The 140,144-nt window shown below is 34.0% G+C and overlaps 7 protein-coding genes across 9 annotated transcripts; 1 reads left to right on the forward strand and 6 right to left on the reverse strand.

Moving 5' to 3' along the window:
• Positions 1 to 14,192: 14,192 nt before the first annotated feature.
• On the reverse strand, positions 14,193 to 21,621 carry LOC132636955 (putative late blight resistance protein homolog R1A-10). Its single transcript, XM_060354067.1, has 3 exons — positions 21,467 to 21,621; positions 17,872 to 20,478; positions 14,193 to 14,633 (listed from the first exon to the last, which is right to left on the reverse strand). Exons 2-3 carry the CDS (start codon positions 20,432 to 20,434, stop codon positions 14,443 to 14,445), a joined length of 2,754 nt encoding a protein of 917 aa, XP_060210050.1. The 5' UTR covers positions 20,435 to 20,478; positions 21,467 to 21,621; the 3' UTR covers positions 14,193 to 14,442.
• A 1,438-nt stretch (positions 21,622 to 23,059) lies between these two features.
• Positions 23,060 to 35,826, reverse strand: LOC132636956 (heme oxygenase 1, chloroplastic). 2 transcript variants are annotated; one of them, XM_060354068.1, is made up of 4 exons: positions 35,129 to 35,826; positions 25,450 to 25,673; positions 23,433 to 23,552; positions 23,060 to 23,314 (listed from the first exon to the last, which is right to left on the reverse strand). In XM_060354068.1, the coding sequence occupies exons 1-4, from the start codon at positions 35,559 to 35,561 to the stop codon at positions 23,222 to 23,224; spliced, it is 870 nt and encodes a 289-aa protein (XP_060210051.1). In that variant the 5' UTR covers positions 35,562 to 35,826; the 3' UTR covers positions 23,060 to 23,221. The 2 variants fall into 2 exon arrangements, with proteins under 2 accessions (XP_060210051.1, XP_060210052.1); XM_060354069.1 differs by having other exon boundaries at positions 23,445 to 23,552; positions 35,129 to 35,823.
• A 5,630-nt stretch (positions 35,827 to 41,456) lies between these two features.
• LOC132636957 (SPX domain-containing protein 1-like) lies at positions 41,457 to 45,264 on the reverse strand. Of its 2 annotated transcripts, none has more exons than XM_060354071.1 (3): positions 44,680 to 45,264; positions 42,579 to 42,705; positions 41,457 to 42,090 (listed from the first exon to the last, which is right to left on the reverse strand). In XM_060354071.1, exons 1-3 carry the CDS (start codon positions 44,983 to 44,985, stop codon positions 41,663 to 41,665), a joined length of 861 nt encoding a protein of 286 aa, XP_060210054.1. In that variant the 5' UTR covers positions 44,986 to 45,264; the 3' UTR covers positions 41,457 to 41,662. The 2 variants fall into 2 exon arrangements, with proteins under 2 accessions (XP_060210054.1, XP_060210055.1); XM_060354072.1 differs by lacking the exon at positions 44,680 to 45,264 and adding an exon at positions 43,112 to 43,717.
• A 12,053-nt stretch (positions 45,265 to 57,317) lies between these two features.
• On the reverse strand, positions 57,318 to 60,509 carry LOC132636958 (ethylene-responsive transcription factor WIN1-like). The gene is made up of 3 exons (XM_060354073.1): positions 60,293 to 60,509; positions 58,946 to 59,174; positions 57,318 to 57,949 (listed from the first exon to the last, which is right to left on the reverse strand). Exons 1-3 carry the CDS (start codon positions 60,370 to 60,372, stop codon positions 57,653 to 57,655), a joined length of 606 nt encoding a protein of 201 aa, XP_060210056.1. The 5' UTR covers positions 60,373 to 60,509; the 3' UTR covers positions 57,318 to 57,652.
• Positions 60,510 to 64,658: 4,149 nt separating this feature from the next.
• Positions 64,659 to 84,516, reverse strand: LOC132638017 (receptor-like protein 9DC3). The gene is made up of 3 exons (XM_060355009.1): positions 83,913 to 84,516; positions 64,779 to 64,877; positions 64,659 to 64,687 (listed from the first exon to the last, which is right to left on the reverse strand). Exons 1-3 carry the CDS (start codon positions 84,514 to 84,516, stop codon positions 64,659 to 64,661), a joined length of 732 nt encoding a protein of 243 aa, XP_060210992.1.
• On the reverse strand, positions 83,491 to 87,441 carry LOC132636959 (receptor-like protein 6). The gene is made up of 2 exons (XM_060354074.1): positions 87,238 to 87,441; positions 83,491 to 87,146 (listed from the first exon to the last, which is right to left on the reverse strand). The coding sequence occupies exon 2, from the start codon at positions 86,176 to 86,178 to the stop codon at positions 84,517 to 84,519; it is 1,662 nt and encodes a 553-aa protein (XP_060210057.1). The 5' UTR covers positions 86,179 to 87,146; positions 87,238 to 87,441; the 3' UTR covers positions 83,491 to 84,516.
• Positions 87,442 to 100,726: 13,285 nt separating this feature from the next.
• Positions 100,727 to 106,454, forward strand: LOC132636960 (heptahelical transmembrane protein ADIPOR1-like). Its single transcript, XM_060354075.1, has 4 exons — positions 100,727 to 101,259; positions 101,777 to 101,869; positions 104,923 to 104,980; positions 105,634 to 106,454. The coding sequence occupies exons 1-4, from the start codon at positions 101,078 to 101,080 to the stop codon at positions 106,306 to 106,308; spliced, it is 1,008 nt and encodes a 335-aa protein (XP_060210058.1). The 5' UTR covers positions 100,727 to 101,077; the 3' UTR covers positions 106,309 to 106,454.
• The last annotated feature ends 33,690 nt before the right edge of the window (positions 106,455 to 140,144 follow it).

Consider the following 140,144-nt stretch of genomic DNA (forward strand, 5'->3'; position numbering starts at 1 on the left):
AGGGGACGAAACTTGTTATAGAAGATGCATTATTCTCTTCTAAATCCCCAAGAAACTTGTTAAGTTTCAAAGATATCCGTCGTAATGGGTATCACGCTGAGACATTAAACGAAATAAATGATGAATATATTGCTATTACAAAGAATGTCTCCGGCCAGAAATATGTTTTGGAGAAATTGCCAACTTTATCTTCTGGACTATATTATGCAAAAATTAGTACAATTGAAGCACACTCGATCGTAAACCAGAAGTTTAATGATTAAAGTACTTTTTTGCTTTGGCATGACCGAATAGGTCACCCTGGATCAATAATGATGAGACGAATTATTGAAAATTCAAATGGGCATCCACTTAAGAACCTGAAGATTCTTGAAAGTGGTGAATTTGCATATGCTGCTTGTTATCAGGGTAAATTGATAGCTAAGCCATCACAAATGAAAGTTGACATTGAATCTCTTGCTTTTCTAGAATGTATACATGGGGATATATGTGGACCTATTCATCCACCTTGTGGGTCATTTAGATATTTTATGGTCCTAATAGACGCATCTTCAAGATGGTCTCATGTGTGCCTCTTATCTTCTCGCAACCTGGCGTTTGCGAAATTATTAGCACAGATAATACGCTTAAGGGCATAGTGTCCAGACCATCCCATTAAGTCTATACGCCTCGATAATGCCGGAGAATTTACGTCTCAATCTTTTGATGATTATTGTTTATCAGTTGGGATAAAAGTTGAACATCCTGTAGCACATGTTCATACCCAAAATGGCCTTGCTGAGTCATTTATTAAAAGACTACAATTGATAGCAAGACCACTTCTTATGAAAATACGGTTGCCCACTACCGTCTGGGGACATGCTATCTTACATGCAGCATCTCTTATTCGTCTCAGACCGACTCATTAGAATAAATACTCCCCGTCACAATTAGTATTTGGTCATGAACCAAATATTGCTCATCTCCGAATCTTTGGTTGTGCTATATATGTGCCTGTAGCACCACCACATCGTACTAAGATGGGGCCCCAAAGAAGGTTAGGTATATATGTTGGGTTTGAATCACCCTCTATTATTCGCTATCTTGAGCCATTGACGGGAGATTTATTTACTGCCCGATTTGCAGATTGTCAATTTGATGAAACAAATTTCCCACAATTAGGGGGAGAGAAAAAAGAAATTAAAAGAGAAATTGCGTGGAAAGTTCCATCACTATCTCATTTTGATCCACGTGCCCCCATATGTGAACAGGAGATCCAGAAGATCATTCACTTGCAAAAAATAGCAAATCAAATGCCAGACGCATTTACTGATTTGAAAAGGATAACTAAGTCACATATCCCTGCAGAGAATGTGCCTATCCGAATTGATGTCCCAAAGGGACAATCTACTAGTGTCATAGCCTCTGAATCTCATACGCGCCTGAAGCGTGGTAGGCCATTGGGCTCTAAGGATAAAAATCCTAGAAAAAGAAACACGAAAAATGATCAAAATGACACTACGAAAGAATATCATGAAGATATTCAAGATCTGACTAATCCCGATACTCCTGAAGATATTAGGGAACCCGAGACTCAAGTAAATAAAGAACTATCATTGAGTTCTTCTAGTGATGGGATAAATTTGAATCGATCAAAGATTATGGTGGATAATGTTTTTGCATATAATGTTGCAATAAATATTATGAAAGACATTGACGATCAGGAACCCCAATCTATCGAAGAATGTCGACGAAGATATGATTGGCCAAAATGGCAAGAGGCAGTTCAATCAGAATTGAATTCACTTGCCAAACGTGAGGTTTTTGGACCTGTAGTCCAAACGCCTAATGGTGTAAAACCAATTGGTCATAAATGGGTTTTTGTGCGTAAAAGGAATGAGAGAAATGAAATTGTGAGATACAAGGCACGCCTTGTTGCACAAGGATTCTCTCAACGACCCGGTATCGACTATGAAGAAACATATTCACCCGTTATGGATGACATAACATTTCGATATCTCATCAGTTTAGCTGTACATGAAACCCTTGAAATACATCTGATGGATGTGGTTACAGCTTACCTTTATGGATCACTTGATAATGAAGTCTATATGAAAATTCCTGAAGGATTTAAAATGCCTGAAGCAATTAACTCAAAGTCTCGGGAGATATATTCAATCAGATTACAAAGATCATTGTATGGTCTAAAACAATCAGGGCGCATGTGGTACAATCGCCTCAGTGAGTACTTGGTAAAAGAAGGTTATATAAATGATGTCATTTGTCCATGTATTTTTATTAAGAAAGCAAAATCATAGTTCGTTATAATCGCTGTTTATGTTGATGACATAAACCTAATTGGAACTCCAGAAGAGCTCCAAAAGGCGATTGAATATTTAAAGAAAGAATTTGAGATGAAAGATCTGGGAAAAGCAAAACTTTGTCTTGATTTGCAGATTGAACATTTGACAGATGGGATCCTTATCCATCAATCTGCCTATACCGAAAAGGTTTTAAAACGATTTTACATGGACAATGCGCATCCTTTAAGTACTCTAATGGTTGTTCGATCACTTTAAGTGAGCAAAGATCCGTTCCGACCTCAAGAAGAAAATAAAGAGCTTCTTGGTCCTGAAGTACCATATCTTAGTGCAATTGGTGCACTTATGTATCTTGCTAACGCTACAAGACCTGACATAGCGTTCTCTGTTAATTTGCTAGCAAGATATAGCTCTTCTCCTACACGAAGACATTGGAACGGAGTTAAGCATATATTGTGATATCTGAAGGGAACTAGTGATATGGGTCTGTTTTATACTAACAAAGGTAGTACAGATCTTGTTGGTTATGCAGATGCAGGTTATTTATCTGATCCACATAAAGCTCGATCTCAAACAGGCTATTTGTTTACATGCGGAGGTACTGCTATATCATGGCGATCCACAAAGCAGTCCATTGTTGCTACTTCTTTGAATCATGCTGAGATAATAGCTATTCATGAAGCAAGTAGAGAATGTGTGTGGTTGAGATCAGTGATACATTTCATCAGAGAAAGATGTGGCTTGAAGTATGATACAAAAATACCCACAGTATTATATGAAGATAATGCTGCATGCACAGCTCAATTAAAGGGAGGATTTATAAAAGGAGATAGAACTAAGCACATTTCACCAAAGTTATTTTTCACACATGATCTCCAGAAGAATGGTGATATTGATGTACAACAGATTCGTTCAAGTGACAATCCCGCGGATTTGTTCACCAAATCTTTGCCAACTTCAACTCTTGAGAAGATGATATTTAAGATTGGAATGTGAAGACTCCGACATCTGAATCTTGGTCTTCGTCAGGGGGAGTGAAAATACGCGTTGTACTCTTTTTCCCTTAATCAAGTTTTGTCCCATTGGGTTTTCTTGATAAGGTTTTTAATGAGGCAACTCTCAAAGCGTATTACTAGATATGTGTACTCTATTTCCTTCATTGAGGCTTTTTCCCACAGGGTTTTTCCCAATAAGGTTTTTAACGATGCACATCATCTATGGACATCCAAGGGGGAGTGTTATGAAATTATGAATGTCCATTTCTCAAATATAATGCTCCTTCCACCATGTTAATGGTTCTTCCTTTTTCTTCCACCATGTTAATGGCTCTCCCATTTTCTTCCACCATTTCATATATTAAATACATATGTATCACTATAAATAGAGGCATAAATTTTCATATGAGATACACTTGTAAAAACACATTTTGGAAGAATAGTAAAAATCTCTCCTCTTTTGTCATTCTATTTCTATGGTTTTCATCCATTAATATTGTGACTCTTTTAGCTTCATTTTACAACATTTAACACTTTTCCGCAGTCTTTAAGACTGAATAAAAAAGGGATTAGGTTTTACTTTAGTCGGGTCGGGGCCATGTCGGGTATGGAGAGGTAACCAAACGGGTAATGTAATATTTTAATGCCACCTTGCATTTTTGGAATTAAAATATCAGTTTTAGATTATTTTTTTAATTCAATAAATATAGGATTGTTAACAAAATGGTATATATGCACTCTTTCTATAACAGCAATGGTATATATCACATAGTTGAGTGAGAAATAAAAAAGGTTCACCCAACTACATGATTCACTAAAGATCACAACTTATTCCAAGGGGAAGTATGCCTTCATGATTTTATTCTAGGAAAAAATACATGACGTGATCATCAGCAAAAAAGAAATGGCCCAAAAAAGGCCCTATTTTCAGCAAATGACCCGAAATGGTCCTTAGGCCCAGAATAAAGACAAACCTAAAATATCACTCTATAATCTTTCTCCGATTTTTCCCTAGTCGCCGACGACGATAGTCAAAACCTGAAACGAAGGGAAGGACACTTGAAGGAACCCAAGCATCAATGGTCGATATGGTGATACATAAGGAAGTTAACAGCAAAAACCCCGAATCGGCTAATATTCTCCAAATCTCTCTCTATTCTTTTTACAATATATATGCCTACATATGAATATTCCTTCGTTCAAATTTAGGGCTTTGTTATTCATACACAATTGAAAGTTCTCCCCTTTTTTCATTTGATTTTTTCGGTTCGACATTTTGCCTGTTTAATTATCTATAAAATTTAGCTTTTGTGCTAATCTAAATTTTGGTAACTCGAAATTTAGAAGGATAGATTAATTGAAGAAAAGTTGCCCTATGGCACCATGGCTGTCCGGACGGAATAAGCGAGCCACCATAGTTTCCAATCTAGGGTCTTTCGACACACATACTAGTTATGCAACTGTGTTCCTTCATTTTTTTCGGCTATCTCCATTTTTTCTTCAATAATCCTTGCCGCTGTAAATCTGTGTAAATAGTGTATAATATGTGTATCATTAGTGCGTATATATTATTATACATTGATTATATAGAAATTATACAACAAAGACCCTTTAGGGACTTGCCAAAATTTCTTATAAAGACTCTTCATGGAATTTCTTGTATGCTTCAAGAGCCCTTTTGGATTTGCTTATAAGTTGCTTGTAAGCTGTTTTCGTGTTTGGCTGGCCAGCTTAAAGTCATTTTGTGCTTAAAATAAGCTTAAAAACATAATTGGACTCATTTGACTTAGCTTATCTAAAGCAACTTATAAATTGAAAACAGCTTATAAGCCAAAAAAAATAAGTTAGACTACCCCAACTTAGTTTTTTCATTTTTTTGCCGGATTGCCCTTCTTTTGGGGTGGTCTTTAAATTTTGTCTCTCATATTTGTGGTCTTTAAATTATGCCCCTCATATTGCTGGTCTTTAATTTTTGCCCTTTGCATTGCAACACTGAGCGTTCACGCAGAAATTATGAGGTTCTAAGTTCGAACCCCCGCTCAAGCATAAATTAAAAAAGAAAACTGCAAGGTAAGGTTTGGGTCGCGTGTATGTCGGACTCGGCATAAACTTATGAAGGAATTACCAAAGTTATGCCGGACCCGGCATACTCATGCCTTATGGGCAGACTTGGCATAAGTATGTCGGGTTCGACATAACTTTGGTAATTTCTTCATAAGTTTATGCCGGATCCGACATAACTTTGAGATCTCATGTCAACTTTTTACACATTTTAGTGACATCAAAATGCTCTATTAAATTCAAGTGGTTTTTGTGTCAATGTGGCCTAAAGACTTTCTTTGCTGCATTTCCTGTAGTGGATATATTATAACTGCTCTTGTTAATATATTATGGGGTAGTGTTAGAAAAGAGTAGTTGTCATGATTTTGTTCCATTATATCTAAGCTTAGTTTTTCATGAGTATTAACACTAAGATAATTGTTGACAATATTTGTATGACGATGAGTGGAAGAGGCTACGCACAAAGTTTTTACCATGAAGCCTTTTAGTTCTATAATAATATTGGAAGGAGGACAATGAAATTCTTCCTAGGTACCCTCATCCGGTGGGAGCATACTTATGCCAAGTCTGCCCATAAGGCATAAGTATGCCGGGTCCAGCAAAACTTTGTAATTCCTTCACAAGTGTAAGCCGGTGGGGGCATAGCGAATTTAAACTCTGCCTTGCGATTTTTTTAAAAAAATTTGACTGTGTGGGAGTTCGAACCTGGAACCCATGGGATTTAGCCGAAGGGCAAAACTTAAAGATTTCAAATATGAGGGCAAAATTTAAAGACCATCTCAAAAGAAGGGCAATTCGCAACCTATTTTTTTTAGCTTATAAGTTGTTTGCAGCTTATAGGCATAAGCCCATCCAAACAGGCTCCAAGTCATGCACTGCGATCAACATATAAATCAGACTGGTTTACTTATTTTAAGAGGGGGGAAGATTTTTTTTTTCCGTTTTTTCACTTGTCTTTTTCACTCTTTGGATTTTGCACCGGATACCAAAACCACCTACACATTGATCAGGTAACATATTTCAGGAAAAAAAAATACAATGATGCTGGTTAATATAGTGAGGAGTCAACCATCCATGCTTCAATTCTCGAAAAAAAATTCAATTTAGATTTCTTAAGTTGTATTTTTTCTTATAGACATAAAAACTCACAAGTTGTGAAAATTATCGAAACTTTCCAATTCATATACAAAATGTTACCAAATGAGCAAGTCATAATTCATAACAAAATTAATATGCTACTAGAAGACCTTTATAAAAAATACAACATCAATTGACCAAACTTTAGTTCAATAAAAAAGAAATTTTAACATGAATAGTAATGTAACTACTGTTTAATATAATTCTCCCACATAAATAAAGGTTGGTAGAAGTTAATAAGGTTGGTAAATGATTGATGGGAGTAATTGTTAGAAATATCTACTAACTTATGTTTTTTTTTTAACAAAATATAAACTTATGGGTCAATTTTACATTTAAAAAATTTTGTAATCATGATTTGAAATCCCAAATCATACTTTATTGAATGATTTGAGATTTTATCTCATGAAATGAAATCGCATATCCAAACGCCGATTTCATCTCATGATATGAAATTATGGCATGATGAAATCGCATGTCCAAACGCTGATGAGACTATGACTTTACCTTTTCTTTTTCCTACAGTAAGAGGGGTAAAAAAACAACTTTACCTTTTCTATTTCCTAGAGTAAGAGGGATGAAAAAACAGAGTTTCCTAAAAGTTGGATGTCTCCAAAATCACAATTGTTGTTCTATTTCCACCCAAAACACAGCAACAGAGGAAATAAATAGCCAGTATAGGCTGATATAGTGAACTGGTTAACTTGACGGAAACATATTGATTCCACAAGCAACGCACAAAATCACGATCTTAGTAACAGTCATTCAATCAAACTGCAAATTAGTAAATAGTTTAAAGGGTATAACACACTGCATTACAACAAGAGCAATCCATCAAATTTGTCATTTGACAATACCATGAACCAAACAGGACAATATATAGTTGAAATTCAAATAGATGTGAAAGAATCAAGGGCAAAGGGGCAAATATACCCCATATGGAGCAAATATACCATCCGTTAAAAAAAAGGAGGATTGATGCTCTCGTCGTTAATGAAAGGGGCATATATACCCCTTAACTATAAGATATTGAGCAAATATACCCTCGTTACAAAATTGGTGCAAATATACCCCTGTTGTTTTAAAATGATGCAAATATACTCCTGTCGTTTTAAAATGGCGCAAATATGCCCTTTTCACTAACGAATTTAAAAAAAAAAGGTTATTTTTTAATTAAAAAATATCACGTGACTTTAAAAAAACGTCTACTCATTTTTTTTGTGTAGACATACTTTTCTAAGGCCACATAGTAATTTTTTCTTTTGATAGGTGGGGTCTATTCGTTAAAAAAAAATATCTCCGTGACTTTAAAAAACTAAATCTACCCATTTTTTTCAAAGAACCAGACCTTACCCATCAATTTTCTTTTTACTATATGGCCTTAGAAAAGTATGTCTACGCAAAAAAATGGGTAGACTTTTTTTTAAAGTCAGGTGATATTTTTTAATTAAAAAATAACCGAATTTTTTTTTTTTTTTAAATCCGTAAGTGAAAAGGGTAGACTTATTTTTTTTAAAGTCACGGAGATATTTTTTTTAAACGAACAGACTGTTGACACCCAATTTTGTCTCGCATCTCCTCCGAAATACCTATTTATACTTCTGGTATTTCGAGAAAGTAAAAATTAGTCTTTTATTAATACCCACATTTTATTTATTCTTCTGCAGTTTATTATTATCATTATTATTATTATTGTTATTATTATTCTTAAATTATCATTTTTTATTAATTGTCCTTTATTATTATCATTCTTGTTATTTCCATTATTATTATTATTATTATTAATTACTAGTCATTATTATCAGCGTTATTTTATTCGCTACTATTATTTAGTATTATTGAAATTTGCAACTTCCGCACACACATCGCATTTATTTAGCACATTTAAATGATAACGTTTGTTATTAAATATTATTGCACGGTCATTTGCGACATCATATAATTTTTACCCGGATCTTTTTATAATTACATATTTCCGTATTAGGTGATATTCTGGCACCCTTAGTACATCGTTAATCAAAATGTGTCTCTTATTCAAATTTAGAAGCCAAACTATTTCTTGCACTCAGTCCGTATTTTGACTTACCGGACCTCAAATCAAAGTCCGATTAATTCCTAATATTTTTGGACTAGACCATATTTTTTATCTCAATTTTTTAGATCAGTCCATGTCTAATTTACTAGTCCATTCTTTTAAATACCCAATCTAAAATTTGACCCGATCCAGGTCCAATTCATTTTTTCAGCGAATTAAGTTTCCCCTTCATTTCCGCCCCTTCATCTCTCTCTCTCTCTTTCCTTTTTCCTTTTCTTCCGCTCCTCCACTCACCCACTCCGCCGCTCACCGCCGCACACCACTTCCCCCTTTCCCTCCTTCTTCTCCGATCCCCACTCACCCCTGTCCCCCACTTGTCTCTCTCCCGCTCCTCTTTTTTTCAGTACAAAAAGAAACGAAAACAAAACCTATAAAGGGAGAGGAACGACAACAGAAATGATATAAAAAAACAACAGTAACAAAAGAGGAAAACAACGAAGGGGAAGAAAGAAGAAAGGAAAATCAACTCAAACAAACAAGAACAGATCGAAAAAAAGGGTCTCGTTGTTTTTTTTGGGGTTTTGATTTTAAAAAACGGAGAGATCGACAAAGATCTGGAGTCAAAATCTCTACACATATAAGTTTTAAAACCATCGAAAGGGGGATGATTCAGCTTTTGGGAAGAAAAACAGATCGAAAAATTCCTTAGAAAAACACAAATTTGGAACCCCAAAATCCACTACAAAATACAAGTTCTAATCGCCTCAATTCTTTTTTTTTTTAGAAATTCCTAGGTTTTACGACTTTCGTCTGTTCGATAATCGATTTAACTTTAAGATCATTAGATATTCGATCTGTCTTGGTGGACTTTGGTCACGACAGATATTTCGGATTCATTTGGGTCAAGTTCTAATTTGTTCATACGAAAGAGTAGATTCGACGACGTTGTCAACGCCTCAGTTCACTGTACCGCAAAAAGGTAATTTCTTCCTTGTCTCAACCTTTTTTTTTAAGGGTTCTGTGTGTTTTCAATGTTATGGTAGATTAGATATTTTTTGAAATCCTGGCAGAATTAGATAAATAAATTTCCTTCATTTAGTTTTTTTTTTTGTTATAATTTAGTCGATGGTCTGTTTCTGGTTCAGTTCCCTGTTTAATGTAGCTAAATACGGCCTAAAATTAGTCTTAATCCTATGAATAGGTTGATTCTCCCCTTTTGCATTCTGAGTTGTTTGAAATGGTATTAGAAGTAACATGTGATAATCTGTCTCTTTTATTTTTTATAGTCTTTTTTTTGTTTCACATTGCGGGCTTCCTTGCTGTTTTGTTATGGTTTTCTTTTATTATTGTTTCTTGTTTAGGTAGCCTGTATCCTAGCAGTTATAGTGCTTAAACTCTTGTTTCATGTTTAAGTTAGTATTGCGCTCAGCATTAGTGTTTGATTTCCTTTCTTGTTTGGTTAATCATACCCTGTTGGTTGTAGCATTCGATGTTTGTTTAGTTTACTGTTGTCATGTTGGATATGGTATTTAAGTTCTTGTTCCTGTCTAGACTTAGCCACCATCATGTTTTGTTTCCCTTTTCCTGGTTTAGTTCAGTTCGGTATTATTTTCGAATTCTGTAGATTAACTATGTTAGTTTAGTCTCTGCTTTAGTAAGTAACCCTTGGTTCTGTCATTTAATTTCTGTCTTCATCTATGTTTTATTTTAGTAGGTGTATGATCGGCATATTCAATTTCTTATATACTATTTTTGCATTAGTTTGGTATAACCATTGTGTGTGATTTAGCTCTAGATTTTGGGTAAGTTTTTTTTATAATGCTGATGTGAAGACTGAGTACGTGAATCAGTTGCTCAAACTTTTTTGGGTGTTTGCTCTTGTATATTCAGTTTATAGTCTAATTTGCTTTTGTAGCGTTGATCCTACTTGCCTATTCTGCTCAGTTTCAGCTGGACCATTTGCATTCATATTTGCCTGGTTTTGCTATGATCATTATATCCGAATGCTTTCCTCTGCCTTTTGTTTTGAATGTTTACTTTCACTTAGTTTGCCTTCGTGCCTCGTATGATCAAGTGGTCCAGTGTCCAGATTCTTGGATTATTTATCTTGGAACTGTGGGGACTTTATATTCATGCTGTCAAGGCCCTGCACCATGTGTTCCAAACTGATTTTTCCTGTTTTTCTCTGTTTATTTGTTCTTCTTGTACACATGGGTATCCCTTTCCCCATTTCCCTTCTCTGCAAATTTACATGCAAATCTGCCCAGTTCCTAGGCTTCTTTTTACTTATAAATAATCTTGTGGAAAATGATATGCAAACATGCTGCATATGTCTTGCCCAGAATGAAATCAAAAATCCAAGCATACGATGTTTGATCCCTTTCCCTTTCCCCTATATCTGCATATATTCTTTCTTCAGAAAATCCTTGTTTACTATCTTTAATGCACTATTTGAACCCATATATTGCCACCTGTTTACTCTGGGTATGTAGTGTATTATACACAATTTTAAAGGGGCCTATCTCTATTTGTCTTATTTTTGTGTTGAGATTGGTTATGGCTATGAAAACTGACAGTTTGTTTATGGTATAAATAGGAAACATCATGTATACATTATGATGTATACATGAGAGTATACCTGATGTACATATGAGTTGTTTATCCTAGAAACTAAGACTTTTTTTTGCTTCTTCTGTTATTTGGTCTTGCTGCCACCCCTTTGTTTTTCAAAAGAAAATTGATGCTACACTCGTTTGAGTATTTTCACTCCCATGGACCATCTACATAGTCACTGCTTTGCCGTGAATTTATTGTTATTTGTTGCTGTTATCTGATCATACGGCTGCTGTCGCAAATGATATCCTGAATAAATGTCAAACCAAATGAGGGACAAAATCCTATGCTATTTTTGTTGCGTTGCTTGCTGCACTGGTTGTTGATATTGGCTGCTACTTATCCTTTCCTGAATTGCTGCATATTTGTTACAATGGTATTACATTTTTTTGAATGCTGAAAATGTTACATTTTATAGCACTCTTGGGCAGCCAGCTACTGGTTTTGGCTGTGTAGTTGCAAACTGAGGCTTTGACTGTTTAGTGTGAATTTATTTCTTTTTTATAGCATATTTTCTCTAAGCTCTTTCCATCTAAATGGTTAGGCATAGTCACGTATATACATAAAATATACCAAAATATCCACATCATATACATAATCTACTGGTTTGTTTTGAGTTATATTTTACATGTTTAATCTCGTTTATTGATCGTATACTAATTGTTTCTTTCGTTTTACGCATGACTATCGCATGTGAGTATGAGGGACTCATTTTCTTCCACATTTGGAGTTGGGCTAAAAGCCCAACATGAAATCCTCCTCCCGTGTCAGCTCTGTCCACTGCCCAAGTAGAAAACAAGATCTGGGCCGAAGCCCAATAAACCAGGACAGCCCACAGCAGCAATATAGAGAAATTATTGGGCCTAAGCCCAACAAGCCTGAAGAGTTCGGCTGGGCCTCAATAAATGGGCCAAACCCATTTACTCTTTTACTCTCTTCCTTATTTGTTGTATATTTTTTATTTTTCGCTTTGTATGACTAATATCTTATTTCATTTCATTAACTTAGATAAATTCTAGTATATTAAGGGTTGTAGTTTAATAATGGGTAGTTAATTCCACAAATTTATATTCACTTCTAGTTATTTTCTAAACTATTAATGGCATTTATAACATTTATTTGGGTAATTGATTTTCAAATAGCATGACTATATATTTCAAGTCAAAGAAATCATACTTTATTTTAGTATCTTAGAATTCTCAAAAAAACGTCACTAATATGTAACTTATTAATCTGAGTATTCTTTATAAACATTATTTTAAGACACATTCAACTATGCATATCTTTAGCCGAATTAGTTAAATAAGTTAGTAAGAAATAAAATTCACCTCCTTTGCATCCTATTAAGAATATAAGTCTAGGCATTTTTACACCATCATATTCACATAATATCATCTTTACCTAAATACCATATTGTCAAATCAGATCTTAAAAGGTTATTATTCATAGGTAAATTATTTTATTTTCTGCAAATCATGTTTTTTTGAATAACCTTATTATATTTTCATTTAAGGTCTTAGCAATATCTTTAAGTCTCATTTAACATTTAGAATCTTCTTTTACGCAAATTATTGTGTTTTCTACAAGTATTATTTTAAACAAAATTATTATACTTTCGTTTAAAACTTTAACAACATTTATAAGTCGTATTTCAAAATAGCATTAAAAGTACTCTTTTATACAAATTATCATTTTCTACAAGTTCTATTTTAAATAGTATTCTTACATGCCTATCTATAATTTTAGTCATACTTACAAAGTTACTTTCTTTTTCTATAATATTATATTTACACTTAGCCTAATTAATTATAAGTCCGGTCGGTTAACCATTGTTAATGGGTTTTAAAGGGTGCCTAATACCTTCCTTTTAGACTAATTGAACCCTTACCTAGAATCTTAAATTTCGTAGACCTTAAACAGAGTTAACTTTAAATATAACTTTAATAAACTTTAGGTGTCCTAATTCACCATAAAATAATTAGGTGACGACTCCTTAAAATAAACAAAAACATAGGAATCCCCAATACGTCATACTTTTAATTTAAACTCTTCCGGGGTTAAAATGGGGTGTGACACAGACCTCACCTATAAAAACAATTACTATGTGGCCTTAGAAAAGTATGTCTACACAAATAAATGGGTAGACTTTTTTTTAAAGTCACGTGATATTTTTTAATTAAAAAATAACCTAAATATATTTTTTGTAAATCCGTCAGTGAAAAGGGTAGACTTATTTTTTTTTAAAAATGGGTAGACTTATTTTTATTAAAGTCACGGAGATATGTTTTTTAAACGAATAGACCCCACCTATCAAAAAACAATTACTATGTGGCCTTAGAAAAGTATGTCTACACAAAAAAATGGGTAGACTTTTTTTTAAAGTCACGTGATGTTTTTTAATTAAAAAATAACCTAAATATTTTTTTTAAAAAAATTCGTCTGTGAAAAGGGCATATTTGTATCATTTTAAAACGACAGGGGTATATTTGCACCATTTTATAACAGCAGGGGTATATTTGCATCAATTTTGTAACGAGGGGTATATTTGCTCCATATCCTATAGTTAAGGGGTATATATGCCCCGTTTCATTAACGGTGTGGGCATAAATCCTTCTTTTTTTTAACGGATGATATATTTACTCCATATCCTATAGTTGAGGGGTATATTTGCCCCTTTACCCAAGAATCAATTACCCAAAAGCAGCACAGATACCAATAGGAATTAGAAAACTCAGTCTCGAAAAGGAGCCTTTTCCACAATGTTTTCCAAAGTTTAAAAAGTATAATACATTCCCACAAAAGCAGCAATATATCAAGTTTTTTCAACTCCTTGAAAAAACAAAAAAAAAACATTGAAAACTACACCTCCTTTCTTCAACACTCTGCAAACCAGCTAGAAATAGTTTGTATGTTTGAAAAAGCCAGCACCTGGAGAATCTGGTAAATTTAATTTTCCAAATTCGAGATGCCTTAGTTGCATCATTTCCCAAATTTGTAGATTCCACATGCTTAGTGGTCTTTCAATCAATATATTTGGAAAGAGAACTACACTTGAAAATTTGGAGGCACAATGAACTATTTATACTTGGTATGAATTGTCAAAACTATATTTACTAGTAATTCATGCCTAGCGAAGTAAAATGCTTATATTTTACATCTCAACTAGGGTTTATTTCGGAGAAATGAGTTGTAAATGCGGATACATGATTTCACAGTACTCTTTTAAAAAGGAAAAACGAAACACACTTACATATAAAAAACAATATCAATAAACTAGCATCACTAGTCTCAAATTATTAATTTAGAGTTTCCCTTTTCTTAGTACATTACCGCTATCATCATCACCATCACCATCATCATCATCATCGTCTTCATCATCATAATCATCAATAGGAGCAAAATAAGTCGTATCATCATCACCATCTTCATCTTCATCTTCATCTTCATCTTCTTCAATATCATCATCATCATCAGAAGAAGAAACCCCTGCCCCTGAATGAAGTCACGGAAGTCAATTATCTTGGGATCTTTTCTTTACATAGGTGAAAACTATAATTCACACATTTAAAATCCTTATGCACGGAAGGCCACATAATGAGGGCATTTAAGATCATTTTATTTTTATCAGTTGACTAATTTAATTGCCATATTCATTAAATTAGTTTTGCTTATCGAAATAATCACGTGGTCAGTCTAGAATAAAATACCTATTTTATACAACTAAAATTTGATAATTGCTTTAAGGGAAAAGGGTAAAAAAATTCCCATAAACCATGTGAAATTGAACAAAAATTCCCTCCGTTAATAGTTTGGTCCAAAAATGTCCCAATTGTTATTTTATTGGGTCAAAAATGCCCCTTTTCTAATAAACATATTTTTCTTTTTCTTTTTTTAACAAATTCTTTTGCTAATAAAATTATTATTTTCAAAAACCCTTTTCTTGTTTCTTTTCTTTTAAAATCCCTTTAACTAATAAAATAATGAGAATGAACTTTAAACCCAAGAATTATATTAACAAATGTTTATCCTACTTCTATTTGGAAAAGAATAAGAAATAAAAATATTTCTTATTTTATTAGACAAAAAGAATTTTATCATTATTTAAATGAAAATTAATGATGAGATTATTATGATATTATATATATGAGTTATATTATCAGTTAAAAATATACACGGGTTACTCCATTTTAATTGATAAAACTAAATTAAGAAGAAAAAAATATTACTTCCCATTTTTTTTTTTAAATTACGTAAAGGGATTTTAAAAGAAAAGATACAAGATAAGAGAAAAGAATGTGTTTAAAAAGAAAAGAACACTATGTTTATTAGGAAAAAGGTATTTTTGACCCAATGAAGTAGCAATAGGGGCATTTTTGGACCAAACTATTAATGAAGAATATTTTTGTTCAATTTGACATAGTTTAAGGGCATTTTTTTTACCCTTTCCGGTTGTTTTAATTAACACTCATAGCAATTTATATTCACGAAATTAAGAATTTCAGTCTTCTTTGTTACTACTATATTAGAAGCATCAGTTGATCCCTTTTCGTCATCAGTTGTGGCATTTACGTAAATAAATTCAAAAATATGAGTAAGGTATTATTCATTTTAAAAGTATGATCCCACTTGATTTTTCATTTCACACGTAGGCCCACTTGATTTTTTACTACCATTTGACAAATGCTTTTTGGTCATGTGGGCTCCACTCTACTTTGCAATTACGATTGACAATTTTAGCTATTTTCTAGAGCTGAGAACTCAAATATACGAATTACAGTTCAAATAAATTACTACTTTGTTTTGTTTTATATCATTGTGGTGCTTCCTCTTGTAACTAATTTAGTGAGCCCCATATTAAATATCAATTAGTAATAAAAAAAAAATGGAACCCATCACATTTAAATTTACGGAAAAAAAAGTGAATCTCATATTAACAAAATCAAGTAATATTTAAAAACAAATGTAAATCTCATATTAAAAAAACAAACAATGTTAAAAAAAAGTGTTTAGAAAATCAAACAATTAAATCAATAATGTTAGATTCATTGCCACATGCTTATTAACCCATTAGAAGGAGCAAATGTAATTATTGTACTACAACATACTTAAAATACAAAAGTGCTTAATAAATCAAACAATTAAATCAATAATGATGGATTTATTGCCACATGCGTATCAACCCATTAATGGGAGCAAATGCAATTATTGCATAGCAATATACTTAAAATACTTATATATTAAAATAAGATAAAATTTAATTACTTTTTCATTTTTCCCTTACTTTAATAAATGAAAAGAGATTAATGTCATAAAATGAAAAATAATATTAAATGGAGATCAAATAATTAATAAGGTAAATTAGTTAACTTCTAATTCTAATTGACGATTCTTAAAAATTTGTGTAAAAAATAACATGACAAGTAAAATTTTTTCATGCTTCGTCGTCCGTTAAGCATTTAAAAAAAAGTATGGTCCTCATATTCAATACTAACTAATATTAAAAAATTCAAAAAAACACCAACCAATTAAGCATTCAAAAAAAAGTGTGGTCCTCATATTAAACACCAACCAATATTTTATAAAAAAAAAGAAATAAATAAAGTGGAACCCATCATCTCCAAACTCACGGGGAAAAAGGTGGATTCCATATTAACAAAATCAAGCAATATAAAAAAAAATGAATCCCATATTAAAAAACAAACAATGTAAAAAAAAAAAGAGTGCAAACTTTCTATTTGTAACAAACACTAATATGATAAAGTTTTAGATACGGGGCACAAACTACAATGTTATTTTAATCGTGTTTTGACCATAATATCCCATATTGACAAAATCAAGCAATATAAAAAATAAAAAATAAAAATAAAGTGAATCCCATAATAAAAAAACAAACAATGTAAAAAAAAAGTGCAGACTTTATATTCATAACAATCACTAATATAATAAAGTTCAATAGATACGGAGCACAAACTATAATGTTATATTAATCGTATTTTGAACATAGTATATATATATGCATAAAAATAGTGCAAACTAATAATGTCCAAAAGGGTGGGCCCCATACTAAACAACACCAATCAATATAAAAAAAAAAAAACCTATATAAAGCATGGGTTTAGACCCATGTTTCGCCGTCCGTTATCCCTTAACAAAAAAGAAAATGGGCCCCATACTAAATAACACCGAACAATAAAAAAAAAAAGAAAAAAAATGAAACTCACCATCTCCAAACTCATGGGAAAAAAGTGAACCCCATATTATCAAAATCAAGCAAAAAAAAAAAGTGAATCTCATATTAAAAAAATATAATGTTAAAAAAAAAAGTGCAGACTTTCTATCCGTAGCAAACACTAATATAATAAAGTTTTAGATACGGAGTACAAACTACAATGTTATATTAATCGTATTTTGAACATAGTATATGTGTGTATCTATCTATCTATCTCTCTCTCTCTCTCTCTATATATATATATATATATATATATTGTTCAAATGAATAATGTCCAAAAAAAAAGTGCACCCCTATTAAAAATATTAATATATACTTTATATATATTATCACTATTAAAAAATAATTACATACACATAAATACATTATAATTTGAAGTGTTGGGCTTGCGCACGGGCATAAGCGTCTAGTTAATTCAGAAAAATTAATATTTTCTAACGACGATGACTCGAAGAAAAGCAAGGAAAAACATTGCAATTGAACGAGTATTTATATACTTACAAGTATGGGAGCTACGAACATCCACAGGTTTGTTTCCGAGATCTTCTTGTTCTTGTTGAATTCGTTCAGCAGAAGCCACGAGTTTGGGTTTACACTCATCTAACTCTATTAGCTGCAGTGAATAAATATCTGCAAACTCAATGGGTATCTCTTTCAAATATATGCATAATCTAATCACAAGGCGCTCAAGGACAGGAAAATTGTCATTCGTGGCTTTCCAGTACTTGAGATCACTCAAGAAAATTAGCAAAAGCTTCAATCGAGTAAATCCACCTGCAATTGGATGCCATTCTCCGCCCTCACCAGCGTCACATCTCAGCTTCAGCACCTCAAGGTTAGGTATCTCACCTATGATGTTCAACTCCTCCCACCTTAGTTTAGTTCCACACAACTTTAACTTCTTGAGCGTTGCTGGAAAATATTTTGCACTTAGTAATGGTCTAGAAAACCCCAATGTTTCAAGTTGATGTAGATGGACAAGATTTTCGAGAAGTCTAGATTCTTTACAACTTTCATAGTCATCTGAATATCCAAAGATTTCTAACTTTTTAGCATTCCGAATCCCTGAAATAACCTCCTTTGTGCAACTACTAAGAGACAAACCAGAAATAGTTTTTATGTTTGGAAAATTTAAGTGTCTCTCTTCACCAACAGATACACTTGGGGGATTTGGCAAATATAATATTCTGAGTTCCAGATGCCTTAATTGCTTCAGTTCCCAAATTGTCTCTGAAACATTTCTAGATGCCCAATCGTTAGTTTTAACAATGAATGTTTGCAGATTCCATAACCTGCAAATTTCTGAAGGTATGTGAATATGCCCGCACATTGCAAGGTACCTCAACCAAATGAGGCACAGTATCTCAGGAGGGAAGTTTTCGATCAATGTGCGGCTCAAGTCCAAGATTCTGAGTAAATTGAAATGATTAAGCGTTGGTTCGAGAGTACAACTTGTAAATCGTTTAGGAATAACGAAAAATGAACGGGTTCGATTCGAGAGATTGTTGCCTTCATCGTCTGTCTGCCACCTCATCCAATGATGATGTCCAGGGGTAAGAAGTGTCCTATAATATCGACTGTCATCATTTGCAATGTCTTTCATGACAAAAATATTTTGGCTTTTAGCTTCTCTCAAGCACAACTCATGTATTAGATCATGAACCTTACATGATTTAATTTTTGATTCATCCCTACTTTTCTCGCTGACGAGAACAAGACATCTGTCAACAAGATCTTGTACACACTTCTCAGCCTCCCCTTCCAAGTCTTTTTTCGGCTTCAGAAAACCCTCCGCCATCCATAATCTCACCAATTTCTTCACTGGAACATCACTGTCTTCTGGAAAAGTACCAAAATACAAAAGACATGCTTTTAGGTGATTGGGCAAGTGATTGTAACTCAATGCGAGCACATGTAAACATTGTTTATCTGGATCATTTGTCACAAATGACTTGACATCTTTTGCAACACTTTCCCAATCTTCTATTGTCTTGTCTGATTTGGACAGAAGCCCAGCAATCACGGCAATAGTTAGTGGTAACCCGTGACATTTGTAAACAATTTGCTTCCCAATAGACTCAAACTCAGATGGTAATGCTTCATTTGCAAATGCAATACTTCCAAAAAGGTTCCAACTCTCATCCGGATCCATGAAACCCATCTCCAAAGAAAGATTCTCTGTACCAGCAGAATTAGCTACTTTAGTGTTACGGGTAGTCAACAGTATTCGACTCTCATTGTTTTCAATCGGAAAGCATTGCCTCACGTCATCCCATGCTTTATCGCTCCACATGTCATCCAACACAATTAAATATCTCCTCCTCTTTAAACTTTTTTGTAGCATGCCTGCGAGCTCTTGCTCATCGTCCATGTTGAATGAGTCACCAGCTGTAGAACGCAGAAGGCTCAACAAGATTTCCTTTACATTGTGCTGTTGAGATATAGTAGCCCAGGCACGGACATCAAAACGAGAACGAATGTACTCATCATTGTAAACTTCTTTTGCTAAAGTTGTTTTTCCAATGCCTCCCATCCCAATGATTGGAATGACTTTGGTTTCACCAGAGAAGTCTCTAGTCAGATCTTCTAACAACCTTTTCCTTTGATCATCCCGTCCAACCATATTGTTCTTAACATTCAGAATATCTTTTGCTGAACTTGAAAAATCTTGAACCAATGATTTCTTAGATGAGTGTTTGCCTTTATCTTGAATCTTTGTTGACTCTTTCAAGACACGGTCAATGTCCCCTGCTATCCGTTGCAGGCTTTGACGAAACCTTCGACGTGCCTTTCTTTTCTGGCTTTTATTTTGTCCCTTTACAGTTTCTGTTAGTCTCAGTTGAATTGTGTATTCAACATCATTTGCAACTTCTTTTATTACTTCCAAATCTGTCATTTCGCCAGAAACATTGCTTTTCTCAAAGTTTTTGAGAAATACTTCCAGTTTTTCATGAAGACGCAGAAATTCTTCTCTGTGATCACAGATTAGAGATTGCGATGACCAAGAGGATGTCAAGAGAAGTTCAATTGTTCTCATGAGAGAAGCCACACTTGCATAAGCCATATCTACTGTATTCTCGTTTGTACTTTGCAAATATGATCTGAAAGCTGCAAGTTGCAAGGGGTCGATGGTATTACAGATAACATGATTTGCCAAAAAAAAGGCAGGCATAAACTAAATAAGATCAGGTAATTTATTAGTCTTCGCTTTGAAACTTGAATTTGTACCCTTGTACAGGCATTGACTCTGTTTCATGTTACTACACATGATTTTACACTTAGGCGGTAGAATCTTTTAATCTCTACCTCTTTGAATTTAGTTAAAGATTTAAGGAATAATAATATTTAACAGCACCTAGGACTTATACCTACCGGTTACTAATAGACATGTATTAAAAAAAAATGTGAAAGTCTCTTTTTAACTATCTATCCTATGCCACTTTATTCACCCTCAATACTTTGGATATGAAGTTCTCTTTGTTCGACAAATTCAATCAATCAGCTAAGATAAACAACGTAAAGTATGGTACCGTTAACCAGGGGCGGAGGGAGGAAGGGCCAAGGGGGTTCACGAACCTTCTTCCGCGGAAAATTACATTGCTTATACATGGTTGAAATTATTTTTATGTATATATAGTAGACGTTAAACCCCCTTTGACTTCTTTTTGTGTTTACTTTTCCATATTTTGAACTCCGTTAGTGAAAATCCTGGCTCCACCACCGCAGTTAAGTAATACTCCCTCCAGATCAGAAAGAGTGTCCACTTAGCCTTTTTATCTTGGGTCAAAAAGGGTGTCCACTTATCAAATCAAGAAAAAATTAGAGTTTAAGTATTATACTTTCTTAAGGAGTGTGCAAGCTGCTAAGTGGGCACCCTTTTTTATCCGGAGGGAGTATATTAAAGTCTCTTTTTTTCAGTTCAAGACTATTATTTGGAAATTGCTTTTAAGTATGATGGAATCACAAGTTCAACTAGCACAATTATAGATCTAATTTCCCTCTTAAAATCATTCAGGGCCATATATCTGTGCACAAATGTTGTTTTGCTCCAATAAGTTTAATCAAATGACAGAGTAATTAATTAAGGAAAACTAACCTTTCAATGGCAGACAGGCAACAAGCTGCAAAAGCACTGCAAAAAAAATACTAATGAGATAACACAAATATGCGTGGGTAAAGCATATAAGATACAGTTTGTACCCAAGATAAAATTTGAGTGGCTCAAAGCCTCAAATGATAGCTGCAGAATTTATCTTTAGATAACAGCTTAAATAGTCCCCTAACTTTAAATAGTAGGTCCATTTAGGTCCCTATTATCTAATGCTGAACACAAATGGACCTTTATCTCTGCAAGAAGGGCGCACTTTTGGTCCCTTATGGCGTGTTTGGTACGAAGGAAAATGTTTTGCAAAAAATGTGGGCTTCTTACTTATGTTCTAGTGGTTATAATTAAGTAAGCAATTTTTTTTAATCTCAAAAGCATTTATATGTAGGATGGAGTTGGGAGTGCGGATTCGGGGGTGGCGGGGGGTGGGAGTTGGGGGCGTTGGATAGGTGGGGAAGAGACAATAAATTTGAAATGTTACTTATGAAACTTGTTTTTCCTGTTTATATTAGGGAAATCATAGTCCTAATTATTAATGAACATGTTTTCCTAGAGAAAATATTTTTCAAAACATTTAAACAAACCAAATATAAAAAAATTGAAACACATATTTTGAAAAATATTTTCCTCCATACCAAATACACCCTAAAGGTAAGATACTAATTATTAGATATTGCAGTAAACTACACAGCTAAGATGTTCTAAAGAAGCACTAGTATTACAAACTTATCATTTAATTTATTTATATAAAGTATATGTTGTTAATTAAGGTGTGTTTGGTACGAAGGAAAATGTTATTCATGAAAAATGTTTTCGTAGAAAATGTTGGAAAACAAGTAAACTTTTTACTTATTTCCTATTGTTTGGTAAGTGAAAAAAAAAATATTATCCCTAGAGCAGTTATATGTAATCTAGCAAAATACTATGGAGGTGAGATAGGGTGGGGAGTGGGAGTTTGGGGTTGCCAGGGGGTGGGGTTTGGGGGGGGGGGGGGGGTGCGGCGGAGACAATAAACTTGGAATCCTCGTTTTTAAAGACCTTGTTTTCCTAGAGAAAAATATTTTCCAATACATTTTAGTCAACCAAACATAGAAAAATTGAAAAATATTTTCCTCCATACCAAACACGAAAAAATAAGAAGACAGGCAAACTTTGGTAACCAGAGGCAAAGTCAAATTACAATAAGATGTTCAAGCCAAAGCTGGAAATTATAATAAGGCATTTGATGACTCCTGTGGGACATAATTTCTTTCGTTGCAATCCAGCATCCATTACGTGTCTTTTTGAGCCAAGAGTCTGGTGGACATAACCTCTCTACACCACAAAGGTAGCGGTACGATCTACATAAATGCTATCCTCCCAAACTCCACTTGTGAGATTACATTGGATATGTTATTTGTTGCATATTGTTTGTTATGTGTACGAGCGTTAATATGCGTGTGATCTTTTAAGAATGTGCATTCGTTGCCATATAGAAGCAGTAGAATACATCAGACAGCAGCACAATCTGGTGCATATTCCTTAAATACAACAATAAAATCAATACTGAAATTGGTTAAGTTAAAACCACTGCAACTTTGAGAGTTGAAAGACAATATAATACTTGAATTAGAATCAAGTTATTATACACAACAGACAGAATTTGAAATTCCAAAGCAAAAACGAACACGAGTATTCACAGCATTTTAAGCTTTTTGACCATCCAATGTACAAGTTTAACAAGGAAACAAAGCGCAAAGTCGTGCATCAAGATAATATCAATCGGAGGATTTCCCCAGAGAACTTGAATGACTTCTCGGTCTCTTCCAAACAATGATTCTTCTCCTCTCTAGTCCAATTCTGAACAAAGAATCGATGAAAATGAATCATGTTAACCATCAATAAAACAAGTTTGGTAAAAGAACGATTATAGTTTTTAAAAAAAAAAATGAAAACTTGTAAAGAGAGGAGGATGTACTAAGGATTTTACTTCTGCAACTTTATTCAGCTTCTCCCTAACATTCTGCAGCAGCTGAGAAAGGTCACCGTGCCATTTGTAGAATTCCAGTTCTTTCTTGTCGAGTATCTTTTCTGCTACCTATAAACAGAGGCGCATTTATGTATGAAATTTGGATCACGTAAACACATGATCACTCGACTAAACTCTACCTATAAACAGAGGCGCATTTATGTATGAAATTTGGATCACGTAAACACATGATCACTCGACTAAACTCGATATATAATGTGTATAATTCTGAAAGCATATCTAATATTAACTGAACGAACACGTGTTCAAACTAGGCCAAGTGGAGCAGTGGTTAGGGGTTGTGTTTATCTTCTCAAGGTCTCGGGATCGAACCCAAGCTCTCCGCATGTTTTTTATGCTTTTATTTTCTAAAGCAGCCTTTTAACTTTCCTTTTTATATTATTCTAAATCCTCTTATTTCCTATAATTCTAATTACCGAAAAGTAAAAAACGTGTTTCTTTTTTATTACATCTAATGAATTTTTTTCCCTTTTATTTCTAATTACCCAAGTCCCAAAAAGCAAAAAAATCAAAAACCCCATAAGCGCTAAGCTACAATGACCCAAAGGCAAAAGAAATAAAAAAAAACCCATAGCTAATGGTGAACTCATCCTCTTGAAATTCTGAATTTGCCTCTGCCTGTAAAGCAAGAAGAAGCATGATTGTGGACAAGTAATCACCTTTTTTGGTTTAACATTAGTAGATCTAAGAAGGAAAAAGGGGAAGGGGTAAAAAATATGCAATAGGGCGAAAACAACTTTCTGACAAAGTACTAGTGTAACGAAGGTTACCTCCATTAATGTCAATTTATCAACTAATGAATATTCAAATTGTCATTTACAATGTTATTTAGTTTATTTGTTACTGTACAACTTCAACTCACACATTGCTCAATAATTACAAGTCTTAACATCATAATTTCAACCGACTAAGTTGATTTTGGACCAAGTGAAGATAAAGACGGTAAATTATCCATCAAAGTTGAAGTACTGATGGGTAAATGGAAATGAACGAAAGTAAGGTAAATAGAAAAAAATGTAATAGAGAAATCTTTAAGGCCTGTGAACTAAATTGTCTGGGACAGAAGCGTAGCAGTTGTATGAACTAAATTGTCCACTCCCCCTCACATCCATGTTGAAAGGCAACTCTAGTAAAGAACAGAAAACAGATGAGAACCAATAAATAATGTGTTCTCCACGTGATAATTGCCTCGGATACACTTCAAAAAATTTTTTTATTTATGATGGTGGTATCCAAGGCCAGCTTGCACGCACCTCGGCTATTCCCACCAGCACAGGTACCAGGTAATTTTATCTACCAAGGCTTCGGCAAATGAAAAGAAATCATTTAGTGTTATTTGTCTCGGTTGGGAGTTGGGACTGAGGTTTGAACCTGATATCTCATGGTTCTCCTCCCACTTCATTGACCACTAATAGCCTGTTTGGCTAAACTTCTAAAATCAGCTTATCTTGAAAGTGTTTTTCTTAAAAGTACTTGTAGTGAGAAGCATTTTGTGTTTGGATAATCAATAGGAAAAACACTTTTAAGCAACAACTAGTGTTTGGCCAAGCTTTTAAAAAATTGTCTCTAAATGTATTTTCTCAAAAGTGCTTTTCAAAAAAATAGTTTGGGAGAAGCTACTTTTTTCAACTTCTCCAAAACAGCTTTTGTTTCTACTCAAAAGCACTTTCTCTTCTCCTAAAAGCTTGACCAAACAACTCAACTTAAATAAACTTTAAAAAAAAAAATACAAAGCACTTTTGGCCTTGGATAGGCTTTGGCCAAGCAGGCTATAATCCGGAGTCCACACTTTTGGGTATCCTCTAATACCTCAAAGTTAAGACTTAAAATCATCTAGAATTTTGCTCATTCCATATTTCTATAATAAAATTCTAGCTTTATATGCCATAGTATCAGAAGGGCAATGTGGAATAATACTAAAAACTTAAAAGAAGACATTACTGACCTTTCTCCCTATCATGCGACCTCCAGCTGAGTGTGCAAAGTACGTGTTGTAAAAATGGCAAATGAATGCTTGAGGATCCTTTTCTGATAGCTCCTCTAAGTAACGAGCATAGCTAAGACCAGGAGTTGACGGCTCCGGGATGGCATAACCTTGCTCCTTAAACCACTCCAAATCCTTTGCTAAGCCCTCAGACCTTTCTAATCCTGTGTTCCTGAACTCAGCATCTGCAGAAAAATGAAAGATAACTAAGACTATTTTTCTACCAAGTCTCTTTTTTATGCATCTCGATGGAGAGGGAGTGCTTGGAAATTGAAACGCACACTATCACTTTTCTTTGTCGTGTGTGAAAACCGAGTTCTTTTTTATTTTTTGGAGTAAATCTCCCTACTTAATACAAGTTTGTTTCGTAAACTCTAGGCACTAGTTTAGGCATTACTTAATATAAGAAACATATTTTATAACCCTAAAGACTGATACAAGTAAAACAAAAGAGAAAGGAGGGGTGGAAGACCAAATCATGGCGTCATTAATCAAAGCTGCAATGCGACCGATTGGGTACAAAAACATCAACATATTCAACACTTCACTATTATTTATCCAGAAGATCAATTCTATCTTATCGTTTTACTTGTCTTCTTTAGCATTTCTCTAATAATAAGAATAAGAATGGAAAACTTAAGGAAATAGCTTTGGCAGCATTAAAGTGCTTGGGAATTGGGAATATTTGAAGGATTTTTCTCTCCCTAGCTCTAGGCGCAGGTTAAGTGAGCTAACGTGCGCTAAGGGGTAATGGGGCGAGGGAAGCAACGGAAAGAGCAAGCTAATCCCATCGGAACCGACCGCAATCTGGTGGGAAACAGAGCTAAAGCGGTGGGACGTCCAAGGAAAGTACCTGTGGTGCAATGGCCAGCCCTACCTACAAAAGGGGCTGGTAGCAAAACCCCGATTCAGTCCACCCCCATTCATGGGGCGGCAGATCTAGGAGGTAGTAGTACGCCAATGGCAATAATGACGGTGGCTGAACCTGGAACAGCCGAAGTTGAGACAGGAAAAGGAATGACGCCGAAGAATGCAAATCCGGTGACGGTGGGAAACCCAGATGCAACAAGGACTGTAGGGAATACAGGAATACCGATTGAAACAGAGAACATGAGTGTGAGGGAACCAGCGAAGGAAATGCCTACAACTCAAGGACAGGACCCTAACCCTGCTGGGCCTAAGGTATGGACTAACCTCTTTAGTAGTAGTCGACTAGCAGCGAAGGGGAAGATACTCAGTTATGTTGCTCCTGTTATTAGAGATGGTGTGTCAATGGTTCAATTGTGTAAAGAGGAAACTGATATTGAGACCCTCAAATGGAAGCATGCCTTGATCTTATATGTTGTGGGAGAATCGCCAACAATCGGGGCTATTGAACAATATATTGCGGCACAATGGAATTTCATGTCCAAACCGAAGGTTTATTATCATAACGATGGGTATTTTTTAGTCAAATTTAACAGTTTTGATGATAGAGATGAAGTATTGTATGCTGCACCTCATATATTGAATAACAAACCTATAATCGTTAAACCATGGGCTGCTGATTTGATTTAAGCAAGGAAGTATTCCAAACTATTCCAATTTGGGTGAAGTTTCCAAACCTCCCCCCTTAGCTGCTGGGGAATACAGGACTTATGTCGAATTGCCAGTGGTTTGGGAGTGCCATTATACGCAAATGCTTGCACATCAAATGTGGAGAGAATATCCTTTGCAAGGGTTCTTGTGGAAATGGATATAACACAGCAACTCAAAAGTGTAGTGAAGGTGGAAGATCCAAATGGGAGAATTTTTTACCAAAGGGTTGCGTATGAATGGGTACCACAGTATTGTCCTACTTGTCTACAGGTAGGACACAAATGTCAAGCCCCGACCAATAAACCAGTTCATAAACCCCCAGTCCAACCTACTAAGACTAAACAAAACCCTCCAGCACAAGCACCGCAACCTAAACAAACTCAACCAGAACAATATGCAACAAAGCCTAGACAAAAACACCACAAATGGAGACCAGAGTGGCTTCCCAAAGAGCCAGCTGTGGGGCAGGGAGGTGTAGGGACTTCCAGAGCAGCAGAACAAAGGGCAGAAGGTGAAAAGAGCTTGGGAATGGAGGTGCAGAAACAGTGGGAAAAGTGGCAACAAGCTAAAGAAACATTTGCAAATAAAAGACTATCTCCAGTGGAGTCTAGCACCAAAGCAGATCATGGGGTGACTGAGCAAGAGAAAGATAAAAATGGTAAAGGGAGGAATGAGATGACTGGTGGAGTGCAGAGTTATGCAGCAGTAACGGGGCTACAACCCCATAGACAATCATTATGAGATTGGTTACTTGGAATATTAGAGGTTTGAATAAAGTTCATAAGCAGAAAGAAGTTAGTCTGTTTATTAGAACAAATAATGTTAAGATTTTAGCGTTAGTAGAACACAAAGTTAAAGAACCAAATGCAGTACATATGGTGAAGAAAATTGCTCCTGGATGGTCTTGGGCTGGTAACTATGCATACAGTAACAGAGGTAGGATATGGATCATGTGGAGTCCTCAATTTGTTGAGCGTGATGTGATGTCTGCTTCTGCTCAATTTATCCACTCAATGATTAGGATAAAAGTGTTACAAATTCAATTCTCATTTACTGCTATCTATAGGCTGAATACTCAGGATGAGAGAAGGGGATTATGGGCTGACTTTAGAAGATTGCACAGTCAACAACATGGGCCCTGGCTAGCCATGGGAGACTATAACACTTTAAGAAGTGCTGAGGACAGACCAGTAGGCTCCCAGGTGCAAGAGGTAGAAACAAGAGAGTTCAATGAATTCTTACAAGGTACAGGCATGGCTGTCATGAGAACGAGTGGTAGAGATTTCACATGGACAAATGGGCACACGTATAGTAGAATAGATGGCTTTAGTCAATGCCAGCTGGATGTTGCATATGCCTGCATTGGAAGTCATTATTCTTGATCCGGGATGTTCGGACCACTCACCATTGAGCATTACCATTGCAGTTGAGGACAATAGAAGGGCAAAGCCATTTAAATTTCTAAACCACCTAGCATCACATGAGAGTTTCCTGGAAGTGGTGGCAGTAGCATGGAATAGATCAGGTTATACTCACACCTTGGCTGGTATATGGAGGAAATTGAAAGCAGTAAATGCGGCAATGAAGGAGTTAAATTCTTCTGCCTATAGTAGGGTGGAAGATAGAATCCAAGAGTGTAGGCATGCACTGGCCCAGCAACAAGCTCAAATGAGAGACCCAGGGCAGCCACCATATATGATAGCAGAAGAAATCAAATTAAACTTGGCTTGGAAAAGTGGTTGAACATAGAAGAAAGTATTGCTAAACAAAAGTCCAGGGTACAGTGGCTCAAACTAGGGGATGCTAACACAGCATACTTCTTAGCTAGCATGAAAAACAGGTCAGCCCAGAATACGATCAGTTCTCTCACTACATCAAATGGTAACAGGGTGGTCACTAAGAAGGATATAGAAGAAGAGGTGAAAGGCTTCTACCACAACTTACTGGGAACCAGTGCCACTCAGTTACCTGCAGTAAGCCCAGTAGCAATGAAGAGGGGACCTCTGCTAAATAGAGCACAACAATTACAACTCATTGAGCCAGTAAATAGAACTGAAATACTAACTGCCCTAAAGAATATAAGTGACTCAAAGGCCCCAGGGTGTGATGGGTTCAATGCTTTCTTTTTCAAACAAGCATGGCCTGTCATTGGAGAAGAAGTCACAGATGCTGTGCTGGAATTCTTTGAAACAGGAGAGCTATACCCTACAATCAACTGTACAACAATAACACTAATACCAAAGGTTCCACATCCTTCGAGAATATCAGAATTTAGGCCTATCTCATGTTGCACCCTCTTGTACAAGATTATCTCCAAAGTGCTCACAAACAGAATGCAGAATGTTATGGACTGGGTAGTAGATAAAAACCAGGCTGCGTTTATACCTGGTAGGCTGATTAGTAATAATATCATTCTTAGCCATGAACTGGTTAAGGGGTATGGAAGGAAAACAATTTGACCTAGATGTATGCTGAAAGTTAACATGAGGAAAGCCTATGACTCTGGAATGGAATTATTTGGCCCAGGTGCTGCAACATCTACAGTTCCCTGAGAGATTCATACAATGGATTATGCAATGTGTTCAAACAGTATCCTACTCAGTGCTTATCAATGGTCAGCCTAGTACTCCATTTCAAGCTAGGAGGGGTTTGAGACAGGGGGACCCTTTATCCCCCTACTTGTTTGTAATAGCTATGGAGTACCTTACTAGACTTCTGAAACAGCTGAAGGACATTCCTGATTTTAATTACCATCCAAGATGTGAAAATTTTAACATGGTTCAACTCAGCTTTGCAGATGACTTGTTCTTATTCTGTAGGGGCGACACAGGTTCGATCCAGTTGATGTTTAGCTTGTTTCAGGAATTTTCCAAAGCACCAAGGCTCGTGGCAAATATGGATAAGAGCTCAATCTATTATGGAGGGGTACCACATGACGTGCAATTGGAAATCAACCAGCTGCTGGGGTTCCTAAAAGGTACTTCGCCTATAAGATATCTTGGGGTTCCTCTCAGCACCAAAAGAGTCTCCGTTATTCAGTTCCAACATTTACTAGAGAAGATCATGGGAAGAATACAATGTTGGATCTCTAGATTCCTGTCCTATGCTGGCCGAACCCAATTGATTAAGAGTGTGCTATTCTCAGTACAAATATTCTGGTCGCAAGTCTTTGTTATCCCAAAGAAGGTAGTGAAATGCATTGAAGCAAACTTTCTCTGGTCAGGGGGTGTGGATACTAGCAAGAAGGCATTGATAGCTTGGGAAAAAATTTGTTGCCCAAGGACAGCAGGTGGCCTTAACTTTCTGGATGTGCAAGTATGGAATAAGGCTGCAATGTGTAAATTACTTTGGAATTTAAGCAAGAAAAAGGACAGGATGTGGGTTCAATGGGTCCACATCTATTATGTGAAGCAAGACTCTCTATGGGTAATACAACCAAGCCAAGCATCTTGGATGGTTAGGAAAATACTTAAGGCAAGAAAATATTTTGAGGAAGCAGGCATACAGGAAACAGAGGTGATGAGCTGGGATAAGTTCCCCATAAAGCAGATTTACTTGAGAATTAGGGGACTGTTCCAGAAAGTAGATTGGAGAAGGCTGGTTTGTAATAATGAGTCCTGTCCTAAATGGACTTTTATCTTGTTCCTTTCCCTCCATAGAAGGCTACGCACAAAGGACAGGTTGGCTGAATGGGGATGTGTTGACAACGTGGACTGTGTACGCTGTGACAATGGAATTGACTCCTGTGATCACCTCTTCTTCAAATGCCTATTTGCTGAGCAAGTCTGGCACCGAATTCTTCACTGGCAGCATATCAACAGGCAGGTAATGGGATGGGAAGATGAAGTACAATGGGCCTTGGAGCACTATAAGGGGAGAGCAGCAGCAGCTGAGCTCTATAGAATGACCTTTACTGCTGTGGTATACTTCATTTGGCAAGAGCGGAACCTCAGAATTTTCGAAGCAAAAAGGAGACGAGTGGATGCCATAGTACGTCTAGTGGTACAGGAAATACATGTAGAGGGGCAACGAAACCTAGACTAGAAAGAACCATGAGGGAATGAATTACTATCCGTAATGTAGCTGCATTTGATAGGAATATAGTAGTTGAGAAAGATAAATAGGAGGCTGCACACAAGACTGGGGCTGTCCAGTGCTTCTTTTCATGCTTTGTAATTCCTACACTTGGTAATATACAATCAGTCATTTACCGAAAAAAAAAAAAAGTGCTTGGGAACAAAAAATCATTTTTTTAGAATATACCACAAATAAGCACCAAGGATGTAGCTTAGTGGTCAATAAAGTGGAAGGAAAACCATGAAATACCAGGTTCAAGATTTCTTCCCATGTTTCCAAGTCTTTGTGGACAAAGCTACACGGTACATGTATTTCCGGGAGGTAGCAGGTATACTCAGTGGGACAGTTGAGGTGACCGCAAACTAACCCGGACAACACAATGATTAACCCCCCCCCCCCCCCCCCCCCAAAACCAAAAAAAAAAATAATGAACGACAATTGCTCAATGTTAACTCACTGTTGATATCCGAAATCAGATACCTGGATATCCTTTGTGAGCCATTTCAACATAATACCCAATTTCCCAAATGAAAGGTCTTCCATATAATTAGAAGGCCCTCTTATATGCAATGTTTTCTTTATATATTAACTTTATAGAAAAATCTCAATTAAAATGCTCTCTTATATCAACAATTGTCTAAAATCTACAAGAGAGTCGATCCAAGACAGTAGGATACTGTCTCTCTTTTTTTTTTTTTTCGAACAACCGTGGTGTCCGGACAAGCTTGCGCGCACCTCAACTAATTCCACGCGATACCTGCCACCTCCCAGCATCAACAAGTACCAGTAAACTCTGTCCCCTAAGACTAGGACAGCTAGGAAGAAATACCTAATGTTTTTGTCTCTGTTGGGATTTGAACCTGAGACCTCATGGTTCCCAACCAACTTCACTGACCACTAGACCAGACCCTTGGGTGCAAAAAAAATCTGCTTATATGGAGTACACAGGACATAAATTGTCAATATTGCCCATTTTCACTTCCTAAGTTCATAGGCCAAGTATGGATGTCTTCAAAGACATCCAAGTGCTCTCAGAAGTGGGAAAAAAGTCCCAACTATTTCATTGATAACCGTGAAATCCCAGGCCAGTTGCACACGGTTTAAACTTGACAGATAATGGTTTCATCCCTCGACTATTCTCCACTTAAATACCAGTTTTTGGGAATGTTCAGTATGAAGGAAAATGTTTTAGACTAAAAATGTTTTCTAGGAAAATAAGTAGATTTTTGAATTATTTATTGTGTTCAGTATGTAGGCAAAAAATATTATCCTAAAAGCATTTGTATATAATCTAGACAATAATTTGAAAGGTCAGGGTGGGGAGGGATACGGGGGTGAGGTGAAAATGAGGTGTGTTGGAGGGTGGGGAGGACATAGTGAATGTGGAATACCACTTGTGGAACTTGTTTTTCCCTATTTCCATTTAGGAAAGTCATTTTCCTCATTTTTAAGGAACTAGTTTTCCTAGAAAAAGTGTTCTCCAAAAATTTGACCAACCGAACATGGAAAAATTGAAAAACATTTTTTGGTCCATATCAAGCACACCCTTCGTCAGCAGCAAGGGTTAGAACCCGTGACGTACGTCTATCTCACACATCATGTGATCGCTCTTACCACTAGACAAAGCCTACGGGCAAGTTCCAACTATTTTCATTTACTAATAACTTAGCCAGAGCGAGTACCTCTTCATGATTTATTTGTTTATATCAAATACACAAATATGATATATCTTCAAAAGCTCTTACAACAATAATTCAGAGACTTTCTTGTACGCTACAACTCTTGCACTGCGCAATCAACATATATATAACAAAGGTTTGCGATCGTTAAGTGTAGGGAAAGACAGTTATTGGTTGAGCTTTTTGTATTTGATATATTGATTTAAAAAAACCAAAACTATTAGCAAAACAATTCAGAAAAATTACAATGATGCTTGATTAATAAGGTAAAGAGTCAGTCAATCTACCATGTTTCAACTCTGAACATAAAACTATGGTAAAGTGTGACCTTTTTCCCCTATAAATAAGAAGGACAAATAAACAGTCACCTAAACATTGGAGAACTCCAAAATCACAATTATTGTTCTATTGCCACCTAGAATAACAGCAATAGAGGAAAATAAACAGTCAGATTAGGCTGATATAATGAACTTGTTAACTTGACAGAAACATATTGATTTCACAAGTGGCACCTAAATCACAATCTTAGTAAGAGTCACTCAATCAAACTGCATATTAGTAGTTCAAAGATCATATCACACTGCACCACAACAAGAGCAATTCATCGAGTTTGTCATTTGGCAATACCATGAAGCAAACAAGACAGGTGAATACGTTAAAACCCCGATAAACTATCACCATTCTGCGAGTTCCATACATAATCTATTGGGGGTTCCTGTTACCCCCCGGAATATTGCCAAATGACAATATGTGGCAAAATGTTTGTGATAACTTGTTGAAAGGCGCGTGGGAGATGAAAAAAGTCTTAAAAATGATACCACCTGGCACAATGAGTTCATGATAGTTTGGGGGGAGGGAGGTTCTGTGAATACCCAATAGTTTAAGTATGAAACTGGCAAAACGGTGATGGTTTAGGGGAGTTTTAACCTATATTCACTCAAATTTTTTGCCACGTGTACGGCCACCCGGAACTCTTTGAAGGTATTTTTGGAGTGTGATGTTCACGTAGCATTCATATTCCTCTCGGGGGTATTTTAATATGAGTTCATGGTAGTTTAAGGGGTTCTGTGAAAACTTAATAATTTCGGTATGACACTCGCAAAATGATGATAGTTTAAGTGGGGTTTAACCTATTCACCTAATAAATGCCAAAGAATCAATTACCAGAAAGCAGCATAGATACCAATTGAAATTGAAACACTCATCTGGAAATTCCATAGTTTTCAAAGTTTAGAGAGTATAACACACCACCCAAATAGCAGGAACAATTAATCAACTTTTTCCAATTGTCAATACAATGAACAATCAAAACTAACTTTTTTAGTTTTATCGCTTTCTTTTTTTCTTTGGTTTTCCTTGGGAAGGCCGGTACCCGCATTAGGGCCCGACTAGATACGGATTAGTGCTGGGGGTAAAGCGCTCCCTAACAAAGGCTACTCTTGAACCCGAGACCTCTAGTTAAGTATGAATCAATTACCAGAAAGCACCACCATAGGTACGAACAAGAATTGAAAAACTCATAAATTCCATAGTTTTCAAAGTTCAAAAAGTATAACACACTACCCTATAGCAGGAACAATTAATCAACTTTTTTTGAATTGTCAATACCATGAACCAAACAAAACAATAATGATACATATTGTTTCATAATGTATCGTATTGTGTTGTCTTGTATTGTACTGTATTATTTTGATGAGTACAATGTTTGGATAGATCGTATCATTTCCTGTCATTACATAATGTTAGACATCAACAATTTGAAGGATAAACCTACAAGAAAGGTAGGGCATGACGCAATAACACCAAATCGGTTGTTACTTAAAACGAGACTTTTTGTCGTTATGTAACGATAGGATTTGCACTTTTGCCCCTATTTTGAGCTGGTCTTTAACTTTTGCCTTTCAAATGGGCTGGTCTTTAATTTTTGCCCTTCTTAATCGAACTTATGCCTATAGGGGCATAAGTTCGATTTTGAAGGGAAAAAGTTAAAGACCAATCTATTTGAAGGGCAAACCGTGCAATTTAAGCAACAATCAAAACAAACATTGTATTTAAACTAACAACACAACACAACACAATACAATAGGTAACTAACAACCATCCAAACAAACATTGTATTTAAAATAACAACACAATACAATAGGTAACTAACAATCATCCAAACAAACATTGTATTTAAAATAACAACACAATACAATACAATTGGTAACAAACAAACATTGTATTTAAACTAACAACACAACACAACACAATAAAATAAGTAACTAACAACCATCCAAACAAGCACACAAGTTAAGAAAACTCACACTCAGGAAAAGAAGCCTTTTCCATAATCTTCTCCAAAGTATCATAAACCAATTTACTATCAACCAAGAACTTCAAGTACCCTTCAACACTAGGTTCCCATTTAGCCATAGGTTGACCTTCAGGTTCTTTTTCCCCTTCCTTAGATTGATCTTTAGTATGCAACTTCATAGCTACAAATCTCATTTCCTCAACAAATCCTTTAGCTTCACCAGGATACTTTTTCTTTGATTTCTCATGTGCAGCTGTTGTTGCTGACACCAACACCATTCTTGATGATTTTTTCAACAAAAAATTTGAACTTTGAGAAAAAAACTGATTTTGAGCTGATTTTCTCAGTGAAAGACTTGAACTTTGAGTGAGTCTTGAAAAAGGTGCTGAAAAAAACTGATTTTCAGTAAAATGAGATTGAGATAATGGTGTTATAGAAGCCATAAGGGTTTTTTTTTTTTTTTGAAAAAAAAAATAAGTGAAAAGGATGGCTTAACCTTCTTCTTGAATGGATTGGAACAAGAAAGAAGTGATGATAGCCAAAAAAAAAAAATGAATCTTTGTTAGTATTCTTTAATAATGGCTGTTGAGTTTCTTAGAAGCAAGAATTTTTATAGATACAAGAACCCAAGTTGTATCTATATGCTCTATCTAGAAAAAAATATATATAATTTTTTATTTTTTTTAGTGGGATTTATATATGGGAAGTTCTCATTTTTCTGTGTTGTGTAGTGTGTACAGGTGCAATTGCTAAGTTTTTTCCTCCATGGATAGGTCTTTTGATAAGTTGCATTTTTGGTCCCTCAATTGTTACTAAATTCTACTCTCTCCATCCGTATTTTTTGTTTTTTCGAGAGTCAATTTGATTAAACTTTGAAGCTAAATTGGATTGGAGTAACTCAATATTTTAAGATTAATATTTATATATTTGAAAATTGCATGAAAAATATTATAACTTGTGACTTTTTTCATATCAATTCGGTGAAAAAATACATCTTAAAATATTGGTCAAAGTTCCAATTTGAATCTAGGAAAGCGAAAAGTGCAACATAAATTAGGACCAAGGGAGTAATTTTGATCTTTGTGATATCTGTGACTAAGTGCATTTAACCTTCAATTAATTGAAATATGCATTTTTGATCTCTTTCTTTGCTTATGATTTTCACAAACTTACTAAAGTGATTAGTCGTTCCACCACTTCGCTACTCATATGTTATGTTAAGGTAGGATTGTTACTCCATATTTGACAGTGATATAGTTCTAAAAGTAGTTCAATAGAACATACTTCCTTTGTCTCAATTTATGTGATACACTTTTTTGTTTGTTTGTCCCAAAAGAATATCACATTTCTATATTTGAAATAATTTAACTTTATGAGATGATTTACAGACAAAAAAACATTTAAGACTTATTTTATACCACATATTTTAAAAGTTTTTTTTTAAACTACATGCCTAGTCAAATGTTGTCACATAAATTAAGACGGAGGGAGTACTTTTTACCTGAGGGGACTAAAAACAAGCATTTTTGTTAGTTGAAGGTTAAATGTGTTTCGTCAAATATCACAAGGATAAAATCAGAATATACCTATAATGTAGGTACCAAAAATGTTATTATCTCTTGTTTGTTTTTTAATTGGGAAATCATTTCGTGTTAGAGAATTGGATGAATACGACGTCGTTTGATTCCTTTACGTTTTGTTCTTCTTTATTTGTCTTTTTGTGGGTTTTTTCTATTGTGCGGTGCCATTAATAAGTTTCTTGGGTAAAAATTAGTGATATCCAAATGGTGAGGTGGAATTCCTAGTGCCATTAATAATTTCTGTGACAAAGATAAAGATTTTCTTTTGTCATTTGTTAAAGGAAAATAATTAATAGCCTGTTTTCAAGCGTTTGGAAAGTCATAAGTATTAAGTGTTTTTCGGAAAACTAATTTTCAAATTGCTATAATATTAGCAAAAAGTAATTTCGGAATCTTAACCAATCACAAACTGCTATAATATTAGCAAAAATAATTTTCAAATTGATTAGTCAAACACAATCAATTATCTTTAAAATAGTTTTCCGAAAAACACTTTTGAAATGTTTCTCTAAATATATGGATTTAAAGCTTGGCCAAAGAAGTTATGAATATGAAAAGAATTGTATGTGCAGAATTAATTAAATAGATCGTTAGTTGGTCTCACAAATATATTTTTTCTTTTTCTATTACATTTTTATTTTTATAATATTAAAAATAGGAATATAAAAATGTACATTTTCTACCCAATAGTTAACTTGTAATCTTCTGTTTTTTCTCGCTAAAGTAATCTACTTAACGTCAAAGTAACTCCACCTTTTAATACTCCAAGGTGACATTACTTTTGATAAGACTTCGTTTTTTAGTTTAGTTTTGGTTGATGATTAGCTACTAATTTGTCCTTGGGCAATATCCTATTTCGTAGTTTAAAGAAATGGAAATTTGTCACTATTTTGATTTTATGTATATCATCAGTAAAAATTTGTCACTTTTTACATTACTAAATAAGAGTGATCAAATTATTATTATTATTATTATTATTATTATTATTATTATTATTATTGGTTCAGTAGAATTCAATAATTTTGACTTAAACTCTGTAGTTGTGTTAAAATTCTCATTAATCTGTGTAAATAATCTATCCAAACATAAACAAAAAGAATTGTGGTCCAGAACAAATAAACTAAAAATTCTAACTCTGACTCTGCTATCAATTCATTTAAATTAGAATGTACAAGTAAGTCTCCTTAAAAGATAAAATTTATAATCTTAAATGTAAGATAAGTTACATGTTATAGCTTGACGATATAAATATGCTTACATAGATAGTGTATATAGCTTAAGCTTCATCAAAGTAAAGTTTCTAAGTTGTGAAAAAAAAAAAAAGTTACACATCTGAAAAATATAGTGAAACATAAATACTTTTTTTTTTCTTATTTTTTTCCACCCCATTTTGAAGGATCTATAGTGTTTCTATAATTCCCCTCCAATGCAACTCGGAAACAGAAATACTAGTATCTTTTTTGGGTTTTTTTGTTCGATATATCTTTTTCAATTTTCATATTTCAGTAGAAAAAATTATTTTAACATTTTCCTTGTGGCGTTAGATGCCCATGTAACTATTTAAAGGGTTTGGTTGTGATTCATAAACGTTTCATAAATTAGTGCATGTGAGAATTGCTATGTACAAAATCTCCAATAAGTCGATGAATATTATTATAGTAGAATTTAGGGACCCTAGAATTTATGATTGATTTCTTTTTTGATAAAGAAGAACAATAATATACTATATAGTAACAATATGATGAGGATAAGAACAGGGTAGTATGGGCAGAATTAAAACCAATTATTTTATTGTGACATTTCCTTTCCCCGATTTAACTGTTCGGTTTTCGAAGCGTTGCATTAACTACGTAATTTATATTTGCATCGAGCAAATCTATTACTCTCTGAGTTTGAATTTATTTGTCACTTTTCGAATTTCGAGCTTCAAACGAATCTTTTTTTTATTATAATTTTTTCATATGTTTTTCAAATATTTTGAATCGTAAATTACTGAAATTTATAGTATAATTTTTACGTAATTTTCAAATATGTAAATTTTGTTTAAAAAAACTTAAAGATTCTTTACGGTTAAGCTAAACATGTTTGACTCTCGAAATCCGAATTGTGCCACGTAAATTGAGGGGAGTAAAATGGTAAAAGGCTCCTTATTTTATTTTATTTAATTCGAGCTTCCCCATTAAAAGTCGATGAATTGCAACCATCCACAACACTCTTTGATGGTGTTTTAGTGCAACATCGATAGAACTCGACCCCCTTATTTTGTCTAATGGCAAAAACTTATGTTAAGAGACACCTAAAAGATTACTACATTTTAGTGAAAAATCCATAGAATTGTCTCCAGGTTTACGGGAATCTAATAGCTTTTGCTCAAATCTGTATATTTATCACGAGATTAATTAAATATTTGACTATGAAACTAATTATTATTGTATGTTAACTTGACGCTATTGTAGGAATCTATAAACTTCAATTCTGAATCTGTTTTTTATCTACCTTAAGATTATGTTGATAAACATCTAAACTAATTTTGGATGTATTTGCTCTAAACAACAGTGAGATTATAGCTCTCGCTTTATCATTTCTCTATTACTTATAACTTCTAGTTTGTTACCAAGTCAACAACATCACAAGCATTCATGGATTATGAATTCAAAAGTTGTGTTCTGAATTGAAAGAGTAAATTCTAAAGTAATACCAGATTCACTTGAACAAAGGGATCATGGAATTGGAACCTAATGCAATAGCAATGATAGGGTTAGCTTGGTGTTCGATACCTATTTTGAGGCCAGACTAATTAGAATTCGCATGGGGAAGGCTTTTGGGGGTAAATCGCTTCCTACCAGGCATGATTCATCCCAAGACTTGAACCCAAGAACTCTAATTAAGAACGGAGGGATACTTACCACTCCACCACAAACTTTGATGATGAATTGCTTTTAAACTCTTACTTCAACTGTAGATCTTACTATATATAGACTCCGTCTCTGGAAAGGAAGAAGAATAAAACCACCATGACCTTAGTAGAAAAAACCAAACAAACATCCCCGTTTCACTCAGCTGTCTAAGAAAGTTGAGCAGAATGCATCACTATGTTGATGACAAGTGGAGTAGTTTAGCGTTTTAGATACTTATCTTTCCAAATTTACCATTGTTCCCATAAGTGGAGTGTTAATTAAGTTATCTATTTAAGTGAAATTGGGAAGTGAATCAAAAAGGCTTCGGTTTCCGTTCTTTGAGGGCTTTTAGGTCCTTCTCGATCTTTTCCTAGTTGAGGCGATGTATGCTAGTTTAGACAAATACTCTTACGATTGAAGTATGAAAACCTTAAAAGACAGATAATATGGACCAGAGATAGTATTAACTATGCACAACTAGCAAGTAGATTACATTGATTTCCATGCTTCCTTCCTTCCTTAAGCGGAAACAACGTGTTAATCTTCAAATGTGATTAATAGAGTTCCAGTCTCTGATCTGATTTGGTCCCTCTATAGCAGTTTTATTCTGCATTTTTAACTTTAGCCTTCGTAATATTCATTTTGCGGACATTTGCTTGTAGCAAAGTTTCCTTATTTTTCAGGTTACGAATCCATTTTATGGACGAGTACCTATATAGGCTGTAGCTGCTATCTTTTTTTCTGAAACAGGCTGTAACTGCTATCTTTAGGTAATCTGATAGCTAAAAACTGTCGGTTCGTAGAAGTTAAACTCGTGAGAGTAATAATTTTATGATCATTGAGTCTTGGGAAGGAGGTTGGGATATTAATGGTGCAAACCTTATGTAGGAGTTTAAGTACGCGCAAAAATTCTGAACATATCTCAGTACAAAAGCTTACTGGCCAAGGGACAGTTTTAGGCAGACGGTTTCTATGAGGCATAGAAGTCCCAACAGGTAACAGAGAGGCATGCCAATTTTTCCTTGGACCAGACGAAGATTGACCCACGAATACAAAGACATAAATGAGCTTGACTATGAGACCCAACTGTCGAGCAAGGACTAAAACCAGCCTAAGCCAAATTTATATGGCTAATGTAAGTCCTAAAAGGTAACAGAGGCCTGCAAAAGTTCCCTTGGGCAAGACGGAGATTGACCCTCGAGGACAAAGACAGATATGAGCTCAACTACAAGATCCACCCGTCAAGCATAGGCGAAAACTGGCCTTACTGACCTAAGGGTGCCAAGTGGAAGGGTTGTTGCTTATTAGAAACACCATATGGGTTTGCTAACACTTAGGATACACCCGTAACAGAATTTATACAAACAAGCAAAAATTCCAGTTGGCTTCTGCTTGGGTATGTGTTCATAGTATGGTTTTGGTCACAGCATGGAAAAGAAACAAAATAATCAAATTGAAACTATTGGCAAGTAGCTAATAGGATTGCGTGCTTAAAATCTCCTACTTCAAGGATGCTGAAAGATCACATACCAATGGAAGGGAGGAATTTTTTTTACAGTCAGTATATATAAAATTAAATCAAAATGAAGATTTAACCTCTATCCCATGACAGTGTAAAAAAAAGTTGTGCACTATCAAATCCTTTTGACACCAAAAAAGATAATCCTAACTACAAGCAAATGCGCATAATAATAAGTGAAACTAGTTACCTGGAAATTAAAGCAAAACAACTTGCTATCAGTCTACATAAGTAAATCTAAATCAATATGGCACATTGCACTATTGGCGAAGCAGATGGTATTCAATAGTGTGCATAGCAAAGATTAAAGGTAATTATAGACAATAAGAAGATACATACAAGTAGAATAACCAGTTTAAGAGATGAACCAGAAGAGTTCATCACACACTCTTTGAGATTAAAATTTGTGCATTTTACATCTGTGTTAATATCTACTACATGCATAACATGTGAATTATCAGACCCAAAAAAGGAAAAGAAAATACTACTTAGTGTAACAAGAGAATACATTCAAGGGGCCACGAAACAACTCTCCCTGTATAGTTAAACTACTTGGCTACTTGTTCTAAGATTGGAATTTTATTCCAAGTATCTTCTGGTCCACTAATTTGCAATGGGGGCAATGAGAAAGCACTAACCGTTGAGCTCTTACTCCGAATCTCTTTTAAAGCTCGTAAAGCAGATATGGTGCTCTTCATGTATAAGCTTTCGATATACTCTATCTCTGTCAGCTCCTTCGGGGCTCTAAGTAGGCCCTCATTGCCGCTAGTCGAAGTTTCATTTCCGTCAGCTTCCTCTGTAATACACGAGGCGTCAATGACTGGGAATAGACGGTCGATCAAATTCTCACATTCCTTCACGAGCTTGTAAAGCAAATCAGTGGTGAAGAAGGGTTGTTGCAAGACCTTCTGAATGAAGGGCAAGCGAAGAAGAGCACCAGTCCTTTTGTCATACTTCTTGAGTATCTTCACGAGCCCTATAAGCAAAAGTACAAATAGATCAGACTGGTTCATCAACGGAAGAGGATCCAAGATTTAAACTTGATAGGTTCGACCTTTAAGGCTCTCAACACTGAACTGCTTGTACTTCTAAAATTATGGGTGCAGCATCTAATATTGATTAGAAATATTAGCAAGTTTTCACATAAACATCTATACTCCATGTCGAAATTACTTCAGATGAACCCGTTGCCTAAGAGCTACATCCACCACTGCTCATGAGTCATCACTACCTATGCGATGATAAAATGGACTTATATTCTGTCTCAAGTTGTTCCTGAACATTTCTAGTTTTGCAGACGCCAGTTTCAGTGCGCAATTATCAGATAATAAGTGTAGATACAAACATACAGCAAAATCCCGAGAATTAACTCTTGTGCATTTACGAAGACTTCTCAGAGGCTCCTTTAAAGTTCCGAGGAATAATTAAGTTTCAGATAGATGAAAAGAAAGAGATGGGATTTACCAGTATAGTTCAGGGCACTGTAATTTTCCAGCAAAACCATCTCCCCGTGGAAGTCTACTATCTCCCTGCGAATCTTTATAATCTCATCGTTACGATCCTTGGCCTTCGCCACTCTATCTTGCAACTCCTATTACCAATTCACAAGACATGTCAAATACAAGATCAAAAACTTAACAAGACCTGCATAATCAATAATGAATGCAAACTACATCTGTGCCAATGATTTCTTTATATCTCAGCATAACAAAGTAGAAGAAACTAGGAATTTGGCCTTAAGTTTTATACTTCTACTCAAAATATAGGATCTTTGGGGTCATAAAAGAAATGGCACGTTAAAACTGAGATTGTACTTATTATGCACTATGGCATCTCTACAATCAAATCATGGATGCAAATAAAAACTTTTGTATCACTCTGATCTTTACAAAATTCATACATGATAGCACAAACCTGAAAAACAACTAGCGAATGACAACAGAACAATTGAAGCTTGAATTAACATACACACACAATTGAACTTCATGGAATCTTACTTCAATTATGTGAGGGTAGGAAAATCTTAAACTCATTGATACAAGTAGATAAGCAACCACTGGCCAATCTAAAGCATAATCTCTGGGTTCACATAAACCTAGTAGCTTTTGCACAAAACCTGTATATAAATTAAAAAAATACACTAAATATCTACTTAAATAGTATTTGACTATTAACTCGACTATTACTATATTAACTTGATGTCGTTATAGGAACTCGTAAACTTCAAATTCTAGATTCGCCCTCTGTAAAATCAATCCGACGGGCCAGCACACTTTCTACTACTCTGTCTCTATTCAAAAGCTGAATTTCCTCATTTCATATATTTAATAATCTTTTTCCCTTTATGCTTCTTCTTTAATTATACTGCTAGTATTATATCCTTTCCTACATCATTATGTTTAATTTTAAATTCTAATTAGTACAGTTAAAAGCAAATTATTCCAGTACTTTATTTTCTTCTTACAAACAGCTAAGCATAAACCAAAATCGAAACAGATATGCTTTATATACTTTACTCAAAGCAAAATTAGTTTCCAAATAGAGACGGATCCAGAATTTAAAGTCAAATGCATCACTTAATATATACTCCCTCCGCCCAGTTTTACTCGTCTGTATTAACTTGGCACGCTTATCAAGGAGCCAAAAATAAAATGATAATTTTACTATATCACCCCTCATTATTGTTAAGTAACAAATCAATCAAAATACTTTTAAAATTGTGCAATTAATAATAAGGGTAAAATAGATATGAAATGGTAAATTATCTCTTAATTTTCTAAACTAGACAAGTAAAATTGAGCGGAGGGAGTATATATCTGTTTCCATATAATTAGACAAAAAGTTAAAGTTGCAGCAATTAATTGTTTTATAAAAAAATGATTTTTTAACAAAGGTTACCACGAGAATTCGGGGAAGGAAAAGAAAAAAAATTGTTTTTATTTTGCAATTGAACAGGTTTCAGTTCCATAAATCCTAAATAAATAAATAAATCACAGAGGCATAAAAAAAAGGGGAATGTTATCTTTAATGTAATGATATATTCTTCTTCTTTCTTAACAAAGAAAGAATTAAATTTCTCAAGTTCATCTTCCAATAAATTAACAAACTCAATTTTAAAATTTTATTTTTATCCCTAATGAAATAACTCATAAGCACACAAATGTCTAACTTTTATTTTACACCACATATAATTTTAAAATTTTATTTTTATCCCTAATGAAATAACTTATAAACTCACAAATGTCTGAGCTTTATATTACACCGCATATTAAAAAATTATTTCTTTCTTTCTTTTCTAAACTTTGTGTCAAATTAAACACCGTCACATAAGTTAGGACAACAAGAATAAAATAAAATTAAAAAATCAGGAGTAATAAGAAACAAGAAGGAAAAAAACTTACTGTCACTTATTATAGTTTTACATAGTTTCTAAATAAGAAAATTATTTTTCATTAAACTTAAAATTTATATATCGAATTTACAGTCATACTGAACTGTATCATAAAAATTGAGACAGAAAAACTCAAAAAAAAAAAAAAAGGAAAAGGAAAAAAAGGAATGTTACCTTTAATGTAATGATATATTCTTCTTCTTTCTCAACAAAGAAAGAATTAAATTTCTCAAGTTCATCTTCCAATAAATTAACAAACTCAACTTCAGCTTCAGTCATCATGGGGTCCAATTTAATCCTCTTACATGCTCTAACATCATCATTATCATTATTATTATTACTAGTATTAGTGGACCCCACTGATCCCTTTGGTTCAATAAGTTTGAGTTTTTTCTTCAACTCCTTATATGATAAAAACTTGTCCCTCCATTCAGGTAATGTTTCTTCTATTTGATTGCTTAAACTCTTCCCAAACTTCATAATATACCTTAGCTTTCGAATAAAAAAAATATGTTAGTGTGGAAATTTGAGAGGTTTATATATATATATAGTAATGATGGTGCTTTAAACGAGCACACACAAAAAAAGTGTGACTCGAGAAAATATTGGTGTAGGAATTTGAGAAAGAAATGAGAGTTCACAATTCACAAATATCAAATACACACGTAAAGTGTGGTACGATAAAATGTTAGTGTGGGAATTTGAGAGAAAATGAGGGGAAAGTGGAAGGAGGGATTGAGAGGTTGTTATAATGGTAATGAAAAGTGTGGAGTGAAGAAAAATATATGAGAGAGAATATGAGTGATGTGGGGGTATAGTTGGGAATATTCTCTTCTTATGCTTTTTTTTTTTAATTGAAAAAGGATAAAAAATATTGGATTTGAATTTCTATGGTAACTATGCTCCGGATAAAAAAAAGCGTGCGCTTAGCTATTTGCACACTCCTTGAGAAATTATTCACACTAAGAAAAAAATATGTAAATTGACTAAACTAGCCATAATTAAATAGGGATTGAGATTTAATTACATAACACTAAATAGGAATAAATTTGGAAAGATAAATTTAATTGTTTCTTGATTTAATAAGTGATCACTTTTTTTTGTCCGAATAGTTGTTGAGTTGTGTTAAAAGTATATTTGAACCTTTTCACGAATATGAAGGGATTGTTTAGTTTGATGTCTTAGTTATACAAAAATTAAAATATAAAATGCTTGTAGGGGAATTAATAATACAAGAGTTATTATGCGTAGAATAATTAATATTACAAAGATTATTATATGGTGAATAAATAAAATGAAAATTACTTTCTAGGGATTATCTATTGAGAGAATTTCTGTCTTAAGATAATTTTATTCATTTATTATTAATACGCGCTATATGTATATACTCGTACTAATTATATAGCATTGAATTTTCTATACATTAACCTACATGACTTATACGAATTTAATGTAATTACTTATTTATATACTATCAAAATTTACTTGGCTTATACTCAAACCAAACGACTCCTAAGGACATTTTTTGGCCTTTTAATATAAAGATGAAGTGTGTGGATTGAGAAAAAAGGAAAGAGAATATTATGAGTTGGGAATATTCTTTTTATGGTGCTTTTTTTCCCTTAATCTATAAGAGGATATCTTTGGGTTTATGCTTTATTCCTTTTGGTTTCAACAAATAGGCTTGTTAGTGGGTCCCACATGATTTATTGCCACCGTGACGTGGCCGTAAGAGAATAGTTGTAGCTGGTGAGCTACTGTAGAGTAGTTTAAAAATAATTTTTAAAAAAAGTAAAATTTGAATTTACAAGGCAGAGTTTACCTGTTATAAAACATAGTTTCATGCAAGTTCTATTTTAAGCTAACTTTGTCTTGTGGATTTTTTATTTTATTTTTGATTGAGTGGTGATTCGAGCCCAATACCCACAAATTTTTAGATGAAGGGCAAAATTAAAGACCAACTGTTTGAGGGCCAAAAATTAAAGACAAGTGCCTTTGAAGGACAATCTACACAAAAAAGAAAAGTTTTAGGTATCTTATTTTTTTATCATTTCTAAAAAGTACTTTTACGAAAAATAGTTTTTGTTCGGTCAATTAATTTTAAATGCACTTTTGAGCAGCAATTAATAATTAGTATTTGACCAAACTTTTATAAAGTGCTTTTAAGTGTATTTATCTCTAAAGTATTTTTCAGAAAAGTGTTTCTGGGGCAAAAGTTATTTCTTTTAGCTTCTTAAAAATAACTTTTGTTGCTCCCTAAAATCACTTATTTTCTCCTAAAAGCTTAACTAAACACCACACTTTTTTTTTTTAAATAAGCACTTATTGAAGAAAAAAAAAACTTGACCAATAACAAGCTATTAGTTAGTTGACAATTCAAACATCCTACATGACAAATTTATAATCACAAGATTCAAATGACATTTTAGTACATTTTACACATCTTTTATATAAGATCACAAGATTAAAAAAATTCTCTTTATTTCTTAAATTTCATGACTAGTTAAATTAAGACACTTAAATTGAACGGATGGAGTATCTAATAAACACGCGTCATCATATGTTCATATGTTCAAGTAAAAAAGGCTTAATATATCGACACCCCTCGAACTTGCTAGCAAATTTCATTTAGATATTCAAATTACAGATTGTTTTATTTTGAGCATCTGAACACATAATAAAGTGTTTATATTAGACACTTTCTGTTCAAATTTTAGAAAAGGTTACCCGCTTTCTTTTTCTCAAATTTTTATTACGTAAATAAGTTAACCACTTAAAATATGTCATTTTTTTTAATTATACTCATCATCCTCAATTGGAAATGCATAAAGTTTTACAGCTTATTAAGGCTAATTGGTATAATTATATGCGGTGTCATATTTTAAGTGGTTAATTTATCTACACAATGGATATTCGAGACACACACAAAAAAGTTTTCAAAATTTGAGCCAAAAATAGGAACATTTTATCATGTGTTCGGATGCTTAATTGAAACAAGACGTAGTTTGAATATCAAATTTTGACTCCGCCTCTAGTTATCAATGTATTAACTCATTAAAAATGACATAATTCGAGTATCTAAATAAAATATATTGACAAGTTTAGAGGGCTATCAATGTATTCCGGCTTTAGTTTTTAATTACGCCATCATTTTCAAGAAAGCAAAAGCACCCATATTAATTAAAATAAAAAACGTTCTACTCTGTATTATTTTATGGAAACCCACCACCGCTAAAGCTACTCCGTCAAAATATTTATCGTCTTTATTAAAAATATTTATATCAAAAAATTTATTATTTTATTTATCAAGATAAAATGAGGTAATTTTTTCTCATTTGACCCTTGTATTAATTACATCAATGAGATGGTTTCGTGACTGTATACTAACATTTAAAAGATTTTATCATTAATTGAGTAAATAATTATTAAGGAGAGATAATATGATGAAATACGTTAAGATGGTAAAATAATCGAAATGCTATTACTCTCCTTATAAATATTTTTTTAATGAATGTGTAAATGAAAAATACGATTATATTTTAAGACGGAAGCAGTATGATTAACTGTTCTCGATAGGTTGGTGTTAGAAAGATTGGTATAATTCCTAAGGCTTGTGGAATATACGCGCAACTTTTGTTAAAAAAATAAAATTCCACAAAAGGACAAATAAAATTTTCAACAAATGGGCCAGCTTTTTTATTTTAAAGGTTAAAATAATACCCCGTACTATAATATATGTAACAGAAACATTAATGATCTTGCCTTATCTTTCTTTTATTTTTTCATTAGTTGTTATATTATTAATTCATGTTTGGCCTATTCCCCTTTGACACTTTGGCATTTTCCAAGGAATGATAGATCCGGATCTATTAGGGTATATGCTAAAAATAGCATAATCCATAGTTTTGGTACTATTCTCAAATTTTGACTTTTACAAAGCTTATTCTTTTGAAAAATGGTTGGTTGTTGTATCTAAATTATTTATTTTAAATATATTTTTATACTTTAAATAAATTAAATGTTAACATTGTTAAAATATAGATTCATGTATGATTTAATATGAGTATCATTTAATTCTGTCAACCAAACATTGCAATATCTTATATTAAATTTTATGCTAAGATAAATTGCTCCAATATCACAACAAAACAATGAGAAAATTTCATAAATAACAAAAGTTGAGAGCGTAATGGGGTCACTGGTATGTGTGTGTGCGCGCGCCACACATGTGTAAATACTTGATCATCAAGACATAATGAAACGTAGCTATAGTTTGTGTATTTACGAAACATAGTTATAGTTGTTGTATCTGCGGAAAGAGCTATATCAGATGAGTATTAATTGTATAAGCGAAAAGTTGTATCGTCCAGGCAGACATCACCAATATCAACTGAAATCGCGCAAAAGAATTGTATTAACACATATTTATTTATTATAAAACTCAAAATGCAGCTTCGTTATTTTGTGAAACCATAAGTATGTTCGTAAATGCAGTCTAAATATTTGTCACATTGCATAATTTTTCCTTTATTTTATTCCATCACAGATTTTAAACCCCGTACTCTTATGTAACATGGTATCATAAGTCGCAAGATGTTTAATCAATTCTTAGTTCGACGCTCATCATTCGTTTTCAATGTTACTTTTCTTTTCATTAATCCTTTGTTTTTCTTCTGTCAAATCATGCAGTGTTTTGTAAATGTTGACTCATGTTTCAAACATCATATACTTCAAAAAAGATGCTTTATTAGGCTTGTATGAATGAATGTGACCCAAAAAATATCACTAGATCAGAAAACACATTTTTAAATATCACTAGATCAGAAAACACATTTTTTTGAGCTCTCTCTTGACAAAAGAGGGTTGCTTTATAAGTTGTAGACAGATGCAGATATGCAAAGCTTGGATTGTTAAGACAACTAAAAACAAAACAGAAAAAAGGGGGAATGACAAAAATATTAGTCAAGTATGGATTTGGCTTTATTGTTGATGTTTATTTTGTTTTTGAACTAATATAACCATTGTTGATGTTAAATGGGCATGCTTTTGTAAATAGTTATGGTAATATTTAACTAGTCAAGTGAGGATTCACTCCACTGGAAGGATAATTAATAGCTTAAAATATTTTCAAATAATAAGAGCCCGTTTGGATTGGCTTATAAGTTGGCTTATAAGCTGTTTTCAGCTTTTTTGAGTGTTTGGCTGGTCAGCTTAAAGTCATTTTATGCTTAAAATAAGCTCAAAAAAATAATTGGACCCATTTGACTTAGTTTATCTAAAGCAGCTTATAAGCTGAAAACAGCTTATAAGCCAAAAAAAATAAGTTGGACTACCCCAACTTATTTTTTTCAGCTTATAAGCTGCAAACAGCTTTAAGCTGTAAGCCAATCCAAACGGGCTCTAACTCCTGTATGATTTCCATAAGCTTTTAGAGTACTCCCTTCGTTTCAATACATGTGTGGCATAGTTTGAATCGATACGGATTAAGAAATAAATGGACACATAACGTATATGGTCTAAATCCCTTCGTTTCAATACATGTGTGGCATAGTTTGAATCGATACGGATTAAGAAATAAATGGACACATAACGTATATGGTCTAAATCGCCATAACATTTTTATGGTTATAAAACTTTCTCGTTAAAGTAAAACGGAAATAGTAGAATTAATTATTTCCAAATTTAAAAATGTATCATTTTTCTAAAACTAGCTAAAAATAAAATACATCACATAAACTAAAATGGAAAAAGTATCTAATAGCAGTTTGACTATGACTAACAAGAAAAATCAACTTACCATAGTGGTTATGGTTGGAAAGTTAGATTGTACCTACGTCCTTGTAGCTACGTCCAAATTCAAGATAAAGCCTTCAGCATTATTTTGAATCCCCTTATTAAAATCCGAGGCGAATGTATAATTAAAAGTACGAGTTTGATCAAATTAATCCAAATCTTATATTTGTCTTAATAATTATTTAATTCAAAATCTAATAACTCAAAAGAGTTAGAATTCCGAATTTATAAATGTCAAATTCTAAATCTTTTTTTAATTAGAAATTGCGGTATTCTTATGTTTTTCAAATTTATTGTTAGAATTTTTAACTCTGTTATTAGCTTCAAACACCATATGTATGAACGGACAACTTGGATTAGATTAATGACATCTTATGCTTTATCCATATGGCATGTTCTCTAAAGATCCTCAAGAACTTTCTTTAAAATAAAACGTGCACAAACTTATAGGATGAGATTTAAATAGTGATTGAAAAGAAAAGAGCCAACAAAGCATATTCTTTGAGATAGTTTAATTCCCTATGGTTTTACTTTTTCTTTTATTGTGAGCTTATCCCACTAGAGAAAGCAAGACAGTAGCACGTAAAGCATATTCTTTTAGATAGCGTCCTTTGTTCTTTTTATTATTTGGAGGGAAATGTTGCGCTTTTAGTCCCTGTGACAAATTATAATTTTAGTCCTCACGATATATATATATATATATAACTTTTAGTTAATTGAACTGTGTGTGCACTTCTAGTTCTTTTGCTGGTGAATCCTTACAAATTTAATGATTTATTCATACAAAAGAGACAAAAATTATCTACAAAATCGTCACTGCCATGTCACTAAATAACTCGTAGCTAACATGAATTTTTGAAGCCGTTGTTAATATGTCGTTAAATAAAATTAGTGATGGATTTTTATTGTTTAGCTATAAAAATCTTCATCGGTAAGTCCGATTTTTTGTAATGATTAACTGGTTCATGTTTTATATTAACTTTGTCATTATCCGATATTTGAGTACAATATAGTTCTAAAAATAATCTAAAGATGTTTAATACATAAAGGGACTTAATATGTGCATTTTGATTAATTTAATATTAAATATGATCAACTACATATTTCATCATAAGATTGAAATTAGAATTTACAACTAATTTAGGGATCAAAATTGTATAATTCTCTATTGGATATTAGACCAAAGAGAAAACTAAGAGTTGGACCATATTGTTTTATTATTATTCTAAGTTGTCATTGAACATATCTTTGTATCCATCTAAAGTAGCTAACATGTATGAGTTTCTTCACTTCTCTTTTGGTCCCAATCTTCAATAACGACTTTTCAACTACCAAGTGATGATTTTCCAACAGTTTATTAAGCCCTTTCTATTTCAAAAGAAGCTAGCTAGAGTCTAATATGTAATTGTTTTTTTTTTTTTTGGATTTTGATATTTAAGATCATAAAACCCTATTGTATATGTAATTGATCTGACAGACCAAATTGGTGAGCAATTATATTATTGAGATTTGAGTGAATAGTAGTCATTAAGTTCACAAGAATGTTGATAAGATGGATAAGCATTGTCCTACAACTTGCTGAGTTATTTTTGTTTATAAAGAAGCATTTGATATTAATTTGCTAAGCGAAGAAGGTACCCGGCTATTAATTAAGTGAGTTTAAGTTCTGTATACTGATAGTGTAAAGAACTTGCACACTATCAGAGGTGGACCTACACAACATGTAGTTTATATATCGAATCTGATTTAGTAACTTGAGAAATAGGCTAACAACTTGCTAAAATCAGTTAAATTGCTCAGTATAAAATGATTTTTTATATCAACTTATATAGCTTTAACTAGTTGTACATGATATTAAACTTACCATGTCTTTGTATCTTGTCTAGAAACAAAAAAAATAAATGCTCTTAAAAAGAAAAGATATGCTACTTCTCAAATATTTAAGAAACATGAAAAGGTGAACTCTGAATCGCAATTGGGCCTCCAAAAAGAAGTTGGGACCCAGAAGAGTGAAACTCAGGCCCAGTTTCTACATGTACAGTCTGGATTTTTGTAAATTAGGCCTTTCCTGCATCTTTTCGGAAACAGCCGTCCTACCTTGATCGGAGTAAGGTCTGCGTACACTCTACCCTCCCCAGACCCCACGATGTGGGATTTCACTGGGTTGTTGTTGTTGTTGTTGTAGGCCTTTCCTGCATCTAAAGAAGTTGGATCAAATCTTCTTCTCTTGTTGTATTCCAATTTTATGTATGTCTTTGCACAAACTGCACACAAGTTGGACAAGTGAAATACTCTTATTATACTCAAAATTACTTCAGATTTTTGGGCTAGATTCGGCCCATTTCACTCATGATCAGGTCTGATCTATTGTGGCACCCGATTAAGTAATGTTCAGGAAACTTATAGGAGTTAGCTCTGTAGATATGTATGAGTCAAGCGTAGAGTGGAGTATAGGAACTCAAATGGCGGATGCAGCTCTTCGTTGCATGTTCAATCAAATCTAGTATCTTTTTTATGCGAGTATAAATATTCATATGTAAAATTTACTAAAATTGACACAAATAATTAAATCCAAATATAGAATTTCAAAAGTATATTAAATTCACCGCTAAGAACATTCTAGGTTGTTCAAACTCATCACGTTTAAATTTTTAATCTATCTCTAGGAACTTCTACGTCACTTCACAACTATTGGATCATCCTAGTGTTTTGTGGTACTATGAACCTATTTTCTCACCTAAAAGAAAGTATGAATTAATAGGTCTTTTAGTTCATGGACTAGTTATACAAAGATTATAATTTGAACCATTCAATAGGTCGATGGAGTTCTTTTTTTTTTTTTTTTTTTTACCAAAAGAGTTGAGGGACTTCAATGAATTTTCCGCCCCTAAAAATAATGGAGCATCTAATAGTTGAGGAAGATTAAAAAAAAATAAAAAATTGAAATGCCTGTACTAGTAGCCTACGAGGTTTCCCAAGTGCAGAAATAAAAAGAGGGGCCATAAAAATTACGATGTAACTGGAAAACTCAAATTGGTGTCCCAAAAATTAATTCTTTGTAGCTTAATTAATGTAAAAAAAAAAAAAAACAAAAAAAAAAAAAAAAAAAAAAAAAAAAACACAGCACTGGTCCTATTGTCCATTGTAATTGGTCCTGAAGTTTTAGGCCAAAACACAAGGCGTTATGCATGTACTATCAATGTTGCGTGGAGGATTTCTTTTTGAGAAAATTTTATAAGTAACTACAGTTTAGAGCGTAATTACAAAACGTAGCTTAATTTGCATATTTACAAAATGTAGCAATTTTATATCGGTGCATACTGTATACAATATATTTACGCACGCGAAGAGCTGTAACGACTTGCGTTGGGCGAAAGAGCAGTATCGGCGCATACAGTTGTGCTAATTGTAGGTATATCAGTGCATATTGTATCAGCTGAAATCGCGCGAAAGAGTTTTATCATCGCATACAATTACGTGTGTGGAGTGTGTATTTGCTAAAAAAACTCAAAATATAGCTACATTTCGTATTTTTTAAACTATAACTATATATCGTAAATTCAGTCTAAATACTTACCACATTGCGTAATTTTCCCCCTTTTTTTACCTGGTGTCCAATACTTACATTGTGGCCGCCAATTAATTTGAATTCGTACTTGGTAAAATTCATTAAAAGAGAAAAGCGCTTGCTATCAGGATTCTTTCTTTATCCAAAGCTCGAACTTAAAACTCTAATTAAGAATAGAAAATTATATCCATCATATCAAAACCAAAAACCTTTGGCACTATATATACAGCATTACATATGTAAATGGTATTGGTCTATAGGCACAATTCATTTTGTGAGTGGAGTTGGCTCTAAAATTGTGGTGGTTTTATTAAAGCTTTATTTTGTGGTCCAAATTAATATATACTTCTAATTATTTTCAAGCAATATCTACCTATTGCATATATGCACATTATTTCACAATTCATTTTGTAAGTGAATTTAGCTCTAAAATTCTGGTGGTTTTGTTAAAGCTTTATTTTGTCGTCCAAACTAATCTATACTTATTATTTTCAAGCAATATCTACCTATTGTATATATGCACATTATTTTTTAAAGTAATATTTTTTCACGTTCACATTAGAAGAAATTTATGATTGATGACTTTTCATAAAATAGTGCTTTGTGATGACTTTTCAATAAGATTGAGACTAATTATTCTCAATTCCTAGCATGTGTCACATAAAGGTTCAACAATGAATTAATGATGGTGATGTAGCCTAGGGTCTTTTTCAAATAAATTAAATGCTTCACTTAGGCTTTGATAATTGAAGAGGAAATGTGGGACATAAAAATAAAATATTAAACCTACCCAGTTCACTTTCAACTATAGTAGCTCGAAATTATATTGCACTTAAACATAGGCAATTATTATGTTCATGAAATTGATTTAGAAAATAAAACATCATAGACTATAATTAATTTTGTCTAGATCTTTTAGTTCAAACTTCCTTTTCATTGCCAACTATTATATCAAAGTACATATTATCACTCTGTGAGTTGTATATTCTTTTTAACTCCAAATTTTAAGAGAACAATTATTTATTCCTCTAATTTTGCTTTCTCTGTCCGATGAACTAATTTTCCAATTGTTTGATATCTCTAACAATTTCTTTCTTAAAAAAAAAAAATCTTTCAGTGGTTTGGCTACGAGGATTAGGATTTTAATACTGATATAAAATTTAGGATTTTGTTTATCTATTATTTGGTTAACAATATCAGTTAATGGATATAAATTTTATTTAAAATATAATAATATTAGGATCAGCTATATAACTGGATTACTTATCAACTTTGCCATAGTACCCTCTCAAGAACTCTTTTTATTGTCATCAGTGAAATATCCAAACTTAAAATTAGAAACAAACTTATTAAACCTTATCCAACTTCAAATCAAACATATGGTTTGGACTATACACAATATTAATTTAATGAATCAAATAAAGCATCAGTATTAAATAATCCTTTTCAACATTACAATTTCTGCATAATTATCCTTGACATGTTAAAAATCCATTACTCAACGTTTAACGAACATTAATTATACTAATTTCTAACTCAAAATTTGTGGGACACGATAAGATAATGCCCCTAAATGACCATTAATTCATACAGAAATTGTTTTTGACAGATTTTGACAACTCAAGAAAGGTACAATTAATCAATATGTAATGATTAAATCATAATTTATAACAATGTCGCAAACATATTAAATACTATATTAATGAGATTAACCAAACCATCTTTTCAGCCTAGTGTGGTTTAATCACTAGATATAACAAAGCCTAACCAAACCATCTTTTCAGCTTAGTGTGGTCTAATCACTACATATAACAAAGCCAAAACCCATCATTTATCAAAAGACCCTTTTTAGAAGAAAAATATAAAGGTAACTTAAGTAACAGATCTTAGGATACTAATTTAACTACATAAAGTAAATTTTCTTACGCATTTGAGTCACCTACGAGCTAGACAACGACATGAAGACAACCGTTCATAACATATGAGAATAATAACGCAGCGTCGGACTCAAAAATTTTAAATTATGGATGCTCAATCATTTTTAATAGAAATATTGCTTGGATGCCGATTTAATATATTTGTATGAATTACAATCATACTTTTCTATAACAACATCCTTATTTATAGTACCTTACTATAACAGTTAAGTTTTTTTTAGAATCGATTTTTTATGTTATATTTGACCTCCCGATATCAAGAACGTAACAACCATCTTTATAACAGTACACTTTTTGTAAAATTATCCTTCTATAACATCTAGCTTTGGTAATATAATAATTAACCATCTTATAGAAATAGAATCTCTAAGATTACCAATAATAACTAGGTCTATAGATTTTGACCAAATATTTTAATACTTTAATACACCGTATCAATTATAAAGATTTTCTTTCATTATTCAAAGTGTGATTAAGCGTAGGATTTGATATTTTTTGCTTATAACAGTCAATTGTACTATATAAATGTCAAATACTATTATAAGTATATAACAGTCATTCGCTATAGCAGCAAAAAAATTTCAGAACTAACAACGCTGCTAGAGTTGACTGAACTAGTCTTGCTATTATAAAATAATAGTGTTTGGCTTCAACAGTAACGGGTGCTTGAGCTCTTGAGCACCCATAACCAGTAACGAGGTTAGCCATTGCTTAAAATATAAGACAGGTAACTTCATTAATTATAAACAGAGATCTCACAACCATTATATAAAAATTGACACTATCATTATATACAGGCTGCTGAAAATAATAATTCAAAATTATAAGAAATTAAAATTGGTTAGGATTTGATATTTTAATTCATGTCTAGTTAGGATTTATAATCAAATTAATATAAGAATAAGTTTTTCTGTTTTCAGTTAAAGTAGGTTTTATATAATTCTAAATAGGGTGCTGCTAGCTATTTTCATAACAAGAGAAAACAAGAGAGATTGTGGAGATTGTAGAGAGCGTTTAGAGATTCATAAAATTTATCAATAAAATATTTTCCTTCAAATTAAATCTTATAAATAATGTGTCATCGCATAGGGGCAGAACTGAAGTTCTAGCTACGGGTTCAACAGACCTAATAGTTTTATCGAAAACCCTATATTTTGTTAAATTTTATACTTATATATATGGAAAAGGATGGCCAATTCAAGCAGTGGTTAGTACTTTGGTAGGCAATGGTCCTGCAAACAAACATATATATATATATATGTTTGTTTGCAGGACCATTGCCTACCAAAGTACTAACCACTGCTTGAATTGGCCATCCTTTTCCATTGATCATCTATTACATATTGAAAGTTTTTGGAAACCTTGATGATTGTGGGGTGTAATGTTATCAAATGAAGTTGGAATATCATGTGCAATTACACAATTTGTATTGCCAGTATTGGAGCTTTCTTGCTAAGTATCATTCATGAGATAAATGAAGTATACCGACGTATATATGTGGAAAATTAATCGTGTTTGAATCGAACATCTAACAAACTTTATTGATTGTTACTATACTTACATAATAGGCACTTCTAGCTTAAATTCTTAGAAACTAATAGTATAACATCACATATTGCATGATAAGCAAACATTAGATTAGTAAGTTGATCAAGTTGATCTACTATAAAATAACAGGAATTAGCAGCGAAATTCTTCGTTAAATAGCCTATAGCTAACATAATTTTTCATTAAATAGGATCAACAACGGATTTTTGTTGTACTCTAACAACATAAGTTGTCCGTCTCTAATTCTTGTTTTTTTGGTAAATCTCCTCATCTTCTTGAACATCAATGTAGGGTAATATAATTAAGGACTATTTATTTGAAGCAATTCTTCTATCATTTGCAATGCAACTCTTTCTTCTTCATCCATTTCACTTCTAATACTTATACCTTCCACAATTTCTCCACAATTCTTGGAAGTAGAAGTAGAAGAATTATTGTTTAATTCTCCTTCAACAGCATTTTTGGCATTATTATCTTTCTGAAGTTCCACTGTCATCACCCATTTTGAATCAGAAGAAGGGCCAGCACGTTTTTGCCACACTCCTATGTGGCAACTTTCAATATCCAACCTCAAACAAGTGAGAGATGGTGATGGCACCTATATGATAAAAACAAGAATTGAAAGGCATTAGTTTCACTAGAAATATCTTTATATGAATTATGATGCAGTAATACATGTATGAAAATATCTGGATGTCCCAGCGGGATTGGCGCGTCAGTAGGGGGAAGCACCAATGAAAGTGAACCTTTATTGTTTCGTTTCCTTTTCTCTTCGAAGTAAGGGATTTTCGATCTAAAATTCCTTGAAAATGTTACCGGCGCACGAGCTAAATTCCACTAGCGGTTTTCTAGTAGTGATGCCATGTGGGATATAAGCATTAAAGAGTTAATAAATATAGAAAGTAACGCTATCTTTGCAACAAACTAAAAGGAAAGTAAGATACATAATTTTGAACATACGGAGTATACAATATTCTAGATAGACTTTTGAAACACTACAAGAAAACCATGAATTGCCAGTGGATTTTACCAACAGTCCAATTCGTTAGTATATTAGTAACAAATTACTAACAAATTTGTAATCCATTTGTTATTTAGATATTAGCAATGCATTCCTAGCGGATTACCAACCAAAATTTACTAACTCAATAATTTAGTTGGTAAAGTTGGCAAAAAAAAAATGACATCTAATCTAACTTCCTACAAACGGATTACCAACTGAAAGTCTGAAATATGATCATTCTTTCTGCAACACCCTAAAAGACAACAATATCAAATAAAACGTAACCACAATTAGAAACTTGTACTTTTTCGACATTCTCATCGGAATCCCCTCCGAAATCTAGGATTTCCGACAAAAAGCCATTGATTGAAAATAGTTTCCGACAAGCACATTTCCAATGGAAGTCTGCCAGAAAAACGCATGTTTCTAACTTACATGCATTCCCATTAGAATCCCACCCAAAATCTAGCATTTTCAACCAAAAGCCGTCAGAAACAGTTCCCGACAAGCACATTTCCAACTAAATCTATCACAAAAACACTGTTTCTAGTAGTGAACGAAGTAGGGGTGGGGGAGGAGGATTATTGGCACCTTGCTACATTTTCGAAGCTTGGCATGGAGTATTTCAGATAAAGCTTTTGGTGATGGAATTGATGATGATGATGATTCTTGATCTTTAGCCTTCAACTCTTTATCTGAATCTTGGGTGATTGGAAAATTGGTTTTAGCATTGCGGCCACTCATTAATATTGCTGCTTGATCATATGCTCTTGCTGCATCTTCTGCTGTATCAAATGTGCCTAGCCATACCCTTCTTTTCCTGTAACACACATACATCATAATGGAAAAAAAAACATAGTTTGGTTTAAGTTCAAGTATGATCAGTATTGATGTTTATCCATTATAATAGTAACGTCCGAAAACTATTTTTTATCTTATTAAAGTAAGCTGGATTATGTGTGGATATTTGCTTAGATAATACAAATGATCAGAAGGTCAAATTACTAACGCATAGTGATGATAAGTCACTTTCTATATCAACCATTTCTCACTCGGCAAATTCCACGCCAGATATATAACTACTTTTTGTCACATTAATTAACTGTTATGATAATATTTGCTCAGAAAATAGAAATGACCGGAGGATTAAATTCTAACATAGAGTTACGATATGTCACTCGCTATATCAATGATTAAACATTATGTAAATTTCATGTCAGAAAACTACCTACTTTTTATCACATTAAACTAACTGTTAGGAGTGAATATTTGTTCAGAAGATACAGATGACCGGAATATAAATTCCCGATACAAAGTTATGACAAGTCACTCGCTATATATCAGCAGTTTGCCACTTCTCAAATTTCACATCAGAAAACTACTTTTTGTCACATTAAAATAATTGTAATGAGTGAATATTTGCTTATGAAGGGAGCCTCGGCGTAACTGGTAAAGTTGCTGCCATGTGACCAGGAGGTCACGGGTTCGAGCCGTGAAAACAGCCTCTTGCAGAAATGCAAGGTAAGGCTGCGTACAATAAACTCTTGTGGTCCGGCCCTTCTCCGGACCCCGCGCATAGTGAGAACTTAGTGCACCGGGCTACTTTTTTTTTTTTTTAGTGAATATTTGCTTATAAAATACAAATACGACCGGATGATCAAATTCTAGCATAGAATTATGACAAGTCACTCGCTATGTTAGCGCTTTGTCGCCATCCTGTAAATTCCACGTCAGAATTGCTAGTTTGGATAGTAAAACTTTCTTTTATTGACACATGACACTACTAGAAATCAGTCAATTTTCGACGCACATTCCATCAAGAAATCCGTTGGAAAAGCACATCAGAAATATTTCCAACGGAAATTGACTGATTTTAGTAGAGAGATATTATATATGAAGAATATATGTAGTACTATGTATGTCGTAAAAAGAACTTACAACAAGGGATGTCTAATTTCAGAAACCCAAGAACCCCAATGGCGTTGCCTGACACCTCTGAACTTCTTTGAATGTACCATTTTTGTAAGTTGAGTTATTAAATTGTTTGAAGAATTTTGCTGACAAGAAAGTAAACAAGTATGGTCAGAGAGAAGTAAAGAAGAAGAAAGATATAAATAACATCAAGAGAGTCAATAATGAATTAATATGATAGGACTTTTGTGCAAAATTGCAATTGCTATATATAGGCAATTGATTTAAACCATACACGTATAGGTGCAAATGTCGGTGAACTAATTTTGTACTATAGCAATTAACAACATCACCTAAAAACTATTGTAATATACATTAATCAGACACACATTCAAGCAGAATTTGAAGTTTATGAGTTCCTACAACGACTTTAAATTAATATTATAATAATAACAACTGAGTTCACAATAAAATATTTCTATATATTTAGTGATTTTTTAAATACAATTACAAATTTCAGCAAAAGCTACCGAGTCGTCCATGTAAATTGTGGGTCGAAGGATAGGACCATTCCCCTTAATACATAAGCTTCGCACTGTTTCCCTGGGTTCTCAATTTATGAACATTCAAGTGGACCCTATTACTCATATGTGTTTGGCATAACGGAAGTCATTTTTGAGAAAAATACTTTTTAGGGAAATAAAATTTTTTGTCCCTCCTTTTGATATCCAATGAAACAAATTTAACCTTCAATCAATTCAAATATATGTTTTTAGTTCAGTAGGAAGTATGTAATATCTGGACTGTTTTTAGAACCAAATTACCGTCAAACATGAAGTAACAATACAAATTTAATATAATACATGAGTAATTAAATTATAGAACGATCAATTTTTATGGTAAATATGTGAATATTCACAAGCAAAGGGATCAACAGTGTATATTTCAACTAATTGATGCTTAAATATGCTCAGTCAGATATTACAAGGACCAAAATTGAAATATATCAATAATCAAGGGATTAAAAGTGTGATTAACCCTATTTCAATGACTTCTTAACGGACCCTATTTCAATGACTTCTTAACGGCGAAAGTCATTTTTTACAACTAATTGAATTTTTAACTTCACATTGCTTGCTTAAGCTAACACTTCCGGTGTGTTTGGTAGGAAAGAAATGTTTTTCATGGAAAATGTTTTTTGTTATTATTAATCTTGAGTACTCAAGAATTTCGTCAACTCTCTGATTTGCTGCTATTATTATTAACCTTTACAGTATGTGTTTTTTTTTTTTTCAAAAATATTTTTCATTCACCAATTAATAAACATCGTAAAACATTTGTCAAAAAATATTTTCAATAGAAAATGACCTCCAACTTCCAAGGACAGGTAAGTTTCATAGTTTTAGCCAAGGACAAGTAAGTTGCTCTTTTCTTTATTTAGTAATGCATGTACATACCAGAACACAAATACAGTTCAATTTTGAAAATTTGGTGGCAGAAATTAATAAGTATTCTTCAAGCACAAAGCAACGAACAGTTTTCAGACAAGATAAACTTATTGACAATATTTTTTATGCAAACACCAAAGAGGAAAGTTGGCAATCCTCCTTGCCAATACTGCAAAAAAAAAAAAAAAAAAAAAACACACACACACACACACTCAGAAAACTTTTGTTGGTGGAGATTTGATGCGTTACGTGCATGAAAATTGCAAACAAACATGTCATATCACTAAAGTGTGCAGATTCAAAGACACTAAAGTCACTTCACATGCACTATTAGTAGAAGCAAAATGTGAGGAGGACCAACTTTTTTGATTGCCGCAACAGAAGCAACAACAAGTGCGTTATTCTAGAAAAATTAAGTGTTCAAACTCAATTTGGATACACCAACTTAAGTTTGAGGGGAATGTTAAAATTTTCTTTCCTTCTACTTTATGATCTACATTAATGGTAGAATATTTACTAAAATTTCTTTTTAATCTAATAATATTTTAGAATACGTACTTTCCTTCCAAATCTAATTTATATATTAATTGCAGAATATTTAGTTTTCTTTTAGGTAGTATCTACAAGGAAAATAGTATATTCTCCTTATTTTATTCTCTTTAGTTACTTATAATGTAATTTTCTATTTTGAATCAATACTAAAAGCTATCATTCATTCACTACGCAATTTTCGTTCCAGTTTCTTCGATTTCATAACAATATTTTATATAGAAAATGACTTCCAAGTACAGGTAATAAGTTGCATACTTTTTGCCAAGAACAAAGTAAATCGCTTTTTTCTTTCTTTAGTAATGCACGTACATAATGCAGTTCAAATTTGAAAATTTGGTGACTATGAAGATAAATGCTAATAATGATAGCTCATCACTTAAAGCAAAGTTTTATAAATTAAAAGTAACCAAAAATATCTTTAGATCTTTCACCTCTCTTCTAGTAATAGGCTTTGACATACTCTAGATAATTATATTTCTAGGTTAACATTTTGTTCTTTGACTAGCAATTACTTGCTAGAAAATGAGGCTGAAGAAAGCAAATAATGCAACTACCCATGACAATTATGTGTTTGCTTATTAATGGATTACGTTTTTAATTACTCTCTCCGTCCCAATTATATGTCATTTTTTGCTTCTCGAAATTCAAACTAGCTAGGTGCAATTTTACTAATATTTTAAAATGTATTCCTTAAAATCATATTGATATGAGAAAAATTACAACTTATACTAGTACTTTTTGGATAGTTTTTGAATATTTGATTTTAAAATATCGAATTTATCTAATCCAATTTAAGTTTCAAAGACTAACCAAAATTGACTCTTGCAAAGGGAAAAAATGGGGACTGTTGCATCAAAGCAGTGGAAACCACAACAATAAGTACCAAAAACATTTGAAGATGGCTCCGGAACAATAACAAAAAAATAAAAAAATTGTGCCCAACGGCATTATACCGGAGATAGCCTGAACTGGCTTCGGAATGAAGAAATATGGGGGCTGCCAGATCAACCCCGAAAAAAATAGAAGGAATCAGGAACCGGCTAGACCCAATAGATGTCAGCCCGACCATAATTCTCTTGCATGTATTTTTGTTTATTTCCTGTAAACTGTGGTATACACAAAGTTGTAAACATTTGTGTAAGTTCAAGAAATGGAATGAAGCAAAACTTGCACCTTCTAAACATTCTCGTATACGTCCGAATGGAATAAAATCATTCTTAAATTTGCTCACACTTAAAAGCAAATAAGGATTAAAAATCCAAACAATTGTGCTCAAATGAACAGGAGACGTCCTCTTCATAAGCACCAAAATAAAAGGGCCCTCTCCTATAAAGCCATCCAGTCAAATGGCTAAAGCCGGATGCTTTGATTCCCGGTCGTAAAATTAACTGGATATGTTATTCCGGACTTTACCAGAACCAGAAGATTTAAATTCCTGGTCATTAACAATTTAACATCCTCTGTCTATAAGGCTGCGAGATTATAAAAGTTTCGGGTATAACTAAAACCCTAGAGTCAGGAACTCCACAATTAAAAGTTTTGGGGAAAACTAAAAACCCAAGAATCAGACTCAAAGTAAAGTTTCAGGTACAACTAAAAACCCAAGAGTTAAAACTCAACGATTAAAAGTTTCGGATAAACACTTAAAATTCGAGATCAAGCTTTCTATAGTAGTGGTACTTTTTCAGCACCAACCAGCCGTTGACAGAAGAAAAACCAATGGTAAAGTTGTCATATGAATTCATAAGTCCGCACTCTTTTTCCCTTCGCCCGGTCTTTGTCCTGATTGGTTTTTTTTTTGGCAAGATTTTTAATGAAGCAGTGACGAGGATGACTACATGACTTCCGGGCAAGAAGGTGAAAATCTTCCACTACCCGATCACATCTCAACTAGTAACCGAAAAGTGGGGGGACTATCTGTATAGGGCAAAATTTGTAGACCCCAAGTGGACGTATTAAAAGATGACATGTGGCGATAGTGACAAGTCAGATTCGAGAGGCTCGGGGAAATCATACTGATACGCCCCCAACCATGGCCTAGGCTTAATACGACACTCGGTGCCTTGCTGCATGTAACTGAGTGAACCACATGGCTTGCTGAATCAGCATGGGGCATGTACTGATGCGGAATATAATATAACATGCATGGTGAGAATGAAGCATAGGTTAAGTAATCATAAGTCTGAAATTAAATGATAAATGATGAGCCAATACTGGCTATATGACATAATTGATCTAGTCTAGTCTATGAAACCTCTGATATGAGTCTGGCTGCTAAACTGTTTACCAGGAAAAAGACCTCGGCATACCTTTACTGTATAACTGACAATAAATAAATAAAGATAAAACTACGAATGAGATGGGGCTCACCAATAGTTAATACGTGCAAGGTCCTAACGAGCTGATCTGTCGTCCTGGAAATCTGCATCATGAAATGCAAGCTTCCAGGTAAATAAAAGGGGACGTCAGTACATTCGAATTTGTCACACCCCGCCGAGGGGCATGATGAGCACCTGACTCTATCGATAGAGAACCGCCTGGCGTAGACTGACATGATCTCACTACAACTGTCTTGGCTTGAAATGTGAGCTCACTGTAATATAGAGAGACACCTGCACACAGAAAAAGCCCAATACAACAGATAACATATGCATGACAACTCGCTGAAGCTGATAGTCCTACTGAAGAGGTTCTCTGCTCTGTCTGTCAGGACTTGCAGCACGAAATGCAGCGTCCCGTAGGATGGGATGTCAGTACGGATAAAAGTACTGAGTATGTAAGGCAGAAATCAATAACATAAGTAAGTCATAAATATAGAAGGATAAAAATAACTTAAGCCATCTGAGGATGTGTGACATGCATGCATGAGTTATATATATATATATATATATATATATATATATATATATATATATATAGTATCATCGTCATAACGTACCCGACCTTTTCAGGACTCAATGTGTAATGTACCAGGTCCTAATGGGACTCGGTGTGAAACGTACCCGGCCACAATGGGACTCAGTGTGTATACCCAACTGATCAGTGGTTGCACAATAGATGTCGTACCCGGCGGACTATAGCGTGGCTCGGTGTAGTAAAATAATGTATATTAGTAACACATGGGCCTTTCGGAGTGACGTAAGGTCGATAGCCTCCAAATAACATTATGGAAATCAAATCAACATCAAGAATCCTTCAATGAGGACAAATAGTCGAGGCAAGAGTCTGCTAACATAGCTAGGGCATTATAAATGAAGCACAAGACATTAGAATAGAGTAAATTTGTTATGGAATGTTCTGGTCAAGTTCAAGTTGGATTCATGCTAAAGAAGAAAGAAAACGAACACCTTACATACCTTACTTGTCGAGTTGTCACCTTGAACGAATCCTTATTCCGATGCTCGCTCTTTTCCCGAGCCTATCTTGAAAGATATGTCTTGAGATATAACCTATCATGTTTGTATATCAACGTTTATGAGTTGCATATCGAAGGGTGATTCGGGTTACGGGAATTTGGGCAACATTTCCTCTGTTTCTACTACGTCTCCAAGGTTACAACAACAACCAACCAACAACACACAACCTAAATTTACCATTATTATCTCGGAGCAACTTTAAGGCAATTCAAATACAATATCAAAACTAGTATATATGGGATCCTTGCTCCCAATTCTGCCTAACAAGAGTTAATTGTTCAATTATAACGGGAATTATTTCTGATACATCATGACCCACCTAAAAATAATTCTCATCCAATCATCCCAACACCCACAATCTATATTTATAAATTCTTGATACCAATTCCTCATTTTACAAGATAATTCCCCATCTATTGCATGAATTTACTCCTAATTACGTCATAACAAGGAAGGTCTTACCTCAATTGATCTTGATTAGTCCTTAATGCAACTTGCTTCAACTTACCCCAGTTCTCAACTCAACTCATAAAGTACAAATAGGGATTATATCGTGTACACGAGCTTCCCGAGCTAGTTAGCGTATAAATTTAGAGTGACGAATACCTAAGTGAGTAAAGTATCTTGGAGGGAGAATCTGGAGGTATTCACGAGTGGTGGAAGGTTGTAGAATGGTGGAGAAGGGGTGGAGTGGGGTTTTTATAACCCCCAAGGTCGGTTCCACCGCCTCAATTCGACGGCAAGCTCGACGATACCGTCGACTTGCAATTGTCGAGTTGCACAGAGGAATCGTACAATTTTGTACGGGCTGTAACTTTCACCGTAGTTCTCGGATTTGCGATATGTCAGTTTCATTGGAAAGAAAACTCTCTGAATTTCAATTTACATAGGTTATGCATTCCATAACTCCTCATATTCTAGGAGATACACCTCCCTCAAGTTGGACAAAAAATTATGTCAGGAATTCTTCCAAGTTTTTTCCAAAGTTTTGACAAACTTAATTCCTTCATTTCGCTTGATCCCGGAACCCTTAGATACTCTTTTAATACTTGTTAAAGGTATTGCTTAACCTTATAAGAGTTCTATGACCTCTTCGGCTTACATTACTTTACTTATGACGCAAACGCCGCAAATTTTTTTGAGGTATAATAGAATTGTACTAGTATGTAAAGTAACTGAATGAAATAAGCAGGACACATGAAATAACAGAACTGAAACTGACTGTATCTGTAAGCTAAACGTGAACATGAATATCATCCGACATGAATATGTATAACATAAATAAGATTATTTTAAGTCTGTAAAGATATCTGTGGGAGAGCATTAGTATAACCGACATGTAACCACCACGTAAGCACGTGGCGTCTGATCTCTTCCCGATCAGCTAAGCCATCATGTATCTTGCCGGGGTACAAGACATGAGCATAATATGAATGGATCCAATAATCCACAATGGGTAAACATGAAGGAATCATCCTAACTGGGCGGAGAGATGCTTATCCTACGATGGCATACATTGTTTCAGGTATTAAACCTTCTCGGTAATCTGTGCAACTCTCAAAACATGAACATGGATATAATTGTCTTAGTAGCCCATGAATTATATAAACATGATTCGGGATTATATTGTAACATGAAGATAGATATATAGTATAACTTGTATGAAAACATGGAAGCATATAGAAGTTCATGAAAATAAACATAAAAGTTCATATCTTACATTTAAGAAACCATGGAATGCAAAGTATGGGTTTTCATGAATTACAGACATATTCTCAATACCAAAAGGGAATATTAAGAATACAATAACGAACTATTAAAGCAAACATGGTATATCCTGGTACATATACTTAGGATTATCATGAACATGTCTAGAACCCTAGTTTTAGGTAAAACGTTATATAATCATGGAAGAACGTGGCGTGGGGAAGAACAATGATGTTCCCACACGTGGATAGAAAACCTACATACCTGTTAATGCCCCAAAAAACTGTAACTAATGGTCTAAACTTGGAGAAGAATCCAAAAACCTTAATCTTGAATCCCTTAGATGGGTTTTCTTGAAAATTCTGGGTTAGGAACAATGGATTCTTGTTTTAGAATTCATGGATACATGTTAGAATTCACTTGAAAGGCTTGGAATAGGCTTAACTTAGTGTATCTTGATGGTGGGAGGGGAAGAACTTCGTGCTAGAGCTTGAGAATATGAAAAGTGGGATTAAAAACTGAACCCGTGTATTTATACTTTTACTGAAGCGGGAAGAAGTACGGGCACAATGTACGACCCCTACATTATTGTACGTCCCGTACGTTATGGACGTACCTTATGAGTTAATTTCCAGAAGCTACGATTTTTAGTCTGTGAGGTACGTGATGAAAAGTACGGTCTGTTCTTTGAAGTACGTCACGTATAAATTATACAGCTAAGAAGTACGACCCGTACATTCAAGCCATACCTGGAATGCTAAATTCCCGTGGTTCCGTTTTCTCCCATGTGAGATATGTCTAAGAGGTACGGCCCGTACATTTTGACGTAAAACGTACTTTTACTGTTCCAAGGGAAATTTTAATCCAACCACGTCCCGTCTTAGTTTCTAAGTCTTGAATCATGAACATAACTTATATAGGAGGTACGAGGTGTTACACATACGAAACTCCGGATAAGTAATTCGGTAACTCGCTTCTGGAGGCAGAAACTACAAAAGGCCAGGAGAAGCATGCCAATTCACGGTCAAACGTCATTTAAGATGTGACTGTTACAGAAGACCCCAAGTTTCCTCCAGCCTTTATTAGGCTTTATTACCCTTTAATACCTTTTATTGCAGCATTAATGTTTGTTATTAAGGGGGCATGATTCATGGAACTTGTACCCCATAGCTCAAGTATAAATAGAGCTTCTCATTTCATTGTAAAGGACGTCTGAAACGTTATACAACAATAAAAAGTATTCATATTATTCTTAGCACTCGCTCTTTTTTGCTTAATACGTTGAGGTTATAGTGATTCACCGCCTGGAAACTTTAGCTCAAAGCTTCTCCAAGACCCAGGCTAAATAACTAGCTATGCTTTACTTTCACTTGTCATGTTAATTTACTTACTATTTATAATTTTGGTTACATTGATCCACGTGTCCTTGGCCACATACTAAAATTCAACTGTATTGATTTGTAAACAATCACAAATTTAAGAAATCAATTTTTTGGAACACATGATCTTAAGCGTGTCATGAAATTTTTATGGCTATAAAAATTTATCATTAAATTAAAATGAGAAGTTTAAAGCCGAAGGAAAACATGTCACATACAATGAAGATGAAGTATTACATTTTGTTATATGTGTGGAATTTCAGTCTGTAAATTATAAAGAAAAAATTTAAAAAATGATTGATTCAGCAAGAAAAGTACATATGAAATTATGAATACGATATGAACTAGCTGAAAGGGTAAAAAGGAGTACACCACCTTAGTTCGTAATCATAGCCTTGAAATAAACATTGATTTATAATCAATCAATAATTTAAGACTTTTGGTACTACATTAATTTATCAGCGACTATAAAACTTGTTACTCATAGCATACACTAGTATTTAAGTTCGTTTAGGGAGTACATTTAGTTGAAGGAAGATGTGATAAAGACAAAAAAAAAAAAAAAAAAAAAGTGATATATACACACACATTTCACTAACTATCAGAGGTTGTGGTGAAAGGGTATGTACTCTTCTATACTTAATCAGTTGTCCCGGATTTGAAATTTGGTATAGAGTCGCCTTTGATAGAGAGCGCTTTACTTCTAAAATGGAACTTCGTGATGTCATCCCCAATTAATCGGCCCCCAAAATAGGTACCAGACATCGGAGGAAAACCAACAAAGAAAAAAATTATAAGATGTGATATATATTTCGTTGAGTCTTCCATGCAATAAAATTTGGTGATATTCAAAGTCTAACTAGCTATAAGAAAGTACCAAATTTTGTGTTTTAGATAGTCGATTAGTTGAAACATTCAATCAAATTAAAGCGCATCACTAGAAAAATTCAGTTTAGAGAGTACATTCAGTTTAGAGAGTACATTGAGTTGAAGGAAGATGTGATAAAGAAAAGAAAAAAAAGATGTGATATATATACATTTCACTAACTATCAAAAGTTGTGGTGAAAGGGTAAGTATTCTTCTATCTTAATCAGTTGTCCCAGATTCGAACTTTGGTATAGAGTCACCTGTGATAGAGAACGCTTTACCCCCAAAATGAAACTTCTTGATGTCATCCCGAATTAATCGGCCCCCAAAATAGATAACAGACATCGGGTGGAAACCAACAAAGTTTTTTTTTTTTTTAAGATGTGATATATTTTTCGTTGAGTCTTCCATGCAGTACAATTTGGTGATATTCAAAGTCTAACTAGCTATAAGAAAGTAGAAATTTTGTGTTTTAGATAGTCGATTAGTTGAAACATTCAATCAAATTAAAGTGCATCTCTAGAAAAATTCAATTGCCTTTGGCACTTCATATATTTTATGAAGAGGACAATTACACTTCTGTCCCTCGGCTATGAACAAATTTTATTTTGGTCCTCATAATATTTGGTGAAGAACATTTAACATTCAATTAACTATTAGATGTGTGTTTGGTCCTTATATATGGGAAATATGTGATAGATTATTAGATTATTCTTAAAACTATATAAAAGATTTATAGATGGTTACATACTTACATTTACAAATGGGAATTAATCATCTCCAAGGGACAGGGAGGTAACTAATTTAAAAGGTTTGATTTTTGAGTACTCTCGTACAATTAAATGTGTGTAATTATTTACACCCCATGTGGTATTTAAATCCTGTTATAAATGCTTTTAGTTTTGTCCAATTTTTATTTAATTTCTTCATTAATTGCACCACGAGTGTGGTGGCATCTTAGTTTGGTGTTTCGTGGCTAAATTTTGGCCTAAAAAATGTTTCTACATAAAGAAGACAGAAACATAAATTAACTATGGACCCTACTGTAAATTAGCCTTGCATGTATCCTTGTCATTGATAAACGAATCCTCTTTTTCTTGTTTATAAGAAAGAGATATAATGAATTTGTTATATCTACTATATATTTGGTTCATTTATGAAATTAAGAGTGGAAATGAAATGTTTCTTTTCCCTATAACATTCCAAAATACATGCTTTTATCAATAAAAAAAAATGAAAAAGGGTTAAATTTACCCTTATATTAGTTAAATTGCTCAATCTTGTTTTTGCTAATCTTGACAACTAATGGAACTCCAACTGGGGGATGATTATTTTAAACCATAATCAAAAGTTAAGGGTTAAATTTGGTCCATTTTCTCATACAATTTGGACGTGTGAAATTTTCTCATTTCGCGCTGGAGCTTCGTTAACGAGAAAGACAATTACGAAATGATTTGCTGATAACAAGAATAAAAATGGACTAAAAGTATAACGAATGGTAAGATGGAGTAATTTTGAATAACCAAACCGACCTTCCTTGTGATGCATATGACGGAGGACGGACTAATGGTCAGGGTAGATGTAGGAGTCGATGGACTAACAAGCTTAATTCCTAAAAGTGCTGCATATGACACCTCAGGAAATTCCATATTAGAAAGGGAGAGAAAAGTGAAGTCCTATATATATAATACAAAACACCAGTTAATATGGTAGCTCTTGCTTTTGGGCTCGACGTAACATATATAGCATAAGGGACAGATCACTGAGGTCTGTTGGGGCAGAGCAAACAATACACGTCATGTGCTTAGATTGTGATAAATATGATATTAGAGTCGGAGTTCCACTGTACAATGATGGTGCAAATCTCAACAAGGACGCTGAGTCCCTATGAGAGTATTGTATATGCGATGCCCATGCTAGAAAAGGGGCTAATCATATCGGGTCAAGGAGAAGGACCGACAAGCTTCTCCGTTGGCAAAACTTCCGAAGGAGTACATATGACACCTCAGGCAGATCTCATATCGGAAAGGAACATAAAAATGAATATTTATGGTACGCGCCCTTTTGAACTTGATATACATAAGTGACAAGTTCATGAGGTCTATTGTGTCCAGAGTTGTTTCAACAATATTGGAGGCCTAAAGCTAAACTTCAAAAAGAGGCCCTAGCTAACTTTTTTAAAATGAAAGATTGTCATCTATATTTTATTTAAAGTCTACTTTTCTAGCTTTTTGATATACGAAGTCATTAATAATTGTTTTATAATCGATTTGTTCTAACAATTTTTTTTCAATTAATAATATAGGCAATTCATTCAACCTTTCTTGAGACATTGTTGACTTGGATAACATTTTATCAATTTTAATTCTGAAAAACATCTTACAGTTGAGACAATAATTTATATAAAAAATACATCTTTAAGGAAAAAATGGGACTCAAAAAAAAAAAAAAAAACCCCAAGCGATTGGTTTATTGACCTTATGATCGAGTCACCCCTGATTGTGTCGAAGCCGACAATTTACGTACCATAGAGTAATATCAACTAAGAAGAAAGACTTCGTACGCTGTTTGTTAAGCAGCATATCAAGTTCTTTGGAACAGTCAACTTCACTAACAACAGACAAGAAATTTAACTCTGCTATACGTACTATACAAAAAGGTAAGGCTGCATTTCATTTTTAATTGTAGGCCAAAGATGACAACTTTTTCCAACTTTTTTCTACTTACCGCATGTTGATGCCCATGTGAAGGCCTGATATGAGCTAACGACAAACATAATATTAGTATGACAATATTTTCGTTCGAAGAAGTATGTACAGAAAATTATTTAGTTTCATTTCATCTTAAAGTTTTTGTTCCGTTGAAATCTTTACATTTTACTGGTCCTAACCAAAACTTTAGTAGTATAATTTAATAAAGTAACATAACTTATTATTTTTTAATTATGAGAACATTCATTTCTTAAGTTGTAAAGCACTAAGAATCTAACATTCTATCTGCTTTTTACTATCGCTTAATGCTATAAATTTATTAGGTTTGCAAAGATATATATTTACTTTCTTAGATTGAATTGTATTTTATACAACAACAGTGAGTCATTATACATTATTCTCCTGAAGATCAATCATTTCTTATTTACCATTCACAAATAAAAAATAGAAAGTTCAGCGCATAATTCAAATGCGTAATTTATCTCGACAGATAGCAGAAAAGTTGTTAGCATGATACAATATTTGCTTCTGTTCTTCTTTCATAATTACAATGATATATTGTTAATAAATACTTTTATCATTTATATCAATTTAGTAAAAATATTATCGTTTAGTCTCACATCATAAATGTATTTTCTTTAAAATTTAGTTTAAATTCTACTGAAGTTTATGTTATATAGTTATACATCAAATTAATTTTTTGACCCATATATTTTTCTTTTATTTCAAAATTTATTCTTATTAATGTTAATTGGTTATATAATTTCTGAAATTGCAATTATTTTATTCATTATTTTGTCAGCTTTTTAAATAAAAATTTGCTTGAATCTTTTTACTTATATTACTAATAAGTTGTATGTTCAAAACACGATTAATATAACAATGTAGTTTGTGCTCCGCATCCAAAACTTTATTATATTAGTGTTTGCTACGAATACAAAATTTGCAAAAATTTATTAATACTTTTTAAAGAGAAGTCTTGTTTAAAAGGAAACTATTTCCCCTCTTTGAGACAAAACAATAACAATATTTAAGCATCAGTTGATACTTTTGCACATTTTCTTAAGGAAACGTCAATTAGAATTATAATTTGACTAGTTTAACTTATTTATTATTTGATCTCCATTTAATATTATTTTTTATTTTACGACATTAATCTCTTTTCACATTTATTAGAGTAAGAATAAAAATGAAAAAGTAATTAAATTCTATCTTATTTTAAAATATAAATATTTTAAGTATATTTATTTTAGTAAACATAACATAAAAATGACATGGCGAAATATCAAATACAATAGTTAAATATCTAAATTAGATCTCAGGCTAATATAAGAAAAGAAAGGAAATTGTATGGTTTGGCTACTTAACCTTTTGAAGAAAAGCAATAATATGGGGTCATGTTTCTTACTGTAAAATGATTTCATTTGCTCGCACTAATGGGTTGATATGCATGTGGCAATGAATCCACCATTATTGACTTAATGGGGATACTTTGGGAATTACATGGATATTATTTGATTTTTTAATATGGGGTCCACATTTTTATTTTTTGATATTGCTTAATTTTTTAATATGGGGTCCACTTTTTTATTTTTTATTTTTATTTTTATTTTTTTACATGAGTAGGAGGTGGACGACGATACCACCTCCAAACTCATGCTTCTATATAAGTTACTAGATGATGAAAGCCCGTCCTAGCACGGGCCCAGTACAAAAAATAGTACCACACTTTTTGTTTAGTCTGTCTAAAAAAGAATGATATATTTTTATGTTTAGAAATCATTTAACTTGAGACTTCCCCTTTTACCTTTAATGAAATGATTTAAATCCACACAAATATCTATGACTTATTTTAGACCACAAGTTTCAAAGATCTTTCCTTTCTTTTTAAATTTCGTGCCTAGTCAAACTATGTCACATAAATTAAGAAAGAGAGAGTACCTTTTAGTAATATAATTATGGAATTCTTATTATAGAAAGTATTATAATTTAATTAATTGAAAATATTAATTAATTATTTTACTTAATCCGCTTCTCCCATATATGACTTTCCTGGTTTGGTCCTCCAATTGAAAGATTTGAAATACACCTTCTCCTACCGAATTTCATGCCATCATCTCTTTCTACTCAACAGCACTGAAAAACGCTTTCATGTGTCAGCATCTGTTATAGTCTTAAATTTTTAAGTATAGACCAACTTTATCATTTTAAGAAAATATGTGTATACGTTTCTTGACTGTTTATATTTCATCTTCTTGATGTTATTCCTCATTATTTGTGTGAGACGTATGTATCTAAACTTATACCCAAATGTATAAGTTTTAAATCTTTTGGTTTTATGACTAATTTATCGGTTTTTGTGTTCAATTTAAATCGTTATTTCTTTTTTCCTGAATTTCTCTTCTTTAAATTTTCTCTAAGCGTACCTTTACCATTTTCTGAACTTATTATCACTATTTAAATGTCCTATCTTTTTTTTGGTTGCAATTGTCTCCTACTTCTTCACGTGGACCCCACCTTATTTTTTTTGTAATTTCTACTATTATAGAAGAGTGGGCCCCACCTTAATTTGTTTTAATTGACTATTATAGATCAATTTAAATCGTTATTTCTTTTTTCTTGAATTTCTCTTCTTTAAATTTTCTCTAAGCGTACCTTTACCATTTTCTGAACTATTATCATTATTTAAATGTCCTTTTTTTTGTTGCAATTGTCTCTTATTTCTTCACGTGGACCCCACCCTATTATTATTATTTTTTTGCAATTGTCTCTTACTTATTCACGTAGACCCCATCTTATCTTTTTTTTTTTTTTTTGCAATTTGCTCATAATTCTTCACATGGCCCCACCTTTTTTTTTTATATTTCTACTATTATAGAAAAGTAGACTTCACCTTAATTTTTTTTATTTCTACTATTATAGAAGAGTGAGCCCTACCTTATTTTTTTTAATTTTTTTTTACTATTCTAGAAGAGTGGGTGGACGACGATCCAACCCACTCTCCTAATATAGTAGAAAAATTATTCTGGCTTTCGTATTCATAGATGTGGTTTAGTTCTAGGACCATAATTTCAGTACACAAAGCTGATAAAATTATTTTACGGAAAATATCCTAATCTTTTCCGGTGCTTGTTGAAATTGTTCAATTTTCCCCAATGTTCATATTTTGGTCCATGCGTACTCTTGCCATTAGTAAAACCTTCTTATAGTTGCCCTTGCTATTAGTGGAGCTCCAACGTAAAATAGATGAATTACATGTGCCTAAAATTTTCGAGAAAAAAGTTCCATTCCCCCCTAAACTCCTGAGTATAATTTGAAATTATTTTCTGGAGCTCCGTTAGGGGTCAATTACAAAAATATAAGATTTTCTCCTAATAGTAAGAGTAACATTATACCAAATATTTGATGGAGATCCAAATAAACAATTTCAAATAATACAGAATCAAATATGACCCTTTTACTACAGTTGCCACTCTGCTTAGGTTAATTAAGCAACTAGTTGGAATCTAGTCCAAATCTTCGAATACTAAAAAAGTTGTCCACTTACTCATAAAAAGTTAATCAAGAGAATATTTCTATGCCCTAAATGAAAAAAAATGGGTAATAGTCATTTATCTTGATAACTATATATGTCTACCAAGTTCTTATTTGACAAATTAATTGTCACCTGAAAAAAAAAATTATACATAAGATTTTACTCTTATTAACATGTATCTATAGCCCTACTAATTAATATCATGAAACGTTTAAGAGCACAACTTTAAAAGTCTTTTTTTTTTCCTTTCCAAGATTTCGCGTACTCCGGTCAAAGGCTGCCCTGTAAAATGAAACAAAGGGAGTAATTTAAATGCACATATACATTTGTTAGATATTTTTACGTCTAAGGAGACTTTTAATGTGGCCTACACATAGGTAATTAAATTAACACGAATAATAATATTTGGTAGCATAAAATATATATCCGATGGTTTCCTTCATGGAAGGAAACAATTATCTGAGTCCCTAGGAAAACAATATTTTACTGAGAAATTCTCTGGTTTAAGATTTTTATTAAGAGTCCATGACCTACCTATACAAAATTGTGACATCCATCAATATGACATCTTTTACATTGACAGATATACGCTAGAAGGCTCTTAACATTTTCTGTCAAGTTTTCTTAAGATTACAAGCTAATGATAGATCAAATGTTATTTAATTTCGACTCACTCTTGCGTAATAATGATTGAATATACGTTTCTAATTTATTTTAAGCTGCAATAATTCCGTGTACGTATGATCTTAATTTTAACAATATTAGCGAAGTCCCGAGATTTTCTATGGCACTATAAGAATTCCAACAACCACAAAGACTTAATTTTAACAATATTAGCGAAGTCCCGAGATTTTCTATGGCACTATAAGAATTCCAACAACCACAAAGACTTAGAAAATAAATATAGTTGTATAAATTCATAAGTGATGGGTAATATCAAGTCCAGACAGTTGAGGGACCTAGTTGTCAGATTACTATTCATAATTAATTGTGGCAACTATTTAATAAAGTTTATTGTACGTGCAGATAGATGGTGAAGGGCGAATCAAAGGTCATTTACATGCATGCAATTAATTAAAGAGAAAATGACTGGCTGCATTCCTTTGTGAATTTTTCAACTTTCAAGTACATACTATGTAACACCCTTCAGCCGCCTACCAAACAGTTCCTTGAAAAAGGGGTCCCTTGTGGAAAGAAAGAAAGAAAACCATATATTTTCTTCTATTGCTTGAATCGGTGACCACTCTAAAACCAAAAGTTTGTTCTTTCTTCAAATTTTTAATGTTAGATTTATGGCATAATACATAAACAGACCCTTAAATTTGGCTTCAGTTGGCAAGTATGCCCTTCAATTTTGGGTGTGCACAAATAGGCACTTCAACTTGTATAAAGTTGAACATGTAAATACAAATGCTGACATGACATATAACTTTTGGAGGTGTACTTTATACAAGTTGAGGTGTGTAGATGATCATTTTGTAAGTTAAAGTGTTCAACTGACAAAGTGGAAACAAGTTGAGGTGCCTACTTGTGCACACCCAATGTTGAAGGCATACTTTGCCAGCTGAGGCCAAGTTTGAGGGTCTGTTTGTATATCATGCCTAGATTTATTGAGAGAACACTTATAGTCTCTTACCTCATATATCAGGGCGGAGCTAGGGGGCGCAACTGGATCCCTTTTAGAAAAATTATATTGTATTATAAAGTCAAAATTATTTATAGTAAATATTGAATTTCATTGACTTCTTGTTAAAATAGCGTCCACTAGACACTATTTCGTTGTCTTTGAAAACATGAGTTAATGGTCAAAAATTCACTTGAACTATCACTTTTTCGTGAGTTTCATGCCCAAACTATCAATTGTTTTCCGACCTAATAGGGTTAAGGTTTTTCAGGTAGGAAAAGGAAACACTGATAGTTGAGGTGTGTTTTAATATATAGATATTGATAGTTCATGTAGAAAAAGGGAACAACTGATAGTTGAGGTGTGAAACTCGCGAAAAAGCGCTAGTTCAGGTGTGTAATGTACAATAAAATTTAGTTTATATACTATCTAGAAAAGAAATAGTAATCCTTTTTTATGTTGTGTCCAATAAAATTTAGTTTATAATAGTATCTAGCATTGGATCAACAGCTGCTGAAAACAAAGTAGGCTTCGTTTTTATATTGGACTGGACATAACATAAGAACGGATTTTTTCTTTTTGCATACCAAAAAAAAAAAGATTCTTTTTTATGTTATGTCCAATCAAAAAACAAAGCCCACTTTGTTTTGAGCAACTGGTGATCCAATACTATATACGTATATATTAAACAGTGTTTTTACATCATATAGAGCTTTGTTTAGCAAGAAATTAGCACAAAAAATTAAAGTTCATACTTAAATGATAGCGAACGACAAGCTATATGTGTTAGAAGATCATTGTGAACGAGTTTAGTATATTCGTTTCGATATTTATTACTGAAATCATGAGAAACCATTAAAGGTCAAGTTTTAAAGCCTTCAAATGGCCTGATTTTGAATTGATTTATGGATAGAATTGAGGGTTGTTATTGAACTAACCCAATATTTTGAGTTAGATTACCACATTCTTTAAGAAGAAATTGCATGGTTTTCCCTTCAAATGGGCTGATTTTGAAATCCTTGCCCTTCAAATGGGGTTGTCTTTAATTTTGTCTTTCAAAATCGAACTTATGCCTAGCAGGACATAAGTTCTTTAGAGGCGCGGGCATAACTTATGCGATATTATGAAGCGAAAAAATTGTTTGCATTGAGGGACAAAAATTAAAAACTAGCACAATATAGGACAAAAGTGCAAACGACCATTTCACTTGGACAACAGAGTTGAGAAAGAGAAGACTCAAGGCCTAGTTCTATTGAAGATTGGGAATTTTAGGGCCCGTTTGGCCATGAATAATGTTCACTTTTTTTTCCGGAATTTTATTCCAGAATCATGTTTGATTATAGAGTTGTTATAATTTTTTTTTGGAATATTACGGAATTTAAAAAACTCCAGATACCCATTTCCACATTTTTCACTCTAAATATTCACTCAAAAAAATTTAATGTTTTTTCAAGTTGTAATCATGTCCAAACCAGTGTTTTAAAAGGCAGTTTCAGGGCCCCGGGGCGGGGCACTAGCAAAACGCCCCAAGGTTCACGTGCGGGGCTTAGTTCACGTGAGGCTTACGCTCTAAGCGCTCGACTGTATGCCCTAAACACGCATAATGTTCAATGATAAGTTGGTAAAATACCAACTTATCATTTCTTTAGTCTTAGATTTTTTCTAAGTATGAGAAAATAGTGTATTTAATGTTGTTTACTTCCATTTTACAGGTTCTATATGATTTAGAAGTGATCAGGAAGAAACCAAGTGAAAATGAGACAAAAGGAGCTAAAACGAAGAAAAGGAAGAACTGGCTAGAAGTGCAAAAAATGGCCAGCTTTGCAATTTCGAAAATCTGAAATTCCGAGGGTTGTTTTTGTCATTTTATTAGTGAGAAAATGGGGGAACTACAAAAGGAAAACGAGGGAGACATTATTCTCATCTTTGGCCACATTTCAAGCTTGAAAGCTAGGGTTCATCATCAACCACGCCATTGGAGGAGAAGATTGGAGCACTTTAATGAGAAATTTCTTAACCCTTTCTTCAATTCCTTGCTTTGTATTGAATATTTAAGTGTGTAGTATTTCATTCCTTTACTTGAATCTTGTTTATGAAAAATGTTTTGGATTGAAACTCTTGTTTTGCTTATGTATTGAATGATTTTTATTTCTAATGAAATGGGTCTTTGTTTGTTTAATTAATCTTGTTGTTTAATGTTTCTTAAGGGATTAGTTAACCCTATGACTCGCCCATTTACTTCAATTTGTGCTTGGAAGAGGAAAATTGAGGTTGAGAAAGATTAATTAACAAGGCGCTTTAAACCTCATCTAATAACTTGAGCTAGGAATAAGAAAGTTAACTTGTGATTCAATTAGTTGTGCTTAATATCACACTCTAAGGCTTGGAAAAGCTTTAAGTGAAATTCATTGATTTGGTTGGAAGACTTTCAATGAGATTTTGGAAATCATTTTCTATTAACATAGACTCACTCTTATAAAATCGTGAAATATATTGGATCGTTAATTGAGAGTCCCTTGTATTCATGCTTGGTCATTGATCATTTTACCTGCTTTCTAGTTAGTTTTATTTTTGTTAGTTCTAAAACCAAAACTAAATATTGAAAAAGTGTTTGACTTAGTTTAGTTGGTGATAAATCCTTTTTTCTTTCTTGATCGCCTAATATATTGTTCCCTGTGGGATTTTACCCCGACTCATAGTTGGGTAAATTATATTGCATACGACTGTGTACACTTTTTCTTTGAGGAGTGGATTTGGACGTTATCACCCAACGCTCGGGGATTGCCTAACAATTCTTACACAAATTATATGTTAAATTCCTTAATTAAAATCGTTGACCCTAATAATTCTTTAACAAATGAGAACATCATGGGGTGAATATCACTTAATATTTCTTTTAAAAATACAAAGCTGAATTGTACATTTTCACTTGTCATTGGTCTTTTGTCCTATGTATCAAAATTATAATATTTAATTATTTCGCTATTTGAAAGTAATTTTATTTTTATTCATGAACGAGTTACGTTTTAATTATAATACTGATAAAGTTTATTGATTATTTGCTTATATGGAGATAAAATGAATAGTATGATAGTAATATTGTTTTAAGAAATTATGGTTATTTCACTGTTTGAAAGTTAGACTTTATTTGCATTTCGTAATAGCCTTTATTTCATTGTATTGTTTATACTTGTAAAATTATGTTATATATAATTACAAGTTGTAAGTGGCGTATAATGAATTGCTTTGATTAGTTTTTTGTGAGGATCACGCGCATGCGCGTCCCCACACACACACATATATTTAATTTATTCACAGTTTTATTTTATTTTTTATGTAATTTTACCTATTTAAAAATATTTATTGTAATTATATTATTTTATTAAATACTATAAATTAAATACCCATGGGGCCTACGCTCCATGCCTCGGGCTTATTTCTCGCCGAGGCATATGTAAAACGTGCCGCCTTTTAAAACATCCGTCCAAACACAACTCTATTTTTCAAATACTATTTTTCAACTTTTTTTTTTCTTCCAAATACTACTTTTTGTTTTTCGAATTTTACATTTTTTTTTATGTCCAAATGCCCACTTAGAAAGTCATGAATTAACAAGCTTGAATTGAAGCTTGTAACTTTCAGTTGTGAGTCGGGATTGCTTTGAAGGAAGCGAGAAGTTAAGTTGAGCGCGAAAACTTTGATATAAGTTGACACATACTCTCCTAAAATATGAATATTGACAACAAAATGCATAGTATGTGTTCGATAAATTGCCTAAGTATAGAATTTAAACTTATATATATGATTGTGGGTGCAAGTAAGCACCTAATTTCCATGAATTCATTCTGTTAGCTACACAACAACATACGCAGTGTAATTTCACAAGTGGAGTTTGGAGAGAGTAAGATGTACACTTACCTTACCCCTACCTTTTGAGGTGTAGAGAGGATGTTTCTGATAGACTGTTGGCTATATATTTCAAAAAGAAACTAGATATACATGCTTATTTAGATAACTCAGAATATTAGAAAGTAATTAAATTTCATAATATTATTTGATTAGTTGTTTGTATGCGATTGCTTGTATTGCTCAGACTCAGCTTCATGTGATCATATTTAACTTGCGAGAAGTTGCCAACCTCCCCAAGTGTGAGTACCGCCCCACATTTGCAGGTGTTATTGTTTGCAGTGTGAGTATCAACCCATCTCACACTTGCAGGTGTTATTGTTTGCAGTGTGAGATGGGTCGACACTCTCCCATGCGTGTTGCCAGATCTCACTTATGCAAGGTCATTATTTGTTGAACTTTCTGAATAGAAAATTTCAGATAAAAAACAATTTCAGAATATAACTCAGATCTCAAAGTTCAGATTAAAGAAATATAAGATTGAGAATTTATGGCTGTCCTTTATTTTTTCCCCTTCCTCATGCATATTATATATCTAAAACAGCCCAATGTATTCTTTCTACCTGAAGTGTAATATTTCAAAAGTATCGATTTTTCTTGATCATTGAGATTTTTATAGTAAGCAAAGCAATGGTACATCAGAAAGTTGTAGAACTTTTTGTGGAAGATGAAGCACAAGAATGACACTGATTAAACTAGATATAGCATAGCTTGTGTTATATATGGCTTAAAAATAACATGGCTTAATAGAACTGAGTGGCAGCGATTGGCGAACGAGATTATGTGATTAAGCTGGCAAAATGTATTTCTTTGTATTTAGAAAATTACAATGTTAACATCTAATCAGTGGCGGATCCAGGATTTTCATTCAGGGGGTTCGGAAAAAACAACAAAAGCTAAATATAAAAAATAACATTGTCAATGGGAATCGAACCTAGAAACGCTAGAGACAATCTTGAACACCCTGAACCGCTTGAGCTAATCTTTTGCTTTTGTTTAGGGTGTTCAAAAGTTAATATATGTACATAAACACAGAAAATCTACCCTATATATACACTATAGTTTTTTGCCGAGGGTGTTCGGTGAACACCCTCGGGCCCCTTTAAATCCGCCCCTGCATCTAATTTGACATAATTTTTCTCATATGAAAGAATCTTTATTCATTCTCATTATTCAATACAAGATTCACGCAATCTTTAGGTGTTGCAGATAAACTTATTTCTTCCGATTCTAAAGGATTTTCTTGATTTCAGAAATGCCAATGCTAGAAGATGTCTTTATTAAAAATGGAACAATATGATAAAGATTACTTTGCTTATTGCTATATACTTTGATCATAATTGCAGCTACAGAACTCTAATAAAAAGATTCTGCTACAATAACTATTGCGAAAACAACTGCAGAAGTACTACTTCATTAATATTCCTGTCAAAAACAACTGCAGAAGTACTTGGAACACAATACATGTCACTTCTGCAAAACAATGTTTGAAACCAAAGATCTAAGCAACTATTGTTTTTCTTTCAAGTGATATCAATCACGAACCAACTCTTCATACTTACTGTTTTTCTTATAAGGGATAAAAGTTTTCCTACCAAAGGCGACTCTATAACCAGAGCTCGAACCGGAAACCTCTAATTAAGGATGGAAGAGTACTTATCACTCCAGCGCAGCCTTCGGTGGGGCTAAACTTATGATTTCCTGAAAAACAAGCACTATATATATATATATATATATATATATATAAACTGCTTGAGTTACTTCTCAATAAAACTCTTTCCCTTATGTTACTGCGGTTGTATATGTACCTATTCATCTCTCTGAGTCGCGATATGCAAAGCATGGAGTTGCTTATAGTTTTGAAATAATCGCAACTCGCTTTTTAATTTTATCATCACATAGCTGCAGTTTTACAATTACAATCAAGAGTATAAACAACAATTATTTTTCTGCTATGCAGGCAAATTTAGAAAGCAGATACACTTTTTTACTGCTTTGTTATACTAATGAGACTGGCTGTGTGGTGTGGATCACTTCTGTCAACAACTAGATAGCAGCTCTGTACGTATCCATTCAAATATTTCAAACAAGTCAACTTGATTGATAATAATCTTCTGCATTGAATCTTCGGGTCTAACTTACCTTTTTGCTTATTAACATCTGAGTGTTGCTTTCATGTCCAATTAAGCAGATTAACTCGCAACTCTATGTGCTTAGGTGGATACCTCTGCTACTTACTCAGGATCAGTTGGAAAGAAACTGAAACGCAGTAACTTAACTTGAACAGCCATTAATGCTCAATTATAACACGTACAATTAAGTTGCTATCAAACACACACACACACAAACAACAAACATAAAATTAAACAGAAAAACGGAAACAGAAAAGTTCACTCTTGCAATCTTCTATTAAGTCCGTCGTCTAAGAGCTCTTCCCCTTGGCCTTCTTCTTTTGTGGGGCATGATGCCATCGAAAAATTCCACAAACCATTTTGGCTTACCAGCTTTAAACACGAGGCTCCACACTACAGTTCCACCAACTAGTCCACAACCGTAGCCTGTGACTACTGATTCCCACGTAAATCCACTTAAAAAATATGACTTTTCTTCTTCATCTTCGGACTCAAATGGTTGAGGAGCATGTGATGGATCACTCGTTCCACATTGCCTTGATAAAGGAGGACCACATAAATCAAGGTTGCCACCATACGAGTCCTTTTCAAATGTGTTGAATTGTGGACCTCGAGGAATTGGTCCGACGAGATAATTCTGAGATAGGTTTAAGACTGCCAGAAATGTTAACCTTGTCAATTCCTGCGGAATCTTTCCAGTGAGCTGATTCCAAGAGAGATCTAACACTTCAAGCATATTCAATTGCCCCATTTCCATTGGAATATCTCCTATGAGATTGTTATGGGATATATTGAGTAGCCAAAGTGAGCCAAGATCTTTCAACGATTTCGGAATTACACCTTCAAAATGGTTGCTTGAGAGATCTATGGCTGTCAGAATTGTGGTGATTCGTTCTAGTTGAATATCCTGGCCTTTGATCACCAACCTCACTGAATCCTCGTACCAAATGTTTAAGTTAAAATATGATTTCATCTATTTAATCTTACCTTTGTCCGCACCATCATATTTCATCATTCCTCTGAAGTTTTCAAAAACTTTTGCAGGTAGTGAGCCTCTGAATTCGTTATGAGAAACATCAAAAATCCGCAACCTGGGAAAGCATGACTTATTCTGCCAATTATTTATCGGTCCATGGAACTTGTTCGACTTTAATATGAGGACTTGCAGTTCTGGAAGAGTTCCAAGCCAACCGGGGAATGTGTCATTTATGGCGTTATTCCCCACATCAAGAACATCCAATCGACGACAATTGTACAACGATATAGGGATAGTTCCTTCAAATTGATTGCCATTCAAGAGAACTGTACTCAAATATGAAGTGCCCCAAGAACATAGCGGTGGAAGACTCCCACTGAACTTATTGCTTCTCAAATCCACAACCAACAGGTGAGTCATGCTACCCAAGCAATGTGGAACCGAGTCACTAAAGTTGTTGTGTGATATATCTAGAAATTCAAGCCGACTCAGGTTACAAATGGATGAAGGTAGTGGACCCTCAAGGAAGTTAAATTTAAGATCAAGAGTCTCTAGCTTATAATAATGAAGTTGTTCAAGGTGGCTTCTCAGTGAATTATGTGAAAGATTTAGGTACCACAATGAATCCCACCTCATGCCGCTAAACCAGTTAGGAATTGGACCATGAATCTTATTATTAGAAAGATCCAAAACCTCAAGTAGCTTTACATTTCTCAGGAAGTGTGGAAAATCCTTCAATTCACAAGATGATAAGAGCAAAAATCTTAGGCTAGGAAAAGCCGTGGTGCTACCATCGATACTGGTCCTCCATGATAAAGGATTGTAGGAAATATCAATTGATTCAAGTCTTTTCATGGTTATAAAGACCTCTATTCCCCTATCACCAGTGATGTTATTTGATGAAACGTCAAGGTTAGCTAGGTTTATTAGATTTGCAAGAGATTGAAGATCGGGACCACCACTGAGTTGATTATGACTTAAATCCAAAATCTCTAGTGTTGGGTTCATTTTCAGCTCATCTGCTAGTCCGGTGAATCGATTATGATGGAGGTGCAACTGATATAAAGAAGGCAAGCTAAACACCCAAGAGGGTATTGTGCCATTCAGTGAGTTGTTAGACAAATCCAGATCGAATAACTTTGGAAGAATGCTTGCATTTCTAGGCAGTGGACCAAATAGGGAATTACTCGACAAGTCTAACCATTGAAGATTTCTCAAGCTTAAAATTGAAGAGGGGAATGGACCCATGAAGCTGTAATTGGAAAGATCTAATTTACCTAGCTCTTGGAGGTTAGAGAAAACATTGGGAATTTCGTCTCGAAGGGAGTTAGATGAAAGATCTAACTCCCTAATTTGTGTAAGGTTTCCAATAGAATCAGGAATGGGACCAGATAAATGACATCCTCGGAGGTTCAAGCGAGATAAAGACGTCATGGTACCAATTGAATCAGGCAGCTCACCAGAGATACCTGTGAACGAAATATCCAACTCCAACAGAGTGTTGTTCGAGTGGATCTTGGGTAAAACTCCTCTGAGAAGATAATTATTACCCAATATGAGCCTCTCCATGTTTGGCAGAAGAAACAAGCTCTCTGTCAGAACACTTTGTAAATTGGTTGCTTTAAGATCCACGTACCTTAAGGAGGAGGAGAAATTCATAGGTATTGGAGATGAAATGTGGACACCAGTTAGAGAAACTACCTCCAGATTTGTGAGGTTCTGTAGCAATGTTTCAAATGTTTTCTGATCAAGTTCTAAGTCACACAGACGACAAGAAAGATCAAACGAAACCAAATGGGAAAGATATGAGATTGATGTTGGGATTTTACCATCAAAGTGAGACTCAGAAAGGTTGAGATGCCTCAAGTTCCTCAAGCGGCCAATGTCACTTGGGATTGGAGAGGAATTGAAGCCATTGTAAGCAAGGTTTAGTGTCTGAAGATGATGAAGTTGGAAGAGGTTGCTGTTGGGATGAATAGTTCCCTGAAGCTGACTACAACTAAGGTCCAGGTCGATAACATGACCCGTTAACGTGTCACAAGTGACCCCAACCCAGGTGCAGCAATCGGTAGTCTCATTCCAAGAGATTGTTTTTGGGAGAGAAGATTTCCTTCTGATATCACACCAAATATTAGAGTAGGCGAATATTTTAAAGGATTGCTTGAACTGAAGCAAAGCAAATGCTTCACTGGGAGAGCAAAGATGATGCACAAGGGAAGAAGAAAAGCTTTGACTTAGCAACACAAAATAGAAGAATGAACAAAAGAATAAGACTTCCCATTTTTTCTTGTATTCAACAAATAACAGAGTGCTCTTCCAAAAATATCGTAATCCATATATATATAAAGTAAATTGAACTCCTAATTTACGTCATCAACATCTAATTTCACCAGTGAGATTGAGTTAGTCAATATTAATATTGAAGATTGCACCACGTCGTAACGCATACTGCAGAGAAATTTTCTGAGCAGTGATTAGGTACAGAATTTCCACAAGACTTTCCATTTTTCTTGGCCCCCGTCAACATTATTAGATACAGAATTTCAACAAGACTTTAAAGGATCAGTTCTTTACAGTTAGTTTGCACTCTTATTATTCTTGGTCCCCATCAACATCTGCATTCATACCTGCAAATTTCCAAGATATTAACAATGGAACTAAATCTCATAGGACCATCTGGTATTAAATTAAGTAACAAAGAAAAAAGTGGTACTTTACTGTAACTAGCGGCTCGATGACTTCTAAGTCTTTTAAGTCAATTTCCACAAAGACTCCAGGGGAAAAAGGACAATATGATACACAGTTCAAACATGAAGAGATGGAAAATAACCAAACCAGAGTCAAGTCTTTCAGTTCTTCTACATTATGTAGATGAATCGTTATTTACATGTAGACAGAAGTAACATGCACTTTTGAAGCTATAAGAAAAATAACCTTGCTACATAATCTATCCTAAATAGTTATAAATAGATGTGAAAATTTCAATATTCAAATTTCAAAGGCCTCTTAGCAGAGGCGGAGCCAGGAATCGAAGCTTGTGGGTTCGGGGTTCTAATTCTTTAAAGTTACTGGGTTCAAAATTAATAATTTGTACATATTCAATAAAAAAATATACAAATATATGATTCGGACTAAAGCTACTGGGTTCGGCCGAACCCTCCCCCAAAGGACTAGCTCCGCCCCTGCCTCTTAGAATAGGGTCTAATTCTTCCCAACAAGAAAACAGGTTTATTATGCTGCTTTCCTATCCAAAGAAAAAATGTTCAAGCAAGCAGGTTAACTCGCAATTCTTTGTTTTTGGATGGATCATTCTTCTCCTTATTCAGAAGTGGAAACTGTCATTTGCAGGAAATGCTATTAAGGATCTGTTTTTAGCTATGCTTGTCGTGCAAGAAGCAAATTATTGACGGGTGTGTTTTTAGTAATAAAGTTGAACTTCTGAATATGCCCTAAACAGTGGCGGAGCCAGGATTTTCAGTAAGGAGGTTCAAAACATAAAAAAATAAAAAAAAAACATACGAAGAAGTCAAAAGTGGTTCAACATCTACTATATATACATAAAAGATAATTTTAACCATATATAAACAATATTCTTTTCCGCCGAAGAGGGTTCAAATGAATCCCTCAGCCCTATGTGGCTCCGCCCCTGGCCCCAAATGATACGTAAAACCCCTTTCTTCCATGCTACAGTTTTTTCCTAATACTCCTATTTTATTTTATTTTTGAAAGAAGATATCTCATAGATTATTATGTGCCAAAGTTTGTGTGGGGTGGTCTAGCGCTTAAAGATCACGGGTAGCAATATTTTAGGAACTAGTTTTTGACACGTGTCATGCTAATCAGTCTAAAATGTTTTAAAATAAAGGAATAATTTAAAAAAAAAATGTGTTACGCGTAATTTGAAAGGTAAAAATGCAAACTCAAGCTGACGAACTATGAACCTACTCGATCAAAATTTATTCTCACTGCAAAGCACAATTTATGAAAAATTTCTTTAATGAAGTTGAAAGAATATCCTTCATTTTGAGAAATAAACGTTTCTTTAATAGTATTCTATTTCGGTAAATACTATTATAATTCGTAGTTGTACACAATCAACTGAATTGGTTTGACATTTTCTTAAATAATTTTAAATATATTCAGCTTCGTAGTTTTTTTTATATATAATATTATTTCAACATTTACATATTTTAAATATGAATATAGTCAACATCGGCTATGGTTGCAAATGCTTGTGTTTTTGTTTTAAAAAAATTGTAGCCTTCTCCTTTTTACATACATATCAAGAAGTTGTTATCGAATGAAAATACTAAATTATAAATTTTTTATAGAAAGTTGATCACCATATGTCTACCTTAAGCTGGCTATTGAATTATTGTCAACTAGGTAATTTGACCGCGCGAAATGATCTCATTAAGCTTACAGATTTGAATATAAAAAATGATGAAAAAATAAAGATATTAATTAAGAACATTCTAAATAATAAAATTTGACATTGTTAATATATCTCAAGAACTTGTTATGAAAAATTGCGGTCCACAAACTTTTAGATTGAAACATTTTGTCCTAGATAATTGCATTCTCAATATTGATTTATATTTATGAAATAATCAAAAATCTATTTCTACTTTTGTGTACAGCAAAAGTATTAGAATACTCAACCTTAGCGCATATACTGTACTTGTTCTCAAGAATTTCGTCATGTAAAGATTTCCTAAAATCATCACCGACTAAGATTAATAGTAAGTTTAATAAGCTGGACCCAACCACTGATTGGAGTAGAAATTTAGTATTTTTTGAACTAAATATATGATCTTCCAACCGTCACTTTACAATTTGGCTTAGTAGCAGCCTTTCGTTTGACCGAAAAGAGGTAGTAGAAGGTGTAAAACTTGATTATCATGCCACAAAACTATTTTAGAAGCTACAAAACTCTCGTTGTTTCTTACTGCAGAAAAGGGGAAAAGAAAGGATAAAGCATATAAATACCTCCATCAGGCGAATGAGTATAAATTCTCATCCTTTCCATCCTTGAACCAAGCATAAGCAGTTAAAGTTAACTCAGAACAATTAGATGACATACCAACAACAGAGTCCGGAGCCTAAAGGGTATAAAAATACATGATATAAACCAAAAGGAGATATCTAAAAATTTACATACCAAAAGGGGTATAACGTGAGCTGATCCACGTTATACCCCCAAATTTTTTTTCAGTTGTCAGAAGCCATCAACAAAAAATTAAAAAAAAAAATAATTAAATTGTATAACGTGGACAATATATATATATATTGTATAACGTGGTGATGTCCACGTTATACCTTCATATATTTGTAAAATATATTGTATGCATCCACGTTCGGTATATCTTGTTTCCATCTGTTTTCTGTTTGTTCTAAGTGCTCAATTTTTTTGCTACTGTTTTAGCATCCACCATGTGTTGTCCATTACCATCTTGACACCTCCTTCCTCTTTTAATCTTTTAAACATTTATGTACCTTCACTTTCCTATAGTTTCTGACTTTATCACTCAATCTTAGTCTATCCATCTCTGTGTGTTACAAATATTTTGCATTCTCGGAGCTAAAATGGCTTATTTTTGTAGCCATTAGTCCAAAATAGTATGCTTTTTTTTTTTTTTTTTTTACCAAAATGGGTATTTCGTTGGATAACCAACGAAATACCCATACAACATTGTTTCGATGCCGAATGAATTACTTGCATTTCGCTACATGTAGCGAAATGTAACAAATCTTTTTTTTTTTTTTTTGCATTTCGTTCAGCAATTCATGAAATAGGTTTTTTTTTTTTTTTTTTTTTTGCAATTCGTGAAATTAATGAACAAAACTGATTTTTTTTTTTTTCTGCATTTCGTGAATTGATCAACAAATGCAAAATATTTGTAACACACAAAGATGGGTAGACTAAGATTGAGTGATAAAGTCAGAAACTATAGGAAAGTGAAGGTACATAAATGTTTAAAAGATTAAAAGAGGAAGGAGGTGTCAAGATGGTAATGGACAACACATGGTGGATGCTAAAACAGTAGAAAAAAATTGAGCACTTAGAACAAACAGAAAACAGATGGAAACAAGATATAACGAACGTGGATGCATACAATATATTTTACAAATATATGAAGGTATAACGTGGACATCACCACGTTATACAATATATATTGTATAACGTGGTGATGTCCACGTTATACAAATTAATTTTTTTTTAAATTTTTTGTTGATGGCTTCTGACAACTGAAAAAAAAATTTGAGGGTATAACGTGGATTTTGGTATGTAAATTTTTGGATATCCCCTTTTGGTTTATATCGTGTATTTTTATACCCTTTAAGCTCCGGACTCCCAACAACACTACCCTCAAACATGCATATAGTTTCATCACTTTAAGTAAAAGTTAAATGACAATAATAGTAGAGTAACTTCTTCATCAGCGCACATCTATTCTAGACACTAAAGAGAAAAGCATAAAAGGGCCAAATATTTGTCTTAGCTCACACAATATTAAACAGTCCAAAAACAATAGTTAACACTACATCATGCATTTTTTGTATCTCCCTCACCAACTTCATTGTCATAAATGATTAAGTTGCTTTTCTTCCTACTCGTAACATCGTAATCAACATGTTCATCCTCTTCAGAGTCTTCCAAGTTATCCAATGAGACATCGGCAAGTATCTTTAAGCACATATTAATTCATCATCTTCAGTGAACATGAGCTATTTAAAATACCTCCAAAAACGAATTCAATACCAATCAAATGCAAAAATTGATATTGAGAGAAGTGCAGAACTAAATATTAGCAAGCTATAAAATAAAATATACATATAACCGTAAAGTAAGCTATCTAATGAGTACATGTGTTAGATTTCCAAACTCTCAGGCCTTCTATAGGTATCATACTTGGGGCATTTTATTAAAAGAGACTTTTGAGTTACTTATTTAAGAATTTAGGACTCAAGTTTTAAAAATTAGGTAAAAGGGACTCTATCCCCTTAAGTTTTTTTAATTTACACAAAAATCCCTAATTTTTCAATTTACACAAAAACCCAAAAATAAAAGCACTTTTTACCAAAAAAAAAAAAAAATTGTACGTTTTTCTCTTAAAAAATACGCAAGCAACTATTGGTTGCTTAAACAACTCCTTGTTGCTTATACAATAACCTTGTATCTCATTAAAACTAGGTAAACAACTAGTAGTTGTTTAAATAAATAAAGGTTGCTTATAATAAACAACACGTAGTTGTTTAAGCAACTCATTATTGCTTATACATGAACTCAATTGGAAATTAATTGATTGATCACAAATGAAAATTAACTAATATAAAAACCTCGTTTCTTGTAAAAACTAGTCATTTGATGAGTGATTAAATCCAACTTATTAATTTTATCATCAATTAATTGACTATACTAATAGTTTAAACAAAAATTTATTGATCCAGTGATAATGAAATCAATGTTGTTTGATTATATGAATATTAGAACATCAACTTATTGACTTGATAGCAATCAAGTGAATACGTTGATGTTCAACTATTCATATAATCAAACAACATTGATTCCATTATCACTAGATTAGTAAGTTATTGTTAAACAATTGGTAGAGTCAATCAATTTTGCGATCAATTGTGATATTATTAATAAGTTGGGTTTAATCACTCATTGGACGACTCGTTTGATATTTAATTGTTATCAAGTGAATACGTTGACGTTCAAATATTCATATAATCAAACAACATTGATTCCATTATCACTAGATCAATAAGTTATTGTTAAACTATTAGTAGAGTCAATCAATTTTGCGATCAATTGTGATATTATTAATAAGTTGAGTTTAGCCACTCATTGGACGACTCGTTTGACATTTAATTGTTATCAAGTGAATACGTTGATGTTCAAATATTCATATAATCAAACAACATTCATTCCATTATCACTAGATCAGTAAGTTATTGTTAAACTATTAGTAGAGTCAATCAATTTTGCGATCAATTATGATATTATTAATAAGTTGGGTTTAATAACTCATTGAACGACTCGTTTGATATTTAATTGTTATCAAGTCAATAAGTTGATGTTCTAATATTCATATAATCAAATAACATTGATTCCATTATCACTGGATCAGTAAATTTTTGTTTAAACTATTAGTATAGTCAATTAATTGATGATAAAATTAATAAGTTGTACTTAATCACTCATCAAATGACTAGTTTTTACAAGAAACAAGGTTTTTATATTAGTTAATTTTCATTTGTGATCAATCAATTAATTTCCAATTGAGTTCATGTATAAGCAATAATGAGTTGCTTAAACAACTTCGTGTTGTTTATTATAAGCAACCTTTATTTATTTAAACAACTACTAGTTGTTTACCTAGTTTTAATGAGATACAATGTTATTGTATAAGCAACAAGGAGCTATTTAAGCAACCAATAGTTGCTTGCGTATTTTTTAAGAGAAAAACGTACAGTTTTTTTTTTTTTTTTTTTTTTGATAAAAAGTGCTTTTATTTTTGAGTTTTTGTGTAAACTAAAAAAACTTAGGGATTTTTGTGTAAATTAAAAAAACGTAGGGGGCCCTTAATTAAATGTTTATAACAAAAGAAAAGAAAAAAGAAATAGAAATCCCCTTTTATTCATTCCACTCTCAAACAACCCTTTTAGCTCATTTTCCCCTTAAACCTCCCCTTTTATTTTGTTAGTGCCAAGATAACATAATTTAAAATGCATTCATGTGATCAATAAGCTCTTCTCATTTTTATTTTTCTACCGGTTAGTAAATATCATTCACAAAGTTCACAAATTAGAGATCAATAATACATTCGTAAGCAACCTTAATTTTCGAAGCGAAAATATTTTATTTTAAGGATAAGCACCAAGAGTTAGAATGGTCTTCCAATTAAATATATATACCTTTTTTAATGAGGAAATTACCCTGCTATTTAAATCTCTTAAGAATAGTTAAAATAGCATAGACTTGTCTCAACCATTAGAATGAAAATTAAGTACCGATCATGCTTGCAAAAATTTCAATTCGAGAATAATAAGTACAACTTAAATGTTTTATGAGAAAATGATGGCAAAAGACTAACCTGCTTGTGGTTTTGACATATGACGTCGGCTTGATTCGAAAACCGTTTACATTTACCTCAAGCGTTTAATCTTTTAACGCGAGTAGCGCGGAAGAATGTATGATAATTTCATCTAAAGATGTGTAAGTGAGGTAGAGAGAAAAGTTTGAATATAGTAACAATTGCTTCTCAGAGAATACCTTCTATAAGTAATGAAAAACTGGTTTCAGGAAAAGCAACAGTATACTGGCGAATTAATTGGAAGATTATCGATCATAAACATTTCACCTTGTCTCAAGCATTTTGTTTAAATTGAAGACCAACAACAACATACTGAATCCACAACGTGGGGTCTGGGGAGGGTAGGGTGTACGCAAATCTTACCTCCACCTTAGGAAGGGAGGCTGTTTCCGGAAGACCAACACCTAATATTACTATTTCAAGTGGTTAAAATGCAAGACTTTCAGCAGTCAATATCTAAAAATTGAAGCTTCAAGTAGGACGCTGAAAAGTATCACACAATATTATAAATTAATTACACCTAATCTATTATCAAGATAAAATATAATAAAGAAACATTAATGCAGTGGAAAACAGAACAACTAGAAGAGAATCATGACAAAAAATGAGAAAAATGTAGTAACAGAAAGAAAGACAAATGGAAATATTAGTTGGATAGAAAAATATTAGCAAAATATGCATGAGCATAAAATAATAAATTCGCCACTTGTTCATGTTTTTTTTCAAAAATGATGTCCCTGTTTTGTAGTTCTATGAAATTGGGGAAAAATAATGGAACACACAAAATAAGAAAGAAAAGCTTTGGACATTGTACAACCTTAAGGATATCAAGTTGTATTTCAAGACTCAAGGGTAATCACTTCGGCACTTTTGAAGAATATGTTAAATTTTTTTATCGATAGTAGTGCAGATTTAAACTAATCCATATATCCCTAAGCTATTTCAGTTGTTGTACATCAACATTATGGTCCAATAGAATTTAGCCTAAGTATTCACATATAAAAAGCTGTAAAAATATAGGGAAACTACAAACTAACTAACCGTCTTCCTTCCTTCTTGCTATCGAAATAGTCAAGAGCCTAACAAACCTATAAGAGTTGAAGTTAGGAAGAATGAAAAAGCCAATCTAAGGGACGGAGGAAGAATAACAAAATCAAAGTAAATGATAGGATAGCCTGTAGATATTGTGCGTAAGATATACGATAATACTATAGAAAACAATAGTTTCATCAAATCATTAGAGATTTTTCACCTTTTTCGAAGCACTTGTTTAGCTAGCGTTGGAAACTTTTGACTTTTGCTCTTCTTTTAAAAGGTGATGGTTTTTCTTAAAAAAATTGGGCTATTATGATAACAACGTAAAATAAATGGAAGCATAGGAGAAAAAAGAAAAATAAGAATCTTAAACCCCGTCTCTCATCCCGACTTCATCTCTTTCTTTCTTTTTATCATTCTTCACCAAACTTTTCCTCAATTGGTTACTATTTGATTTATCATTCTTCACCAAACTTTTCTACAATAGGTCTTAACTGGTGTTATTTCTTTCTTTTCAACGATCAGAGTAAACAAACCAATTATACATGGACAATAACATATCAAAGTTCCATTTTTGACTTTTGTTTCACAAGTCAGAGAAACTAAATAAAAAAAAAACTGCTTCCAAGAAAATAATAGTACACCATTTTAGCTAACCATTGAGGTGCAACACACAAAGAACCAAAACATTTAAAATTGTTGATGATGGACTCTTGACAAACTATCGAAAGTATAATGATGGAAATCAAGTAACATAAAAATATGTGGAGCACAGGAGCAATTAATTATCATATTTCTGTTGATTTTAATATTTGTTGTTACATCACTGTCTTTCCTTTCGAGCCGAGGATCTATCAAATTAATCTTTCCACTCCATAAAGATAAAATAAGGTCTGCGAATATCTTAATTCTCAAAAAAACTGCTTTCGCTTCATCATTCTCAAAAAAACTTGTGGGATCACATGAGTATGTTATTGTTGCTGTTGTTAAGTTTCTCAATAATATGATAGGTGCATTCTTTCCTGCAAACTCGACCTAAGTCGTTATACAAATAGTTATCCTTTTGGATTATCAGTTACAGTCAACTTCGACCAAATTCCATCTGTCAGTCTATTCTAAGGCCAACAAAGTATTGAGGAAATGACAATACTCGTTGTTACATCATCATGACGCAACCATTACGTGTGACAAGCTGTGAATAGACTACGAATTCTTCCACACAAAAGATTGGGCAACGTGTCTCCATTAAAATGCTCATGTAATAATACAATATGAAACGATTTTTAGGATGATGTTATAATTGGCCAATGTGTCTCCAAACACGTATTGATCCTCAAAATTCAACTTTAGCCTCTAGAATTGAAGGATGCACTCAAAATTCCTTTGAAAATAATGTCAATTGGTTTGCGATTCACAATGGTGATAATAAAGCATAGTGTCAAAGAGTACAGAGATATAATTGTACTTACCTTCAGATCTTTCTCAACCCTTTCTCCCATGGTGATTTCTTCTCTATGCAACTGGAATTGAAGTTTATGTTTCATAGGGGTTGAGTTTGTTCTTCGTTGATTACACTGTAAGAGAGTGACACAGATATTGTTTTGAAACGGGATTGGAAGACGCTACGTTTCATAATTATGATGAAGTTGTAACTGAATACCATTTTTTTTATATAATAATTAAGTTTATTGGGTTTAAAATAGAGGAAAAGGCCCAAAAATTTGACAAAATAGATAAATCTATTTCCTCATCAATGAGAGGTGCCACGTGGCGGTCTTGTGCCCTGCTTTGTATAATTATATAGATATAGATTTCTTTATTTTTTCTTCTCCAAAGCAGTATTGTATTTTTCACTATGCATAGTAATTTATTTCATCAAGAACTACTACATATGATTTGCAAATTAAAGCATATAACCGAACGTCACATGATTTCTCTTCTATTACTTGAATTGTAAAGTTGGAATTATTAGCAAAAGCTGTTGTTCTGCCATAAATTCTTTACCCAAATGATAGTTTTAAATTTCATTCAGGAAGGATTTTCCATCACTCTGGCCAATTATTAAGAAGAGTCTAAATGGCTCGATTGTTTCCAGACCTCTCCTGTTCTTATTAATACATAAACAAGCTTATTTAAGATTTTCAGTTGCTAGACTTATAAATATCTCAACTTTTCACTATTTTTTAATTATACTTGAAAAAAAAAGGGTAAGCTTAATGAGGTCAATCATCACTGTGCGAAGCGCAGGTAAATTACCTAGTTGAGTTAATAAATGAGAGAGTCAATAAAAGTTACTCGGGCGGAATAACCCAACCTAGCCAATTCTCACTAATGTCTATTCTCTTTGTTTGTGTTTTTTGCCATTTGTTTAAGTACCTAATAAAAAATATTCTTTATAAAAAAAAATTAAAATATACAACAACAACAACAACATACCCAGTGAATCCCACAACGTGGGGTCTGAGAGGGTAGAGTGTACGCAGACCTTACCCCCACCTTAGGTAGGGAGACTGTTTCTAGAAGACTCTCGGCTCAAGAGAAAGCATAAGAAAGGTCAGATACGGGCAAATAAATCAAAGCAGTTATGAAAATGAAAACAATGAAAATAAATAAGCTATTATAAACCAACAAATACTCGCGGAAATGAAGAGACAAGAAACTATAGAGCAACACAGCTACCCGTAAGAAAGGATAAACGCGACTACTTACTAGCCTTCTACCCTAATATGAGTCCTCCATACCCTCCTATCTAGGGTCATGTCCTCAGTAAGCAGGAAATGCGCCATGTCTTGTCTAATCACTTCCCCCCAATATTTTTTCGGCCCACCTCTACCTCTTCTGAAACCGAAACTGGCCAACCTCTCGCACCTCCGCACTGGGGCATTTGCATCTCTCCGCATCACATGCCCAAATCATCTCAGCCTCGCTTCCCGCATCTTGTCTTCCACTGAGGCTACCCCAACCTTGTCTCAGATGACTTCATTCCTAATCCTATCGCTCCTAGTGTGCCCACACATCCATCGCAACATTCTCGTTTCCGCCACTTTCATCTTCTGAATATGAGATTTCTTGACTGGCCAACACTCCGCCCCATACAACATAGTTGGTCTAACCACCACTTTGTAGAACTTGCCTTTAAGTTTCGGTAGCACCTTCTTGTCACACAACACTCCAGAGGCAAGCCTCCATTTCATCCACCCTGCACCAATACGATGTGTGACGTCATCATCAATCTTCCCATAAATAATTGAAAATAGTTATAAAAAAATTAAAATATCTTTTTGGAAATAGTTGGACAGGGTTTTTCATGGGACTGTTTGGGCTAGTATCAGAGCAAGTTTTAGATGGGCTGAACTGGGGCGGGTCAAAATGAGTTGAGCCAATAAATAAACGGGTAATTAATATCTAAACTCGAACGGGTTGCGTAGATCATGTTTTTCTTAGCTAATCTTACCGCCCCTAAATTATAGCATACTCAAGAAGCATATGAAGGAAAGACAAATGTGACTTGGAGGAGATTTTATTTTTATTTTTCACCTTAGCTTGTCTGTGAAACTTAAATTTACAAGTTATTACTTGTTCAAGAAACCAATAAACAAAGCAAACTAGGCGGTTCGATCAAAATGAATTCTTGTTTTGACTAAATAGATATGGATGACTTGATAATTTCTATTCGAATCGACCAATCGAATCCGATATATTTTCCACGTTCATAGGAGTGCGTTTATGTTTCTGCTTTACGAATATGATTTTTTTTGGGCATTTCTAATAATATATGGTTGGATTTGAAGTTTCTTAAGGGCAACGACTAAATGTGAATTTAAGAAAAAAAAAGTGTCTAATTGTTGGCAGCTGTACCCACCATGCTAGAAAGTGGCTTAATTGCCTAGCTAATTAGCCTATTATTATAATATTAAAACTATAATATACTTTACTTTTCTAGAATGTTTTTTCTGTAGTGAAGCATATTCACGTGATTTATATAAATACGCTCATGTGAGTGCACATTATTGAACATCTTGATCAAAGGAATACATCTACAGTAATGGTTACGGCGATCCAGAATATATATTTGCCCCCTTTAGTTTCAATCCCCTAAAATAAAATATATGAATAAAAATTATCCGCATCGGGTGTCTGCACCAAATTATACTTATTCATTATGATTAATTCATAAATTAAGATTGAAATATGTAGTAATTAACTACTATTATTTGATGATGAAATTATATGTAAAAACATGTATCATATATTTATTTAATTGATATAAATATACCGAATATGTTTTAGTCCTTCCCTAGTTGTCATCGTCTTTTTAGTCATACAAGCAGTGACTGCATTCTAAAGTGAAAGATATGATTCAGGTTTCCTTTTTGTTTTGATTTATTTTTTAGTGTTTTTTGCTTTTTGTTTTTCTAGTTAACTGATAAATTTAACAACAGAATTATCTACGTGGGATATGATGAGATGAATGAGATCTCTGCATTCACAGGTTCAAGACTTGGGAATGGAAAAACTTATGATAGGAACCGCTTCTCCCTTTATAAGCCTACGTGCGCGAAGCTGGATAAGTCAAGCCATTATGTTGCAAATACCTGATTATACTAAGGGGTCGTTTGGTACCTTACATTCCAAAAATGTAAGTTCAATTTTGATTCTAAGATTTTTTTTTAGCCATCTAGTGTTTGAACTCACTAGCCGATTAATTTAAATTTGTGTTGAGGGACCTATAAGGGAGAAACGTTTCCTATAAAAAGTTTTTTTCATTTTTAAAATTCGAATCCGTAATCTCTAATTAAGAAAAAAGGAATCTCATCTATCCCACCACATAATACTTTTATTCATTCACTTAATCGGTAAGCAGTTACCGAGAAAAGGACAAAAATGGTCCCTTAACTATGATAGTAGGTTCAAAATAGTCCCTTAACTATGCACTTAACGGTTTTAGTCCTTTAAGTTTGTTACAAGTTAACAAAAACGGTCCCTTAACTATGAGAGTGGGTTCAAAATAGTCCCTTAACTATGCACTTAACGGTTTTGGTCCTTTAAGTTTGCCATAAGTTGACAGTTTTAGTCTCGACAAAATATTCATCGAACTCTATTTGTTAGATTTGACGAGAACTATGAAAAAAAGAGAAAAATTAGTGAGAACTTTAGATCGGTCAACTAACTCGGGACAAAACCGACGGACGTAAGTCGGTTATAGGAAAAAACTGAGGAAAAACCTACAGACTTGATAATGTCAAAAAATAGTGTCTCGGAGCACAAAGATCGACGGATTCTGTCGATTAAAATCGAGGGAGTCCATTCGCTAAGTAAAATACACTAGATTCGTTTTTACTGAAAATTAGAGAAAACTAAATACTTCCAGTGTAGTGATTCTTTTTATTTAAATAGTTTCCGCGCATTTTTCCTCAAAAATAACTGATGGACTTCCGTTGGTTTTCGTAAAAAACAATAAAAATTAAAAAAAAAATAGTGTCCCTCGATTTTATCCATCGGTTTCCGTCCATCGTTTTTTTCACTTGTTTTTGGTAATGACAACTTTTTTAGTTTCTGCTATTTCTAATTTATTTCTAAAGTCTAGTGTATTTTATTTAGTCGATGGATTCCCTCAGTTTTTATCGATAGAGTCTGTCGGTCTTTGTGTTTCGAGACACCATTTTCTGACATTATCAAATCGTTAAGTGCATACTTAAAGGACTATTTTTAACCAACCCTCATAGTTAAGGGACCATTTTGTCAACTTATGGCAAACTTAAAGGACCAAAACCGTTAAGTGCATAGTTAAGGGACTATTTTGAACCTACTCTCATAGTTAAGGTACCATTTTTGTTAACTTGTAACAAACTTAAAGGACTAAAACCGTTAAATGCATAGTTAAAGGACTATTTTGAACCTACTATCAGTAAAAAATCATTTTATCCTTTTCTCGCAGTTACCCGATTGAAAAGATAAAATGAAATAAAATTATAAAAAGGACAATAGAATCACGAGAAAGAAATTGAAAGGGGTCATAAAAGGCATCACAAGAGTACAAGTTATTGATGACCTACCAAGTACCAACAATGGTATTATAATTGGCTATACCTGCAAGAAAGTCTAACCAAACAAATAAAAAGTGTACTCCTCTATTAATGCTCTTTTCTTCCTAACTTTCTACTATACTTTCTAAAACTCCATTTAATACTCGGACAAACACACACACACGCACAAAAAAACCACATATTCATCAAAATCCAAGAAAAAAATTAGCAAAAACTCATCAAGAAAAAGAGAAACTCTCTCTCTCTCTCTGTTTTTTTTTTGATCTCTATGATTAATTTAATGTTAATTTAGAGATGATGAATCAAGAAGAAAGATAAGAATCTTGAATCAAGAAGAAAGATAAGTATCTTGATCCGAATAGAAGCAAGAAGATGAAGAAGGAGAATATTGAAAGAAGCAAAAGGGAAAAATACCCTTTAATTTCTTATCATGAATTGCCAGAGTACATGAAGGATAATGAGTTTATTTTGAATTATTATAGAGCTAATTGGCCTCTCAAAGAAGCGTTTTTCAGTATTTTCAGTTGGCATAATGAAACTCTTAATGTCTGGACGTAAGTATCTCATTTCATTTTTTTTTTTAATTTTGAGCTCAACTTCTTTACACTGACGATCACTACAAAAAAATTGAATAGGTTTGAAATTCATCACTGATTTGTCGTTAAATGGCTTGTAGCTAAACAATTTTTTTGATAATTCGCGCTGAGATAGAATTAGCAATGAATTTTGTTGATTAGCTAACATTTGATCGCTAATTCATGTTCTTTTAGTAGTTGATGTAAAATATTTTCACTGTCAAGTTATTTAATAGTTAATTATAGGTAAATTCTTTGATAAACACTAATTTATAATATGAAGAAATGGTGATTACCCTACTATTACAGGTTAAAATTCACTGATAGAGTCGAGGAATCTTTACACTATCAGCATACATAATTCTTTTTTGTTTTTTTGTTTTTTTCTTAATTTAGATTTTTTGAATAGTTGAAATAATTGTTTGTTTGCAGTTTATTTATCCGGATTATTTACAATTTTTTTTTTCTAAACGGGATTATCTTGCTTATTTTCCAGGCATTTGATTGGATTTATTCTATTTATGGTATTAACCATAGCTAATGCAGAGCATATATCTCAACTTGCTGATTTTATGACTATGTTTATCCGGTATGTGCCATTGTGCCTAATTCTGCTTTTCTCTTCTTCTTCTTTTATTCTCTTGGAATTTTGTCCTCCTATATTTTTTTGAAATTGTTGATCCTGAAAGAATAAAAAAGTCTTTTCAATAAATAAACTTTACTGTCTAAAAAAAAAGTGTTCTTTTATTTTTATTTTTTCACTTCATTATGAGCAAAATTTACTCAACAAGCTGCATTTTTCTTTTCACTCTTTCTACGTAGTTTTGCCTTTTCTTTTAAATTCCTTTATGTTAGATTCCTGTCCACAATGTCCCATCAAGAAATTAGATAGCGTTTAATTTTGACAAAAAAGACTAAAGTTTGACCTTTGTGATGTAACAGCCAAATGCAGCACCAAGAAAAAAAAAAGAGATGATAATAATAAATTAGGACTTATGATGTGGTAAAAGTTTCACCTCAATAGACTTACGAATAATTGGAGCCCGCGGCTTAAATAACACAAAAAATAGAAAGTTAGAACCAAATTAGTACAAAAAAAAAAAAAGAACATAAATAATAAATTCGTGCGTGAAAGAACCAAACTGGAAAAACGCAGTCTTGGCCTTTCACGCACGAAATTCGTGCGTGAAAGGACCAAAGTGGCAGCCTTGGCCTTTCACGCATGAAATTCGTGCGTGAATGGGGTGATCAGATATTGACCCGACTTGTCGAACACCATGAGAATCAGAAATCAAGACCTCCGATGGGAGTGCAATATTCGACCTATACGGGATACCCAACAGTAACCTTTTCAGAGAACCACCGTAAAAGCTTAATCCCCAAGTATAAGCTCACTTTGATTGGGAATTTCTTCCATAGGAGGCCAAAAATGAAAGAAATCCGAGTTGATTTCAGTGCAAAGAATCCTCTGAACGGCCAGGTGAAGATTAGGGCTTGCACTTGTCGACAAATATTACTTTGTTTCACCAATGAAGAGGATTACTACACTATTTTGTACAAGAAATCACTCTTCGTTGCTGGTGCCGTCATGCTGATTTCCTGGTCCCCAGATTTCCACCATGAAGTACTGAGTACTTTAAACCAGTTTGGTTGCATCTACTGTTTTTATAATGGCACTTCTTCGAATGGGAAGCTCCGTCATAACTGGTGGCTCCCATGGGAAAAGCTGTGTCTATTGCATGTTTATGGTTTTTGATTTTGCATAAATATGATATCTGATTTGTTTTTATTTACAGTTTATCACACATGTTTGTGTGAGGATACCAAGGCCGTGTTTAGCAAGAGGTTTTGTCTAGTAGAAGACTTACTACATCTTTACGCCGCCTCTGTAAATGTATGATCACCACATTCACGCACGAAAAGGCCAAGGCTGCGTTTTTGCACTTTGGTCCCTTTCACGCACGAAATTCGTGCGTGAATACTACTTATGTTATTTTTTTTTTTGGTACTAATTTGGTTCAACTTTTTATTTTTTGTGCTATTTAAGTCGCGGATTCCGAATAATAGTCACCCACTGGGGCTGTGATGGAGCGATAAAGTACGGCTCCATTCTTCACTCGAAATGAGTTCAAATTGTGATAATTGAATCGCATTTGGTAGGAGCGCTTTATCCTCATAAAAAAAACTTGGGTCATTCACACTCATGCCCCTATTTTGTGCTAATCTTTAATTTTGGTTCTTTAAAAATAACTTGTGTGATATAATAATGCGAACATATAAACTTATTCCTCGCGAAAAAAATAGTGATTCCTGCAATATCTTCAAAAACTTTCAATTACAAATTCGGATTAGTTGGACCCCCAAGAGATAACTAGCTAGAGGTATTGAGTTCGAACTTTGAGAATTAGGGTTCTTACACCTATTGGTGCAAATTCGGATTATAGTCGGGGCCAAGCGGTAATCAAAAGTCTTGGGTTATAGTCTCGAGAATTAACACTACAAGAAAAGACACCAACTCTTTTGACAACAAAAATAATATAGTTGGCAAAATTCAATTTTGACAACAACTTAGTTTTATTGTTATTTATATGATGAATTTTTTAAAAATAATTTTTTTTTGTTGCCATAGTATGGACCGTTCAAAAAGTACTTTTGGTAACAATAAAAATATTATTACAAAAAATATTTTTTACAACAATAATCTATCTATGATAACAAAAGTATTTTTATTGACAGATGTCATCTTTCTTGTAATGTAAATCTCCTTTAATAGGTAGCCCTTTCTCTCGTAAAGGAACATCGTGTGATCACAAAGGAGATATTAAATACCCGAGGGAAATCATAAAAAGGAAAGATAAGAGTGACTTAATAGGCTAAATATTATATTCCCTTTGATATGGCCAACTTTAGTACGTAAATGAAACCTTTTATTACACCAATGAAATAAAGACATCTAGAGGTGGTCCATTATTTTGATGGATGAAATGTCAGGTTAAGGTATTGCTGGCCATCAAACTCTCAACTACCTTCTTTAAATGTGCACATTTATTTCCACTGATATTTTCTTGGTCGTCATATTCTAAAATGGCACGTATAGGTTTTTATTATTTGCCTTTTGAAATTTTATATATATTGCTTAAGAAAAATATTTACGTAATAGCTTTAGTTATACGAGTATTTATCTAAATTATCATTTAATCTTTTTCACTAAATTAATAATTATTGACCTTCCCTTGTCCTATCCTTCGGAGACTGAAAAAGACCGCAATTATTGGAACAATAAGGATAAATTTGATAATAAGTAAATAACGTCTTATTTTTCTAAAACGTCAAATATCTTGAAACAGATTCCTCAATGTGGCTGATACTTGTGATAGGAGATAATATGAATATATATATATATATATATATATATATATATATATATATATATATATATATATATATATATGCTTGGCTGTTGTTTTCAATTAGCGCGATTAATAACAAATTAACTTAAATTAGAGTATTGATTTTCATTTAAAACTGAATTTAAATTTGACATTTTGCAGATTCATTAGAAACCACTTGAGTTAATTCTGAGTACTATTAGTTTTCATTGTCTAAGAAATAAATTTTGAGCTTTGATTTTCTTTTCTACAGGAACATTCCGACGAATGGAGATGCAAACATCTCTAACAATTCAAAGGTTTTTTCCCAGGTGAGTTATTTGTTGAAACTTTAAGTATTATTAATTAGTAGTACATTCATGAACTTTTAAGTTATTTAACTTCTATATACCGATAGTAAAAAGAAAATTTTACACTATTCAGTCGCCTAGAAGATAATTGGGTAACATCCACAATAACTAGAACTAGTTACTTGAAAATAAAGCAAGTAACTCGCTATAACACGTCAACTACACCAACAGTGTAAAAATTCTCTAATACTAATAATGTATATAAGTCGAATAATCATTTCGAAGTAAAGCTTAAGTTTTGTGAACTGATAGTGAAGATTCTTTTACCGTGTCGATTAAATTTACCTATACTATCAGATTACTTTTCTTAGTAAATTAGATACGGTAAAATGGAAAATAAAGCAATAATATGCTATAACCGGTTAACTTGCATGATTTGTTATCATACATTACAAAAACAATAGGAATTAGATTGAGCTTGTCGCTAATATGTCATTAAACAGTCAGTAGCTAATACGATGTTCTGATAATTTGACGCTAATCCGTCGTTAAATAGGACAAGCAACAAATTTCTATTGTTTAGCAACAGAAGTTATCCGTCGCTATTTTTTTTTTTTTTTTTTTAAATGATAAAAATTCTTTACATTATCAGTGTGTCCGGCTTTGTCTTACAGGGAGAAACCAGGCTAATTGACCAACACTTACAAATGGACATTACATTATCACAAAGTGCAAAAAATGAAGCAACTTGGCCATTCTATGTATTCTTAGCTGGTGCAATGTTCTGTCTTTTATCAAGCAGCATTTGCCATCTCTTCTCATGCCACTCACAAAAATTGAACCTTTTCTTGGTCCAAATGGACTATGTTGGCATTACGATCATGATCATCACATCCTTTTTCCCACCAATGTACTATATCTTTCAATGTTCACCACTTTGGCAAATTGTTTACCTCACTGGGATCACAATCTTGGGAATTTGCACTATCATAACTCTGCTCTTCCCCATGTTTTCGACTGGAAAATATCGATCATTCCGGGCCGGGCTCTTCATGTCCATGGGGTGTTTTGGCATCTTTCCTGCAATTCATGGACTTGTGGTGAACTGGAATGATCCTGTGAGGAATGTCACACTTGCATATGAATCTGCCATGGCATTGTGTTATGTAATAGGGGCTATTTTTTATGTTAGTCGAGTACCAGAGAAATGGAGGCCTGGATTGTTTGATCTAGTTGGTCATAGTCATCAAATATTTCATACATTTGTTATTTTTGGCGCATTGACACACTATGGTGCTGCAAGGATTTTCTTGGACCACCGGGCTCGACTAGGATGTGATAATAGATAGAGGACGAATGATGCATTTTGATATAATGTGTTAAGTTTGATACATGTAAGACCAATATATCGTTATGTATGAAAAGCTATGTATGAGAGAGAAGAATCTAGTGCAAGTTCTACGGTATTTGGTTGAACTTAATTATTGCTTTGGTCCGAACTAAGCGTACATGAGCTAAAAAACTAACACATATATATATGATAAGATCATACTCATTCTGAATCAGTTTACTACATCTTTCAATGTTCACCACACTGAGGCAAATTGTTTAACTCACTGGGATCACAATTTCGGGAATTTGCAGTATCACAACTCTAATCTTTCCCGTGTTTTCAATTGGAAAATATCGGTCGTTTTGGGACGGGCTCTTCATGTCCATGGGTTGTTTTGGGCTCTTTCCTGCAATTCATGCACTTGCGGTAAAGTGGAATGATCATGTGAGGAACGTGCCTATGAATACGCCATGGCATTGTGTTATATAATATCGGTTATTTTTTTTATGTTAGTCAAGTATCAGAGTGGAGGCCCGAATTGTTTGATCTAGTTGGTCATAGTCATCAAATATTTCACACATTTGTTATTTTTGGCGCATTGGCCCACTATGGCGCTGCAAGGATTTTCTTGGACTATCGGCTCGACTAGGATGTGACAATAGATAGAGGGCTAATGATGCATTTTGATTTAATGTGTTATGTTTGATTCATGTAGGACCAACATTTCATTATGTATGAAGAGCTGTGTTTAGTCAGAGATGAATCTAGTGCAAGTTCTATGACATTTGTTCGAACTAAGCATCCCTAAGCTAAAACAACTAACATATATACATATGATAGCATCATACTCATTCTGAATCAGTTTACTACATCTTTCAATGTTAATCACAGCAGTACATTGTTTACCTCACTCACTGGGATCACAATCTTAGGAATTTGCAGTATCATAACTATGCTCTTCCCTATGTTTTCGACCGTAAAAAACCCGTCGTTCTGGGCCGGGCTCTTCATGTCCATGGGCTGTTTTGGCCTCTTTCCTGCAATTCATGCACTTGTGATGAATTGGAATGATCCTATGAGGAATGTCATACTTGCATATGAATCCGTCATGACATTGTTTTATGTTAGTCGAGTACCAGAGAAATGGAGGCCCGGATTGTATGATCTAGTTGGTCATAGTCATCAAATATTTCATACATTTGTTATTTTTTGGTGAATTGACACACTGTGCTGCAAGGATTTTCTTCGACTATTGGACCCCACTAGGATGTGACAATGGATAGGGATTGATGCATTTTGATACAATGTGTTATGTTTTGATACATATAGGACCAATATTTTGTTATGTACGAAGAACTATGCATTGCCAAGGCAGTTTTAGGGTAGATTTTACATGTTCAACTGAATTTATTATTTTCGACTCGAATATTATGTACGCATATACAGAGAAAAATTAAAATATCTACAGACAACTTGTTTTGAAGTGAATACTGTAAATTTTAGATAGACTGAAACTTAAATTTCTGAGGTGGTTGCATTTGACACCAGCTGACTCTGACAGTAAGGTGTTGGGGGTAAAGCTATGAGAGTGTTTGACTAAGCTTATAAGCTGGTCAAACTAGCATGCGAGCACTTTTTAACTTATCTACGTGTTTGGTAAATTCTAAAAGTGCTTATAAGCCAAAATAAGTAATAATTGATAAGTTGGTCACCCCGTAACTTATGCTTTAACAGCTTATAAGCACATTTGGTTTGACTAAACCTTTTACGATTTTATCCCTGATATTTTTCTATAATTCCTAAAATACCTTTTCTTAAAATAAAATTTCTAACCCTCTCCATGATTTCACTCCAATGCCTGTTCTTCCAAACCTAAAATTTCCTCCACTCTTCAATGTAAACAACAATTATTCAGTTCTTCATGGCATTATTTGGTGTAACAAATTTTTCTCTAGTATTGTTTTTAGTAGTTCTTCAAATTCCACATCAAGCACGGAACCCTTCTTCAACTTGACATTAATATCGTTGATTTATGGGTTTTATAAAACATGGAAGCCTCCTACTTATCTATGTATATTTGTTATTGATTTCAAGAGCTAAATAAACCGGATGAAAAACATAATATTATCGATAAACGCAAATATATAAATCTAAAAAAAAAAAACGAAACAAAATAGAAAACATGCAACCCTTTAACATTTAGATGGCAAAACTCGTGATCCGATCGATGAGAATATTTATGATAGTTGGATGTGTAAGTTTAATCAGCGACAAACGAAAATTGTTAAGTATTTGTTTCTTCTATACAAATTTTGTGTAATATCTAAATAGTATGTTTTTGCAAAGACAAATTAGTCAGATTATTAATTATTATACTATAGCTTATGATTATATTTTAGCTTAACATAAAATAATTTATATGTATAAACATAATTTATCTAATCAACTTTGTATGAAAAATAACGAGACATAAATCATTTTGTATTTGAATTAAATAAAATTTAAATTCTTGTAAAAATCACATCGTTATTAGTGCAAATAACTTTAAGTATAGTTAAGTCATTTTAACATAAAAATATGCTTATCAACACTTTTTTGTCAAATACTTCTGCTGCTTATTATCAGTTTAGCACTTTTATCCAAACATATAACTGCTTGTTTATTAAATTATCTTCAACACTTAAAATTGCTTATCAGCACTTAATGCTTATTAGCTAGTTTAAATCAGCTAAGCCAAACAGGCTCTATATCAAAATTTCAACATAACTTTCTTCAATTATCTATAATGTTTTGGGCTTTGATTTAGGGATGGTTCGAGTGCATTTGGGCCAAATAAAAGATTATTCGAGCCAATCTTTAGGGATAACAAAGCCTGGCCCGGAACCTCCTTTAAATGTAGCAAGCCCATTAATTTCGGTATAGGCTATTTTAATGCATCTGTTTAAGTTTTGACCCTATTTAAATAAGTTTCCAAAAATAGCTCGCGGTTCGGAACTTGACCGCAAATTCTAGCATATTGCTAGAAGTTCTGATGGATGGACGAAGACTTGCCTTGCCACAATTCCTAACAGATTGTTATGATATTAGTACAATGGTTTATAACTTCGGAATGAATTGTTTACAAGTTCTGGCAATTCGCCGGAATTTCTGATGCATGGACCAAGATTGCCTTGCCCCGAGTCCTGCCGAATCATCAGAACATTAGTACAAATTATGTCATAATTTTGAAATAAATTATTCAGAAGTCCTAACAAATCTCAAGAAGTTTTGATGGATGGGAAATTCTTTGGCGAATCATCAGCACTCCTCTTTTTTGGTTTCCCACCCGATGTTCGGTACCTGCATTGGAGCCCGACGATATCCGGTTTGCGCCGCGTAGAGCCCCATTCTGGGGAAAATGCTTCCTACCAAAAATTTTTCCTTTCCCAGGGCTCGAACCCGAGACCTCTGGTTAAGGGTGGAGCAGCCCCATCCGCTGCACCACATCCTTTAATGGTGAATCATTGGCACTCCAATGCAACTTGTGTCATAACTTTTATGCAAATTATTTACAAATCAAGAAAGCTCGTTAGGACTTGCACATAAATTTTACTAGCACATTTTTACTTTAAAATTGATCCAAATTAACTTCAAATGACTCCAAATTTGATATTCAACCTTTTAATACCAATAATAATTCTCGATGGTTAGATTCAACTCAAATCTTTAAAAATCAATAGACTCACTTTGTTTTCTTAACCAATCAAGCTCAACAATTCATTTTTACCCTTATGAGGAGCTTTTACAACAACATAAATGTTATGACATGTTTAAAGCCTCAAATTTTAGAAGTTTAACAACCACAAAAATGCTATGGCATGTTTTAAACCATAGATTTTAAAATTTTTTATTTCTTTTAAGCTTTCTGGTCGATGCAAATTATGTCACACAATATTGTTGCATGTACGTAAATTAAATCCTTAATTCATTGGTACGGTCGTCGTGTTAATTAAATCATTATAACAAAGATGACGTGACCTTATTAAAAGAAGTTAAGAGTGGAATAAAGACTTGGTCCAGTGATTAAGTCAAGGTACAATATTTCAAAGTCATTTTCACCTTGACTAAAAGTGGCAACACTAATCAATTATATATATTCATAGGGTACTTAGAGCCCGTTTGGATTGGCTTACAGCTTAAAGCTGTTTGCAACTTATGAAAAAAATAAGTTGGGGTAGTCCAACTTATTTTTTTTGGCTTATAAGCTGTTTTCAGCTTATAAGCTGCTTTAGATAAACTAAGTCAAATGGGTCCAATTATTTTTTTGAGCTTATTTTAAGCATAAAATGACTTTAAGCTGGCCAGCCAAACACTCAAAAAAGCTGAAAACAGCTTATAAGCCAACTTATAAGCCAATCCAAACGGGCTCTTAATAGTTTAACCAAAATCACTACTACAGTGAATGAGCTGCCAATTACGTTTTAAGTTTTGGTAATTTCGTATCACTATTTACGCGTTTCCTCAATTCCCATGTGAGATAATAACACAACTTTGTAGTATTAACTATCTTAAGCTTTATTTATTTTCTCTTGTTATGAGTATGTTTGTTTAAGTTACTTAGCCACCTAAATGGCTTAGCCATTAAGTTACTTAGCCATTAAGCATATATTTTCCTCTATAAATAATGGCCATATGTAGAATTGAAAGAAGAGGAATATAATCTGATATCTCTCTACATATTCACTCTACATATTTCTTCCGTGTATTTACTTTATAGTTTTTATTTTATAACACGTTATCAGCACGAGACTCTACCTTGAGCACTTATTTTGAAAAGATCAAAGTGTTACAATGCTATGGAGAACAAAAATAATGCCAGAAGATATCACAAGTCATGATTTGCTATGCTCCTGCCATTTAAAGAAAAAGATACTAACATATGCATATGCATATAAGATTCTTTGGCAACCTGCTGCCTACATGTATGATTCTGTAACAATTTATGAATTTTGATTTGTATGTTGTCTTAATCTCTTTCACGCTATTAAAATTTCAAAAGCATTAATTGCTCCTGAAGAGCAAAACGTGATAAGACATCAAGAAATATTATGCTATTAACATCACGATCAGAAGTGATGTTATCATGTGTACAACCATCAGAAGTGGTAATATCATGTCTTCATTAATCACTAGAAGTGATAATATCTTCATAGGCTTGTACTGGCAACAAGTGAAGATATGTTAGAGAAATATTCTATAAATTGTATGTATGCCTTGATTTGCTCCTGAAGTAGCAATATCTTAAAAGAAATTTTAAGCTATCACAATTTGATATGCTTAAGCCTGCACGTTCAAATGATTATATTCCATTTTTAAAGAATGAGAACTTTTGATATAAGCTATAAATATAGATCCATTCCCTGAAGTGAATGTGATAATATGTAGTAAAGCCTATAAATATAAACGTGCATTTGATTGTGAAAATATCATGATCCATCTCCAGAAGGGGTAGAATAATTGAGAAGAAATATTCTGAATATTATATGCTTTTCTCCCGAAGTACTAAATTCATAATTTTGCTCCACGAGTAGCAAACTTTGAATTCTACTCCAGAAGTAGTAAGCCTATGTATTTTACTCCTGAAGTAGTAAGGCTTTTAATTCTACTCCTGAAATAGTACAACTCTGAAATCTACTCCCGAAGTAGTAGAATTCAGAAATTTACTCCTGAATTAGTCAATCTTTAAACTTTACTCCCGAAGTGGTAAAACTTAAAACTTTACTCCCGAAGCAGTAAAACTCTGAAATTTTACTCCTGAAGCAGAAAGAATTACCAAAATATCTGAGAAATACTCTGAAGCAATGTCTTCTTGTGTTTGAGCAAAATAACGAGCTATTGATGAGCGTCGTATTTCAAGCACATCTAAATAATCAGGTTTCATTCCCCGAAGTGAATGAACAAATACCACAACCTATCTCCTGGAGGGATAAAATACAAGGAATGTAGATGTTATATTTTTGTGGTATGAAATTCAGACATTGCTACACGTACCTGTCATACGTCGAAACATATTAAAGTATCATTCTAAGGCAAAAGGAAGCAGAGTAGAATGCTTTCTCCTATAACCACATTAATACATTATGGTTAGTTGTTATTGATTTCCTTGAAGGAAATAAGAATTAATGTATTTTCCCCTGAAGGAATTTATAACTATGTGGTTGCCTCTTTGATACAAAATGTTCAGATGTTAATGATGAATCTCCCTAAAGGAGATGTTTAACATACAGAAGTGTAGAGCTTAACGTTTACTTTTCATAATTTATAGTTTGCCTTTAAATTTTCATTTTATTACAGTTTTCCTTCATGACACCAGTAGTGTCGAAATTTGTTTTCATGGTACCAGAAGTATTTAAGAAATATTTGATAATATAAATTAATGATCAAAGGCTCCAGAAGAGCTAATTATTTATTTACAAGTATCATGACACTAGCAGTATCCAAATAATATCTGATTATGATAAATAAATTGAAGTCTCTTGAAAATCTTATATATGATAATACCATTCATCGTAGATCGTAATTGGTACGATCGGAACACTGTAGTAGACCTGAAGTTTACTAACAATAAAAATGGTTAGCATATTGAGACTACAAATGATCGGAATATTAAATATCTTCAAGTTACTACGGGTAAGAAATACACATGTGAAATGTTACCCGAGCATGATGAAATCATATACCACGATAAACCAAAAGTTTATTGATATACAATTTCATGCAATAGTACCAGAAGTTTATTAAAAGAAATAGCACTCGTCATAGTAAACTTGAAGTTTACGGGTACAGATAATTTTATCAGTTGACAAGACCAATTTGATCGTCCTGATTTAAATCTGATGTGCTAATTGAGTATTAAAAACATATTGAAGAACTAGTGTCACACCCCCTTTTAACCCAGGAGTTAAAGTAGAAGTACGACATATTGGAGATTCCTATTTTGTTTGTTTGTTTTAAGGAGTCGCCACCTAATTATTTATGGTGAATTAGGACATCTAAAGTTTAAAGTTATTATGTTTAAAGTTAACTCTGTTTAAGGTCTGCGAAATTTAAGATTCTAGGTAAGGGTTCAACTAGTCTAAAGGGAAAGTATTAGGCACCCTTTAAGACCCATTAACAATGGTTAACCGACCGGACTTACAATTAATTAGGCTAAGTGTAAATATAATATTATAGGAAAGAGAATAACTTTGTAAATATAACTAAAGTGATAAATAGCCATGTAAGAATGTTATCTAAAATAGGAGTTGCAAAAAAAAAATAATTTGTATAAAAGAGCATTTCTAATGTTATTACGGCTTATAAATGCCGTCAAGGTTTTAAACGAAAGTGTATTAGTGTTGTTTAAAATAATACTTGTAGAAAATGTAATAATTTACGTAAAAGAAGATTATAAATGTTAAATGAGACTTAAAGATATTGCTAAGGCCTTAAATGAAAAATATAGTAATGTTATTCAAAAATAAGATTTGTAGAAAATAGGATGATTAACCTATGAATAATAGCCTTTTAAAAGATAATTTGACAAAAAGTGATCTTTGAGCAAGATGATATTACCTGAATAGGATGGTATAGAAATGCGATGAAAAGTCCATGAATTTCTTTCTATTTTTTTTTGTCACTCTTTATTTAACCAATTTCGGCTAAAAATATGTATAATTGGATAAATCTTAACGAATGTTTATAAAAATACACTTGGATTAATATTTATGCATTAATGACGTCTTGAAAGTTCATGAGAATAAAATGATTCCCGTGATTTAAAATATATCATCATGCCATTTTGCAAATCAATTATTCCAATAGTAGAAGATATAACGGTATAGATGCTATAAGTGGTTTTACCATGAAAGAGGAAAATGAAACTTATGAAATTAATCATTGGTTCTTCCTACCCATTTTACTAAAATCAAACCCATTAATTTCGCTAACTTCACTACGGTTCATCTAGTCTAGTAGGACAAAATAAAATGTTAGTCATACAACATAAATTAGATGCACAAAAAAATAAAATATAAGAGCAAATGGCATAAATGGGCTCGGCCCATTTCCAGGGACTGCTGCTGTTCACATTTATTAAGCTTAAGCCCAAATTTTATTTCCTTGTTTGGCCGCGGATTGGCTGACTCAAGAAGAGAAATTACGTTGAGCTTTTAGCCCAACATCGAATGTGAAGGAGGACGAGTCCCGAATTGGGACTCCATTTCCCGGACGTGTACATGTAAAGAAAAGATGAAGATCAGTGACCAGGAACAGGAAAATGTATGCAAATAAATGAACTCTAAAAATAGACAAATAAAGATATGCACTGTTACATGGCAGATCTGTTATGAGCCAATAGGTCCTTAATATGACTTCAAAATGTAAAGGAGAAAAACACAGGGCAAACGACTAATGTCTAGATTAAGGAGTGTAAAGATTAGGCAGCTATCATTAACATTCCACTGAAATTGAACCCATAACATCATAAACTGGATTAGCATTCAAGTTGCTAGACATTTAAAGAAAGCAACCTTAAAAGAAAGAAAAGACATGGATAGCTAATTACTACAGATACAAGTTCAGTTCCAAAACAAGCATACGTGACACGAGACAAATACTAATGACTGGAGCAGGATTATACATTCAATTAGGGGGGCTGGAAACAGAGGAATCATGCAGGGTCCTCAGCCTCCAAAATACAGTAACTCGACTCAGGATGAAGTTGAAATTTAACTCCAATCACGGCAGAAATTCAGCTCAAAAGAGTGCAGCAGTTCACGGGGAGTATTATGGTGTACATGCATACATTTTCAGTTCATATTCATCATTTTGACAATGCAGAACACTACTATCTATAGCAAAACATCAGCACCTCTTAATTCACATTTTTTTTACGATCAATTTCTCATTTATCATGAATGTATAAAGAAGGAAACAAAGTACTGAGTCACGGACATTATACAGACAGACAGGGTAACAGTTGGCTAAAAAAAAGATTTTTCGACATGTCATTTCCAGCTTAGATTATGATCATAGTTTCCACAATCAAATCAAGTGATGTATCTTATTTATTAAAGCCGAATCAGGCTGAATGTAGTACAATTCTTCAACCAATGAAACGAAGAATCTACACTGGCATAGCAACTAGTCACGACTAATCAGTTAAATGATCAATAGTATAAGAAACAAACACTGCATATCAACCCGGGTCCAATACATTACTAGACTGACAGAGTCAAGCTGTAGACTGACAGAATCAAGCTGCAAACTGATTTTGGCAAAAACAGAAGCATTCAACGACATTTGCAAATTAGGATCATGTTTAAAATGTGGTAAAAACATAGAGAAAGAAAAAAAAGAACAACGAAAAAAAAAAAGAAAACTGAAGAGGACAGGTTCAAACCAAAAACAAGAATGTAAAACTAAAATGCATATGCATCCGAAGATTAGATCATATTATCTAATAGCCCATACTTTGAGTGTCTTCTTAAACTAAATCATTTTTTTTAACCGATAGAAAGAATACTAAAACTGCGAATGATTCATACTTCTCAATTTGCACACCCAAATCTGCGTAATACTAAGACGCTTATAGAATCAAATCAATCAAACCACGTTGAACTTTAAACAAGTAGCAAACACGAATATACACGAATCCTATCAAGCTACTAACTAAGACTAGATTCACTAACGACTGAACCCCCCATAAATGAACTAAATTGACTGAAACGACAAACATATGTGAACACATAAACACTTACAAACTGAAATTAAAACAAACCGGCTTGAAACATAAACGTGTGAGACAATTAACTACTGAACTGGGAAATTAAACCAAGACGCGAACACACGAACATTATTAGAACCGAAGTTAAACTAATTAAAACATAAATATACATAATCCGACTAAGTTACTAAACTGCAACCCGAAACTAAACCAACCAATATCAAAAAGGTAAATGTAACTTCCAATTTTTCAGACACCGGATATACAAACTTTATCGCAACACCAACTTGGAACCAAAAACACTTTAAACATGCAAACAGGGTATCCAAACACGCATCATAAATCAAAACGAACCCAAAAATGGAAGGAAGGGATTGCACTGACCTGTTTTGTGTACAGTGAAATGGGGCGTCGGCGGCGTCGAATCTACTCTCTCCTTATGAATAGACCCGAACCAAAAATTCCTTTTTGCAACAAAAATGTTCTTCTGATCTAAAGGAGGTTAAAGACCCGATGAAAAAAAAATCAAAGTTTGTCACAAAAAACATTTGTGTCCCTCAAAATTGAAAAATCATTTCCCCCTTTTCTGAGTTGATTTCGGGTTCCAGATCCCTCAAAAAACGTTGAATCCCCAAAAATACTGAAAAAGAAAAAATCCTCCTCCTTCGTCTCCCCTCCTTTTTTTTTTCTTTCCTAAAACAATGTTCCCGTACCTAAAACAAACGAATCCTTTTTTTTTTTTTTTTCAATTGAGTAATTCTTCATTATTTATAGAATGGGGATGAAGGGGAGTATGAGAGAGACGAAGGCGCGGGGGGACAATGAGACGTGGAGGTGGCAGAGAGCGTGGGGGACAAAGGGAAGTGGAAAGGAGCGGGGAACGTGGGAGAGAGAAGGGGAGGCGGCGGGTCAGAGATGGAGAGAAGGAGGGAGTAGGGTAAAGGGAGGAAGAGGGAGGAAAGAGAAAGGAGAAAAAACTAAATGAGGGGGGGCGGCTGAGGTTTTTTTAGGTTAGAAATGATTGGGCCGAACCGGGTCGGGTAAATAGTGGGCTGGACCGGGTATTGTGGTGTGGGCTGGTCCGTTTGGGCTAAAATGTGGGTCGGTATTAAAAATGTGGGCTATTTATTTGAGTAAGGAAATAATATTGTATTTATATTTCGGGCCATTAATTGGCTGAAAATTGTTGATCCTTTCTTCCGCTATTTAATTATTTTTTGGGCTTCTAATTTAATAACTGGTACAATATATATTATGTAAATTAGTGATTAATACGTAGAAAATAAAGGATTTGACAAAGTGTTGTCTTGTAATTAATTTAACAAGTCCGAACCCAAAAAAATGAAACGATGACGGACATTTAAAATTTGTGATAAAGAAATGCTCGTGATGCTAAAAATAAATATAGCGAAAATAATAGTAGTGACATAACAATAAAGTATTTAGCTCGTCAGAAAATTTAGAAACCCGAGTAAATTAAATAAAAGAGGGACAAAATTGGGTGTCAACAGATGCCCCTCTTCGACCGGAGATGATGTAAGAATCTTCGGGCGAAGAAGTTGACGTAGTAGCCAATTTTGTTGGACCAACGAATATGAATTTGTAAGAAAGTACGGTTTAGGAAAATTGGTGGTTGAACCTGTGGAGAGAATATTATTTATGGATTTATAACTTTGCAAGGGTCATGGACAGATGACGAGAATGGAACATATGCTTATAGCCTCCTAATTATAAATGTGGTGCACAACACACCTATAAATAGGACTCTACTAGACACGATGTAAATTTTTCAAAAAATGCCCCAGTGTTGAGTTATGGAGACACTGGGGATGTAGAAAGGAATATGAGATTGTGAAAAGAGTAGATTTGGTGGAGTTTTAGTGGGAAATATGGAAGAGAAATTGACCTATGTATCACGTGTTTGTGGACATAGGCGGAATTGAGTTCGAGAGTAGTTTCGTGACCTTTGCTTGTGAGTTTGATATTCCTCTTCAGCAAATTTGCCCCAGTTCACTGCGTAAGATAAAGTTCCACGTTGTGTTGCGTCCCTGCAGGTTGTATTTTCTGCCAAAACTGAAATTCATGTCAAAATTAGTAATAAAGTTGAAATTGTAAAATTATAAAGGATAGTAAATATGAGTGTGGGAATGAAGATGAAGCCGTGTGGCCAATGTTGTCTCTGGTTGTCTTCAGGGACTTGAGTGAATGTGTGATGCGTATGCTCAGGATGTGATAATATCTCTAGTTGCATTTGAAGATGATAGTGATAAGGTCTCCGGCTGTCTTCCGGGACTCGATGATAAATGATATCTGCGAATTTCAAGGTAAAATTGTGAAAGTAGGAAAAGTAGATGATGAAATAAATAAATGAAGTGAGGAGTAAAATAAGTGTATAGCCGTTTGGCTTATGCAGGTGAGGCCGTGTGGCCATGCGATGTCTCCGGTTGTCTTCGGGTACTCGATGATATGTCTCCGGTTGTCTTCGGGGTTTGATGATAAATGATGTAGCCGTTCGGCTTATGCGGGTGAGGTTGTGTAGCCATGTGATGTCTCCGGTTGTCTTCGGGACTCAATGATATGCTAATGAGGTCGTACAGCCAAATGATGTCTCCGGTTGTCTTTTCAGAGACTTAATGATAATTCCTGTAAAATCATTAGAATTGGTAAAGCAAATGATAAGGTAGAGAGTAGTGTCATAGTGTAGCCGTCTGGCTTATGCATATGAGGCTGTATAGCCGAATGATGCCCCCGGTTGTCTTCAGAGACTCGACGCCAATCCTGTAAAATTCAAGATAAATATGTGAATTCTTATTTTTGGGTAGAATGACCCAATATGTCCTATTTTAGGGTGGAAGAACCTGATATGTCCTATTTTAGGGTGGACGAACCCAAATATCCTATTTTAGGGTGGACGAACCCAAGTATCCTATTTTAGGGTGGAAGAACCCAAGTATCCTATTTTAGGGTGGAAGAACCCGATATGTCCTATTTTAGGGTGGACGAACCCAAGTATGTCTCCGGTTGTTTTCGAGGACATGATGCATATGCCGTGTGAGGCATTTAAAGAAATGATATCCTATTCAAGGCGGACGAGCCTAAAATGTCCTATTAAAGGCGGACGAGCCTAAAGCATTGTTATATCCTGCATTTTCGAACGTCGAATTATTTGTAAGCTGAGGTGGGGCCCACACATCAAGATTTTTTGGGACATGTGAAAAGTTATATGAGTCGTATATGTAAAGTTAAACACAACCCGTGAAGGGCCCTGGGGCCAAATCAAAGTGGAAGCCCTCCAAACGAATATTTTTAAGAAAACATTTTCGGATGACCTGAATTGGAGGGGCAAAAACGGCATTATAAGTTTGGAATTTGGGAAAACGCCCAGAAATAAAAGTTGTAGATAATTGAAATAGCTTTCCAACGATAGGTCGTAGGCTCCCAGGAGACGTCGGTACAAGGAGATATGGACGTTTTAAGGTTGAAAGGTCAAGCTGGGCAGTGAAATGGGCCCAACCCGATTCCAATTCGGGTCAGGCCCATTACCCACGCTTTTAATAGAAAAAAATCAGTTTCTCTCCCTCATTTTCAGATCAATAAACCTGGAAAACTCTAGAGAAAAAGTGAGAGGAGAGCCTAGAGAAAAAAAATCAGTTTTTGACCAAAATCGGAGCCCCGAATCCCGAAGCCCATGAAGAGAAAAGTGTTCCACGTCGCGTTGCCTTCGATTTGAGCTAAAAATCAACTAAAAATAAGAGGGTGGGTGTGGTGGCTGTGCACTTAAGGTACGAATAAGGCTTTTTTTTTATTGTTAACAAGTTTATTTAGAGTTTTAACGGATTAGAACGAAGAAATAACGTGATTAATTCGTTTGTTGGTATGGCTGAATTGTAGAATGGGGTTTGAAGAAAATTTTGGATGAAAACAAATGTATTTAACTTGTAGAATGTGGAGGATGTTGTTATTGATGTTGTTAGTGTTAATTTTGACCTCTTTGCGGAAATAAAATTATTAAATAATTATATCGCGAATTGGTTGGTTGGGAAAATTTGGAAAATAATGTGCGGGCTGTTTTACGGCATATGTTGGTATTGATTTGGAAGTGTGAGGCCGAAATGAGGATTATTGCATTATGTCGTAAAGTAGACTAATTGCGTATATTGTGAATTATAAAAATTGTTGATGTTGTTGATGTTGTTGTTGGGTTGTTGTTGGTTATGTTGAGCCGAGTTGAATCTCGGGGAGGCTATATGTGTAGGGGAAATGCTGCCGAAATTTCGGTAGGCAAAAATGAAGTTAAGGGAATTTTTAAGCTTAAGAATCTCTAATTGGTAACTTTGACCATTTGCAGATTCTGGACGAAACGGGATTTGAGTCTGGGGTGAGCATAAGACGTCTATAAGGTATGTAAAGCTCCCTACTTGTTCATTTGGCATGTCTTAGTATGTTAGGTCGATATCGGAACCCCGGGAGTAATTCTGCTCCTCGAAATCCGATTTAGAAAATGGCTACTATTCATTCAATTCGATTGAAGCCTAATGACCCTATTTTGGCTAGAAAGCAATCAAACGTCCGGAACTTATGCAAATGTGATCGGACTACTTCGAAATCCTTATGAATGATCTCATAGACCCTAAATGTCCGTAATTCATGTCCGCCCCCGCCTTAGTCCGAGGTGGACCCACTATTCCCGGTTTCCCCCTTATTATTCTATTTGGCTTAATTCCGGATAACAACTAAAGGGAGTTCTTGGTGGTCGTCTCGATTACTAAATGATAATTTTTCTATCATTCTATTGAGTCCTTAATCTGTATTTCGACATGTGCATGCGACCCTATAAATTGTAATTGGTCTGAACCGTAAGATATCCGAAAGAAGTTCGTTTTAAGGTCCTAGTTCAAATGTTCCGAATCTTCCTACAACTCCGAATTATATCGATAAAAGTATGTTTGACATGACCCACCTTATGATATGACTAAGTAACGAAATAAGTATAAAGGCTTACTGTTGGAAAGAACACCACGAGCCATAACGTCCCAACTTTCGTAAAACATGTCTTAAAGGGAATTTTGTAATTATGATAACTCGAACGATGGTCTCACCGAGACTTGATATGATATACCACGTATGTACGATTCTAAAAGTTTATTTAACTTAACCTAAATGAAATAGCACGATACCTAAAGGCCTATGTGATATGTCCTTCAGTTGTTAATGAAAATAATGTTAATAATAAGAATAAGTGAAATGACGAATACCTTGACACATAATGGTAGGTGCGTATGAATCTAAGTTGCACCTCGGTTGATCTATACATCGTCCGAAAGGTATCTGATAGGACTAATGCTTCAGTTTTCGAAAATGGGTTTCCGAGACATTTATGGAGCGTCTTGTACTTCTAGCGCTCGTAACTTTCGTATACCAACTTTGATCGACCCGACGCTTATTTCTGGACCTCCATATGCCGATAATGTGTCTGTATACGTATATTTGTATTTCGGGTCTTAATTTTGTGCATATAGTTCCGCACTAGTCTGTCACGCAAGTCTGGATATGTCTGTTCACTGAGCCCAGGCCTGGATATGTTCTCGTGCGTACCTCTTTGCATTATTCACCGCGCCCTTCTCATTTGCGGACCGGGGCATGTTATACCGCGCCCCTCTCACTAGAGGGCCGGGGCACGTATATGTATATGATATGATTACGGGGAGGTGGCCAGGACGGCATGTTTGATATTTGATTCACCGCGTTCCGCAAAAGAGGGCTGGGGCACATTACTTGCATGCTTATGATATGTGACATTGCCATATTTGATACATGATTTACCGCGCCCTCGCTAAGGGCCGGGGTACGTTATTCGCATGCATGATATATGATATATTCACCGCGTCCCTTATTAAGGGTCGGGGCACGATACACGAGCATTTGTTATATTATTCACCGCGTCCCTTACCAAGGGCCGGGGCACGATACATGAACATTTGATATATGATGATTTTAATTACCGCGTCCCTCAACAAAGGGCCGGGGCATGTTATTTAACATATGCACATAAGAATATACGATCTGGTCATGCACACTCCGAGTTCGGTAGGCGAGCCTTCTGGTATACAGGATGATTCACATACTTATGGTATTTCCTCTGGCCTTTGACAGTAATGTATAAATACATATAAGTAACTTACGATTGTAAGGTAAGCATTCTGATAGTTTGGATAAGCGTAATTATTTTGGTATCACTATTTTGATTATATTTCCGTCTTCTGTATTCTATGCTTTATATACTCAGTACATACTCCGTACTGACCCCCTTTCTTCGGGGGCTGCGCTTCATGCCACGCAGGTACAGACATTTACGGTGGTGGTTCGCCAGCTTAGGTGTACAGTCTGCTATTGGAGTGCTCCTTTGTTCCGGAGCCCATCCCTTTTGTTACAAACCTTTCAGTTGTTCAGGTTATTACTTTTATGATTATTCTGGGGTACGGCGGGGCCCTGTCTCGCCATATGTCTTTGTTTCGGATTCGTAGAGGCCTGTAGTCATGTATGTGGGGTGAGGGTCCTATATGCGTCTGTTTGATTTTGATGTACGGTCTTGACGTGGTCCGTTTGGTTAGTGGCCCTAAATGGCCCTTATGTTTATATTTGTATGTATGACCGGCGATGCATATTCCGCCGCTCTTTTCGGGTTTGACTTGATGCGTTGATACACGCGATCGCCTAAGACAGATTTTGATTTAAATTATGTTTAAATTCCTAATATGAAATTTTGAAATAAGTTTGGATTTGATAAATGAATATGTGAATTGGTCCGGGTGCCCAAGTAGGGTGCCAATCGCGGCCCACGAGGTTGGGTCGTGACAAGCATGTCTCCGGTTGTTTTGGAGGACATGATGCATATGCCGTGTGAGGCATTTAAAGAAATGATATCCTATTAAAGGCGGACGAGCCTAAAATGTCCTATTAAAGGCGGACGAGCCTAAAGCATGTCTCCGGTTGTTTTCGAGGACATGATGCATATGCCGTGTGAGGCATTTAAAGAAATGATATCCTATTAAAGGCGGACGAGCCTAAAATGTCCTATTAAAGGCGGACAAGCCTAAAGCATGTCTCCGGTTGTTTTCGAGGACATGATGCATATGCCGTGTGAGGCATTTAAAGAAATGATATCCTATTAAAGGCGGACGAGCCTAAAATGTCCTATTTTAGGGTGGACGAACCCAAGCATGTCTCCGGTTGTTTTCAAGGACATGATGCATATGCCGGTGTAGTGCATATGCAGTGCGGGCATTTGAAAGCAGTAGTGCATATGCAGTGCGATGCTTTTGAAGAAATGATGTCCTATTAAAGGCGGACGAGCCTAAAATGTCCTATTAAAGGCGGACGAGCCTAAAATGTATGGTTATCCTCGGTGTATGATATTGATGCCTCCAGCTGTCTTCGGAGATGCCTCCAGCTATCTTGGAGACTTAACAATGATTCCTGCAAAGTTCAGAGTAAAATGGTTAAAGCTGGTAAAGTATATGATAAAGTAATTGATAAAGTATGGAGTAAAGTGGTGGAATAGCCGTCTGGCTTATGATGTTGATGGTATCGCGACAGGCCAAATTCAAGACACATGATCCTGATTTGATTCGCCTTCAATCTCGTCAACCTACAAAAACAGGTGTATAAAGTTATAAAATTATTTTGATAAAAATAAATCAAAATATAAGGTTGGAAGTAAAGCCGTATGGCTTTTGCGGCGAGGCCACAATGAGACAAAGGATGTTTTTCTGCCATGATTGATAGACTTGACTGTTGATCTCGCGGCCTTTGATTCCTGCGCTCAAAGAAAAATTCTTAGTTTGGGAGGGGAAGTTGACTCGTGTTGACTCGAAGCTTGACTTTATTGGCGCTCCATTTGTCTTGTTTGTTTGGATCTCGTGATCTCCGTTCAAGTCTCGGTAGGTGAACAGTAGTGAAACAATTGCAAGAAAATATTTTATTTAAAAGGTAGGTATGCAAGTACACGTATAAGGAGATGTAACTATACGTATATAAGTTATGAAATATGTATATGTAAATGTATGTATGTAAGGAAATATATATATGTAAGTTGTAAAATATTCTGCCAACTTTGGATTGTGACACTTCTAAAGTAATTGGTTTATAATACTTCCGGTCTGGTACACTTAAGCTTATCGATGCACAACTATTCTTTCGTCTATATCTTTCAAAATATGCCCCAGTTTTGGGTTCAGAAGGGTATGCTAAACTTACGTTGTGGCGTGACCGAACCTTATATAGGTTGCCTACGTATCCTTCCAGAGGAATCAGGTCAGAACGTAGTTCGTAAGGTATATAAGAATGGTTTAAAATTTTCTAATAAAGGGACCGAACCCGATCTGGATTGCCTACGTATCCCACCAAGGGAATCAGGTCAGCGTAGTTCTGTTATATAAATGGTAAAAGATTTGTTGGATTTTATATCTAGGTGTGACGGATCTGTATGTTAATAGTCTACGAATCCCGCCGAGGGAATCAGGCTAAGCATAGTTCTCTTTGTATAAGGATTTTTTTTTGATTTTCTGTTATAGCACAACCGAACCATATGTGGGCTGCCTACGTATCTCACCATGAGAATCAGGTCAGAACGTAGTTCGTACGCATGCAAATGGGAAAAATTCTAACCTAGTATGACCGAGTCCCTATGTGGGCTGCCTACGTATCCACCGAGGAATCAGGTCGGAACGTAGTTCGTACGCATAAGATATTTTTGGATTTTTTTGTTTGTTGTAAAGCAACCGAACCCTATGTGGGTTGCTTACGTATCCCCCCATGGGAATCAGGTCGGAACGTAGTTCGTATGGTTGTTAAAGGAAATGTTGCAAACTAGGTTGTCTTACCTAATGTTGTCCTTTGATTTTTCTTGAATTGCTAGCTTTGAGGTTTATGTCGTCACCTATCGGCTATTTCGATTCTTTTGAGTGGAATCTTGTCTTGTCCTCTAGTTTCTTTGTTACTGTCTCGGGATGTACGTTGTCTGTTCGTTCATTTCATGTCACAATCGTAGAGTTGACAGATTTGATAATTATAGTAGAAAATAACAATAATAGATGATTAAGGAAAATCGGAAATGCATTCATAGTTTCATGATTAAGCTTCCAAAAGATGAAGCAAAGCAAACAAAAGTTTCGAGCATGGTTCAAGCCCTTGAAAAAAAAAAGTTCACTACATGTTCAGTCTACCAAGACTCCTAGCGAATCAGGGACGGAGTACAAGTTCAATTTTTCAGATTCTCTCCTGGTTCGGCGCCCCATATTGTCAGTGCCTTGGTGTTGTGAGTAGTTGTATTGGATTGTTCCCACGGGAGCGACAAAAGTTGATGATCTGGCCATTTCCACCCTTCTGATTGACATACCTGGTTCTTTCAAATCTTAGCATCTTCGTGAGCAGGTAAAGGATTGCTGACCACATTGGGCTTAGCTTCAGCGAGCTGGATTACTCCTTCCTTAATCAAGGCTTCGATTTTGTTTTTAAGCCCATAACAATCTTCAGTGGCGTGCCCAACAACTCCAGAGTGGTATGCACAGCGTTTGGAACCATCAAACCATTTTGGGATAGGCTCGGGAATTTTTCCTTCAATCGGTTGTATTATGCCTGCTGCTTTCATTATTTCGAACAATTGAGCCAAGGGTTCAGCGATCTGAGTGTAACTACGGGTTTTTTTGGTGTCAGGGTTTGGATGGGCTCTAGGTGCAGCATGTGGTCGACTTTGGTAAGTTGGAGCTTGGACGGGTTGATATGGACGTGGGTTTTGATATGGAGGTGCTCGGGGTTGGTAGTAGTTAGCTTGGGTGTTGTAGACAGGGTAAGAAGATAGTGGAGTTTGGTAGGGTTCAGGGTAGTGGTAAGGGTAGAAAAGTTGTTGTGGGTGGTTAAAGTATGGAATGACTTGGCTCGGCTCATGCCCTTGGGCGTTCATGACTGCAGTGACATCTTCATTCTTCTTTTTAACCCCGTTGATAGAACCAGATTGGATAGCTTTATTTATTGCTTGTAAGGCAATAAGATCCTGAATTTTCCCCGATTTGATTCCTTCTTCTAAGGCTTCTCCCATTCGGACAACTTCTGTGAATTTTTGTCCCATCATACCTATCATTTTCTCGTAAAATATGCCAGCCTGGCATTCAATGAAGGTAGCAGTCATTTCTCTATCATTCATCGGAGGTTGAACCCTGGCTGCTTCTGACCTCCAACGTAACGCATACTAGCAGAATGTCTCAGCAGCTTTCTTGGTTAATTTAGTCATGTAGACTCTATCCGGTGTGATGTCGGTGTTGAAACTGAATCGGTCCATAAAGTCTTGGGCCATGTCACTCCAACCACGCCATTTACGGACGTCCTATTGTGTATACCAAGTAAGTGCTTCGCCAGATAAACTTCTTATGAAAAGCTTCATCCTTATGTTCTGGTCTCTGCCCACTCCAACCAGTTTGTCACAATAAGCCCTTAAGTGTGTATGAGGGTCGCCTGTTCCATTGAATGTATCAAATTTTGGTGGTTTGTAGCCTACGGGTAAATCGACGTCAGGTTGAACACAGAGATCTTCGTATTCTACACTTTTGGTTCCCCTAGCAACTTGAAGGTTTCTCATTGCTTCTTTGAGACTGTGGATCTCTTTTAGCAATATGTTATCTGCCCCTGCCTTTGCATCCTTTTCCATTTCTTCGTATTGATCTACCTCGGGTTGGAACCTGAACGTTACTGGGTTGGTAAAGGCTTGTGTTTCTGCGGCATATACCGGAGGAACATATTGTGCATTAGGGGTGACAAAGTGTGCCCCGTGTATATGCTGGGTCAGATAAGTTTGGACGATGGGGGTGTTTTGGACAAGAGGTGGTGTGTTATAATTGGTGTTTATAGGTGGTTGATTTGGTGGGTTTAGAGGAGTGGTTGTGGGTAGTGGATTAGTGTTGGTGGGTAAAGGAATGTAAGGAGTATGACCTAGTGATTGATTTGGTGGGTTAACGAGTGGTGGATTAGGAGTAGTGTAGGTAGTGTAGGTGGGTGGTTGATTTTGTGGAGGAGTATAGCTAGTGTAAGTGGGAGGTTGACTTTGTGGGGGAGTATAGGCGGATGATGGATTTGATGGATTTGCGGGGGTGATCGGAGGTAAGTTGTTGTCGGTAGGAGCATTGTTTTGGGGAGGAAAATGCTCAGGAATTGGGGATTCGAGTGATGGGAAACGAGGTGGGTCTGGTGCAGTATTTCTAGGTTCAGGAGGTGAATTTTGGAGTGTGATGGATAAATTGGTCAAGTCCCTAACCCGATTTAGTTCTCCACGTAGATTCTCAATTTCTTGAGTCAGGCGGGCGATATGTTCATCCCGTTGAATAGCAGTTCCGTGTTCGGAAGTCTCGGGCGGATCGCTAGAGGTCACGATGTTTTCTACACCAGTTGGAATAGATGCGGCCGGATTAGACATAGTAATTTCATTTCCTTGGACAACCCAACTACGTTCAGGTAACGATGACGTCTTTGACCTCGTGATGTAAGGATGGTCGGCCATCGAGTGTCAACACAATTCAACTCTCTGTTTGGGAATAAGATAAAATAGACATACAGTATAAACGATGTTAATCTCATGAACATATCTAGGTAAAGTCATGATCACGTAAAGTCAAGTAAGGCATGTAGCAAATAATTTATCAAGTAGAGTCAACAAGTTGTCAAACAAATGTAAACGATTATATCAAACAATAATAATGCGTCCTAAGATGCATGTACCCTCTTTGTGCCAGAGGTAGGCCTAACGTTTGTTTGAAGGGTAAAGTGTGCCATAATATGTCATCCCGTTGCTTTTAATTAATTAGACAAATTCTATTTCTCAAAAAATAAAGTACAAAATAATATAATATTTATTACATGTCAAATGAATACAACGTAAAGTGTTTCCTAATCTAAATAAAATTTCCTAATTTCTAAATTTCAGCTCCGTTTTGCGATGTCCTTGATCTTCGTCATTTGTTGTACTCCGATGCAAATGCATACCTGTCATAGAAATGTTAATCATTCCCTCATTCCTAAAGTTTAATTAATTAGAGCAAGTAGTCAATATGTAGGCACAATTACCCTTCAAATATGCACATAAAGTATGATTGGTGTCACTCGGGGTCGTGAACCCGCTTGGACGTTTTGGGTAAAGTCATCTAATGGGCTTAATACACCAAGGGTATTAAACCTCCTAGGATATGAAATGTATGCTCTTAATAAAAGGTGTTGGTTTAGCTCTATCCTAGGTTGACTAGGAGTGGGTTTACTAGACGCAAGGTTCCCGAGCGGACAACTCGAGTGAGAAGGCTACGCGGTCCCCGTTACTCGGGCACCCCGCGCATACGCCAACTCTCTTAAAATTTGGATTCTACGAAAGAAATTTGCGGGTGCGTAAAACACACCTCGCGTGTACGTGTGATAGTGTGAGTTTCCAGAAGTGGAAGAAATATGAACGGAATGACAATTTATCAAAGCAGTAACACAAAAAAAGTTTATATCACAGAAACAATTAATAGCAACTAAGCAGTTTATAGTATGTAAAAATAGTTTAAGCAAATAAAGTAATTAAGTTAGCACACAAATCCTAATTAAATCTAAGTCTGTTATGGTTAGAGCCTAAGTGATTCCCAGCGGAGTCGCCAAGCTGTCACACCCCCTTTTAACCCAGGAGTTAAAGTAGAATACGACATATTGGAGATTCCTATTTTGTTTGTTTGTTTTAAGGAGTCGCCACCTAATTATTTATGGTGAATTAGGACACCTAAAGTTTAAAGTTATTATGTTTAAAGTTAACTCTGTTTAAGGTCTGCGAAATTTAAGATTCTAGGTAAGGGTTCAACTAGTCTAAAGGGAAGGTATTAGGCACCCTTTAAGACCCATTAACAATGGTTAACCGACCGGACTTACAATTAATTAGGCTAAGTGTAAATATAATATTATAGGAAAGAGAATAACTTTGTAAATATAACTAAAGTGATAAATAGCCATGTAAGAATGTTATCTAAAATAGGAGTTGCAAAAAAATAATAATTTGTATAAAAGAGCATTTCTAATGTTATTACGGCTTATAAATGCCGTCAAGGTTTTAAACGAAAGTGTATTAGTGTTGTTTAAAATAATACTTGTAGAAAATGTAATAATTTACGTAAAAGAAGATTATAAATGTTAAATGAGACTTAAAGATATTGCTAAGGCCTTAAATGAAAAATATAGTAATGTTATTCAAAAATAAGATTTGTAGAAAATAGGATGATTAACCTATGAATAATAGCCTTTTAAAATATAATTTGACAAAAAGTGATCTTTGAGCAAAATGATATTACCTGAATAGGATGGTATAGAAATGCGATGAAAAGTCCATGAATTTCTTTCTATTTTTTTTGTCACTCTTTATTTAACCAATTTCGGCTAAAAATATGTATAATTGGATAAATCTTAACGAATGTTTATAAAAATACACTTGGATTAATATTTATGCATTAATGACGTCTTGAAAGTTCATGAGAATAAAATGATTCCCGTGATTTAAAATATATCATCATGCCATTTTGCAAATCAATTATTCCAATAGTAGAAGATATAACGGTATAGATGCTATAAGTGGTTTTACCATGAAAGAGGAAAATGAAACTTATGAAATTAATCATTGGTTCTTCCTACCCATTTTACTAAAATCAAACCCATTAATTTCGCTAACTTCACTACGGTTCATCTAGTCTAGTAGGACAAAATAAAATGTTAGTCATACAACATAAATTAGATGCACAAAAAAATAAAATATAAGAGCAAATGGCATAAATGGGCTCGGCCCATTTCCAGGGACTGCTGCTGTTCACATTTATTAGGCTTAAGCCCAAATTTTATTTCCTTGTTTGGCCGCGGATTGGCTGACTCAAGAAGAGAAATTACGTTGAGCTTTTAGCCCAACATCGAATGTGAAGGAGGACGAGTCCCGAATTGGGACTCCATTTTCCGGACGTGTACATGTAAAGAAAAGATGAAGATCAGTGACCAGGAACAGGAAAATGTATGCAAATAAATGAACTCTAAAAATAGACAAATAAAGATATGCACTGTTACATGGCAGATCTGTTATGAGCCAATAGGTCCTTAATATGACTTCAAAATGTAAAGGAGAAAAACACAGGGCAAACGACTAATGTCTAGATTAAGGAGTGTAAAAATTAGGCAGCTATCATTAACATTCCACTGAAATTGAACCCATAACATCATAAACTGGATTAGCATTCAAGTTGCTAGACATTTAAAGAAAGCAACCTTAAAAGAAAGAAAAGACATGGATAGCTAATTACTACATATACAAGTTCAGTTCCAAAACAAGCATACGTGACACGAGACAAATACTAATGACTGGAGCAGGATTATACATTCAATTAGGGGGGCTGGAAACAGAGGAATCATGCAGGGTCCTCAGCCTAAAAAATACAGTAACTCGGCTCAGGATGAAGTTGAAATTTAACTCCAATCACGGCAGAAATTCAGCTCAAAAGAGTGCAGCAGTTCACGGGGAGTATTATGGTGTACATGCATACATTTTCAGTTCATATTCATCATTTTGACAATGCAGAACACTACTATCTATAGCAAAACATCAGCACCTCTTAATTCACATTTTTTTTACGATCAATTTCTCATTTATCATGAATGTATAAAGAAGGAAACAAAGTACTGAGTCACGGACATTATACAGACAGACAGGGTAACAGTTGGCTAAAAAAAAAGATTTTTCGACATGTCATTTCCAACTTAGATTATGATCATAGTTTCCACAATCAAATCAAGTGATGCATCTTCTTTATTAAAGCTGAATCAGGCTGAATGTAGTACAATTCTTCAACCAATGAAATGAAGAATCTACACTGGCATAACAACTAGTCACGACTAATCAGTTAAACGATCAATAGTATAAGAAACAAACACTGCATATCAACCCGGGTCCAATACATTACTAGACTGACAGAATCAAGCTGTAGACTGACAGAATCAAGCTGCAAACTAATTTTGGCAAAAACAGAGGCATTCAAGGACATTTGCAAATTAGGATCATGTTTAAAATGTGGTAAAAACATAGAGAAAGAAAAAAAAAAGAACAACAAAAAAAAAAAGAAAACTGAAGAGGACATGTTCAAACCAAAAACAAGAATGTAAAACTAAAATGCATATGCATCCGAAGATTAGATCATATTGTCTAATAGCCCATACTTTGAGTGTCTTCTTAAACTAAATCATTTTTTTAACCGATAGAAAGAATACTAAAACTGCGAATGATTCATACTTCTCAATTTGCACACCCAAATCTGCGTAATACTAAGACGCTTATAGAATCAAATCAATCAAACCACGTTGAACTTTAAACAAGTAGCAAACACGAATATACACGAATCCTATCAAGCTACTAACTAAGACTAGATTCACTAACGACTGAACCCCCCATAAATGAACTAAATTGACTGAAACGACAAACATATGTGAACACATAAACGCTTACAAACTGAAATTAAAACAAACCGGCTTGAAACATAAACGTGTGAGACTATTAACTACTGAACTGGGAAATTAAACCAAGACGCGAACACACGAACATTATTAGAACCGAAGTTAAGCTAATTAAAACATAAATATACATAATCCGACTAAGTTACTAAACTGCAACCCGAAACTAAACCAACCAATATCAAAAAGGTAAATGTAACTTCCTATTTTTCAGACACCGGATATACAAACTTTATCGCAACACCAAATTGGAACCAAAAACACTTTAAACATGCAAACAGGGAATCCAAACACGCATCATAAATCAAAACGAACCCAAAAATGGAAGGAAGGGATTGCACTGACCTGTTTTGTGTACAATGAAATGGGGCGTCGGCGGCGTCAAATCTACTCTCTCCTTATGAATAGACCCGAACCAAAAATTCCTTTTTCCAACAAAAATGTTCTTCTGATCTAAAGGAGGTTAAATACCCGATGAAAAAAAAAATCAAAGTTTGTCACAAAAAACATTTGTGTCCCTCAAAATTGAAAAATCATTTCCCCCTTTTCTGAGTTGATTTCGGGTTCCAGGTCCCTCAAAAAACGTTGAATCCCCAAAAATACTGAAAAGGAAAAAATCCTCCTCCTTCGTCTCCCCTCCTTTTTTTTTCTTTCCTAAAACAATGTTCCCGTACCTAAAACAAACGAATCCTTTTTTTTTTTTTTTTCAATTGAGTAATTCTTCATTATTTATAGAATGAGGATGAAGGGGAGTATGAGAGAGACGAAGGCGCGGGGGGACAATGAGACGTGGAGGTGGCAGAGAGCGTGGGGGACAAAGGGAAGTGGAAAGGAGCGGGGAACGTGGGAGAGAGAAGGGGAGGCGGCGGGTCAGAGATGGAGAGAAGGAGGGATTAGGGTAAAGGGAGGAAGAGGGAGGAAAGAGAAAGGAGAAAAAACTAAATGAGGGGGGGGGGGGGGGCGGCTGAGGTTTTTTTAGGTTAGAAATGATTGGGCCGAACCGGGTCGGGTAAATAGTGGGCTGGACCGGGTATTGTGGTGTGGGCTGGTCCGTTTGGGCTAAAATGTGGGTCGGTATTAAAAATGTGGGCTATTTATTTGAGTAAGGAAATAATATTGTATTTATATTTCGGGCCATTAATTGGCTGAAAATTGTTGATCCTTTCTTCCGCTATTTAATTAATTTTTGGGCTTCTAATTTAATAACTGGTACAATATATATTATGTAAATTAGTGATTAATATGTAGAAAATAAAGGATTTGACAAAGTGTTGTCTTGTAATTAATTTAACAAGTCCGAACCCGAAAAAATGAAACGATGACGGACATTTAAAATTTGTGATAAAGAAATGCTCGTGATGCTAAAAATAAATATAGCGAAAATAATAGTAGTGACATAACTATAAAGTATTTAGCTCGTCAGAAAATTTAGAAACCCGAGTAAATTAAATAAAAGAGGGACAAAATTGGGTGTCAACAACTAGAAGATTCTTCAAGAATTTGTTTGTGTTGCTTGTTCTCATGATAAGATGATTACACCAGCTAATGTTGGGACTGAATCCCCAAAATTCTGAAAAATATAAAAGGTGAATATGGGCCCCTTCACCTGCAATGTGATGTCTTAAATAGATCCATCTATGAGACGGTCACATGTATGTTTATTGTCAACTGACAGTTTGACATTTACAAAGTTGCTTGCTCAAAATAATTGAGTTGGAAGCACAATTTTCAGAATATGTAATCAAGACAATCATCTTGATAATGCTGGTTTATATCTAAGTTGGTTTAACGTTGGATGCCTCCATTATATAGCTAAACCATTGCTTATGAGAACAAAGCTTCGGATGTTAGTCTGAGATATAATATATTGCATACAACAGCGCTTGTATGTTTCAGATCAATAAATTTTGATAAATTCTCCCCTCATATTTTGTTCAGGGTCAAGAACTAGATATTTCTATCTTTTAGCATTTGATGTGCGGTACATGATTAATGGATATACCATGATGCACACAGATGGATTTTCCCAAAGAAAATGGGGACATATGTCACTAAAATAAGGGGGAGAGAATAAGAAGCTAATAAATATGTTGTGAATTATCATCAGTATGATCCTCAGATAATTCAAGTCAAATGCTGGAAGAATTTGCTGACCCAACTATTTCATTACCAAGTAAAATGGTACATCTTGGTAAACGTAATGTTTATTGGGCCAGCAGTCCAAACAGTAGAAAATGTCACATTATTTATACTGATGGATGCTGTCACAGCCTATGTGGCTTACTTGATGAAATTTATTTGAAAATTCCTGAAGAACTTAAAATCCCTGAAGGAATTAGTTCAAAGTCTCGGAAAATGTATTCAATCATAATACAAAGATCATTATATGCTCTAAAACAACCAGGGCACATATGATACAATCGCCTCAGTGAGTACTTGGTAAATAAAGGTTATATAAATTATGCCATTTGTCCATGTGTGTTTATTAAGAAAACAAAATCAGAGTTTGTTATATTTTTTGTTTATGCTGATGACATAAATCTCATTGGAACTTCAGAAGAGCTCCAAAAGGCAATCGAATATATAAAGAAAGAATTTGAGATGAAAGATCTCGGAAAGACAAAACTCTGTCTTGGTCTGCAAATTGAACATTTCGCAAAAGGGATCTTTATCCATCAATCTGCCTATACTAAGAAAGTTTTAAAACGATTTTACATGGACAATGTGCATCCTTTAAGTACTCCAATGGTTGTTCGCTCACTTGAAGTGAGTAAAGATCCGTTCCGACCTCAAGAAGAAAATGAAGAGCTTCTTGGTCCTGAAGTACCATATCTTAGTGCAATTGGTGCACTTATGTATCTTGCTAACGCTACAAGACCTGACATAGCGCTCTCTGTTAATTTTCTAGCAAGATATAACTCTTCTCCTACATGAAGACATTGGAACGGAGTTAATTATATATTGCGATATCTGAAGGGAACTAGCGATATGGGTCTGTTTTATACTAACAAAGGTAGTACATATCTTGTTGGTTATGCAGATGCAGGTTATTTATTTATCTGATCCACATAAAGCTCGATCTGAGACAGGCTATTTGTTTACATGCGGAGGTATTGCTATATCATGACGATCTACAGAGCAGTCCATTGTTGCTACTTCTTCGAATCATGCTGAGATAAGAGCTATTCATGAAGCAAGTAGAGAATGTGTGTGATTAAGATCAGTGATACATTTCATCAGAGAAAGATGTGGCTTGAAGTGTGATACAAAAATACCCACAGTATTATATGAAGATAATGCTGCATGCATAGCTCCATTAAAAGGAGGTTTCATAAAAGGAGATAAAACGAAGCACATTTCACCAAAGTTATTTTTCACACATGATCTCCAGAAGAATGGTGATATTGATGTGTAACAAATCCGTTCAAGTGACAATCCTGCAGATTTGTTCACCAAATCATTGCCAACTTCAACTCTTGAGAAGATGATATTCAAGATTAGAATGTGAAGGCTCCGACATCTGAATCTTGGTCTTCGTCAGGGGGAGTGAAATACGCGTTGTACTCTTTTTCCCTTAACCAAGTTTTATCCCATTGGGTTTTCTTGGTAAGGTTTTTAATGAGGCAGCTCTCAAAGCGTATTACTAGATATGTGTACTCTTTTTCCTTCATTAGGACTTTTTCCCATGGGGTTTTTTCCTAATAAGGTTTTAACGAGGCACATCATCTAATTAATGGACATCCAAGGGGCAGTGTTATGATTATGTTTGTCCATTAAGTTACTTAGCCACCTAAATGGATTAGCCATTAAGCTACTTAGCCATTAAGCATATATTTTCCTCTATAAATAGTGGCCATATGTAGAATTGAAAGAAGAGGAATATAATCTGATATCTCTCTACATATTTCTTCCGTGTATTTACTTTATTGTTTTTATTTATAACATCTCTGTTATAGTATGGATAATAAATAGATACTTTTTAAACACAAACTTCTATATAGATCATATACAAGCTGTCTGCTTTCTTTTTATAGCAGTGTACAAAATGCATAATTAATACTTTTTATCTTCCTCCTTTAATACAGCAGACGAATCCAACCAGATATATGGGAAATTTAAAAAGTTAAAGATGATTTGAGGATACTGTTTTTATTTTGTTCGTGTTTAAGGAAATTTTATAAAAAAAATGATATTAGCGTTTTAGAGGAAATTTTCAGTCGAAAGATGAATAATTATTCATGTTTCAATTTTTTGTTCAATTTTATATGTCTTCTCCCTGTCAATGTTGTAAAAGTTACGTTATTATGAACTTTTAACTTCTAAGGTCCGTAAAAATTTATATAATCAACCCCAATTTGTATGAGATTGAGACATAACTGTTGTTGTTGTTTAGCTTCGATATACTAATAAATTAATAATGTAATTAATCGGATCACTTAAAAAATTAATAATATCTGATCATAACTAATCGGTAACCTAAAAAATAAGGTAGGAATTTGATACAACAATTAAAAATAATACCCATTGTGTAAAAAAATGTCTAGTGTAATGTATATAAGTTTTAAAAAAAGGATTTAACTTATACCCATCGATAATATAAATGATTTTTATACATTCGACGTATTTTAATTTGTTGTAGCAGATAGTTAATCTACTTTATCTCTCAGGTTACTAATTTCACTTTTTGTTATTTACAATACCTAGACTATAGTGGACTCTTTGAAAATGTTGTCAGATGCGTGTCAGATCCTCCAAAAATAGTGCCTTTTTGGAGAATCATTCAATTTTGTAACACAGGATGTGGCCTTTAATTTAAACTAAGAATATGTTTAGCATGCTGTTTCAAAATTTGATGCCTTTATACCTCCCAAAAAAAAAAAAAAAACAAGAAGAAGAAGGTAAATGGTAGTAGTAGAGTTATCACTTTGTATGTAAATGTTGTAAAGTTTTATCATGTAATTAGTTGTGATCAACTACACGATACATTTTTCATGTTGTTAATTGTTTTCCCCTTGTCATGAGGATTCTTTTGTGTTGTAATTTAACGCTCAAAATTGAATTTGATCCTGTATTTCGATCAGTTCTATACTCTATAAAGATTGTACCCGTGCTTTCTAAGTCCCCGTATTGCAGCTCTTATTCAATCCAATTTGAGCCTAATTCACAAGTTAGAAGACAACAGAAAAGACGGCTAAAACCATCACTATCTTGGAAAATTGTTAGAAGAAGGTGTAGAAAATTTCTGAAGTATGTGTTACGCGTTGTTCAATCTCACTAACAAGTTGGAATCCAATGTATATGGGGTAGAATTTTGTCTGCAGTCACATTTCTAGTCGCTCGTGGGACCATTGAGTGATCAGTTTTTGATAATCTTGATGGAGTCTTCCTAGTCTAATTTTTCTTCTTTGAAACGTCTTCTGGAAAACTACTGAATATCCTTGCCCATGGACCACTAGTTTTGCAGAAATTTTCGTTCCAGTGTGCATTAGGCATGGTGCCATCGTCAACATTAATATTGGTGTAAGTCAGTCTCTGTGGTGAAATTAGATGGTAATCCTAAGTTAGGAGTTTTATTGTTCTGATGCAAAGCCATCTCTAGTCTCTTATAATGTTTTTTTTGTCTATACTGAGTTATCGATTAAAAGTAAAATTTATATCAAAGAAATTCTTGAAAAAGATTATTGTGATATATAATAAAGTATGATCCATACAATACAAAATTGCACTCCAAGGCCTAAAATTGACTTATTCAAAGTTTCACGAGATAATTACTATAAGGTTTCTGTACTGGCAATAAAAAATTAGCCCTAGAGTCTTTATACAAAATGACTTGAGACTTGGAAGTTATCGTCCACACATTAATTAGTGCTAGTTGGATCAAAGTAACCCATTTTCTTTGCCGGATCATTTTATTTTTTATTGCATACCCGACTATCCTATCAGATTAACCATGAATCCCAACCTTTGCATCATGTTTTTTTTTTTAGAAAAAAGAAACACTGAGTTTTCTTACATACTCTAAGTAGATGGAGAAGGAATTGATGTTACATAATATGTCTTTTTCTCACTTGACTTAGTCAAGCAATAATTTCTTACATACTCTAAGTAGATCCAATGTCTTGCTAACGCACACTGCAGAGGAAATTCCTACAGAACCCGTGTTGGGTGTTTAGCATCCCTTCCTTACATATGTTGCTGCTCAAACATAATCAATTCAGGGGAATAGTTGATGACCTCGAAACGAACACAAACACTAGATAAAATTAGGATAGAGGGAGTATTGGTTTGTTAAGTCTCTCCATCCTTTTGAAAGTCTTGTAGAATACTCCAAAATATGATTAACAAGTTGGGCGACAACTGAATAATCAATCTTGTAAATTTGTTAGAAGTCACTTCTCATCCATGGACCACAAGTTCTATAGTTGTGATGTAGCTCATTTTCTCTCCATACAATTAGCATAACATTTTCCCAATAAGAAAATTTTGAAGTAGAAATCCATCTCATAAATTGCTTGGAAGTGTCTTTTCTTTGAAAGGTCACTACAGAAGAGACTGCCTAATACCATCACTATATCATCCGTGGACCACTAATTGGTTCAATGAATTCCAAATTCCACACAGCATTATTAACTTAACTAGCTCCACATACTTTTTATGATTGTACAGATTTCATGGAAAAATTGCACTATATGGCATTCGTACAACTTGACACATCATGTCTTTACTATTTGTTTCTCTTTTCTCACTTGACTTAGTGAAGCTATATCTAGTTTCTCTCTTTGTGCAACATCTTTGCTATAACAATCAAAGTCTATGTCATTTATGAGAAGAATTTGTTATCTAAAGACCATAATATATCAGCAATAATTATAACTTACTATTTAGGTTTTTTTTTTTTTTTTGGTTATTAATTCATCAGGTCCTATAAATAACTATACCCAGCTGGATTTTTGGTAATCCGATTGATGTGTTATGTTGGTAGTATTTTCCGGTACTATATGCATCTACTCAATTAAAATCTTATTGTAGACTTCCATCTTCACCTGGAAAAAAAAAAGTTAACCCGTTTCTACTTAAGTTGTTGTCTCCAGTCACAAACTCTTATGCCACCGCTGCCTACACTATCAAAACCTAATAAATAGGATGAGGGGGGGGGGGACCCACATAGAAAATTGTGGTCTTAGAGCACCCATTAAACCCGTGTCGGAATGTATATATTTATATATAAAACTGTGAAAATAGATATATAGAATAGGTAAGCACTCATTGCACAAATGTGCTGATGGGTGCTTTGGTTTGAAAGTGGAACGTGAAATTCCATTTTCGTGTGAGGTTAGGTGTTCGACCCTCCACTAAGGTTGTCTTGGAAACTTGTTGGTTCTTATTTCTATGTCTCATTGCTTTCTTTCTTAATTTCTTCTAATGCATATTCTCCTTTTTTATTTTTACCAGTTGATTTCACTACTTACTTTGCTTTTTTTTTCGTTTTTATTTTTTCTTTTTCCTTTCTAATTTGTCAACTTCATTGTGGCAAAATCCCAAGAAAAAGAAGAAGAGAAAAAATATCATTTCCTAACCTGAATAGAGTAATTTTTGTCTGTTTTAGTTTGCCTTTTTGGACGACCGTCATTTGTCATTAAAGGCAAGCACCCAGGACCGTGAAATCCTGGATCCACCACTGAATAGGATTAAAGGAAACCTTTCTTACCTCTGTATTGTACCTGTGCTTCTACGTTTCCCTATTACATCTCTTAATTCTAAGTTGAACAAGACAACTATTGTATGATTGGTACTAGTGACCAAGTCTTAAGACTAGAGCCTTTCTAAAAATTGACTTTAGATTTTGCTATATATGAAACATATTATATGCTATATCAATCATATTTTCCAGTAAAATATAAAATCGTATTCTCATATGAAAAGAATAAAGATATGCTATTATTGTTTTCAATTAGAGACTCCAAAATTTCACTTGATACAGCCATTCCTATTCAAATCCCTTCTTTAAATTATTATCTACTTTAATGTAAGTATCTATTAGGGAACGAGAATATAAAATCAGTTCATACATATGTTATTCTGTTTACAATAAGGAATTTTAGAGGCCGGAGTGAGAAACTGAGTTTTAAGGACTAATAGTTATGCTACTTGTATCGAAAGTAAATATTTTGTCATATTTTAAAAAAAATTTATTCACCCTTTTAGTATTGTAACGGGCAAAAATGGTTGATATACAGCATATGATATGCTTCTTATAAATCAAAACTCTAAATAAGAATAAGAGTATTTTGATTTTGCATATGAATTTTGTTCGGCTCGGATAAGATCGGTTCTTTTTAATTGAATCTGTATTTATTAGACCTATTTTTTTTTAACAAAGAGTAAAATATTATCACCGGTGAGACATGAGTTTTGGATTGAGTCGGGTTGGATTTTTTAATTATATTTTTTCTATTAAACCAAAAATAAATAAAACAGTAAAATTTAAAAATAAATAAAATAGTAGTAAAATCTTATCACCCACGGGAAGTTGGGTTTTTCAAACATATCTGACTTTTGTG

Source organism: Lycium barbarum, chromosome 4 (genome assembly GCF_019175385.1).
Source record: "Lycium barbarum isolate Lr01 chromosome 4, ASM1917538v2, whole genome shotgun sequence".
NCBI lineage: Eukaryota > Viridiplantae > Streptophyta > Magnoliopsida > Solanales > Solanaceae > Lycium > Lycium barbarum.

Coding starts and splice junctions, on each gene's coding strand:
- LOC132636955 (XM_060354067.1), bottom strand. CDS start 20,434: ATGGCTTATGCAAGTGTGGCTTCTCTCATGAGAACAATTGAACTTCTC. Junction 14,634..17,871: donor TGTTCGTAGCTCCCATACTT/GTAAGTATATAA, acceptor GACTTCATTCAG/GGGCAGGGGTTTCTTCTTCT.
- LOC132636956 (XM_060354068.1), bottom strand. CDS start 35,561: ATGGCTTCTATAACACCATTATCTCAATCTCATTTTACTGAAAATCAG. Junction 25,674..35,128: donor AAAGGCTTCTTTTCCTGAGT/GTGAGTTTTCTT, acceptor ATTTTTCTGCAG/ATGCTGAGTTCAGGAACACA. Junction 23,315..23,432: donor TTGCAGAAGTAAAATCCTTA/GTACATCCTCCT, acceptor TTCTTTGTTCAG/AATTGGACTAGAGAGGAGAA.
- LOC132636957 (XM_060354071.1), bottom strand. CDS start 44,985: ATGAAGTTTGGGAAGAGTTTAAGCAATCAAATAGAAGAAACATTACCT. Junction 42,706..44,679: donor AATATATCATTACATTAAAG/GTAACATTCCTT, acceptor AATTGGTAATAG/GAGTTGCAAGATAGAGTGGC. Junction 42,091..42,578: donor CAGTGCCCTGAACTATACTG/GTAAATCCCATC, acceptor TTTTGCTTATAG/GGCTCGTGAAGATACTCAAG.
- LOC132636958 (XM_060354073.1), bottom strand. CDS start 60,372: ATGGTACATTCAAAGAAGTTCAGAGGTGTCAGGCAACGCCATTGGGGT. Junction 59,175..60,292: donor GAAATTAGACATCCCTTGTT/GTAAGTTCTTTT, acceptor TGTGTGTTACAG/GAAAAGAAGGGTATGGCTAG. Junction 57,950..58,945: donor AGCTTCGAAAATGTAGCAAG/GTGCCAATAATC, acceptor TTTATCATATAG/GTGCCATCACCATCTCTCAC.
- LOC132638017 (XM_060355009.1), bottom strand. CDS start 84,516: ATGAAATCATATTTTAACTTAAACATTTGGTACGAGGATTCAGTGAGG. Junction 64,878..83,912: donor GAGCCTCGTGTTTAAAGCTG/GTAAGCCAAAAT, acceptor TTCTGTGTGCAG/GTGTCTCTCTATATTACAGT. Junction 64,688..64,778: donor TTCTCTATCGATAGAGTCAG/GTGCTCATCATG, acceptor TTCATGATGCAG/ATTTCCAGGACGACAGATCA.
- LOC132636959 (XM_060354074.1), bottom strand. CDS start 86,178: ATGAATTTCTCCTCCTCCTTAAGGTACGTGGATCTTAAAGCAACCAAT.
- LOC132636960 (XM_060354075.1), top strand. CDS start 101,078: ATGAAGAAGGAGAATATTGAAAGAAGCAAAAGGGAAAAATACCCTTTA. Junction 101,870..104,922: donor TTTATGACTATGTTTATCCG/GTATGTGCCATT, acceptor TCTTTTCTACAG/GAACATTCCGACGAATGGAG. Junction 104,981..105,633: donor ATTCAAAGGTTTTTTCCCAG/GTGAGTTATTTG, acceptor TTTGTCTTACAG/GGAGAAACCAGGCTAATTGA.